This window comes from Dama dama, chromosome 25, assembly GCF_033118175.1.
Source record: "Dama dama isolate Ldn47 chromosome 25, ASM3311817v1, whole genome shotgun sequence".
Classification (NCBI taxonomy): Eukaryota; Metazoa; Chordata; class Mammalia; order Artiodactyla; family Cervidae; genus Dama; species Dama dama.
Window position 1 is genome coordinate 29937780 of NC_083705.1, and position 144179 is coordinate 30081958.

General features: G+C 38.6%; 2 protein-coding genes across 5 annotated transcripts; one reads left to right on the forward strand and one right to left on the reverse strand.

Annotated features, from left to right (window-relative positions):
* Positions 1-25734: 25734 nt before the first annotated feature.
* On the reverse strand, positions 25735-93684 carry GPBP1 (GC-rich promoter binding protein 1). 4 transcript variants are annotated; one of them, XM_061129765.1, is made up of 14 exons: positions 93507-93684; positions 92848-92880; positions 91347-92306; positions 60137-60256; positions 44420-44543; positions 44063-44286; positions 43120-43186; positions 42022-42081; positions 34951-35135; positions 34204-34344; positions 32250-32417; positions 31611-31798; positions 28413-28515; positions 25735-26712 (listed from the first exon to the last, which is right to left on the reverse strand). In XM_061129765.1, exons 4-14 carry the CDS (start codon positions 60197-60199, stop codon positions 26554-26556), a joined length of 1482 nt encoding a protein of 493 aa, XP_060985748.1. In that variant the 5' UTR covers positions 60200-60256; positions 91347-92306; positions 92848-92880; positions 93507-93684; the 3' UTR covers positions 25735-26553. The 4 variants fall into 4 exon arrangements, with proteins under 4 accessions (XP_060985748.1, XP_060985746.1, XP_060985747.1 ...); XM_061129763.1 differs by lacking the exon at positions 92848-92880; XM_061129764.1 differs by lacking the exon at positions 92848-92880 and having other exon boundaries at positions 91333-92306.
* Positions 93685-125710: 32026 nt separating this feature from the next.
* Positions 125711-126103, forward strand: LOC133046577 (small ribosomal subunit protein uS8-like). Its single transcript, XM_061129453.1, has one exon. It carries the CDS (start codon positions 125711-125713, stop codon positions 126101-126103), a length of 393 nt encoding a protein of 130 aa, XP_060985436.1.
* The last annotated feature ends 18076 nt before the right edge of the window (positions 126104-144179 follow it).

Consider the following 144179-nt stretch of genomic DNA (forward strand, 5'->3'; position numbering starts at 1 on the left):
TGTAATCAATGTTTTTTAAGGAAAGCAGTTTAAATCTAACAGTGTTTACTCTGACCTTAGTTGAATTTTTATAACAAAGGTGAAACTTTTCTCCATACCTCATTTTCCTTTTTGCAAAAGTATGAATCATTTAGAAGCTTGACGCTATATTCCTTTTCACTGACTCTTCAGTTTAGACGGGGAATATGGAGAAGTCAGCCAAGGGCGCATTACCCAGGTTTGGGTAACCAGCATATGCCATGCCTCAGGCCAAGGTGACTTGGATCAGCAGGTCAACAATACAGGCCTATGAGAGTCAGACCCAAAGTTTGTACTGAAACTGTTTGTTAAACAGAATTTCTATTTTCCACTGGATTTTACCTGAAAGCATGTAAGCTTAGAACTTCCCAGGGCTCCCATGAGGGGGAAGCCTGCCTAAGAACAGAACAGCACAGAGATGGACGATGGACAGAACCAAGAGACGGACACAACAGCTCCCTCCCCAGGGCTGCTTACACACTCGATCAATCTGAGTATGAAGACAATTTCAGTCTGCTTTTCATTGTTTGTAGCCTAAAACCATTCTGCCTAGTTCACCAAATTCTCAGTCATATGCTTTGTCATTATGGTTCTTTCTGAAGAGAATTTTAAGCTATTTTTTAAGGCAACTGGCATACTAGAAAATGATATGAAACCATAGAACTATCTACAAGCACAAGATTAATAATTACGTGATAAAGCATTAGCCAAGATGCCAGGGTAGTAAGTTCCTTTCCTTAAGTACAATAAGGAGCATCACATTTCAGTTAAAAGCAGAATGAATCTAAGTTTGACACAGAAAAAAAAAAAAAAAGAAGAACTTACGGACTTCATGGTTGTAAGATATGAACATGTTCTAAAATTACAATGTTTTCCAGAAATCTTTGAGTCTGCAAGCCCCTTAGGGACAAACACTAGGGGGAGCAATAAGTACCTGTGGCTCTTTTCTCTGACCCTTGGAAGGAAAGTTCATGTTCTAAACCAGCCTATTGGTTACAGATATAAACTTGATAGAGCAGGGGTAGCCACTTAGTTTTGTAAATAGTTTTATTGGAAAATATCCACACCCACTTGTTTTCATATTGTCTATGGCTGCTTTCCCACTACAAAAGTAGGGTTGAGTTGCTGCCCACAAAGCCAAAAATATTTACTATCTGGACCTTCAGAGAACATCTGCCAACCTTTGAACTAGAGAGTTACCTTATTCTGGGTCAGGCTGGGAAATAATGGCTTCATCAGAAGTATGGTTAAAGGTAGGGAAGCAAACTAACTGTCCTGATCAAGAGATGAATGAATGAAGAAGCTATGATATGTATATACAATGGAACATTATAAAAAAGAATGAAATTTTGCCATTTGCCACAACATGAATGAACCTGGAGGGTATTATGCTTAGTAAAGTAAGTCAGACAAAGAAAAACATACATATATTATCACTTATATGTTGAACCTAAAAAAATGAAACAAATTAATCAATATAACCAAATAGAAATGAAGAAGAATTAGACCAGTCTACCAGAAGGGTTAGACCTGGCATCAAACCAAACACTCGCCGATGCTGGGGTGCCTATTATGCACAGGTGCTGTGCTAGGGGCTGGGAGTGTAAGGATGAAGAGCATCCAGGCCCTGACGTCTAGGAGCTGAGGAGTCTTCTGTCTCCAGGAAAACACAGATACATAAACAAACGTAGCACAGCATGATATGGGATTTGAGAGATGCATTTAAACAAAGCGATATGCAGAGAATGCTTGGCCAGTGTCTAATACATAATAAGCAATTAATAGATGGTAGCTCTTTTTGTTGTTCAGTTGCTAAGTCGTGTCTGACTCTTTGTGAACCCATGGACTACAGCATGGCAGGCTATCCTGTCCTTCACTATCTCCTGGAGTTTGCTCAGACTCATGTCCACTGAGTCAGTGATGCCAATGAAATTTGCAGGCTCTGTGGTAAGGGCTAGTGGCAACCTCCTCCAGGAGGACTTGTGCCAACATGCCACACCTCCCAGGACTGCTGCTGCCAGGGCCCCTGTCCCCAGAGCAGGCCACTGCTGACCCACGCCTCTGCAGGAGACCCTCAAACACTCACAGACAGAAGATGAGCACACATCCTTCTACTCTGCCATCAGCAGAAAACTGAATTAAAGATTTACCTAGCACAGCCCTGCCCACAAAAGCAAGACCCAGCTTTCCCCACAGCCAGTTGCTCCCATAACCAGTAGCTCTTAACTTTTAACAATTTTTACTGTAACTCCCCAAATGCTCTGAGAGCTACCTAACCCTAACAAAGGTCAGAGGGATTTCTCGAGTTTAGTCTCTGAAGCAACAGAGCAAGAAGGAACAGCATGACTCCAGGCATGGAGAATTAGCCTGTGAGTGTGAAAAATGCCTATTTTGTCAGACTGCAGTGAATAATCTGAAAGTCTTAGGCTTAGCAATTGCAGAAGGGAAGGTTCTCTTAAAGCATCTGAGACTCAACCATGAAGGATTCCTTGTGTTGCTCACATACAAAGATCAAAAGGATGAAGAAAGAGAGAGGCTCAAGAAAGAGTTTGTTTTAGGATAAAGAAACACTAAAAGGCCTGTAGGCACAGAGAAGGGAAAAGAAGGGAAGGAAAAGGAGACAAAAACACAGGCCTTGAGAAGTAGGTGTCTTCCCGTGCTGTACTAAATTGCTTCAGTCATTTCTGGCTCTTGGCAATCCCATGGACTGTCGCCCACCAGGCTCCTCTGTCCATGGGGTTCTCCAGGCAAGAGTACTGGAGTGGGTTGCCATTCCCTTCTCCAGGGGATCTTCCTGACCCAGGGGTTGAACCCACATCCCGTATGTCTCCTGCATTGGCAGGCAGGTTCTTTACCACTAGTGCCACCTGGGAACCCCAGGTGTCTTCCTAGGAGAAAGCAAAGAAGGTGTTGCTTCAAAATCTGACCCCATACACTGCAGGTAAGGAGAGACCAAAGGAAAAGACTGGTCACTCACTCCAGATGGGCAGGTGGCAGGTTTAATAATGAGCATGGAACTTATGTACAAGGCTGGTCCTGGCAGCTGTAAGATAAGCAGACCTCCACACTGGTCGGCAGGATCTTAAAATGTATATAAAGGCTTTAATGGGGTTCAGTCCTGTATAAGGACTGTTCAGATGGTCTAAGCCATGCATTGCCATCTCAAGACCCTGTCCTTGGGGCAGCTCTTAGTGCAGGAAAGGCAAGCAGACACTTGTGCCAAGGACAGGGGAAGGGGAAGGGGCCTCCGGCTGCCCGGGTGCAGCACGAAGGTCAACCAGCAGTCACGTCCTCTCTGTGACCTCCTCCAACACTCCACCTCTGAGACAGGCTCTTATAACCTTACACAGATCCTTCAGCATTAGCATAGAGGCCCCTCCTCTAGTGGATTTCTGACTATACTGGAGGTAGACCCTACAGCAATAGAGGCACATGCAAGAGAAAACACAGATCAAGATAATGATTTTCAAATAGTAATTTTTTTTCACCAAGACCTCCATGATCTGAACCACTGATCACTTAGTCCACTGGGCTGGGGGTCAGATCAACTAGGATGTTCACTTCTGTCTGCATGTGATTTTATAAAAATGATGTATTAGCAGACTCATCAGATATGAACACATAGCACTTCATCTGGATGATGGCACAGGTATTTCCTAGTGAGGCAGTCATAGTGTCCAAGGCCATCCTATTTATTTTTTTAAATAGTTATTTTTTATTCAGCTGCACCAAGTCTCAGTTGCAGCATGCAGAATCTTCAGTTCTTGTTGCAGCACGTTGGATCTTTTTAATTGCAGCATGCATGATCTAATTCCCTAGCCAAGGATCGAACCCAAGCCCCAGGCATTGGGAGCATGGAGTCTTAGCCACGGGACCACTAGGGAAGTCCCAAGGCCATCCTATTTTAAAGGACAGCTTTTCTCGTTAGAGGCATTTCAGTGTTCCATAAGAACAGATTTTGATAGCTATCATTAAAGACTTGGTGAATTTAGTAAGAGCTTCTATGTGCACTATCATGTCCTCCAGGCCAGTGGAGCAGCATAATGATGGAACCAATGGAGAAGAGACCACCTGGCCTTGAGGAGAAGGAGGCAGGCTGGTGGCATTGGGAATTTGATCTGATTGTGCGGATCATACATGTTGGCCAGGGAAGCAGCACTGTCTGACATGAGATGAACAGGGTGGTGGGTGGGGGGCAGAGTTAGGGTTCAAACCAAAGCTTTCCCAACTCTAGTGTTAATGACCTTACCATTTCCCATAATGTTCTTCAAGTGGTTAGCAATCATCTCAGGCTTCTGACACTTAACTCGAAACACAGCCTTCTCTCTTCAGCCACTTGCCAGCGTTTGACACCATCCTCCACCTTCCTCCCCGGCTCCAGCACACTTCTCTAGTCTTCTTGCGGCCACTGCCCTGCTGGCTGGCTTCACATCCCCTGCACCTGATCTTCTTTTGCTTGGCCACACCTCTGCACATGCTCCTCTTCCGGCCCAGTCCTGTCAACACAAATCCTTGTGAATTTCTTGCTGAGGTCAAATGAAATACTAACCTAAAGAAAATAGATAATTACAACATGTCACCATGACAAGAAAAGAGACAACAACCTGGTTTATAAGTGTCACCATTTTAAAGATGATTTAAGATTAGCCACTGAATAAGAAAAGTTGCAATACCTAAAACCTAACAGTTCTCTCATTTTTGAAGCACATTGGATAGAAGTTTTTTCAATTTAGCAATTCTAAAAATTTACAAGTCGTAAAACTAAAGGAAACTTTTCTAAAATATCAATAGTCAAAGATAAATTTCAGTTAATGACATTAGAGGGAAGAGGGGATTACCTTTCTATTCCACTAAAAAAATAAGAAAATGGTGTCAAATGAAAAAGGGATCAGAGAAAAAGCAGCCAAAAACTGTACTGGGAGAAGTGTTATATAGAGGTATGTCTGGGAACTATTAATAATTTTAAAATATTATCTTTCTGGATATTTTCAGTCTGTAGCATTTATCATCTTTTTAAAATTTATGATCTGTTGTGATTTGTTCTCATTCTAAATAGTCTCTTTTGTAATTTTGAATTTTTCTTAAAGTCCCCCAAATTGCATAAGTTTTAGACCACAGAACCTGAATCACCCCAACTAAGCTGAGATGGTATATTTGTTTTGTACAGGTAAATTACCACACACTTAGAGTAAATGACACTTAGGCTTAAATGACACAGATTTACCTTACAATTGTGTAGATCAGAACTCTCACATGGGTCTCACTGGGCTGAAATCAGTAGCAGGGCTGTATTCTTTCTGGAGGCTCCAGGGGCCAATATGCTTCCTTGCTATTTCTGTCTTCTGAGGGCTCTGAGTCCTTCCTCCATATTCAAAGCCAGTAATGACAGTCAATTCCTCTCACATCGCATCACTCCGATCTTCAGTAGTCACAGCACCCTGTTACCCTCCCACCTCACTCTTCCACATTTAAGGAAATTTGTGACTCCATTGGGCCAACCTAGATAATCCAGGATGTCTCCCTATTTTAAGGCCAGTTGGTTAACAACTGTAATTCCATCTGCCGTCTTAATTCCCTGTTGCTATTACATAAGTAACATATTTACAGGTTCCTGGACTCAGGACATAGACGTCTTTGGGACTTATTCTTCTGCCTTCCACAGAGGGTTGTTAGTCTGGACTACTGTGCACCAGACTTCCCCCCACCATCCCCAAAGGCCAAAGCTATCAACAGAAAAGAAAAGAAGAACAAACCCCAGGAGGCAGGCAAGGTGTGTAATGAAGAGAGGGAGAAGGAGAGAGGGAGAGAAAGAGGAAGCATTCACAAGCCCTGGTCACACTGAGTCCTTGACTCCACCCACTGTTCTTCCTTGTCCTTCCGCTTGAGCAAGTTTGAGTTCAGTTTCTGTCACTTGCCACCAGCAGAACCCTGATTAATAGTACAGTCATTTACTGAGTCTACTATATGGAAAGCACTGTGAAACACTTCCCATGCACTTGCATTTTTTTAAATCCTCATAACCATTCTGCAAAAAATACTAGTTTTTGCATTTTAAAAATGAATAAGCTAAGGCTTTATGAGGGGAAGTACCTTGCCCCAGGTCACCCACCAAGGCTCAAACCTAAGTCTATCAAAAGATTTAAACAGACTTTATAGATGGGATTTGGAGTCCCTCTTTTGTGGGTCTTTTCCTTCTGGAATTTCCCCCCTAACTTTCTGTCCTGTGGTTCTTCAGCCAGAAAGAATACAGCGTTTCTGTTGGAGTCCTTGCTGTTCATAACTAGGGCCTGACTCAGGCTAGATGCCATGAAAACAGAAAACTCAGACAGTGCTGTTCATTTTTTCAGAGCCAACCTCCACCCAGGTTTTTCTGGATGGTCTCTTGCCAGTGCATCTCTGTGTATCAGTCACTCAGTCGTGTCCAATTCTTTGTGATCCTATGGACCATAACCCATCATGTTCCTCTGTCCATGGGATTCTCCAGGCAAGAATGCTGGAGTGGGCCACCATTCCCTTCTCCAGGGGATCTTCCCAACCCAGGGATCATACCCAGGTCTCCTGAATTGCAGACATTCTTTACCACCCAAGCCACCAGGGAAGCCCTAGTTTTCTGCCCTCCAAATCTGTATGACTAACTGCCTTCGAGACATTGCCATTTGAATGTCTCAAATCCGGTCATTCTTATTCCCAGAATACACTGTACCTTGTGAATTTCTTATTTTAGTGGATGACACAACCATCTAAGCCAAACACAGGGCAGGCATCCTGGATTTCTTCACTCCCTTACCTACCAAATCCTATTGATTCTCTCTCCTTAACATTTCAATTTCATTCCTATTGAATTCTCTGCGTTCACTTCTTTTCCATTTTTTGCCAAAATGCAACATTTTAAACACTCCTTACTCCTCAGTTTACCCCCTTCTCATCTTCTTTTTACACTGTGGCCAAAGTGAATTTTCTGAAATATGTATACCTGCTCATATGACTCCCCAGTTTAAAACTTTTTGGCAGTTTGTTGCCTCCAAGAAAACCTACCAGATATTTATTTGAATAGTCAAAATCTCTGCCTGCCTTTTTAGCTATCCCTCCACACAGTCCTTCAATACCATCCGCACACTAGCCCCATTGTTGAAATATCCTTTCCTCCACCATCCAACTAACACCTAATTATTTTGCAAAGAAGGATCAGAATTTTACCTCTGCAGAGAATTTTCTGACATGCCTTTACGCTTGTCACAGCACTTATGAGCTGCCTTGTTTTTAACTTTGCTGTTTCCTTGCTAGGAGAAGAGCTTCATGAAAGATGAGACTCCCTTTTCAATATCCGTGTTCCCTGAGCTCAGGATAATGGCTGATACATATTAGATTCTCCATAAATATTTGAACAAATAAATGAAATAAAATGTTTTAAAAATGGAAAGGTGGTCATATTGTAAATATACTCTGTGGATATGTCTATCCTAGACTTTTCCCTATCTAGATAAAAATTTTAGTTCTTCCAAACTTTTAACACTTTGGTGAACCTCCACCAAAAAACAAAAAACATCTCTCCAGCTTCCTCACATGGAATTCAACCTTAAAGCAAGTATAAAATTCTTGGTTCTTTCCACTACACTGACCATCAGTGTGACTGAGTGACCCAAAAGTCTTTTTAATATTTTGGGTATTATAAGGAACTCAATACACTTAAGACATATTATCAGAACTGCCAAATTTGTTAATAATAACTGGGAAGAGCACCCACATTTTCCATTTATGTAAGAGTTCCCTGAAAACAAATGTGGTCACCTTTGCTCTTTTGGTTACAAGTATGTGCACCTACAAAACCACAGAGTAAAAAAACTCATTTATTTTGGAACAGGTATAACAAGATTAAAAAATTAAACTCAATTAAGGGAAAATGTTAAATATGCTGGACATTTCATAATATGAAATAATGTCTGCTCTCAAAAGAAATATAGACCCATAACAGGGTGAAATAATAAAGATTTGAATCAAAGGCAAGAGGTAATTTCAGAATATCAAGTACAAAACTCACTTCTTACATCAGAGAAAACTAACTGCAACAATCAACTTTTCTTGGCAACAGGAGAGTAAGAAGCCGTGGAGTAGAGCAAACTGGTCAGCATCTTAAGGCTAGTAAGAAACTATTCAGTAAAGAATATTATCATTTCAACCTGTATCAACATGAAATGGGACATAAAAGTGGAATACAAGAATTTGTTTGACACTTGTAAGATAATTTGGAGTGGAAGAAAACTTTATCAATACAGAGAAGTAGCAACCTAAACCTAAATTAGGCTCAAAAGTAAAAAATAATGCATGCAGTACTTTCCATAAGCTGCTTTGCAGTACTATGCCTCTTGAGGGCACCAAAGACTTTTAAATACTTTCACCATGTTTTCTGATGAAATAAAAAATTCTCAAATTTTTTCAATGAACATTTATTGAACACTATTAATAATATGTTTTATGGAGAAGGAGCCATAAAAAAGATGGAAAGATTAAAAAAAACATGATCACTTCTTTGGTGAGTGAGCTCAAAGTCTGGTGGGAGTGGCCTTAGCACTACTAAGATAGTGGAGAATGTAATTTGTTGAACTAACTACTAACATTAGGTATAAGCATATCTAATCTATCCTTGACAAGGGTTCTCTAAGTAGGGACCAGACTCTGGTCATAGCCTCAAAGAGGCTATGAGTCCCTTTTCAGGTTGGGAAAAGTCAGAACTACTTTCACTATAATACTAACATGTTTTTGCTTCTGTAACTTTCATTTTCCCATGCACAGGCAGTGGCGTTTTCCAGAGGCTAAGTGACACATGATAGTGTTATTGTTCTGCTGACTGATGGAGTGTGTATTTGTATATTGTAATTTTTTTTTTTAGAAATTTCTAAGGCGTAACTGGTTTAGGGTATGAATTCCTGCTTTTTCAAAGATTAATTTTGTCCTCTGTTCTCCTACAGGGCTCTTGCTAGCTATCTTCAGTTATATGTTTTCTGCTAAATCAATAAATCATGATTCTAAAGCCCACAAGATTTTCTTGTAACTCTGTGGAAACAACACTACTGAGTATAATTTGATATTTTTATATTCTTTAATATTGAATATAAAATTCAATATTTTAAAATTCTTGAAACTGTTTTAGTTTTTTACATAAAATATTAGGGTAGCTTAATACTTTATATGAAAATTAACTATATACCTTTCTTATGTTTTAGAATAGATGCCTTAAAATAGGGAGATTGAAAGACTGTTTTTTTCAATGCACACTTGTGCCATCTACATTTAAAGATGTTGAAAGAGATGAAATAGACACCCATGGAAGGGTCCTATCTCATGGAAGGGAGACATCTACTCCAAAGAAACTGGGCAAAACTATAAGTAAACAAAAGTATGATTAAAACTATCTTCCCCTTGGCTTTAGAGATGTTTATAAATTGCCTTATTGTGCCTTATACAGAAGAATATTTTCATATAGTTTTTCAAATAGTTTTATAGTGCTACTTAAGTTGCAACATCATTTTGAGACCAGAGTTTTAAAAAAGTATATAAAGAGTTCAAAGAAAAAGGGATTGAGTACCCACTGAGTTGTGTACCACCCCCCATGTCTACCTTGAAACTGAGAATGTCATTTTATGGAGACAGAGTCTTTCAGATGTAATCAACTAAAATGAATCGTAATAGCTTAAGCCCTAATCTAATCACTGATGTCCTAAAAGAAGACAGACGTACTAGATACACAGAGGGAAAAGAACCACGTGAAGATGGAAATAGATTTCGTGTTACCCTGCCACAAAGCAAGGAATGCCAAGCATTGTCAGAAAATACCTGAAGCTAGTTAGAAACAAGGAGGAATGCTCCCCTAGAAACATCAGGAAGGGGATGGCCCTGCCAATACCTTAATTTCAGGCTTCTAGTCTCCAGAACCAGAGAAGGCAATGGCACCCCACTCCAGTACTCTTGCCTGGAAAATCCCATGGACTGAGGAGCCTGGTAGGCTGCAGTCCATGGGGTCGCGCAGAGTCAGACAGGACTGAGAGACTTCACTTTCATTTTTCACTTTTATGCACTGGAGAAGGAAATGGCAACCCACTCCAGTGTTCTAGCCTGGAGAATCCCAGGGATGGGGTCGCACAGAATCGGACACAACTGAGGTGACTTAGCAGTAGCAGCAGCAGTCTCCGGAACTGAGAGACAATAAATTCCTGTTGTTAAAAGCCACCTAATTTGTGGCACTTTGTTATAGCCGCCCTGTTATTTTTAACAGACATGATGAACTCTTTAAAAGCCAAAATGGTTTTAGCATTTCCAAACTAGAAATGAAAAGGTCATTGAAGCATCTTACAGGTTTTTGTATTCTACTAACTACAGAAACCCACACATTAGCTGAGAGGCATTTAATTCAAAGCCCTGACAAGAACTGACACTATGGAATGCCTGAAAATTCAGTAAAGAAATCACAAGAGTGCCATTTTCCAATGATACAGTAATTTGTTGAATTAAAATTTTAGCTGAAAACATGGAGACTGAATTAATAGCTTATCTTTAAAATTGTACTTGACACATAAATGACTGAATTTGGGATTTGTTGTTTTGCTTATATTCACCTGGTATCAATATCAATTAATTACCAAAGAATAGCTTCTTCTTTTATGTAAATGCTTGCCAACAAACAAGTCATTCAGTGCTTAAACAGTCAAAGCACTGAATAATTTTTTTAAAATACATAGTTCATACTGGAACAATTGTATTGAATGTGTACACTGGTGGTACTTTAGCATGAATTGAGGTGGAGGCACCAAATATTATTAGTAATCATTGTATCTTTTCACTCCCAGATACTAACAGTAAAAGGAAAACAAAACACCAGCTTCATTTTAAAATGTTCTGCATAAAACAATAAGTTATTTTGACTGGATTTCAACTCTTGAATACATGTCTTTTTCATATTCTGTGTGATGCAAAGGGACACACACCTAAGGCTAAATATTCCAGGTCACATTAGTCATATAGTGCTATGAGAAAGCATGAGGCAAATGAATTACACAGAACATCCAAGGGAGAAGCAGCTGAAGTTATGACCTTGTAATGAGTCACAGTGAAAAATGACAATTTGAAAAGCATGAGTTAACAAATTCCCCCTACATGAGACCAAACAAAGTCAAAAGGGCCATTTCAGTTATCTAGGCCAAGATTTTCCCAAATACAAAAAGCCCTTAATAATATCTATCAAAATTGGTCACCCAGCTCCTGCTTGACTACTGTCATTGCGCATACCCTCTCAAGGAAACTACTTTGTAAGAACTCTAGTAGGAAGATTTTTCGTTCAATGAGCTGAAACCATCCTGCATCCAACATTCTCAGACTGGCCCTTAAGGTAGCTTGACATGGTAGAAAGCACACCGAATTAGGAGTGTGCTTAGAAGGCCCCGTTCATAACTTCCAGTGCACCCATGCGCTAGGAGTGTGACTTTAGGCAAATTACTAATCTCCTTGGATTTCAGTTTGTAAAAATAAGAATACCTAGTCTTTTCAACTACACTCCAGCAACTGGTGTAAGGACCAGTGAAGAATATGTTTAAAACTACTTGTTAAACATAAAAATAATGTTTATTCATATGACACATTTATTTAGAAAAATATTTGCTAGATTTCTCTTCAATAAGCTACATAGAAGAAAAACAATAGCAAAAGCTAATATTGCTGGTTCGACTACCTGCCAAGCTCTTAAAAGGGCTTTACATGTTTGAGAGGTTTTGTTAGTCTTCCCCCAAATTTTATGAGACAGCTCCAAATAGTATCCAATTTTATACCTAAGGAAACTGAGGTACACACAAGTTAGGTAACTGAACCAACATCACACAAAAGCTATCTAATTAATCCCTCTTTTTCTAAGAGTCCTGCAAACTCTTAAAGCCAGCCTTCTTACTTGCTCTCTACTTGCCTCATCTTTGGGGGACCCTTGCACACACATTTATCTTTTGCTCAAAATAGCCTGAAGTCTAAGCAATTGATAGATGGAACTTCTGAGACCCAAGAATGCCTGTGCTAATTAGATTCAACAAGATGAATGAATGCCCATGAAGAGTCACCCAACCTACATTGAGAGATATGCTAGGAAAATCTAACCTCTCTTCATAATTATCTCCAAGTCAAAAAGGACAGCTTGGAAATTTGCCAAAGTTAGCAACTGCAATTTCAGCAAAACTCCTGTCTACCAAATCAGTAGCTAAAATTCAAGGCAAACGACAAGTAATACTCTAGGAATTTTTCATTAACATTACACCTTATAAAACATGTGATTTTTATTTTTTTAACAAGCACACTGGAACTGGACCATCCAAATGACTATTGTTTCAGAGTAATCACATTGGTAGGCTGTACAATTCCAAAGACTCAGGAGAGGAGCTGGGCACACCAAAGTTGCTTAGATGTGCAGATAATTTTGGTGATATTGCCATTACTTAGATCATTTTTGGAATTCTTTTGGTTCTGTCCTCCAAAGTCAAGACATGTATTTATTTTAAATAATCTTTGATAGGAGCACTTCTTGACCTTAGAGGATACTGCTTAACACATTGTGAAGTTCTTCCTTCCTCTCAATTGTGAAATAAACCACAGAAAATTACATACAACATATGAAGAATTTGAACAAGCTTTAAGTGTAAATTCAATTTATTTTTGGAAATAACAAAAATACCTATTCAAAGAGATTTCTTTAGAACAAACTTTCAGATACTAAGAATGTATCTAGGTAAGCTGTACGAAGATTCAGACTTATCTTCCCTAGTCGTAAAAATACAGATATTTAGGTAAAAAGAGCATGTCTCTTGAGGAAGGACCATGTCTTTATAAGTTGAGTCTCCTCACTCACTAATACTACATTTTGTTTATGGTAATTGTGAAATAATTTTCAATTATTTGCTTTTTAGTATGAGTTACTCTGGACTACTGGGAGCTAACTGTGGCTCAGATCATGAACTCCTTAATGCCAAATACAGACTTAAACTGAAGAAAGTAGGGAAAACCACTAGACCATTCAGGTATGTCCTAAATCAAATCCCTAACAATTATACAGCAAAAGTGAGAAATAGATTTAAGGGACTAGATTTGAAGGACAGCGTGCCTGATGAACTATGGACAGAGGTTTGTGACATTGTACAGGAGACAGGGAGCAAGATCAAGAAATGCAAGAAAAAGAAATGTAAAAAAGGAAAATGGCTGTCTGAGGAGGCCTTACAAATAGCTGTGAAAAGGAGAGAAGCAAAGGAGGAAAGGAAAGATATACCCGTTAGAATGCAGAGTTCCAAAGAATAACAAGGAGAGATAAGAAAGCCTTCCTCAGTGATCAATGCAAACAAATAGAGGAAAATAGAATAGGAAAGACTAGAGATCTCTTCAAGAAAATTAAAGATACCAAGAGAACATTTCATGCAAAGATGGGCTCAATAAAGGACAGAAGTGGTATGGACCTAACAGAAGCAGAAGATATTAAGAAGAGGTGGCAAGAATACACAGAAGAACTGTATGAAAGAGATCTTCATGACCCAGATAATCATGATGCTGTGATCACTCATCTAGAGCCAGACATCCTAGAATGTGAAGTCAAGTGGGCCTTAGGAAGCATCACTACAAAGATAGTGGAGGTGATGGAATTCTAGTCGAACTACTTCAAATCCTGAAAGATGATGCTGTGAAAGTGCTGCACTCAATATGCCAGTAAATTTGGAAAACTCCGCAGTGGCCACAGGACTGGAAAAGGTCAGTTTTCATTCCAATCCCAAAGAAAGGCAATGCCAAAGAATGTTCAAATTACTGCACAATTGCTCTCATCTCAGATGCTAGTAAAGTAATGCTCAAAATTCTCCAAGCCAGGCTTCAACAATACGTGAACCATGAACTTCCAGATGTTCAAGCTGGTTTTAGAAAAGGCAGAGGAACCAGAGATCAAATTGCCAACATCGGTTGGATCATCAAAAAAGCAAGAGAGTTCCAGAAAAACATCTATTTCTGCTTTATTAACTATGTCAAAGCCTTTGACTGTGTGCATCACAATAAACTGTGGAAAATTCTTCAAAGATGGGAATACCAGACCACCTGACCTGCCTCTTGAGAAACCTGTATGCAGGTCAGGAAGCAACAGTTAGAACTGGACATGGAACAACAGACCGGTTCCAAATAGGAAAAGGAGTACGTCAAGGCTGTATATTGTCACCCTGCTTATTTAACTTATATGCAGAGTATATCATGAGAAACACTGGGCTGGATGAAGCACAAGCTGGAATCAAGATTGCCAGGAGAAATATTAATAACCTCATATATGCAGATGACACCACCCTTATGGCAGAAAGTGAAGAAGAACCAAAGAGCCTCTTGATGAAAGTGAAAGAGGAGAGTGAAAAAGTTGGCTTAAAGCTCAACATTCAGAAAACAAAGATCATGGCATCTGGTCCCATCACTTCATGGCAAAAAATGGAGGAAACAGTGGAAACAGTGGCAGACTTTTGCGGGGGGGATCCAAAATCACTGCAGATGGTGACTGCAGCCATGAAATTAAAAGGTGCTTACTCCTTGGAAGGAAATTTATGACCAATCTAGACAGCATATCAAAAAGCAGAGACACTACTTTGCCAACAAAGGTCTGTCTAGTCAAGGCTATGGTTTTTCCAGTAGTCATGTATGGATGTGAGAGTTGGACTATAGCGAAAGCTGAGTGCCGAAGAATTGATGCTTTTGAACTGTGGTGTTGGAGAAGACTCTTGAGAGTCCCTTGGACTGCAAGGAGATCCAACCAGTCCATCCTCAAGGAAATCAGTCCTGGGTGTTCATTGGAAGGACTGATGTTGAAGCTGAAGCTCCAATACTTTGGCCACCTGATGAGAACTGACCCCTTTGAAAAGACCCCGATGCTGGGAAAGATTGAAGGAGGGAGAAGGGGACAACAGAGGATGAGATGGTTGGATGGCATCACTGACTCAAAGGACATGAGTTTGAGTAAACTCCAGGAGTAGGTGATGGACAGGGAAGCCTGGTGTGCTGCAGTCCATGGGGTCACAAAGAGTTGGACACAACTCAGAGACTGAACTGAACTGACTTTGTCCAAGGGAGACAGAAGTTTACTTATTGAAAGAGAAAAATCACTCATTAGAACCTCATTTTTGTGGGGTCATTACCTAACAAGGTATTGTTGATGGGCTGCCTTGGGGAACTTCTCTTGTGCAGGTGAAACCCTTGTTCAACCTTTCCCCCAATGTGCCAGTCTTAGTTTGCCCCTTCTATTGTTAACATGTACCCCTCAACCTAGAAGACTAAATTTATGTACTCAAACCTGCATGAGACATTGGCAAGTTTTCCCTCCTATCTGTCACTGAGGTTTAAGAAATCATACATATGGACCTTGAAAGCTCAAGCTTACACTGCACCCCGTAAGGTTTCCTGAACTCAGTATGGGCCAATTCCCATAATTCGCCTAAAATTCCCTTTTGTCCTCTGTGTGCCTTATAAATTATTATTCGTTAAAACTAAGCTAAGACATCTTCTGGAAAGCCTCCCCTGAGACCTCTTACCCTACCCCTAACTCTACACATTGCACATATTTTGAAAACTCACTTACATTAATTTATCCTACAAAGCCCATGATCAATTTTAGCACAGGGGTTATCTTTATTCTTTGTACTTTCAGCACAGAGCCTGGCCTAGCAGGCCCTCCTTTTACTGACTTCTCTGTATGTTTTAACTTGCGAAGTTCCAGATATAAGAAGTATTTACGGCTGAATAAGTCACTGATCAAATTTAAATGTAAGCTAACAAGAGTTTATATCTCCACATTTTTTCATTCTCCATTTTAGATCAAATCCCTTCTTATCTAGGTTGGATGACAGAGTGTTTAAACCTGGATCCAGTTAAAGACCGTTTAGTCCTGTCTCTTCTGAGTTATGTTTGGGTTCAGTCATTGCTGCAGGGACTTACTCATTCCTTTCTATGGATTTAGACCCCATGCGGTATCTGTGCAGCGGCTTAACTGCGTTGTTTTGCAGCTTTACTAGCTGAGGAAGCTGTTTCCTATCATGAGTTTCTGTGTTCAGATTCAATACACTGGTTTTACCTTTTTCCCTGTTAGAGACCTGAGATCTTTCCCTCACTCCAACTTGAGGAGTTATTTTGTCCTCTTCTCTGTGCCAAATTGCTGATCTGAACATGCACTACTGAGAGATCATCCGAGTTATTATCTGGGCAGTCATCTAAGCAGCCACCAAACTTCAAGCGAAGGGACCAAAAATCTGATGGGAACCTGATGTGTTGTAATAGTAACTTCCAGTACCAAACAGAGCTGCTTCTCTCATGTTTAACAGATAAACTATCCACCATAAACTGTGTCACTTCAGAGAAAAATTCTAATTTCTACCAAAGGCTTTGCCTAAAGGCTTTTCCTTTAAAATACATGGTTCATTTTACTGTTGACAAAAAATGAAAAAAAAAAATTCTTTTTATGTTTATAAACACATTAAGTCCAGAATGCTGGCAGAGTAACAGAAGTCAGGAAATAAATTACTGCACTTTTAGGGGAGAAAAAAGTTTGTACTTCTAAAACTCTCCATGTGTTACTAAGGTTTTTCCATTTTCTCAGTAGTGTCTACTTGTATGGTATTGATAAGTCTGCATTTCTTTTAATGTGATTCAGGATGCAATGTATTTTACCCTGTGTAGATACATTACTATAATCATCTTTACAAAAACAGGAAAATATTTTAAAGGTTTTTTTAACAAGACAAAAAATCATCCAGGTAATAGCGCAAAGATCAAATACCACAATCCAATTTTTACTCATTTCCAAAGGTCTGGTTCTTAAGACTGAGAAGTTGTTGTGCAGTCACTAATATCCGACTCTTTGCGACCCCAAGGACTGCAGCACACCAGATGGATTCCTTGTCCTTCACTATTTCCTGGAGTTTGCTCAAACTTGTATCCATTAAGTCAGTGATGCCATCCAACCATCCCATGCTCTGTCAACCCCTTCTCCTCCTGCCCTCAATCTAGCAAACTACTGCCCCTAGATAGCTAGTTTTATTGGAACACAGGACACATCCATTCATCCAGCTATTTTCTGACTGCTTTCATGCTATAATGGCAAATTTGAGTAGTTGCAACAGACTATATGGGGATTCCCTGGTGGCTCAGATGGTAAAGAATCCACTTACAATGTAGGAGACACAGAATGAATCCCTGGGTCAAGAGGAACCCCTGGAGAAGGGAATGGCTACCCACTCCAGTATTCTTCCCTGGAGAATTCCATGGACAGAGGAGGCTGGCAGGCTACAGTCCATGGGATCACACAAAGTCGGACATGACTGAGCGACTTGATACTTTTTCAACAGATTATATGGCCTAAAATATTTACCATCTGCTGTTTTGTAGAAAGTCTGCCAACACCCAACTTAAAAAAAAAATCCCCCAGAAGGAAATTATAGACATCTTAATGGGTTCTATTTGGGCATAAAGATGGGCCCTATACGCCTTACTTCTCAGCACCCAGGTTTTATCTATTCTGCCATTGTCAGGACATTTAAGCTCAATTTTAAGGAGAAAATACTTACTCCAAATAAAATACTTTTTCACCTCACCAAATCAACTTCTTATAAAGTAACTACTATTTCAGTACCTAGACTAACTGACAGAGGCGTTTAAAGTGTGTTTAGCCGCTCACTTGTGTTGAATTCTTTGCAACCCTGTGGACTATATAGCCCACCAGACTCCACTGTCCATGGGATTCTCCATGAAAGAATACTGGAGTGGGTTGCTATTTCCTTCTCCAGGGTATCTTCCCAACCCAGGAATCAAACCTGGGTCTTCTGCACTGCAGGTGGACTGACTCTTCACCATCTGAACCACCAGGAAAAACACTAAGTTAATTGCCAGTCTGCAAATTTCTCCTATCTTTAAAGACAACCACATTAAAGCTGCATTGAAGTTGTAACAACAAAAGTAAATTCCTTACTGAAAAAAGATTCTAATATCTAAAATGTCATTACAAGGGAACCTTACTACACTGTTGGTGGGAATGTCAATCAGTACAGCCACTATGGAGAACAGTATGGAGGTCCCTTAAGAAACTAAACACAAGAGCTACCATATGATCCAGCAATTCCACTTGCGGGCAGCTATTTGTAGAAATCCATAACTCAAAAAGATACATGTACCCCAAGGTTCACTGCTGCACTATTTACAATAGCCAGGAAGCAAACTAAATGTCCACTGGCAAAAGAATGGATTAAAAAAGATATGGTATGTACATAATACATAGGTCTTCCCTGTAGCTCAGACAATAAAGAATCTGCCTGCAGGAGACCCAGATTCAGGAAGATACTCTGACAGACTGGAACCAGAGTGTGCATGCGTGTGCATGTCCAACTCTTTGCAACCCCATGGACTGTAGCACACCAGTCTTCCCTATCCTTCATGAATTCCCACAGTTTGCTCTGATTCATGTTCATTGTGTCAATGATGCCATCTAATTATCTCATCCTGTCAGCCCGTTCTCTTCCTGCCCTCAATCTAGATAGGTATCTATATATTTCCATACAGATTTAGATCTAAATATATAGGTATCTATCTAGATATATACATACATATACAATGGAAAATCAGTCATTAAAAAAAGAATGAAATAATGGCATTTGCAGTGACATGGATGGACCTACAGATTGTCATACCGAGTGCAGAGAAAAGAAATATATCGCTTATATGTGGAATCTAAGAAAATGGTACAAATAAACCTATTTACAAAACAGAAAGTCAAAGATGTAGGGAAAAAAATTTATGGTTACCAAGGGGGGAGGCAGGAGAGTTGGGAATGATAAATTGTAAGGTTGGGATTGATATATACACAACGCTATAATAAAATAATTAGAACCTATTGTGTAGCACAGGATATTCTACTCAATGCTCTGTAATGACTTATATGGGAACAGAATCTTAAAAAAAAGTGTATATATGTGTAACTGATTCACTTTGCTGTTCAGCAGAAACACATTGTAAATCAACTACACTCCAATAAAAAAATTTTTAAATATTACAAAATCATAAACCTTTTAAAACAAAAGTTGATACCTATAATCTAATTTTCTTGTGACCCAGACCTAGTAAGCTCGTCCCAGGATCTAGTGTCCATTTAAGGATAAACAGCTTTTAAAAAGTCATATCCCTCTCATCAAAATTCTCCACCTCATTATCTCTGATCTTTAGCATCCTAGAAAAAGGATTAAACCTTAAGAGAAATAAACTCCAGCTTAGAATTATTTCTACAAAAAATGTCACTATTAAACGCAATTCTATTTTAAAAAATTTGAAAGCACTGAAGCCCACCTTTGTAATTAGTTGACAAGAATATGATTTACTAAATGATTACATTTCAGAAAACTGGTAAACTCCTTAGAGTGAAAAAAAAAATCAAGTTTAGTTCATAACTGAGCATAATGTCAAATAAATGAAGTGGAAAAGAAACAAAGTTTAGTGAGAACTCAACCAGTTGTTTTACACCACATATAGCCATTTAGAATAGTTTCTGTTTAATCTAACATGTAACTTTTAAAAATATGTACTACATGCTTCAAAATCACTGCAGATGGTGACTGCAGCCATGAAATTAAAAGATGCTTGCTTCTTGGAAGCAAAACTATGACCAATCTAGACAGCACATTAAAAAGCAGAGACATTACTTTGTCAACAAAGGTCTGTCCAGTCAAAGCTATGGTTTTTCCAGTGGTCATGTATGGATGTGAGAGTTGGACTATAAAGAAAGCTGAGCGCCGAAGAATTGATGCTTTTGAAGTGTGGTGTTCGAGAAGACTCTTGAGAGTCCCTTGGACTGCAAGGGGATCCAACCAGTCCATCCTAAAGATCAGTCCTGAATATTCATTGAAGAACTGATGCTGAATCTGAAACTCGAATACTTTGGCTACCTGATGTGAAGAATTTACTCATTTGAAAAGACCCTGATGCTGGGAAAGATTGAAGGCAGGAGGAGAAGGGGATGACAGAGGATGAGATGGTTGGATGGCATCACAGACTCGATGGACAAGGGTTTGAGCAAGTTCTGGGGATTTGGTGATGGACATGGAAGCCCTGCATGCTGCAGCCCATGGGGTTGCAGACTTGGACATGACTGAGTGACTGAACTACATGTTACTGGGAGTTCCTGTTGAATTACATGGTTTTAACAGTGGAGATTAACAGCTAAAATTCATGAAAACCTACTGTGTGCCCAGGATTTACACCAGGTATTAATGATTCTCTTCATCCTTACAGTAATTCTACAGAAGAGATATTAACATTTCAAGAAGTCAACTATCTGGATTAAGATCAAAGCTCACATAAAGCGTAAAGCCAGGTTTCAAATCCAAGTGTTAGCTACTCTACCATACTGCATGTCAATACGTTAGAAACTGGAGCCCATTATACAGAGTGAAGTAAGCCAGAAAGATAAAGAACGTTACAGCATACTAACACATATATATGGAATTTAGAAAGATGGTAATGATAACCCTACATGCAAAACAGAAATAGAATCTTTTTTTTAAGTTCTCTAGTAACACTAATGTGTAGACAAGTTTGGGAACTACTACTACATGGGGTCTTATGTATACAAAGGGTTGGGACACTGCTGCCATTAAACATGCTATAGTAATGTTCTTCTAACATGATTTAACATGATAAATTTCAATTAGTTTCAGATTAGGTTTCTACAAAACAAAGATTATAAATGGATAGGTAGAGTGAAATCTACAGGATAAATTAAATGTCAGCAAGTGATGAACTGCACAAGTAGTGATTAACTGCATGTTATATCTCATAAGGAGAGAATTTCAATTAGAAAATCTTTTAAAGTAGATAACTGAATTACACATATTCTCAACCCCTTAAGTAATAACACTTCAGGTCCATGTGTCAGCAAACAAATTATCTACAAAAATAATCAGTTCTCTTGGGAGACCCATCATTTTTCTAAATTCTAGCATTCAGCCCTAATTTACATTAAGTAGCAAAATAGAACAATGGAAACTTCTCTACAGCCCTCGGAGATTTTTATGGATTTTGCTATTGCTTGAAATGTCCTGCTCACTCCCTCCTGAAGAGCAAAGTAATGATTATAACCTCCAGAAATGCAACTGTTTTCAAAACTCATAATATCCACTTCTCACAATTAGTGATATTCTTATTTAAAAGCCTATCAATACATTCCTAGGCCTTCCCAGGTGGTGAGGCGGTAGAGAACCCGCCTGCCAATGCAGGAGACATAAGAGACGTGGGTTCAATCAGGTCAGGAAGATCCCTTGGAGGAGGGCATGGCAACCAGTATTCTTGCCTGGAGAATCCCATGGACAGGTGGCGCAAGTGGTCATAACCTGCCTGCCAATGCAGGAGACATAGAGAGACACGGGTTCAATCCAATTGGGAAGATCCCCTGGAGGAGGGCATGGCAACCCACTCCAGTATTCTTGCCTGGAGAATCTATGGACAAAGAAGTCTGGCAGGCTACAGTCCATAGGGCTGCAAAGAGTTGGACAGGACTGAGGCAACTTAGCAGCAGAAGCAATATATTCCTAAATTTACATGGCAATATAAAAACCTCACTTTAAAGAAAAATTTCACAAGTATCTTTTCTAATCCAGGTAGCTGAATTCTAATAGACCACATTTGATAAAACATCTTTTACAAAGTTTTAGAGTAAGGGATTATGAATCATTCAGGTAGAATCTGAAGTCAGGTCAAGGTTAGTTATGTTTTGGGAGTCAGTAATATATACTTCCACTGTATAATCATAAGGGATAAATCAAACTCCTTATGATTATACAGTGGAAGTAAGAAATAGATTTAAGGGACTAGATCTGATAGACAGCGAGCCTGATGAACTATGGACGGAGGTTCGTGACATTGTACAGGAAACAGGGAGCAAGACCATCCCCAGGAAAAACAAATGCAAAAAAGCAAAATGGCTGTCTGAGGAGGCCTTACAAATAGCTGTGAAAAGAAGAGAAGCAAAAAGCAAAGGAGAAAAGGAAAGATACACCCATTTGAATGCAGTTTCCAAAGAATAGCAAGGAGAGATAAGAAAGCCTTCCTCAGTGATGATGCAAAGAAATAGAGGAAAACAATAGAATAGGAAAGACTAGAGATCTCTTCAAGACAATCATACTCACCAGGGGAACATTTCATGCAAAGATGGGCTCAATAAAGGACAGAAGTGGTATGGACCTAACAGAAGCAGAAGACACTAAGAGGTGGCAAGAATACACAGAACTGTACAAAAAAGATCTTCACAACCCAGATAATCATGATGCTGTGATCACTCATCTAGAGCCAGACATCTGGGAATGTGATGTCCAGTGGGCCTTGGAAAGTATCACTATGAACAAAGCTAGTGGAGATGATGGAATTCCAGTTGAGCTATTTCAAATCCTGAAAGATGATGCTGTGAAAGTGCTGCACTTAATATGTCAGCAAATTTGGAAAACTCTGCAGTGGCCACAGGACTGGAAAAGGTCAGTTTTCATTCCAATCCTAAAGAAAGGCAATCCAAAAGAATGCTCAAACTACTGCACAATTGCACTCATCTCACATGCTAGTAAAGTAATGCTCAAAATTCTCCAAGCCAGGCTTCAACAATACGTGAACCATGAACTTCCAGATGTTCAAGCTGGTTTTAGAAAAGGCAGAACCAGAGATCAAATTGCCAACATGTGCTGCATCATCAAAAAAGCAAGAGAGTTCCAGAAAAACATCTATTTCTGCTTTATTAACTATGTCAAAGCCTTTGACTGTGTCGATCACAATAAACTGTGGAAAATTCTGAAAGAGATGGGAATACCAGACACCTGACCTGCCTCTTGAGAAACCTGTATGCAGGTCAGGAAGCAACAGTTAGAACTGGACATGGAACAATACACTGGTTCCAAATAGGAAAAGGAGTATGTCAAGGCTGTATAGTGTCACCGTGCTTATTTAACTTATATGCAGGGTACATCATGAGAAATGCTGGGCTGGAGGAAGCACAAGCTGGAATCAAAATAGCCAGGAGAAATATCAATAACCTCAGATATGCAGATGACACCACCCTTATGGCAGAAAGTGAAGAACTAAAGAGTCTCTTGATGAAAGTGAAAGAGGAGAGTGAAAAAGTTGGCTTAAAGCTCAACATTCAGAAAACTAAGATCATGACATCCGGTCCCATAACTTCATGGCAAATAGATGGGGAAAGAGTGCAAACAGTGGCTGACTTTATTATTTTGGGGGCTCCAAAATCACTGCAGATGGTGATTACAGCCATGAGATTAAGACGCTTACTCCTTGGAATAAAAGTTATGACCAACCTAGACAGCATATTAAAAAGCAGAGACATTACTTTGCTAACAAAGGTCCATCTAGTCAAGGCTATGGTTTTTCCAGGGGTCATGTATGGATGTGAGAGTTGGACTATAAAGAAAGCTGAGTGCCAAAGAATTGATGCTTTTGAACTGTGGTGTTGGAGAAGACTCTTGAGAGTCCCTTGGACAGCAAGGAGATCCAACCAGTCCATCCTAAAGGAGATCAGTCCTTGGGTGTTCATTGGAAGGACTGATGTTGAAGCTGAAACTCCAACACTTTGGCCACCTGATGCAAAGAGCTGACTCATTTGGAAAGACCCTGATGTTGGGAAAGATTGAAGGCAGGAGGGGAAGGGGACTACAGAGGATGAGATGGTTGGATGGCATCACTGACTCAACAGACATGAGTTTGAGAACTCCAGGAGTTGGTGATGGACAGGGAGGCCTGGCGTGCTGTGGTTCATAGGGTCGCAAAGAGTCAGACACGACTGAGTGACTGAACGGAGTTATTCAGGACATTATTAGTATTTAAACTTATCCCTAAGTAAGTTTAAAATGCTTACGTAATAATATTCTAACAACAGTACAAACACTAGCAAAGAAATTTAAAATGTTTATAGATACCAAGCCCTTCAACACATTGAATTTTAATAAGGTCAACCTGAATCTGATCTGATATCAAATCTGATTTTTTTAGATTAACATTTCTATGTTTATTTCAACTTTAATAAAAATATATTTATGGAAATAAAAGTTACCATAATCCTGAATATAAGACAAGATATAATTTTGGAAATGCTCTTTTAAACCCATTACCGTAAGAATTCTGCTCATTAAAAAAAAGGCTGGGGACAGGGGGTATTAGTAGTAGTAAAAGGGGAAGATTACAAAGCAGGAAACATAAAACTTCTCAGCGTAACATATATATTCACTACCCTGACTCCAGCAATGGTTTCACAAGGCAAAGATAATCAAACTATAAGCTTTAAATATGTAGTTTATGCCAATTTATACCACAATAAAGTGGTTGTAAAAAAGAACTTGCTGCAGAGAAACAGTTTGAAGCAATTAAAAGCAGTAACTTCCCCCCAGGCCTCCACATCCTGGGTTTGACAATTTCACACTAGATGTACAATTTAACTAGTTTCCATAATACTCATGGGCTCCCTTTCAAACAATACAGTCCAAAGTCTACCAGCTGCCCATATTTCAAGAGCAAGTTAAAATCATGCTACGCTTTAAACATTCTATCAAAATACATCCATATGGCTCCATCAACTCAGTAGCCAAACTAGTTAATGCTATCATTAAATGCATAGAATAACCATACCATTGTATCTTACCACAATGGAAACACTCAATATCACAATGTGTGAACACACAACAAACAGTAGCTGCTGAAAAATGAGACTTAAGGCAAAATTATCTCAATAGAAAACAGAAAACGACAAAAAATAGAAAATTATAGAATCTTTTCTAAAAGCTATTTAGAAAACACAATAAATTAATTTCAAACGTAAACCACATTTTTCAGATCCCTTTGACCTTGTGTTATCAAGTACAATTTGCATCTGATAGATTTCATTAAGCCATAAACCAGTCAGTGCAATCTAAGAGTTCCAAAAACATTCAATATGATACTGACAGAGCTTTGTTTCCGTTTACTTGTGGCTAATGCTACCTTTCACTTTATGTAATTAGACTGATTTATGGCATATTATATAATAAAAGCCTATTATAAAAGACAAATTTTAAGATCTATTTAATACTATATCCACCCATCCTCATTAAGTTTTGTGGGGGTGAAATCTGTGTTTTGTTTAAATTTCCCCATCACCAGCAGTCTCAGTATGAACCAAAAAATCTGGCTTCTGGTGAAAGCTGGGGAACCTGCATAGGATTACTGAAATGGAAACAGCAAAAGCACTGCAGCTTTCTGAGAAAACATCTTGAGGATGTTAACTTTAAACATTTTTGCTTTAAGATTATGCTCTTTACAATCAGAATATATTTAAACATGGAAGTGGGATGGAAGAAGCTAAAAGCAAATGTGGGTAAACAAAATCAGAACAATCAAAAATACTAAAAAAAGAGAGAGAGCAAATTTACCCTTACAGTGAGCAGTAAAGAGAAATAACTCTATTATTAACGTGCAAATGAAAAATAAAGTGGTTTTTACCATTCAATAAACTTAAGCAGTTGATAATAAAAGGGCTATTTTAACTATTTTTTTTTCTAAACTCAAAAGTAATCACCATAAAGAAATAACTAAAGTATAACTTTGTTTTAAAAAGTGAATAAACCACAATGTGTTTAGAGACCAATATCTTGAACACTACAAAGAACGACAATATTCTGAAAATCCAGTTTATTTTCCATGTGGACAGATCCAGTCAGTGTGATCAGTTTTCTGCATGTGTAATAATTTATCAAAATAAGTTTTCCCACAAGACTCTTTCCCATCAACTCTGAAAATCCTGGTCTTACAACATACCCAAATAAAGCTCTTGAAAATCACCTCCTTAAATTTGGAAGAAAGTGTGGCAAGTCTTTCCTGTTATATTTACTGAACTACAAATGGCTAAAGAGCAATTTATGTTTTAAAATGTGACTAGCACAACAGTTGAGTTCAGGAAATTAAAGTTTTAGTTTTAGTGCACTTTGCTCCAGTTTTAGCCAACATGCTACATTGTCCTTTTTTGGAGGAGGGGGAAGGCTGGGGACAGTGCCACACAAAGTGGACTTGAGGATTTCCATTGTACGAAAAGATATGACTCTGCAAGCAGAACAGTGTAAGCTGCCTTTTTTCTTAAGACCTGGACATTTTAAGACAGAAGCTTTGCAAAACATTACACAATTTTTTTATTATTAAATGAGAAACTCTCATTTGTTACATCGTCACATTGCTAGTCAGAGAAATGCTGCAGTGATGAAGAAAGTCAATGTTGGATCAACCAAAGTCCTCATTTCTACAACATTCATTTACAAAGAAATAATGTTCAACACAGCCCAACACAACATTCTTGGTTTTCTTCATATTGAAGTCCCCCAAAAAAATCATCTTCTAATGGGGTATTTTACTACATAAATTATAGTTCTTCATTTTTACAATTCACCCCAAACTGTATGAGAGATGTATCACACTATAATTCTAAAGCTGTTAGGAAATCCTTCACACATCGTCGTCATCCGATGTGTCACTGCTACTCGTCTCTGTGTCCTCATTCTCAATAGTGGGTTTGAAAGTGCTGTTTTTCCAGGGTCCAAACTTGAAGTCACAGATCAGGCCATTTTTCAAAATACCATTTTTCCTCAGACCATTCTTCTGTAACTAAAATATCAACAGAAATAAAGTGAATAAATAAATCATCTTCCAAGAGTTACTACAAACTAAGAATGCTCTAATAATTAAATGTGACCAAGAATACAATAAAGGTAAATAAAACTCCACAGATTATGGTATCATTTCTGAAAAACTAGTTATATAGGTAATTATAGATCAAACCAATATAACAAAATATTTCCTAGGAATAAATCACTACTCTTGGAAGAGCTGCATTTACAGCATACCAAACCATTTATATATATACATATATATATTCTAATATTTTGGGGGGTGTGTGTGTGTGTGTATATATATATATGCACACAGAGAGAGACAGAGAAAGAGACACTACTTACTGATCTATAGCCATGTAGATAGATAGATATAGATACCTATACACCCATATTCACACAGCATTATTTACAACAGCCAAAAGGTGGAAGCAACCCAAGTGTCCATCAATGGACAAATGGATAAACAAAATGTGATACATACACATATAATGGATTATTGTGTCTCTGATAAAAGATATTCTGATTGACCCGTGCTACAACATGGATGCAACTCGAAGACATTCTGCTAAGTGAAATAAGCCAGTCACAAAAGGACAAATACTGCATGATTTCACTTACATAAGGGGCTAAGGCAGTCAAATTCATAGAGACAGAAAGCAGAACGGTGGTTTCCAAGGGTTGGGAGGAACAAGGAATAGAGTCATGGTTTAATAGGTACAGAGGTTCAGTTTTAACAATGAAAAGAGCTCTGGAGGTGAGTGGTGGTAACATCTGAATAACAATATGAATGTACCTAAATGCCATAGAACTGTATGCTTAAAAATGATTTAAATGGTAAATTTTATGCTATTTGCATTTTGGCACAAATTTTTAATTAGGATGATGAATCTGTTAAGTAAATATAACTAATTTCCTCAAAAATTTCATTCAAAGCATGTGAAAAGTGTTTTGAAGATTATTAACATTGATAATACTTCTATATAGAAAATCGCTTTTGTATGACCAGAACTATTTTCAAGAAGTACAATGGATTTGAAAAAAATTTTGAAAAACTCCCTGAGATTTCCCTCAACTCTACCATACATCTTCTAAGGAATACTCCCTGGTTGCTCAGTGGCATTCATCTGCCAACACAGGAGATCAGGTTTGATCCCTGGGTCAGGAAGATGACCTGGAGAAGGAAATGGCAACCCACTCCTATATTCTTGCCTGGGAAATCCCATGGACAGAGGAGCCAGAAGGGCTACAGTTCACAGGGTCAAAAGAGTCAGACATGACTTAGTGACTAAACAATAACTCTTTCAAAAAAGCAACTATGCAGAATTTAAAAAAAAAAAAAGACATTTAGGATATCAAAATTCCTGTGCCAAGAAAAGGATAAAAGATGAAATTATATCTGAGAAAGCTACTGTTGTTTTCTACTTCTTATCACCAAGTCATTTTTTAAATGCCTGGTAAATGATAAATCAGATACATTCTTTACACTAATTTCTAAGCACTGCAGATTCATGGATTTAAAGAAGTCAGCCTTGCAGACCTATTTAAAACAAAGGCCAATCTGACCTATAATGGGATGCTCAACAAATCCCTAAATAAAACGTCTAACCTCACCCCTTAAAAATGCTTAGTTACATGTTGTTCTGATTAAGGAAGGGCTATTTTTAAAGTGAGCTTACATGATTCAGTTCTTACCTGTTCACTAATAACTTGGAATTCTCTCATTTCATCCTCAGTTAAGGGTGCACATGTTTCATCATTTTCACTGTCTTCTTGCCAACCCATCTCCTTTAACAATCTGGAAAGGAATGGAAATGAATAAATTTAATTTAGAATTTCACCCAAATTAAGTCCTTTTATATTATGTGAAAGAAAACATGATCCATTATACAAAATCCGCACAAAAGATGTTAGGGTTTATCTTTCTAAAATATCTTTCTGAAAGTGAATAGGTAAGATTATGCCCAATAAACTGTTTTAAATAAGATGATCAGAATGAAATGCCTAATTACTTTATCTTTGGTGTAAGAGGTTCTCTAAGGCTGGAAACCTGCAAAAGGTTCTTTTAGGCTAAAAACTGAAGAAAATTTGCTAAATTCTTATACTAAAAATAGAAGCAACACACCTCCCCATTTCTTTAGGGCCACTACAGTTCATCATGTTCTTAGTTATTCATTAGGTTTTCTACTTCTGTTTTTGTTTTTTAAATAATTACATCCCTTAAGCACTTGTTACTCCTTTTTATTCCTAACTCATTTTTCAAACTGAACCTGTCACAAATTGACTACTCTGTAGATTTTTATATACTGTCAAACAATCTCATCAAAAAATCAGTGCTCAGAGACTTGAAATATACCCATAATTTCACCTAAAGCCTTTGACTGTGTGGAGCATCACAAACTGTAAAAAACTCAGAGATGGGAACACCAAACCATCTTACCTGTTTCTTGAGAAACCTGTATGCAGGTCAAGAAGCAACAGTTAGAACCTTTTATGGAACTGACTGGTTCAGGATTAAGAAAGGAGTACAACAAGGCTGTTTATCGTCATCCTGTTTATTTAACTTATACACAGAGAACATCATGCGAAATGGCAGGCTGGACGAGTTACAAGCTGGAATCAAGATTGCCAGGAGAAATAGCAACAACCTCAGGTATGCGAATGATACCAGTCTAATGGCAGAAAGCAAAGAACTAAAGAACCTCTTGATGAGGGTAAAGGAGGTGAAAAAGCCAGCTTAAAACTCGGTATTACAAGAATTAACATCATGGCATTTGGTCCCATCACTTCATGGCAAATAGAAGGGGAAAAGGTGGAAGCAATAACAGATTTCCTCTTCTTGGGCTGTAAAATCACTGTGGATGGTGACTGCAGCCATGAAATTAAAAGCTGACTGCTTCTTGGCAGGAAAGCTATGACAAACCTAGATAGTACAGTAAAAAACAAAGACATCCCTTTGCTGATAAAGGTCAATATAGTCAAGATTATGGTCTTTCCAGTAGTCATGCATGGATGTGAGAGCTGGACCATAAAGAAGACAGAGTGGTGAAGAACTGATGCCTTCAAATTGTGATGCTAGATAATGCTCTTGAGAGTCCCTTGGACAGCAAGGAGATCAAGCCAGTCAATCTTAAAGGAAATCAACCCTGAATACTCATTGGAAGGACTACTGCTAAAGCTCCAATACTTTGGCTACCTGATGCGAACAGCCAACTCGTTAGAAAAGACCCTGCCTGATGCTGGGAAAGATTGAGGGCAGGAGGAGAAGGGGGCGCCAGACGATGAGATGGTTGGATGGCATCATTGACTCAATGGACATGAGTTTGAGCAAACTCCAGCAGACAGTGAAGGACAAGGAAGCCTAGCGTGCTGCAGTCCATGGGGTTGTGAACTCGGACGTGACTTGGCAACTGAACAACAACACAGTATACCCGCAGTTTACAGATGAACAACCATGATCATATAAGTAAAAAATTTTGCCTACTTGATAGCAAAGAAGCAGAATTCTGGTTTTCTGCCTCCCAAGTTAATATACACTGCAACAAACTCTGTGGTCTCTGGACTAAACCCCACAATTAGGAATAGATCATAACAGTGATCTGCACTTTGCCTTTCCATTAGCATTTCTTCTCATTCTCTTTCAAACTATTATCAAATCACTCTAATACCACTTTCACAATTATCACCCTCTGCCAAATTCAACAGCTTCCCAATTCCTAAAAGAACAAACTCAATAACACACAACGACCACAAATTCAAATTCCTTACATTAGAAAAAGCATAGTACTAGAAGTGGAAGACCTGGGTCACAAATCCTACTCTATCAAAAACCATGTATAAGACAAGAGCTCCTTCTTCATCTGAAGCACTCAAAGAGTTTGACTAGATCTCTAAAGCCTTGCCTTTGCAATGTATCTCTAACTCCATTTAGGACTCCACACTCTTGTCAAGATATGCTATACATCACCCCTAAAACAAACCATGCATATATTCTACTCTAAACATCCTTTCATACCCCCATTTTAGAATGACTACCCAGTACCCTTGCCTGTATTGTCTCACCCTTTAAGATTTAATTTAGGTTCCAACTAAAATCTTCAAACTGGTACTCAAGCCAGAATGCTATCTAACCCCAAATTCCTTTGAACTTCTCTGGCACTCATTTCTATTAATTTGGTGCTTAAACAAGGCAATAATTACCTCTCTGATGTTGAAACTATCCTCAATACTGTGATGGTATACTGAAACTTGATAATAACTAGTAATATATGTGTGAAATTATTTCATTTTAAATTTTAATTTACACATTTGAACAAAAAAAGTAATCCTGAGAACTGTATCACTGATACCTTTTTAAATCAAGCAACATGAGTACTTAAATATGTATGTAACTTAAGAAAGTTTACAGGGAGGTCCCTAGTGGTCTAGTGGTTAGGATTAAGGCTTTCACTATTGTGAGCTGGGTTCCATCCCTGGTTGGGAAACTGAGATCCCACAAGCCTCCCCCTCCTCTCTGTCCCCCGCCCCCACCCAAAAGAGATTTACAGAAAATCTAAAGCCATGGAAAATAAATAGCACTCAATTTTCAGAGAAACACATGCTACAATATGGATGAACCTTTAAAGTATTACTGAAAGTAGACTGGTGGTTACGCAGGAAAGACAGTAACAATGAGGAGTAACTGTAAATGAGCATGGGGTTTCTTTATGGAGTAAAGAAATGTTCTGAAATTAGACTGTGGTGACAGCTATACAACTTCAAATATACCCCAAATTAACAAACTGAGTAAAGAAATTAAGAGTATATAAATTATATCTCAATGAAGTTGTTAAAAAAATCAATTTTCCATATAAAATCAAAATTTTGGGTAGAGAAAAAAGTAAAAACACCGACCTGTGTTCTGCTTCAAGTGAACTAGAAAGAACATCAGTCTGTGGGAAGGTTGAAGACCGAATGATCTGTTGGGAAATTACCGAGGCATTGCCATTCTCTTGTGGAATTTCATTTTCATCGAAGTTTCGATTTATATCCCTTTCTTGGTGAGTACTATTGCTGTTATGCAAATTAAATGAGTCGTCATCCTGATTTTTGAAGAGTTAAAAAAAATTAGAGATAGTTATTAAAAAAGGCAACTATAATAGATCCTGGTTAGATTTTCATGGATAAAACATAACTGTAATGCTTATATAATCATGAAGAAAACAGTTTCAGAAGATGCAAAACTAAGTTGTGAAGGCAATTTTCTAACTTCAAGTATTCACATCTATTCGACAAAAAATTAAAAGGATAAAGGTAGGCAAGATGGGGAAAACTAAAAGTGCAAATATGAACAGGAATGTTTTTAAATTTCATTTTTGCACAGCAACTAGAGTAAGAAAAATCTATTCAGAAAGGAATTCATTATTTATGCAAATAGCTAACTAGCCTTGCTTTCAGAAATATGAAAATATTCAAAGATCCTAAATAACATCTGCCCAACTACTCCAATGACATGCTAACGTCATGCCAAGAATTACATACACCTTCAATTACCTTTTCTGAGCCCACATGGCTTTCATCTTCATGCTCCTCTTCCACTCTGTCCCTTTTCAATGCTTTCAAAAACTCACTCTTCTTATCTGTGCGCATTCGTGTCAGTTTGGTTAGACGAGGCTGCTGATTAAGTTTGTCAACAGGTGAAGAAGAATTTGAGCGATTACACTAAGAAAAAAATTTAGAATGTTGATAAATACATAGAGAAGTAATTCAACATAAAGTTCACAACTATAATGGCTATTTCATTTTCTTCACAATATACAAAATTGATTTTAAATTCTATTTTCCACTATCCTTGTTATTTTTATCTATCTCACTGAATGACTAAATATAAAATCTTTCTTATCCGAGAAACAAAGTCTGATAATACTAAAACCTGTCATTCTAAATTAGGAGATTTAAATACTATTTTATAAAATGGATCCTGAAATTGTTTAAATATTTTTATATATATTTTTTAAAAAGCAGTTTTAAAAATTATGTTCCACAGAGTTTGAAGGTTCTAATAATAGCTTCTAAAACGAACTAGTATAATTATTTATGCACAGGTACACTAAGAGTTTATCACATAGGATTTCACAAGGGAAGTTTTGTGGAAGAGCAGAGGAGGGTGGGAAAGGGACATGTACTGGAGTCCTTTTACTTTTCATATACTGAGAGTGGAACACAGAAGGAAAGAGAATGCTGGAATTCTATGTCACAGGAATTTTAAGCCTTGGGAATAAATCAAAATGCTTAACTTAGCAATAACATCTGCAGACTATAATGAATTGAAGCCACAATTAACCAGCTGGGAATGTTGGTCCTTCTAGCACAGCTCTAAAATTCTATGACTGAGAACTAGTCAATGAGGGGTTATAATGCTCCAATATAGTACCCAGAACAATCTCACTGAGTACAATACAGTCACAAGTGTCTCTTGTCCCTGAACTGGTCAGGAAGTCCCTGATCTAGAAGTTTCAGAAAGCTGGCCAAATGAGAAAGAAATGTGTAAGCTACTAAGTATTCAAAGTCAGTAAATATGCATCTTTCTCTCTTCTTCCTCTTCTCTGCCCCAGGTGTTAATACTAATAAAATGTCCATCATCCCCAAAAGAAGAGTATATAAATCCTCATTTTTAAGTCAAGGTTTAATCCTACATCATAACATAACTTTATGACAAAAGTAAAAACATCTGTTTTCATAATTCTTTTCTTAAAAATTACTCTTTCTGGGGCTTCCCTGGTAAAGAACCCGCCTGCCAAGCAGGAGACGTGGGTTCGATCTCTGGGTCAGGTAGATACCCTGGAAAAGGAAATGGCAACCCACTCCGGTATCCTTGCCTGGGAAATCCCATGGAGAGAGGAGTCTGGTGGGCTACATCTATGTGGTCACAAAGAGTTGGACTCGACTTAGCAGGAGACACGGGTTCCACTCCTGATTCAGAAGATTCCACATGCCGAGGAGCAACTAAACTTGTGCACCACAACTACCGAGCCTGTGTTCAAGAGCCCAGGAGATCCAACTACTGAGCCCACATGCGGCAACCACTGATGCCTAAGCACCCTGGAGCCCGTGCTCCACAAGGGAAACCCAGGCACTGCAACTAGAGAGTAGCCCCCGCTTGCGAAAACTCAAGAAAAGCCTGCACGTCAATGAAGGCCCAGTAGAACCAAAAATAAATACTTTTTTTTAAAGCGACTCTTTCTGGTTCATGGGTTACACATGTTTATTTTGCCACAGAATTTTCTACACTTTAGGTTATTTGGACATTTTGTTAGAAATTTTAAAATTATCCCTCCTTAAATTGCAAAACTAGTTAGCAAACAGAAAGAAGTATCTGAATTCTGGAAGAACTAAAGTCTCTTTAATGAATTTGTTCAATGAATCTATGCCTTTTGTTCACTGTTAATTAAATTATCATGACTGAGATAATTTGGCTCTTCAGGAGTACTTTTATTAAATGCCATACCTCTTTCACTGAAGTTGTTGATGGACTAAAATTCTTGGCAGTTGATTTAAAAGCATTAAAGTTGCCAACACCATATGTAGACTCATGAGGGAAAGAAGTCCCAACTTTATTTTCTTTAGTTTGGCTTTTCCATTGTGTAGGCTAAAGAAAAAACACACAAACATTAATTAATGTGTATCTAAACAGATTACATAGAGGAGAAAGAGAACAAAGTGAATACTATAAAATAAAGATGACTAAATATGACTTTAAAAAAATTATTTTTTTACTGTATCTTAATCATTTCTACATGGGTCTCCTCCTTTTTTTTTAACAAATAAAATCAAAATCTGATATTCAGATGAAACATTTAACTACCTTGCTTTTTTTCCCAAGTTTTATAAACCTTAAGTTAGGTTTCTCTTGCCTATTACCAAGAAAACACAAGTGAGAGTTCCAAAAGCCTAAAACTGAAGATGAAGGACAGCATTTTAAACCATTATTAAGCAAATATATCACAGATGCATCTGGCAAACAAGTATTTACAGATTTCATTTACTACTGACTACTAAAACAAGAAAACATACAAACACACAAACTACTTAAAAGGTAATTAAGGATACACAATGGCCCAACACTTTCCACTTAGAAAGCAGCAGCCCACCAATACCCTCCCCACCTTGATGTGAATTTTTCAACATTTTTTTGGCCAAAGTAACTCAGTTGATATCAACTTTTAACTTGCATATTTAACAATTTAGAACTTACTTTTGTAGGTGGAGCAGCAGGTTTAGGAACTAAGCCTTTATAAACACTTGGACCAGTCCCATTCTTAACTGGCTGTGACTGAAGATTTCCTACTACTGGGAATCCAGATAGTTGTAAGTCTTTTGTATTACCTTTCTTAATGACCAGCATCCTTTGAGTTCTAGATTTAGGATTCGGGGGATATTCTGTATAAATAAAGCACGAGCAACAGTTATACAGTTTAAATTTCAGCATAAAATTAAATCACCAAAGAATAGTATATTCCAAACTTTACTGTATTTAGAAATAACAGCTGCTTCTTGGATAAAATAACTAAGCTATGTAAGTATGAATTATATTCTTGCTTGAGAAATAAAGTTTCAACAATCACCAGACCACAGCAAGGAACTCAGCAATGTCAACTAACATTCAGAGATGAATTCAGTTAGACAGTGACCTAGAATGGTAACTATGACCAAGACAAATTTAATTACATTTGAGTATATTCTTCAATTATAAATTTCATCCTAACAGCTCTTAAGACGTGAAATACAAGATACATTTTCCTCTCTTCCATTCTGAAAAGTTTTCCTAATTCTTTTTATTTCGTTCATAGTTATTACCAATAAGAAAGGATCTACAGTCCCTCTATTTCTTAATTCCTGCTCAATTTATGACTAATGAAAAGGGGAACTATGTTTTCACATACCAGTTTATTCAAATATAATTTGAATGAACTGGCCATCCAAACTACACTGAAGGCATTGTGCAAGCTGCAGGGGATCCAACTCAATCCATGCTTCTGAAGACAGTACTAGAAAGCTTTTCTCAAGACAACTAAATTTGCTAAAATATGAAATATAACTTCTAGAGTTTAATCAGTTAATGTGTAACCAAACAGGTAATGTGTAATTAAACAGGTGTTACAATGAGCACGTTCCCAATAATGGCAGTGACATGTCTTTCTTCCTATAGAAAAACTCTGAAAGCCATCAGTTTCACCACTGAAGAGTTTCGAAGAAAAGAATTAACTGGAAACAAAACTGCAGAAAATGTAAATTAAAATTAGTTTAAGATATTATCCTTTGAGAGAGTGAGTAGTACATATGTATATAATGATGGCCTGCATCAAACAAACCAAATTTTCTACTGGTTTATCTCAAAAACTAAACAAGGACTACTAGTGATACAGAGAGAGGCATTCTCAAAGTCCCTCTGAAACTTAACTCTTCAAACTATAGAGCTGATAAAGTAGTTCATTTATTGTAATGCTAAAAAAATAAAAGAACAAGAACCTGAGAATTCCATGGTGGTCCAGTGGTTAGGACTCAGTGCTTTCACTGTGCAAGCCCTGTGGTGTAGCAAAAACAAGCAAACAAACCAAAGAACACACCACCCAAGAACCTAAAGCAAACTGAGAAAAGACTCATCTTTCTGAAAGTTAAACATTCAAAGTTTATCTACTAGGGCAAACATTCCAACTTCTCAGCTACCTACAAAGGCGCAAGATATGAAACCTAAGAAAAATATTTTCAGGCACACAAGGACACTAATTACATTACCAATATATAGTTTTTCTGAAGAACTAACACATTGAAGTCAAAACGAAAATGAAGAATAATGATCTTACACAGAGGCCAATGAAGAACATTAGAAATACTGCTAAACAATTTTAAGTTTTACAATTACTTCTGGTAAACAGAAGGTGACAGCATAAATAAAATAGTAAAAAGACTCCTGAAATTACCAATTATTTAAATTAGAATATAAGAGAAAATCTTAACAGTCTGGTACTCAAAATCTAAGTTAATGAACCTCAGGAATCTGAGGGATGACTGACTGATGCTGGGAAATGCAAAAAGTCTTAGAGTCTCTAAGGTCTAATCTCAGAAAAATCCAAGTGCTGAAGTAGGAGGCGGTTTTATCTGTGCATCACAATAAGTTCATACATGACTGGCAAAGACTTCTATTCCAATATCGTCAATTAAGCATACAAGTTTATCTTCCTTCCCTTTTAGATCCTTATGTTAAAATTACCATAATGAGTGTTAGTTGCTCAGCCCCATCTGACTCTCTGCAACCCCAAGGACTGTAGCCTGCCAGGCTAGTCTGTCCATGGGATTCTCAGGCAAGAATACTGCAGTGAGTTGCCATTCCCTTCTCCAGGGGATGTTCCCGACCCAGAGATTTAACCCAAGTCTCCTGCATTGCATGCAGGCAGATTCTTTACCATCTGAGCTACCAGGAAGCCCCCCTATAATGAGGGAGGTAAACAAATACAGCAATAAAGAACAGGAGGAGGTTCCTCAGCAATGAATAATATCAACCTGTATTTCAAGAGAATAAATAAAGTAAAGGAAGAAACTTCAGCTTAGAGTGTGTGCACAAAGAAACCCAACAGCTGAGGAGGGGATTAATTTCCACTGTATAATCTTGGATTGCAGAGTGGGACTTGGAAACGCCATATAAAGCAGAATACAGAAATGAAATCTTTTCAGACAAAAATCAATCACCAAGAAAAGTAACATAAATCTACTAAAGTAAAATCTTTACTAAAATAAATCCTAAACAATGTACTTTAGGCAGAAGTAAATGATTTCACACTGAAGGCTGAGGGTACAAGATGAAAAAGAAATAATATTTTTGTACTTAAGTCATCACTCATCAAAACTAGAAGACAGAAGAGGAGAACAGATAAGCATGCAGGTATGATTAAGCCTCAATATAATTTCTGACTACAAAGTCCACCTTTCCTAAAACTGGATTTCTAGATACCTAAGAAATACTCTCACAGTCTCCTCAAAGAGGTCTTTGGTTCCAAGAATGAAAGAAAATGCTACAAAGAAAGATGAAGCCTAAGAAATCAGTCACATACAAGAGGTAGTAAAGTAAAAGATAATAAAGGTACCTAAAAGATGATGAAAGGGACTGGGAGGAAAAAGAAAGTAGGACACAGTGCTGATTTACTTACTAAGCATTCATATTCAAATAGTACAGAAATTAAGACCATGTGCTTTTGTACCAGATTTACAGAATTTTGATACTTGCTCCAACATCACTACTCTCATCTATAAAATGAAAAACAACAGTTCTTGGCTCAGAGTTAGAATGAAATGTTCTCTTTAAAGAAAAATGTCCAGAAAAGTCATATACAATCTCCACTGTAATAGGCAACTGTATTTCAAATTAAAGGTGTCTTTTTGAAAAATTTTAAACCTAAAACTTAAACTGAACAACCACAAGAGTATAGATGAGAAAAATTACAACAGAAATAAACAAAATAAAGACTAACCTATATCATATACATCTATGCTGAACACACTACATAAACCTGCCTGTTTAACAAGAAATGTGTTCTTAGTCTAAGGCCAGGATGGCACGGCGGCTGACAGCAGAGGTGTTCACCTGGTGAAGTGTTCCCAACTGTGTGTGCCACCAGTGTCTGTGTCCTCAGGGTGAGCTGCAGGCAATTCCCGCCACCGTTCCCTGATGCTCTGGAAGACTCTCCAAAGAGCAGCAGATGCTGGTTGTTGAACTGCTGGTATCAAGAGACTGGCTGACCAAAATTGAGAACTTGGACTTCAGAGCCCCTACTGTTTGATAGAGACATTCTAGCTAAGCACTCAAATTAATGTGTTAAATATCAATACAAGAACACAGAAGCCAAAAAGATAAGTGGGGGAGAAGTCTGAGGAAGGGGGAGAGGGGAGGGAGAAGGGAAAGAGGAAAGGTGGAAAAACTGGTTCTTGATGGTAATAATCACATCTAAGCAATGGAAAAGGTGATGGCAGCACTAGTAACTTAAATCTGCATCATTTCTATTACTTATAAACTGGTTTATCTATTCACAGATTATCTGTGCAAATTCTCCTGACATGAACCTTCTGAGCTAGGTGCTGAATCTGTTAGATTCAAACAGTATCCAATGACCCCTTCTGTACTTTCTCCATTTTATCAACTGGTAAACTTCATGAAAAAGATTCAAATTGCTCATCTTTTTAAAGAGAAAATGTATGCATTGATGAAAGATGCTAACACTTATAAAGAAGAATTAATGACTTCGGTGACTTCCTTCTATAAATCATATATGCTTATTATCAAGCTCATATAAGCAGATATTCAAACTGCCTTCAAAACACCTAAAGGCAAATATGAGTTGTGGATTTTCATATCATTATTTCCTTCTATCCTCACAAACAACTGTAATCTGATGATACCTGGCTATAAATATTGTTTTATCATCTTGTTATTTCATGCTCTCCCAATATCTTTGAATGTTGTAGTAAGTTTTGTTCCTTAAATACAAAGGCAATAGTGGAGGGGAGAGGCTCAATCTTTTGAAGAAAAATTAGAATTAAAACACTGCCACGTATAATACAAAGTAAGTTGGCCACATGCATAAGTTCGAGCTGACATCTCAATTCCTTATTCTCTTTTCTGTTCTCATGCTCTCCATATAGTTGCCTTATATTCTGATTCAATCAGTTTTCACTTTTATTTTTAAATCTATCACTTTTTGTCTTTTTGTAAATCTATCAGAATCTTCCTGACTTACTGGATTTGAACATAATTAGCTAACTCATATTAAACAGCTGTAACATGATCAAGGATACCAATTTAACAGATAATTTAATATTAACAATGCTTTTCTCATTAGTATTAGCATAGTGCTGCTCCATCCTCATCTCACAGACAAGAAAATTCACTGAGATTAAGTAACCTTCCCAAAGTCTAAGTAACTAATAGGTAAAAGACCTAATGTTAGCACCCAGAACTATCTGATAATGCACTTAACCACTACATTATATTACTGGAGAAAATGGATTAGAGTATTGGCTAGGTCAGACAGTTCAAAACGTATACCATTTTCAACTAAAATACTACTAGTAAGCCTATACTGAATGGTCAAAATAAGAGTCTTGTAAGTGTACACTACCAAGTCAGGGTCCACCCTTCCCCTCATCATCACAGTGATGACAGTTACTAGTTTAGTTTCCTCATCATGATATAAGAGGCAACTTTACTGTGTGAATAATAGTCAAGTGAAGGATAAATAGTATTTTAATTGCTTTCACACTAATCTGAAGAGGAAACTCAATCACATAAGACATAATAACATATGAGTATCAGAAGCAAAGAATTGGTACCATAGCAATAAAGCCATCTGAACACTAATTTTAAAGGACAAAAATATTTTAAAGATTATTTTTCTATAGATTGGTATTATTTGAATATTGCTATTTTTGATATTTTATATAATGTACAAATCTTGTTTCACAGTAGTATGAGACTTTTAGTCACATGAGTTTCACTGACATAATGTCAAAGAAGAGGCATGATATTCTTTCCTTTAACAAGGTACCCACATTACTCATGAAAAAGAGCAGCCTTTCTAAAACAAAAACAACTTAACTGATGAACACTATCTCTAACTCTCTTACTTATGTCATCTAATCAAACTCTTAATTTTCCCTTCTCAACTGTGAACATGTGTTATATTACCTTTTTCTTATTGTTAACAACTGTTTTCACCTGAGACACTGAAGAACGTGTAGAATCATACCAATATATGAATACTTTTATATAAAGCAATCTGATAAAGATTATTCCCTTCTCTTAATCCCTTTACAAAGTCACCTTAAACACTTTCACTTGTTTTCATGACCTAAACCTCATTTAGTGTTATCATGTCACTCAACCTGTATGCTAGTGGCTAGTATCATTAGAATTCTCTAGAAAACAATCCATCTTTAAGAACTGGTCACCAATTTGCTTTAATTTAGAAGGCTAAACAAATAAAATTCATAGTACTGTATCAAATATGAGCAGAAATTAGGAAGTTCATCAAATTATCAAAGGATAAACACAAATGTAAATGCTGAGTTGAAACAAAACTAATTAATAGTGACTAAAGGTTTTCATTATTTAGTATCTTAAGCACAAAATGTTAGGCTCTGTTAATACTATGTTGCTGACATATTATGTCAACACAGAATAGCCAGTAGGACTTCTAAAAACACAAGTCAATTTGATAGTTACTAATGTCTCAAACTGCATACAAACACATATCATTTTCTCTCTTTCTCACTACTCAAATCAATCACCCAGCTAAATTATTTTAAAATTCTCACAGGAACACTGAAGTGCCTTGATTTTTTGTTTTATATTTAAATTGCTAGATATAGGAGATAAATTTAGTATGAATCAAGCTCAACAGTAATCCTGGTTAAGATAAAAACACTACAAAAGTCAGTTACAAACTACAAGGAGTTTCCAATAAAACTAAGTTCTAGGTAGAGTTAAACATATTTAACAACAGGTTTAAACAGCTTAGCTATTAATACTTCATTCAAACTATTTTTTTAAATTGGGATATTATGTTTAGACTCTTGCAATTTTTGATTTACAAAAGGACAGTTTCAGGGACAAACCAGTGGTATTTTTTAATATATATTACATTTCCATTATTAAATTTTGACTTACCTGGAAGGAAGTAGCACTAGATAAGTTCTACTGAAAATTCTCTGTCTTCCTCAGGAACATAGCTATTTTAAATGTTGCAATGGGGAAAACAATATTTGGGAACCCAGGGCATAAATTAAGAAAGGAATAGTGAAGTGTAATACAATGAAAGTTTCATTGTATTCCTATGGGAAGTACTGGGAATTTAACAATTAATCAAGTCACAGTTTTTTTTTTCTAATGCAGACACACTTTTTAGTTTACCTAAGACACAGTAAAGAGTACATCTTCCTTTTAAACATCTTTTCAACTAGTGCTCAAAATCCTTAGACCAACCCTGAAACAGTAGAACCAAAATCTTTATATTAATACATTTTATTCTCAATATTTTCAAAAATGTATTTCTAAATCATTTCTAAAATTATTAACCAAGGATCAGTACCAGTAGTATCTATAGGTAGTTTTATATGACAAACGCTCACTAACATTCCTGATTTTATTTACTTCCATTTTAATCAAATCCAAATTATTCCTAATTTCTTAAGAGATTTTATTTAACACCTTGCAGGTGGTTCTATATTCTTATGCAATCAGCTGTTCCCAGAAAAACTGAATAATAAGGAAACATACCTAAGAGAGGAGCTTGGGAGATTTTTTTGGTTGGGTATGTGTGTGTCTGGGCGTGTAGGCCTGGGGAGAGTGGTAGAAATACTAATTTGCAATACAGAAAAAACAATGCCATTCACATGGTTCTAACAAAAGTGTCTGACCACCCCCACCCCCACCCTCAAGAATCCCTTAAATAAATTGGGAGATCAAAAGAAACAAAATAATTCCCCCAGCGTATCACCCCCAAATACAATAAAGAACAGCACAGGAAGTGGCAAAGTTTAAAATAATGCCTTTATCGTTAGGACTATTATGCTGTCATAAGCCACGATCCTTTGTTTTGGTAAATTGCTTATTTTCAATAGAAAAACACAAGAACGTGTGTACAAGTTCCAAAGCAGATGCATCGCCTCTGAATTTGGTATCAAATAATTAAATTTATTTTTCAGATATCAAATCTTCATATTTTAAATTATTCCATTATTTTAAACTTCACTTAAATCTCTAAAAAGCTAATTAAGTTACTCTAAGTGCAGTTTAATCTTCTGTAGATGCTATCAAATTAAACTTTCAGCAGTTTTAAAAAGGGAGTCATTACCAGAAAAACTGTCAAGATTTGACAACCAAAAAGGCAAATAATTTCAAACATAGACTAGTTCTAGGCAAAATTTATACAATTACTTTTAATACTGTCTGTGTAGAACCATTTTCATTAAGTAAAAAATGATTTTTATAGCACACTATGATTAAAATCTTTCCAGTTAAGTTTTCAACTTTGAAAAACTAAGTTGAGTTAAACTAAATTTTTTGTTTCAACAGATTATCGAGCTGCTCTCCAAATGATATCAATTCATTACATTTAACTTACTTTTTAAAAAACTCATATCTGAATATACTTAATGGTACTAATATGTGTAAATAATTATCCAAATCAAGCTTTTCTTCTGTCCCCAATATCTTGTTTTATTAAAGTGCTACCTTTTTTTTATAGCTTAGCACATCAAAAACAGGTTATTTAAAAGATAAAGTTTAATTCTAGCCTACTATTTTAAAAAACACAAATGTGAAACCTAAAAATAACATTTTATACCCGTCAACGATAGATCAAAAATTACTTACCCCATACACCCGCAGCTAAAGATTTATTCTGATTTGGTTCTCTCTCATATTCAGGATTTAGAGATGGCTGGAAATAAAAGGTGGAATAAAAAGAACAAATGTTTAAACTGCTCATATTTAAGAAAAAAAAATTCCTTTTAAAAGTAATCTCAAGAATATACTGACAAATTTGACATAATGAACTCTTAACAACACTAATTATTCATAAATCTTACTTTCTGCTTATTGTAACAATTAAAATGGTTAATATCTATACTCACGATAAGTTGAAGAAAACAAGTGTCTTTAAATACTCTCCTCATCCTCAACTACATGAAGAAAAAGTGTTAAAAAAAAAGAAGAAAGCAAATGCAGGAGAATGCAGTCTTGGCATCAAAATGAGAAATCATCCTCTCTTAGCATAAGGTTAAGAGCAGACAAGAGGAAATCAGACCAATCCTTAATTCTTCTTAGGTTTGCATCCCTGAATGCTTTAGTTAACAAGCTCACACTCAAAGCAAAGTACAAGTTTATTACTTCACATAGTGATGCTCAGGTTATTAAAAAGAAAACTGAGTTGAGCACTGAATGTGTACTCTAAAGCTTAGCTTAGTAGATGTTTGCTCTTTAGAAAAGGGAAATTTTTTAACTTCTATGAAGAATAAAATGACATAAATTTATCCAAAGTTTTAAAAAACCACATGGTGAGACACAGGAATAAGTAAACAAACGTAAGGAACGAAGAAGATTGGGGAAGGAAAGACTTACGTACAGAAAGCCTAACGAAATGTAAAGACTAAAGATAACTGAACCAAAATAAATAAATAAAAATTAAAAAACAATTGAACCTGTCAAGTGTGATCTCTGGAGAAAATGATGTGTACTGATAAAATCTCCTGAGAGATCTGATGCTTAAATAGCACTTGTAGAAACCTCATTCGTATTAAAATTACAAGCAACTTACAAAATCCTCAGCCTCAAACTGCTTGCGTTCTCTCTTGTCTTCTTTCCTCCCTGCTTCACTGTCAGGTATGTTGTTTTCATGTAGTCCTTGGCTTTTTCCAGAATGGAAAATACTGCTACGAGAACGGGAACTTCCACCATGGTATCCCCCTCGATGATTTATGTTTTCAGTACCATTTCTTCCATGTGTACGCCATCCATTTTTTTCTTTCCTTCCAAAGTTACCTTTTTAAAATAATGGCAAAGTATTACAAACTCAAAGATGGTTATGCTTAAAGACTCAATCACAATCAAAACAATTCCTGCAAGAATGTGAAGATAATTCTTCTTAAACTCTACTATTCCTCAGCAACTTTACCTCCATTAGGACGTCCAATACCAGAATCAAAGCCATCTGAAGAGTTGTGTCGTCGGCGGTTCACATCGTAACGATTTTCTGTCCATGAAAAGTTTTCAGAATGCTTTTCAAAATTCAGTGACGACTGAAACAAATTATAAGATAAACATACATATAAAATCTGACTAACTTTAGAAACTAGTAATACACTGGCTTTATTTATTCCCGAGAATTTTAAATGGTTAAGTAGAATATTTTATAATTATTTCAATTGTTTGGTAACCAAAAACTTGTAAGAGGGATTCCACTGTTAATGTATTTTTTCTACCTAAGATAAACCAGAGCACCATTCTGAAAGTTTAACAACTATATTCACCCAAAAACTTTAAAGGTAAAGACACTGTAAAGGCATCAAGGCAAATATAGTACACTTCTTTTAAAATAAAACATACTATCGTGTATTTCACATTCTTTGATTTAAATAGCTCAAGGTTTTCTTCAAGATCAGAAAATTATGGCGAATCAAGCTACAGTTCTATTTTAAGTTCTCTATAGATTTACTTCCAAACTCCTCTTCCCCAAAAGAAGTGTTTTAAAAATCTGTCAAAGAAAGAATGTTGTAAAAACAATTATTACAATTCTCTCCAGGACAAACAGAAAAGCTCCTCAGTTTTAATACAAACACACTGCACACACTCTTTATTTAAGTAGGCTCCTCCTCATGGCCATGGTGGGACTTACTGGTGCAAGTTCCCCTATTGCTCCTGCCTTCATCCTCATGCTGCTTCTATGCATGAAAGACAAAGCCCTTCATCTGTCTTCCACCAGCATCCATGAAACAACAGTGACAGCCTGGCTTGCTAAGCTTTTAAGTAGGGTAAAAACCCAAACACTTCACAACCCTACCAGTTATGGTGATGAAGATACCACGCTCTCAAAGCTAAAACTTTCTAGAAAGGCCAGACAGGGGCACAGGATAAGATTCTTCAGGACCTGGCAACAATTGTTCTCATCCAAATGATGGGTGAAAGTAAAGGTTCCTCACTGTTTAGCGACCAAGTAAGTGGCAAGGGGAAGGACTGAAACAAGATGTCCAACAGTGCTTTAATGCTGAAACTCTCCTCTGAGTAGAAGGAATTGATGTATTATCATAAGAGATGGGGTCCCATCTGAAAGGCAATATGGCTGTAGCTGCTGAAGCCAAGAGGTCACCAAAGCTGAACAGCAATGAGAATAGAGAGTTTGGGAAAGACTGAAAACATTAAAAGTAAATTTGTTAAGGCCAAACTGCTACTGACACTGGAAACAAAGAAAACTGCAAAGCCTAGCTTCCTGGAGTGGATTTATTCTGTGCTCTTTGTACTTTCTGATTCTTCTTCCCCACATCAAACTCAGCTGCTTTAACAACAAAGTGTACACCAGAACTTAAGGCAAGAAACAAACAAACTCTTATAGTTCTGTTGCACACAGGTACCCAAGTCATCATCCTTCCCAGCCCCATGGAGGGGAGACAGTATTAAGCACAAGAGTGACTCAACCTTTTCCATATAAGGCAAAGCCATGGCACTGTGGTACATGAATGCATGAAATGTCCCAGGCTGGGGTGTTTCCTGGGGCCAGGAGGTACATAAAAGAGAAATTAACACCAATCCTGGCTTGAGAAGCCAGAAGAGAAAAAGCCTCCAGGCACCCATGCAACCCCCAAAGGAACAGTCTTCCCCTCCTCGCTGAACTTTCCCACATTCCATGCTAAAGAAATCATGAGAGGTCCTGAAAGCTTAGACTGTAACTCTGATATGCACATACATACTAAACTCCTTAGTCTAGGCAAGAATATACAACAGAGAAAAGACAATCTCTAACAAGTGGTGCTGGGAAAACTGATCAACCACTTGTATAAGAATGAAACTAGAACACTTTCTAACACCATATACAAAAATAAGCTCAAAATGGATTAAAGATCTAAATGTAAGACCAGAAACTATAAAACTCCTAGAGGAAAACATAGGCAAAACACTCTCTGACATAAATCACAGCAAGATCCTCTATGACCCACCTCCCAGAGTAATGGAAATAAAAGCAAAAATAAACAAATGGGACCTAATTAAACTTAAAAGCTTTTGCACAATGAAGGAAACCATAAGCAAGGTGAAAAGACAGCCTTCAGAATGCGAGAAAATAATAGCAAACGAAGCAACTGACAAATAACTAATCTCAAAAATATACAAGCAGCTCCTGCAGCTCAATTCCAGAAAAATAAAAGACCCAATCAAAAAATGGGCCAAAGAACTAAACAGACACTTCTCCAAAGAAGACCTACGGATCGCTAACAAACACATGAAAAGATGCTCAACATCACTCATTATCAGAGAAATGCAAATCAAAACCTCAATGAGGTACCATCTCACGCCGGTCAGAACGGCCGCTATCCAAAAGTCTACAAGCAATAAATGCTGGAGAGGGTGTGGAGAAAAAGGAACCCTCTTACACTGTTGGTGGGAATGCAAACTAGTACAGCCACTATGGAGAAGAGTGTGAAGATTCCTTAAAAAACCGGAAATAGAACTGCCATACGACCCAGCAAACCTACTGCTGGGCATACACACTGAGGAAACCAGAATTGAAAGAAACACGTGTACCCCAATGTTCATCGCAGCACTGTTTACAATAGCCAGGACATGGAAGCAACCTAGATGTCCACTGGCAGATGAATGGATAAGAAAGCTGTGGTACATATACACAATGGAATATTACTCAGCCATTAAAAAGAATGCATTTGAATCAGTTCTAATGAGGTGGGTGAAACTGGAGCCTATTATACAGAATGAAGTCAGTCAGAAAGAAAAACACCAATACAGTATATTAACGCATATATGCAATTTAGAAAGATGGCAACGATGACCCTATATGCGAGACAGCCAAAGAGACACAGATGTAAAGAACAGACTTTTCGACTCTGTGGGAGAAGGCGAGGGTGGGATGATTTGAGAGAATAGCATTGAAACATGTATATTACCATATGTGAAATAGATCGCCGGTCCAGGTTTGATGCATGAGACATTGTGCTCAGGGCCGGAGCACTGGGATGACGCTGAGCGATGGGATGGGGAGGGAGGTGGGTTCAGTTTGGGGAATGCATGTACACCCATGGCTGATTCATGTCAATGTATGGCCAAAACCACTGCAGTACTGTAAAGTAATTAGCCTCCAATTAAATAAATTTTAAAAAATAAATAAAATAAACAAACTCCTCAGTCTGTGTGCCCATGGTGGGAATGGACCCTAGTATCCGAACATGGCTGATAAGAATTTGGAAAAATCTCAGCAGTAAGAGTAGGAAATTAAAGCAATCCTGCAGGTGGGGCCACTAGGCCAATTCAATGTACCACTGTGTTTCATAGTTGATGTTAACGTTACATGCTTGTACTAAAAATGCTCTAGATTCTCCCATTCAAGAAATGTCACAGGTTGACAGATGATTCCCATCCCCTTCAAAATGGTCTAATAAAAAGTACACCTTCCAGAAGGGAAAAAAAGAAAATCGTATGTGGCCAAAGACTTGGCTCTGCAGTGTTCAGAAAGACTATTTTCCGGTACTGCAATGCCATCTGCCTGATACACACACCAAGTACACACTCCTTTTAAAAACTGAGTTCCCCTGGTAGCCTAGTGGTTAGGATTCCAGGCGTTCACTGCCATGGCCAAGGTTCAGTGTTCAATCCCTAGTCAGCCAAAAAAAGAATGTGGCTCCTGCAATAATGCTGAGCTCTTACTGAAAGCAAACTTAAACTAAGGACTAACCAATGTAAGAACCCAAGAGGGCTCTTGATCAAATGGAAATTATGTGTTCAACACCACAGCCGGCCTCACCCTTGAAGCGCCAAACATAAATTTGCAGTATACTTTATTCTCCCTCCTGCCACCATGACAAGCCAGTGTTTCAATAAGGTTCTCAAATCAGAAAAGTTCCTCTAAATGATTGAGCCTGGTTCATTGATAGTTCAGCCAAGTTAAAAGATGATGGTACACACAATAGCCACCCAGCCCCAACAAACTCTGGAAAACCAAATGGGTAAGTGCCAATCACCTCACTGGAATAAAAGCTATGATCCCTGCCTTAGATATTCTTAAGGACAAGACATTTTATATTTTTCTAACTCTTGTATTGTTGCCAGTAGCCTCGTCATCTCATCTATCACGGAAAAACTATAGACTGGCCAATTAAAAACATCTCTTGGAGTCACACATGATGGGAAACTGCAGCTGCTGCTGAGCTGAGACAATCTGAGTCACTCATGTTGATTCAGTAAAGCTTGCTATCTGATGAGAGTGAATGGCTTTGAGAGTGACTGAAATTAGAATGCTGATCAAATCTTCAGCATACCACCTAGACCCATCATCACACCAGACATGGAACACACCCACTATCACAGACTGGTTACAAAAGAAAGGACTTTATCTTTCTGATGCAGAAACCTCTACTGCATGCCAGCTTGTGACTCCTGCCAAAAGTTGGTCCATTTGTCTCACTGTAAAGAACACATCACACAGAACTACATCAAAGATTTGACTTCTTCATGGAGTCCTCAACGGAGTTGTACCACTATTGAAACTTTTTCAGGTTACATTATTATTGCTGCAGTCTGATGGGCTAACTCTGGTCACACTATTATGTCTCCTGAAATTAATTCATGAAATGTGTTGGGTATATTCCAGACCAGGAACAGTTCATTAACAGTACATCTTTTGTCAAAAAGTCATCTTGCAATGAATCAATACTCAAAGTACTCAATGGACGTTTCATACTATTATTCACAAGTATAGACAAGCATTTTAACAGTCTCCTCAAAATTCAACTCAGAACCACTTATACTACACTTCTATACCCCTCATCTCTTCCCACATCTTAGTAAGATGAATGAATGCAGCATAACCAAAAGGGAATCATCTCCTCTTGGCCACTTCTTGTGTAGTAATCAGAATGACACAGTGGAGAGTTATGACAGTAAACAGACTTACACTAAAAATTCTGCTCTGATTATCCCCAGATATAATGTTTCTTTCTTTTCCCTAAGAACAACTACAGGCCAGGCAACCCCTCAGGGTGATGGCTAACCAAAAAGGAGTTCAAACAAATCTAGTTTGGCCACCTGGATTCTCCTGTTGAACTGGCATGGTCCTAGACATGTAGACAACAGCCATTTGCTTGTGTACACTTCTCACGGAGTCCCCACCAAAGTAGACCAAGGTGAGGGTAAGGTATCTTTAAAATGGGGTCTCTGAAAATTATTTAAAAATGCCCCTGTCCCACTCACATCCAGTTCCTCTAGATTAAAATATCTAGGTAGAAGAGTTTTTAAGTGAAGTTAGAGCTATGGGAATGGGACACATTGCATACAGATTTCATGGCTGTATACAGAGGGAGAGCAAAAACCCTAGCAATCGGGAGAAGAAACATCTTTAACACCAGAAAGCACAGGTACAAAGGAGAACAATTAATGATCTCCCTATCCCCTGGAACAAGGGTCCCCAACACCCCAGGCGATTGACCAGTACAGGTCCGTGGCCTGTTAGGAACCAAGCCGCAAGCAGGTGAGCAGTGGGTGAGTGAGAGAAGCTTCAAGTGTATTTACAGCTGCTCCCCATCATTCACGTTACTGCCTGAGCTCCACCTCCTGTCAGATCAGCGAAAGCATTGAATTCTCATAGGATTGCAAACCCTACCATGAACCATGCACAGAATGGACCTAAGTTTCAACTCCTTATGAGAATCTAATGCCTGATGATCTGAGGTGGAGCTGAGATGGTGATGCTAGTAGCACTGGGGAGCAGCTGCAAATACAGATTACCATTAGCAGAGGTCTGACTGCAGTGAAAGTCAAAGTCGCTCAGTCCTGTCCAACTCTTTTGTGACCCCATGGACTATACAGTCCATGGAATTCTCCAGGCCAGAATATTGGAGTGAGTAGCCTTTCCCTTCTCCAGGGGATCTTCCCAATCCAGGGATTGAACCCAGGTCTCCCGCATTGCAGGCAGATTCTTTGCCAGCTGAGCCACAAGGTATGGACTCCTGACTGCACAGAGACCATAATAAACCAACTGCTTACAGATTATCATCAAAACCCTATCAGTGAATGTCAAGTCACAACTGGGCCACATCTGGTGGCAGGCTTTATAGCGGCAAATGAGTTGATGTCCTTCAACTGTACAGCTGCATCTGGTGAAAACCTTTAAGTTAGAATCCAACACTTATTTTAGTCTGTGTGTGGCCTGCCCATTATTTTATTTACCACTTCCATCCATCCCTCCTTCCCACCCTGCACATTTGTCTGGGTCACAGTTTTTTTGGGAGGCCCACAAAAGCTGTGCTGTGTTTAGTTGCTCAATCGTGTCCGACTCTTTGTGACCCTATGGACTACAGACAGCCAGACTTCTCTGTCCTTGGAGATTCTCCACACAAGAATACTGCACTGGGTGGCCATGCCCTCCTCCAGGGGATCTTCCCAACCCAGGGATCGAACCAGGGTCTCCTGCATTGCAGGCAGATTCTTTACCAGCTGAGCTACCAAGGAAGCCCCACAAAAGATAATCCTAGCCAAAATGAGTAAGAAAACAAACACTGCTGGAGCACTTCTTTGAAAAGTGGGGAAAGACCCAGGTGAAACAGCAGAAGACTCTTAAGACTGCCAACAAAAAAGAAAGCTGCACTTAAGAATCCTACTTAAATTACAAGTACACTGCAACAGGTGATTCACATTCTCCAAGTCTACCTTGTATAATATGTGCTGACTGGCTACCCAAAGCAGCCATGAAACCTTCAAAACTGCTTCACCACATGGAGCCCAAGTACCCTGCATTAAAAGACAAGCGTTTGGAGTTTTTCAAAAGAAAAAGACATAATGAGGAACAGAAGCAATTATTGAAGGCCTCCACTTCATCAAACGTGTCTGCACTGAGAGCATCATTCTTAGTAGCTAACTAAAAATTGCTGAAGTTAAGGTCTGTATTATTAATGAAGAGTTGATTCTGCCTGCTGCTAAGGACAACTGTCTTGGACTTTCAGGAAAGGCTGCAGCCCAAAAGGCGGCATGTGTTCCTCTTCCAGCTAGCACCATAACTAGATGAACTGATGGAACACCAGAAGATACCGAGACACAGTTGTTAAAGAGGATTAGAGAGTCACCACAGTATGCAATCCAGGTTGACGAGAGTCTACCGACATGAAAAAGGCAACAATGCTTGGTTTTGTGAGATCTGTTTTTCACGAGGATGTGCATGAGGATATGTTATGTACACTGAAGTTGCCAACCAACACCACAGGTGCAGAACTATTCAAATCTCTGAATAGTTACATACAGGAAAATTGAATCAATCATTTTGTAGGTGGGTTGGGGGGGGCGGGAATAAGCCACACAATGTTTTCTATTGAGGATCAGGGTTGCTTTCTGACCCACTGTATTGCCTCTATAATTGTAGGTAATAATAATACCAAATCTCAAGTCAGTTTCCCTTGAGTGTTTTTTTTTTTTTTTTTTTTTTGCGGGGGGGGGGGGGGGGGTGCAGTCCTAAGAGATCTTAGTTCCCTGACCAGGGATCAAACCCATGCCCCCTGTGGTGGAAGTGTGCAGTTTTAACCTCTGGACCACCAGGGAAGTCCCTCCCTTAAGTGGATTTTAAAGGATAACAGAGTGGCTTTAGACCATATATTGGTTGGCTGAAAAAAAATCATTCACTAGTACCCCATAAGTTATTCACAACTGGCTAAATCCTGGTCTCACTCACTGTTGCTTGGGACATTTGTAGTAGTAGCCTTAATTGCCGTGGAAGACAATTAAATGGATTTGGTTCTAGTCTCTGTCAAATTAATCAGAGTAGCTGAGAGTGCTACAATCATGCAAAATTCAAGTTTGGCTGCAACATGTATGGACTGTTGGGACAGGAAATCATCATGGACCCTGAGTATCCCCCAGTTCAGTTTAGTTGCTCAGTCCAACTCTGCAACCCCATGGACTGCAGCACACCAAGTTTCCTTGTCCATCACCAACTCCTGGAGCTTGCTCCAACTCACTCCATTGAGTTGGTGATGCCATCCAACCATCTCATCCTCTGTCATCCCCTTCTCCTCCTGCTCTCAATCTTTCCCAGCATCAGGGTCTTTTCCAGTGAGTCAGTTTTTCACATCCAGTGGCCAAAATATTGGAGTTTCAGCTTCAGCATCAGGCCTTCCAATGACTATTCAGGATTGATTTCCTTTAGGATTGACTGGTTTGATCTTCTTGCAGTCCAAGGGACTCTCAAGAGTCTTCTCCAACACCACACTTCCTTTGTCAGCAAAGTAATGTCTCTGCTTTTTAATATGCTATCTAAGTTGGTCATAGCTTTTCTTCAAGGAGCAAGCATCTTTTAATTTCATGGCTGCAGCCACCATCTGATTTTGGAGCTACAAAGGAAAGTTTGTCACTGTTTCCATTGTTTCCCCATCTATCTGCCATGAAGTGATGGCACCAGATGCCATGATCTATCTTCATTTTTTGAATGTTGAGTTTTAAGCCCATTTTTTCACTCTCCTCTTTCACTTTCATCAAAAGGCTCTTTAGTTCTTCACTTTCTGCCATAAAGGTGTTGTCATATGCATATCTAAGGTTATTGATGTTTCTCCTAGCAATCTTGATTCCAGCTTGTGCTTCATCTAGCCTGGCATTTCACATGATGTACTCTGCATATAAGTTAAATAAGCAAGGTGACAATATACAGCTTTGACGTACTCCTTTCCCAATTTGGAACCTGTCTGTTGTTCCCTGTCCAGTTCTAACTGTTGCTTCTTGACCTGCAAACAGATTTCTTAGGAGGCAGGTAAGGTGGTCTAATATTCCCATCTCTTGAAGAATTTCCACAGTTTGTTGTGATCCACACAGTCAAAGGCTTTGGTATAGTCAATAAAGCAGAAGTAGATGTTTCTCTGGAACTCTCTTGCTTTTTCTATGATCCAATGGATGTTGGCAGCTTGATTTCTGGTTCCTCTGCCTTTTCTAAAACCAGCTTGAACATCTGGAAGTTCTCAATTCATGTACTGTTGTAGCCTTGCTTGGAGAATTTTGAGCATTACTTTGCTAGTGTGTGAGATGAGTGCAATTGTGCAGTAGTTTGAACCTTCTTTGGCATTGCCTTTCTTTAGGACTGGAATGAAAACTGGCCTTTTTCCAGTCCTATGGCCACTGCTGAGTTTTCCACATTTGCTGGCATATTGAGTGCAGCACTTTAACAGCATCATCTTTTAGGATTTGAAACACAGCCCCACTCATCAACAGAAAATTGGATTAAAGGTTTACTGAGTGTGGCCCCACCCATCAGAACAAGCCCCAGTTTCCCCCACAGTCAGTCAGCAAGTTTCTTATCCTTATCAGAAGGCAGAGAGAATAAAAACCACAATCACAGAAAACTAATCAAACCAATCACAGGGACCACAGCCTTGACTAACTCAATGAAACTATGGGCCACGCTGTGTAGGGCCACCCAAAACGGATAGGTCATGATGGAGAGTTCTGACAAAACATGGTCTACTGGAAAAGGGAATGGCCAACCACTTCAGTATTCTTCCCTTGAGAGCCCCATGAACAGTATGAAAAGGCAAAAAGATGTGACACTGAGCATCCCTCCATGTTCTTATTTGTATGCCAAGAACACAAGGCCTTGACAGCTCTTTCTATCGCCCTTTTCTCAGGGTTATCTTCGCAGAGAATATCGAGGGTCAGATAATGTCCTACTCTGGGACAAAGAGCAGTATTCTTATAAATGTGGCAGATATACAAGGGAGGCATATACCTGGGCTGCTCCATGTCAACTCCCAGAGGTTTTAAGGGACAGGAAGAACCAGTGCCAAAATCATGCTTATGCCGCCTGCTGTGCTAATAATGCACTTTGTCTCATGAGACCCGGAAGTCTCATCTTCTGCCAGCATCCAAGAAACAGTAACAAACTAGCGTGTTACAGTTATCTTGAAAGTAGGATAAAATTTCAGACCTTTCAGACTCTGACACATAGCTAGTATAGTAAAATATGAATAAGAAACACAAGTAACAGGATTGAAAATATAGAAAGAAAACTGATATTTGTGAATGAATGATTTTCCACATTAAAAATCCCAAAAGACATTAAAGTAAAAATTAATCAATGTTGCTAGAAACAACACTAATACAAGATACAATATATATCCTAGAAAGACTTAATAAGAAAGTTTTTTTTTAAATATTTATTTATTCGGCTGAGCCAGGTCTTAGTTGGTGCACGTAGGATCTTTAGTTGTGGCATGTGGGACCTAGTTCCCTGACCAGGGATCGAACCCTGGCCCCGTGCATTGGGAATGTGGAGTCTTAGCCACTGGACCACCAGCCAAGTCCCAAGAAAGCTTTTTAAAATAGCATTTAAGGTAGCAACGAATAGGAACCTCCCTGGTGGTCCACTGGCTAAGACTCCATGCTCCCAAAGCAGAGCACCCAGGTTTCATTCTTGGTCAGGGACCTAGATCACACATGCCACAACTAAGACCAAAAATCCTGCATTCCACAACTTAGAGCCAGCACAGCTAAAAAAATAAGACTTTTACAGAAAGAAAAAAAAAAGACAGGAACTACTATAAAGCAGTTGAATATGTGTGGGTGTGGGTGGGTGTGTGTATGTGTAGACAGAGAGAGAAATACTTGGGTGGCTGAAAAAGAACTATGCAACTTTACGTAAAACAGTTAAAGATCACATACAGACATATACACACACACACTTTTTTCTCTCCCCCGCCAAACCAGTACTCCCCCCAGAAAGGCACCCCAGAAGAAATAATAAACAAAGAATGTGAATAGGCAATTCACAGAAATATAACCCAATGTCCAAGAAACAGAAAAAATACATTTCATAACAAAGATGGGCAAAAATGTTAACTGATAATCTGACAAAGTCTTGGCAAGACGGCAAGAGTACAAAGTAAAAAGTATAGTTATGTACAACATACAGAAGTATAAATCAGTATACCAGATGGAAAAGAAATTGGCAGTATGGAACTGAATTCCAGCAATTTTTCTTTTAACTATAGGTCAGAGCCTTGCCATGCAAAATGTGGTCCAGAGACAAGCAGAATCAACAGTACTTTGAAGACTGTCAGGACTAGGACCCCATTAGAGATTTACTGAAATTGGAATCTGCATTTTAACAAAATTCCCAGGTTATTTTCATAGCCATTAAAGTCTGAGAAGCAGGAGTCTAAAGAATTCTTATCCATGTATGCAAGGAGACAGTAAGAAAACAGTCAATACAGTATTCATATTATAGAGTTCAGTTCAGTTCAGTCGTGTCCAACTCTTTGCGACCCCATGAACCACAGCACGCCAGGCCTCCCTGTCCATCACCAACTCCTGGAGTCCACCCAAACCCATGTCCATTGAGTCGGTGATGCCATCCAACCATCTTATCCTCTGTCCCCCTTCTCCTCCTGCCCTCAATCTTTCCCAGCGATATAAACAATCTCAACTTAATGAGACAAACACAGTGTGATACAGAGGCAAAAAATAGAATACAGAGTTTTGGGGGTCCCCTGGTGGTTCAGACTGAAGAATCCACCTGAAATGCAGGAGACTCAGGAACAGAGTTTTTAAGGTAATTACAGCAAACCTGCAGGTATCAACATGGGGGGAATTCTAAAAGCTATAAATAACAAATATAAAAACAAGGTTCAGAATATAAATGTTAATCATTTAATGTTCTACATATACAGAAAACTCCTTTTGATATTCACATAGCTAGTAACAATATAAGAACATGCACTGAGAATATCTCTGGGGAAAAAATGAAGACAGAAAAAGGACTGTAAAGAAGTCAACAGCAGACTTCAATTGTTTATTTCCAGAAGAGACACAAAGATAAAATTGCAAAATGTTATGATGTGACTTATTCTCCATGGTTCTCTGTATGTTTAAATATTTCTTTAGAACTAGCCACATGGTTCTTTTAGAATTATTAAGACAAATATACTGTAGGAAAATATATGCAGAATATGCAACAAACTCCTCGATATGAAAAGAGCTATTACAAATAAATCACTAAGAAATAAGTTACATGAATAACATTTCCTAAGACAAAAATATGCTGAGTCATAATTAAATAATGCAAATCAAAACAATGAAGTGTCATTTTTCATTGAATTTCACAAATATGAAAAAATGGGACAACAGCCAGCATTGCCAATAGTGAAAAAACTGCCCCCCCCATGAAATTTTTATAGGATTATAAACTGGTACAACATTTCTAGACAGCAATTAGGCACTATCTATCAAAAGGTATAATTCACAGATTCTGCTGCTAGGAACTTCCCCTACAAATACATTCAAGAGATGCCCAAGCATTCCTGCAACTTAGTCCATTAATAGGTCCAATTAATCTATGCAGATTCACTCAATTAAAGATTAAGGTTGACAGTTGAAAAATGCAGGGAGTTAGAGGTGCCAACTCTATGCATGGTCAAAATCAGTATCCACAGATCACACAGTTCTACAGTACATATTTATTGGGGAGAAAAAATCCACATAAGTGGACATAAATAACCCAAACCCATATTGCTCAAGGGTCAACTGTACACAGCCACTGCAGAGTGAAGACACCCATGTACTAACTACAGAAATAGATTATTGGAGATGCTATCCTTAAAGGAAAAAAAAAGCAATTTCATTTGCTTACCCAAACCAAGATAAAATTATATTCTGATATATACATTAAAACATCCCAGTATTTCACTTCTGAAAATTAGTCTACTTCTTAATAATCAAAAAAAGAAAGCTATTAAACATAATTATTTAAAGTCAAGCACACATATGTTCCTATGCTAACTCAAGCACTTCGGGTCAAGTTACTTGTCTCTCTCAACCTCAGTTCCCCATCTGTTTACATGGGTTGGGGGGGTGATGGAAGAGGGGAACAGTATTTTACCTTTTATGCTTTTGTTTGCCTTCTTATAAAGCGCTTTACACAGTGACTGGTATGTAGTAATGACTCGAGGAAATATTAGTTATCACATTTTAAATCTTTTTCTGAATTTTTAAAAATAATAGCATAATTTTCTGATTCCCAGAATATGTGAATCAACAGTTAACAAATCTACTTAGTAAACAAAAAAAGTTTCAATGAATTCAGCTACCAGTCTGACTGAATTTTCTCATCCTCTCTTAGCCTAAAGTTTAAAAAGCAAACAATTTCAATGCAAACTGATACTACTTACATTATTGAAGGAAAGTAATTACAATTCTATTTTTCAAACTGCAGGTGAGGTCTCATTATAAAAGACACATAATTAGTAGCAATTTGTATTTTTTTAGCATTTTTTTTTGACTGGAATAAAAAGACCCCAAGAGAAAGAAGAACACAGATAAATGACTTTTTAGTTACAGCTATGTGCATATGAAAACACAATGTAAAATTTCTCATTGGGTCCTAGGGAACAGTTCAAATGCCAGTATGTCTGTTTCACAGATAGAAACCACCACATGCAGTTTAAAATTTCACCACATGATGGGGCTAAAATTCTACATACCTTAGAAAACTGCTCAGATGCAGTGTTGAAAACATTGTTAACCCTTAATTCAAGTACTCCTATCATCTCTTCAAATAATAAAGAAAAAACGTAACACAAAGTTGAAAAAGAGAACCCAACATTTATTTATGACTATCCCATTTATTCAGGATAAGATTAAAAGGGCTCTGTCAGAAAACAAGAATGATAACTGAAAACCCAGGAATAGTGATTTTGAGTGATATAGACAGTATAAGTCATTATACCAAAAGATGTGTGTATTTATTTGTGTTTGTTAAAAACACTTTGCGAAAGGTCTAAGAAGATAATTTCAAATATTGCTAGTTAAGAGTTCAAACTGACATTATTTTCTGTAGGTAATCTAAAATAAATAAGAATTAATTGAAAATTTAGAATTGGCAAAATCAAGGCTTCATTTCATGAGGGCCTATATCCAGATCAAATGTCTGGTTCTAGAAAGCATTAAGAATGCCACCACACATAACAAAGTCAATCTTAATCAACCTTAATCAACACTTCAATGAAGAAATTATTCTCAATAATGTTTGTAACTAACTTTCCAGGTGCTGGTAATTTTTACTGATATGTTTAAAAATGAAAACAAATCTTAACTCATTTCAAAGAGAAAAAGGAAATGAAGAAGCAAGAAATTCATGTGCTTCCAGGCTCTGAAGTAGGTCTGGAAAAAACTGAATCCAGGAAAAGCATAGCTGACAGCAACTAGTGGGGTGGGATACACATAAACAACAAGAGCAAAGCAAATTTCAGAGACCTAAATAGAAGAGGAAAGGCGGGCGAACAGTCTGTAACTAAGAAATGGTTTTCCCATTTCCTAACAACTGTGATCCCATTTTATAATCTATGAAATAAAATGTTTGATCATTTTACAAAATTCACAAATGAAAATACTACAAAATAGAAAATGCATCCTAGATTCTAGTCTGCTGCTGCTGCTGCTAAGTCGCTTCAGTCGTGTCCAACTCTGTGCAACCCCATAGACGGCAGCCCACCAGGCTCCCCCATCCCTGGGATTCTCCAGGCAAGAACACTGGAGTGGGTTGCCATTTCCTTCTCCAATGCATGAAAGTGAAAAGTGAAAGTGAAGTCGCTCAGTCGTGTCAGACTCTTAGTGACCCCATGGACTGTAGCCTACCAGGCTCCTCCATCCATGGGATTCTCCAGGTCAGAGTACCGGAGTGGGTCTAGGCTCACACTATATGAAAACAGACAAGTCAATGAGCCTTCCAGAGAATCCATCTGCATAAAATAAAGTCAGTTCACATGCTGTGTCTCCCCCAATGCAACTTTTCCAATATATTATGATCTGACAAGTCCTTACTGGGGAACAACTCTGCAAATTATAAAACTGTTCCCCTAAAAGCTATTTCAGCAAACTGTTCTATAAGAACTGCTTGGACCCCCAAAAGGTCCTAGATGAATGCCTTAGCATGGTAGAGACTAATAGGTAAGCAGATGATTAAGACCTCCCTCTTGATTCCTTTGCACTATGGAAAACACAAAGTGGAAGACAGTATGGAGCCAGATAGATTGATTCTAATCAATTTCAACATCCCTCTCAGGAAGGCTTATAAGCGGATGACAATTTCAATGTCAAGCATGTCTTATACACTAAGTTCTGTTTTGGTTATATAAAATGAACATTTTAAAATCAGTGAGTCATCTGATATGTAGCAACACTGCAAAGTTCTCATAACTCCTAAAATTGAGTAATATGCCACATAGTCTCATTTATTTGAAAAAGAAGTCTTCCAATTGTAAGGAAAAACTTTAAAAACTTCTGATTTTTTTAACGTTATCTATAGGAAAGTAAGCAAAGTTAGTTATCAGAAGAATAGTACAGAGAGAGGTAAGCCACAAAAGTAATGTGCAATGTATTTAACTGGTTTGAATTTTAAAATGCAGAACTTTAGCACAAAAGACAACTTTTGAAGTAAATGGTTTAGAATGTTGATGGTATACTGAAAATTGACATATATAGATAAACCAACACATTAAATATGAAATAAAAAAGTTTAGGTGTTTCTCTGCAAAACATTAAGTTTAACTACATTAAGTTAAACATTTAGTTTAACTACATCTGTGTAGAACATGAACTAAATAAAAGCAGACAGAAAGACAAAAAGAAAAGAGAGATGAAGAAAGAATACCTTTGTTGATGATGGTGGGGTAGGAAAATTAAGCCAGGCTGGAGCAAAGTCATGCTGCGCCATTTAGGTCCAGTCTCTCCAACTCAGCGAAACAAGGTTTCAACACCTCATGGCAAGTCCCTGTCATACAAAAGTGGAAAGCATTAGATCTATATAGTTCCTGGCCAAAGTTATCTTATACCTCCTTTAAATTACAGTGTTGTGACTACTATAAGATTTCAATTATAATTCTAGAAAAGGCAAAAATACAGTGACAAACCAGATCAGCACAGTGGAGGGTAAAGAGCCTGGAGAGAAGGGAAATGACTACAAAGGGAAGAAAGAAGTTTTCAAGGGTAACTGGGTATTTATCTTAATTGTGATGAAGGTTATTATACAAATGTAGACACTTGTTAAAACTCACCAAATTATGCACTTAAAACTGGGTAATTTTATTATAAACTACCTCAATGAAGCTTAGTTTTGAAATTACAATAGTCTTATCACAGACTAGTTATAGTGTCTCCTGCTGTAACACAATATGATGCACACAGCATTACCTATGTACACAGCACATATTCTTCCTCTCTGCCCCATACAGAATTTGAATTCTGATCTAATTACCAATTTACAGGAAATTCAACACAGATAATAAATTAAAGGACAACTGAGGGAAGTAATCCCATCAAATGGAGATCACAAAATAGTCTACAGGTCAAATGATCTGGCTTCTTCAACAAATACATGGATTTCACAGACAGATCAATCAAATACATGTGGACCTTAAATAGATCCTTATTCCAACTAAATTCAAAAAGTGAAAATTATGAAACAGTCCAAAATTTGAACATGAGCTGAATATTAAATGACTTTAAGAAATTATTAGTCACTGTAGATGTAACTGTTAGTGCAATGATGGTATGGTGGACCCTTCAATAGTAAGGTCTCAAACCGTGATGGTCTGAGATACTTATACACAGATTTTTTTTTCACTAAATATGTAAAACAGCACCACATGACCTGAGGCTGGTTGGATCCAAAGATGTGGAGCAACAAGTGGGGAGAGCCAACTGTAAAGATTTTTTGACTTCTCAAGTGAGACTTTTGAACTGCGTGGATGGACAGCACCCCAACCTCTATGCTATTCAAGGGTCAACTGTATATAAAAGGACATATACTGAAGTCTTTGCGATTAAATCCATGTATCTGGAACTTGCTGTAGGGGGAAAAAACAAGGAATATGGGTGTCACTGAAACAAGGTTGTCCGTGTGTTTATAAATGTTAGTACAGGGAGGTGCCTAAGTAGTCTCTCTACTTACATGTATATTTGAAAATTTCACAATTAAAAGGATTTTTTAAATTACAATCATCACAATGGGCATCCACCATTCTTCTACATTCTAAATTTAACTTTTTGGAAGCCTCTCTCAATTGCATCAAAAATTTCAAGTCACCAGCCCAATCTAAACACAGTAAATTCACAGGTTTTTTTTTAAATGGGGAAGAAGCCAACTGGGCAACTGTACTCATTTCAATATAGAGCTTAGAAATTAGTCAATGAAGAAATCAAATTTTCTGAACATTAACGTCTAAATTTACTAATATCTTATATTTACAACTGCAGAATAACCTCAAAAGGGAAATTTTAAAAAGCAAAATTATCAATACTGCTGCTAATCATCCTTTTTCAAAATTCTTTCAAATATAAGTGCTAGGGCAGAATTTAAGTCATACCAAAGTATTTCCTAAAATAAAAATTTTCAAGATACTACAAAAAAACTCCTATTCTACTATCCAATGTACTGGAAAGGGGAAGGGGCGGAAGGAAGGTCAAGAAACGAAACGTCAGATACAAGAAACAGAAACTGGTTAACTCACTAAGGTAATGAAAATGTTTACATACTCAATTAAATGATCAGGGCTTCGCTGGTGGTCCAGTAGTTAAGAACTCGCCTGTCAATGCAGGGGACACTGATTTGATCCCTGGTCCTCAAAGATCCCATATGCCACGAGGCAACCAAGCCTGTATGCTGCACTACTGAGCCTGCACACCTTACAGCCTGCGTTATGCAACAGAGAAGCCACCACAACACCAAGCCTGCGCACAGCAACTAGAGAGTAGCCCCAAGAATCATAGAAAACCAAAGGCTAAATGCTAAGTTACACACTACAACTTATTCCTAAGAGACAAACCACTACTATTGTATGTGTCTGTATGAATTCTAATTTAAATCAATTCATAGAGAATAAAGCATAGATAGCTAATGGCATAAATTTTCCTGTTCTGAAAAAAGGTAAAGAGCAATACTAGTTAATATCACAACATTTACAGAAGTGTGTGACGAGATCAGGATGTGCCATCCCCAAAACAAGCCACTTTGATATAAGAAAAACTGAGCTGAAGGCATGTGAGTTCCTAAAATTCCTTATCAACCTAAATGCAGAGCCTGCCAAAAGAATTTGTTAATCCCCTCTCTGGGAGCAACTCATCTTCTCTTTTTGGGAGAACAAAAAAGAAAAAAAAAATTCAGCACCACACTCAAACACTGTCACAAACGCCTAAGGACCGAGTTATCTGTTTTGTCTCAAAAATCATTTGCTTTTTTCTACAAATATTCTTTTCCCCTGTGAAGTTAGGTATACAGATCCCAGATTCTACTCATCCTCTTTTGAGTTATTGATGGTGAGAGGTACCGCCAGGTGACCGCGTGCTAATAAACTTGTTTGTTTTCTCTTGTTAATGTCTTTCCTCAATTTAATTTACAGAGCCCCAGCCAGAGAACACAGGAATGGAGAAAAGAAATTTTTCCCTGGTGGCTGAAAGGTAAAAGAATCCACCTGCAGTGCAGAAGATGCAAGAGACATGGGTTTGATCCCTGGGTCAGGGAAGATCCCTTGGTGGCAGGCTCAGCAACCCACTCCAATACTCTTTCCCAGAAAATCCCATGGAGAGAGGAGTCTGGCAGGCTACACAGTCTGTAGGGTCGCAAAGAGTCAGACACGACTTAGCGACTGAACAACAGAGGAACTAAGATGCCACAGGCTGCAGGGCAACTAAGCCTACAGTTACAACTACTGAGTCCGCATACCACAAGTAAGAGCCCAGGCACCACAAAGATGCCGCCTGCCACACTAAGACCCAATGCAGCCAAAAATAAATATTTAAAGGAAAGACAGAATGCCCTAACAGAGATCCAATAAAATAAAGACTGGGAGAGTTCTTATTTCTTTTCTTTCGTTTTTATTCCCTTTAGGCTCCAGACACATATCTGCAACAAAACACAAGCTGGACAAGGTAACGATGGCTCTTGTTTGAAGAGCTCTGAGAATAGCCATATCCATGGACAGCTGAAACAAACTATTATATTGCCTTGAAACTAACTTTCTATAACCACTAAACCTTTAGTAAAGTCTTATTAAAGGCTTCAACCTGTCTCAGCTGTGCTACAAGCACTAAGTTGATTTCTTGTTTGCCCATGTGTGAAAAATTTGCAACCTTTAAACAATATACTGAGCCTGATAACTTCTTATTCACCATGGATTTTTTGCATTAAACTTTATTAAAATATTATTTCTCTCAAACAACAACAAAACACTAGGTGATTACAATCTGAGGGACAAAGACTTCAGAAACTACCCAAAACAAAGAATACAGACTTTCAGAAATAGTTTAGAAAAGTCACTAAATGTACACACAACCACAACCCAAGAGTAAGCAACTCCAACGATGGGAAGAAAAAAATATTTGACTCCTAGAGTCTCCAACTTATTGGTTCAGTATTCAAAATGCTTGATTTTCTAACAAACATTACAAAACATGCAAAGAAACAATACAGTACAGCCTGTGGTGGGGGGTGGGGGGAGGGTGTGACATTAGCAGAAACTGCCACTGATGAGAAACAGACATCAATTGTCTTAAATACAAAGGGCTAAAGGAAACCAGAACAATGTCTCAACAAACATAGTATCTATAAAGAGATAAGAATTACAGGAAAGAACCAAACAAATTCTGGAGCTAGAAAGTATGTTAACTGAAATGAAAATTTCACTAGACAGTTTAATAGCAGATTTGAGCCAGCAGAAAGAAGAATCAGAGAACCTGACGAGTGAAGAGGTCAATTAAAATTACCAGATTAAGGAGCTAGAAGAAAACAAAACAAAACAAAACTGAATAAAGACCTGTGGGACATCATCGAGCATACCAACATACACATAACAAAAGTTTCAGAAGGAGAGAAAAGGGGGGCAGAAAAAGAAAACAATAATGGCTAAACACTTAGCAAATTAGCTAAAGATACAAAATATACATATCCAAGAAGTTAACTGAACTCCAAGAAAGATAAACACAAAAAGATTCACACCAAGACACATAACCACCTAGTCAAAGCTATGGTTTTTCCAGTAGTCATGTATGGATGTGAGAGTTGGACTATAAAGAAAGCTGAGCGCGGAAGAATTGATGCTTTTGAACTGTGGTGTTGGAGAAGACTCTTGAGAGTCTGCAGGGAGATCCAACCAGTCCATCCTAAAGGAAATCAACCCTGATTTCTGTATCTGTGGGGAAAACTATTAGAGTTAATAAACTCAGCAATACTGCAGGATACAAGATCAACACAGAAAATTCAGTAGCTTTTCTATACATTAGCAATAACAGTCCAAAAGGAAATGAACAAACAAGTCTATTCAAAAAGTATCCAGAAATACACTTAACCAAGAAGTTTTAAGATTTGTTCACTAAAAACTACAAACCACTGCTACAGGAAAATTAAGATCTAAATTAATATAAAGACATGCTTTGTTCAAGGATTGGGAAACTTAAGTATTGTTAAGATAGCAATAACAGAGTCAACATAACCTCTATTAAAATTCCAACAACCCTTTTGGAAGGAACAGAAAAGCCATTCTCGATTCATTTGGAACTGCAAGGAGCCCCAAATAGCCAAAACTCTACTGGAAAAGGAGAACACAGTTACAGGACTCACATATCCCTATTTTGAAACTTACTACAAAGCTGTAATGATCAAAACAATGTTTTACTGGTATAGAGTAAGGGATAGATAAATAAACCAATGGAACAGAACTGGGAATCCAGAAAAAGTCATACATGTATGGCCAACTGACTTTTTTTTTAAACCAAACTGCTAAGACCACAACAAATGGACTTCCACACGTGGATACCCAATAAACTCCTATTGATATCTATCTAACTCAAAATGGATCAAAGACCTACAAAAGCTAAAATTATAAACTAGCAGAAGAAAACAGAGGTAAAGTTTCACTAATTTCGATCTGGCAATGGAATTTTAGATACAGCACCTTTGAATTTCACTAAAATTTAAAACTTCTATACAAAGGATATCATCTAGAAAGTGTAAAGACAACAGAATGGAAGAAAATATTTGCTAATTTTATCTAACAGGTGTCCAGTGTTCAGAATATATAGAGTTCTTGAAGACAATTTAAAAATGGGCAAAGGACTTAAACAGACATTTCTCAGCCTCCCTCCAAGAAAGGGGAAAGAAAAAGAAATAGTAAGAGAGTAAGTGTTAGACAACCCTGGTGGTCCGGTGGTTAAGAATCCTCTTGCCAATGCAGGAGACATGGGTTTGATCCCTGGTCCAGGATTCACATGCCACAGGACAACAAAGCTACGTGCCACAAATACTGAAGCCTGCATGCCTAGAGCCTGTGCCCCACAACACAAGAGAAGTCACTGCAATGAGAAGCCTGCCCACTGCAACAAGAGTAGCCCCACCTCGCAGCAACTACAGAAAGCCCAAGAGCAGAAAAGACCCAGCACAGCCAAAAATTAATTAGTTTTTAAAAAATAACAAGTGTCTGTACACCCATGGCTGATTCATGTCAATGTATGGCAAAAACCACTACAATATTGTAATTAGCCTCCAATTAAAATAAACTTAAATATATATATATAAATAATATAAAAATGAAAATTAAAAGTATATAAAAAATAACAAGTGTTGTCAAAATATATGAAGAAACTGGTACCCTGGTGCATTGCTAATGGGAAGGTAAACTGATGCAAGTGCTGGGGAAAACAGTTTGATAATTCCTCAGAAAGATAAAAACACATAGCATATGACTCAGCAATACCACTGCATTCAGAATTGAAAATGGATACTAAAATACTTGAATGCTGATGTCCACAGAAGATCTATTCACAACAGCCAAGAGGTGGAAACATCTCAATGTCCACTTATAGATAAATGAATAAAAAATCGTGTATGTATTCAATAGAAGACATATTCTATTATGATTAACCATGAAAATATGCTAAGCTGCCAAACACATCCAGAAGCCAGATCACATGCTGTACAATCCCAATTTCTATGAAATATCCAGAACAGACAAATCCACAGAGATGAAAAGCAGAGACCTAACCAGGGACTGCTGGGAAGGAGCAATGGGACTGGCTGCTAAATCGATTCAGATTTTTCTTAGAGGGTAATGAAAATGTTTTGGAACTTGGTTTCACATCGTTGTGACTGTACTAAATGACACTGAATTATACATTTTAAAATGGTTAATTTCATGTAATGTGTATTTCACCTCATAAAAATAAATAAATGTGCTATATTATATTATAACCCCTTGAATGAAACACTATGAATCCAGATAAATACATATACAACTGAAAAATTTTAGAAGGAAGAAGTTATTTATACAATTTCTAAGGACCTCAAAAAAAAAAGTTACTACAGTTTGCAATGAAATGGCCTGGCACATAGCCTGAGAAATCCTTAATCAACAGATCAAAGTGAGTATCATCAGTAAAGAACAAACTGAAATTGTGTGCCAATGAGCAAGACAGGGCACCATTTCACTTCTATAATATCCTAACCAAAGCACAGCCTGTCTTCAACAGGAGAGACACTAACTTGAGAGACATTCAGTTCAGTTCAGTTGCTCAGTCATGTCCGACTCTTTGAGACCCCACGGACTGCAGCCTACCACGCTTCCCTGTCCATCACCAACTCCTGGAGATGGTGACATTATATGAGACACATTATATGTACTCTAACAACTAGCTCAAAATCTTCAAGAATTAGGTTATTTTTTTAAAAAAATCATTTTTTAAAAATGATGAGGCTGTGACGTTTATTCTATATTTTTAAGTCATGTTTTTAACATTTGTTAAAGTTTTTTTTTGATGTGAACCATTCTTAAAATCTTTATTGAATCTGTCACAATATTGTTTCTGTTTTATGTTTTGGCTTTTTTGGCCCTAAGGCATGTGGGGTCTTAGCTCCCCAACCAGGAATGGAACCTGAACACCCCCTTCTTTGGAAGGTGAAGTCTTAACCACTGGACCACCAGGGAAGTTTCATATTTATAACTTTTGAAAAGTATACTCTGACATCTTATTCCACTGTTGTGTCTGCTTCACTACTGCAATAACACTAATGAAGTCTGATTAATATTGAGTAAGCGCTAGGGGATTTCCAAATTTCCCTAGTAAAAAGTAAAAGGTCCTTCCCCTACAGATTCTGATTCAACGGGTCTTAAGGCTGAATACTATTCTTAAATGAGTACTTAAAGTAATGATAATCAGGAAAAGATGGTAAATACTGTAATATTTAGTAACAAAAAAACTCTTGCCTAAGGAACATGACCTCTAAACATAGGAAAATAATCTACTGCTCTACTGTTTTTTGCAGTTTCAGTTATGAAACAGTGTCTAATATCTTTTCTTAGTTATCAAACTCTCAATTACAGATTAGACTCTCAAATATAAAACATAAGCAAATTTCACAAGAAATCTAGAGTATTAGAAATTTCCATTCTTTAAAAAGTTCCATATAATTGGCTTGTTTAACCTTTTTTTGTTAAGTCCCCTATCCCCCTCAGCTTCTAAGTTGTTCAAAACCTTTCTGTTTTACTTACATATAAAAATAAAAAATAAATTAAAACAGAAGAGGAATTTTATAAGAATTGTTATTTGTTAAATTGCTACATGTGAAAATTGCTACTTTCACCCCTACAAAAAGAATTCTATTTAAGGAAAAAAAAAATTACTGGCAACAGCATGCTTTCAATTCTCGACATTTTGGACTACTAAAGGCTTAATACACAAAACATAACTGAAGTACTCCAAAACTTATAATGAGCTAACAATTTTCATACAAAATGTACCACTACAAAAAAACCCTTACTCTATAAACAAAATTTTACTCACTGAGCTTCTCTTTCAAGCTCACAATACTGAACAGTTTAAGTGATCCCTGAATGAGATCTTTTTTTAAGGGCTGATAAAGATAAATTTTAATTTAGAACTATACTGCAAACAATATGGTCTACATAGAATAAAATTTAATTCAAATCAGCTCATTTACTAAACAGCCAATGTAAGTAAAAACAAGCACTAAACACTGCTGAAGGCACTAGATTCAAAAGGGCAGTCTTCCCTCTTTAACAGCTAACAAGCTAACAAATGGAAACAAAGTTGCTGCCTCATATCCTTCAAAAGTTAAGGTATAAGCAAATTATCCATCTGAAGTATTTAACCAGAGAAAAGTGCAAACTGTGTGTGTGTGTGCGCCGCGCGCACTCCATCACTCAGCCCCATCCAACTCTTTGCAACCCCATGGACTGTACCCCGCCAGGATCCTCTGTCCATGGAATTTTCCAGGCAAGAGTACTGGAATGGGTTACCGTTTTCTACTCCAGGGGAATCTTCCCAATCCAGGTCACCCCTGGACTGTGGACTAGACTTAACAGCTTGCTTCTAATGAAAAGAATGTGGCAGAAGTGACTTCTGAGACTAGGTCATAAAAGGCACTGCACACTTCTACCTACCTTTCTTCTCAGATCACTTCCTCTGGAAATGCAGCTGCCATGCAAACAGCTGGGGATCTACATATGCAAAGGAAATTGAGTCCTCTAGACAACAGCCAGCAGCAACCTGCTAGCTCAAAGAGGAACACCTTCTTAGAAGGAGACCCTCTAGGCACCAGTCAAGCCTACAAATGACAGCAACCTTTGAGATTTTTATGAAAGACATAGAAGCAGCCAGAACCACTCAGCTAAACTGCTACCAAATTTCTGGCCCACAGAAAATCCATGTGCAAAAGTATTTTAACTCCCTTGTTAAAAGAAAATGCAGTTTAAGGGAAAAAAATGATGTTCTGCCATTAAAAAAAAAATGCCCGTATTATCAGAGTTCAAATAAAGTAAACAGATAAACTTTAAAAAAATATATGTGGCATCAGCTTATATATGTTCTCTGAAAGGGGGGAGGGGGCAAAATAGGAAGAGATAAATAATTTACCCCAAGACTAGGTCCTTCCCAGGTGGTTCAGTGGTAAAGAATCCATTTGCCAATGCAGGAGAAAGCAGGTTTGATCCCTGGGGGTCAGGAAGAACCACTGGAGAAAGAAATGGCAACCCACTCCAGTATTCTTGCCTGGGAAATCCCACGGACAGAGGAATCTGGCAGGCTACAGTCCATGGGGTCACAGAGTCAGACACAATTTAGCAACTGAACAACAACAACAAAACTACAGAGCCTGTTACATTACGATATGAACTCAAATCTTCCTGCCTCAAAACCATGCTCATTGTTCGTTATCAGTATATTTCTCAAACTTTTCCCCACAGAAATTACTTACAAAGTTAACAAACCTGCCCCCTCCAAAATGTATTTTCAGAAAGTAACCAAAACAACTCGTCCTCAAGTCCTATTGTACAAACTCATGAAATTTCTGCACTGTACTTTATCTGTATATGTTTCAATATAAAAAAATTTAAGTTATTCAAGTAAAATAACCTTGGATCAGAGGTGATTGGTTTACCCTTAAGGTTTCTTAAACCATGTGTTTGAGAAAACACTGCTATAACATCATAAAATCCCAGAAATGACTTAGTTCAACTGGAATATCAACATGAGAAAAAAAACAGGATGATGTATGACTATGGTTAAATATATATATATATAATTTCTTAGATACAACTGACAATGTTTCATATAATGTAGAATGTTTAAAAAAAAAAAAAAACAACGGTATTATAAATTAGAATTACCAAGAAGCTTCTAAATTACCATCCCTTAAGATTTAAAGATCTTGTTATTTAAAATGTTCAATATTTAGCCTAAGACACAAAACCATAACGTTTAATGTCTTGTTTCAATTAAGCAGAAAACAAAATTACACTCTCTGGCGCGGACACAGAAAGGAAATGGAATTTATCATTTTCTCCTTGTCTGTCCCCACACCTTGGCCAGTAACATAATCCTAAAAAATAAAAAACCTGAAGGAATCATTTTGTGTGAATAATTTAGAGTAAGCACAGAATATTTATGAACAGGTCTCTTAAAACACTGGGGGACTTCCCTGGTGGCCCAGTGGATAGGAATCTGCCTGCCAATGCAGGGGACATGGGTTCGATCCCCGGTCCAGGAAGATTCCATGTGATGCAGGCAACTAACCGTGTGGACCACAACCACTGAGACTGAGGGCTGAAACTACTGAAGCCCACATGACAGAGCCTGTCTTCTCAAGAGAATCTACCACGAGACGCCTGAGCAGTACGAGAGAGCTGCCCCTGCTAGCCACAACTAGCAAAAGCTCATGAGCAGCAACGAAGACCCAGCACAACCAAAAATAAGTAATTTAAAAAACAACTACTACTACTGGGGGTTTCCTTTCTCAGTGGTACTAAGTCATTCTGTTACAAACTTATTTGAACTAATGAATCTAGTCAACAGACTCTCAACACATCAACCCAGTAATGAACATGTCAACCAACACCATTCAACACGCCAGTATATCTAAAACTAAGTAGAGAAAATACTCTGGGGACACTAAGTACTACCTTGAGCAGCTCATAGGAATGAGAAATCGGAACTAAATTCAGCAGGCAAGGGAAGCACTCAGAAGTTTTAAAGTTACAACTGTATGTCTGGAAACATGCTTAGAAAAAATAAATCTGGTATAGTTTGTTGTAAAATAAAGGGGGCAGGGAGGATTCAGAAAATCACCCTGCGAGTAAAGGTATTGGTTCCCATTACCAACTCACTCATAACAGAAGTTTTCAATAGTTGTGTTACTTAAAAAACTTTAAAGAACTGTCCATGAATTCAATTTCAGTGGAAAAGAGCTAGCTTCCTTCAATTTTCTAGAAACTGTAATATAAAAGCCAAACTCAAAGCTCTCTTATAAAGAATGGAAGTAAAGAGAGCAAGAATAAGGAGACAGTACATGCAAATAAATGAAGTCAGAACACTATCATACCACACACAAAAACAAACTCAAAATAGCTTATAGACAAATATAATACATGACACCATAAAACTCCTAGAAAAGATCATAAACAAAACATTCTGACATAAATTGTACCAGTGTTTTCCTAGATCAGTCTCCCAAGACAATAGAAATAAAAACAAAAATAAACAAAAGGGACCTGATAAAACTTATAAGCTTCTACACAGCAAAGAAAACCATAAAGACAACCTACAGACTGGAAGAAAATAACTGCAAACAATGTGAGCAACAAGAGCTTAATTTCCAAAATACACAAACATCTTATACAACTCAATAACATAAAACAAACAAACCCAAACAAAAAATGGGCGAAGACCTAAATAGATATTTGTCTTCCATATTTGGAGATATTCGTATCCAAAGAAGATATACAAATGGCCAAAAAGCACATCAACAGATGCCCGATATCAATAATTCTTAGGGAACTGCAAATCAAAACAACAAGTTATCAACCTCACTTGGTCAGAATGGCCATCATCGGAGAGTCTAGAAATAACAAATGCTGGAGAGGTTGTGGAGAAAACTAAACCTTTCTACACTCTTGCTGGGAATACAAATTGGTGCAGCCACTGTGGAAAACAGTATGGACGCTCCTTTAAAAACTAAAAGAGAATTACTGTATGACCAGCAAATCCCTCTCCTGGGCATGCATCTGGAAAACAAAAAAACTGTAATTCGAAAAGAGTGCATGTATGTACTCTAATGTTCATAGAAGGATTATTTACAATAGCCAAGACATGGAAGCAACCATAGACATTTATCCATACAGATGAAAGGATAAAGAACATGTACACACACACACACACACACACACACACAGGAATATTACTCAACCATAAGAATGAAATACCATTTGCAGCAATATGGATGGACCCAGAGATTATCTAACCAAGTGACATAAGTCAGAGAAAGACAAATATTATATATCATTTATATGCAGAATCTAAAAAGCAGTAGTACAAATGAATTTACTACGAAATAGACTCATAGAAAAACCTTACAGTGATCAAAGGTGAATGGGAGGCATAAACTGGGATTATGGTATTAAAAGATGCACACCACCATATATAAAATAAACAATAAGGATGTAAACTAACTATACTTCAATTAAAGAAAAAAACAAAACAAAACAAAAGAATAAGGGGGTAGTAACAATGGAAATGATGTGGAGGGAGGGAGACAGAGGGAGACTGCAGAAACACAATCTACAGGAGGGTGATTGCAAAGGACTGGATGTGAAGAGGTAAGGAGACTGAGAAACGGAAGATGAAAAACATTTCAAAGTTAGAAAATGAGAAGAACACAAACATTTGGGGGTTCCTAGTAAATGGTGCTAATATGGGGTGTTCACACTGCATACTTAAAATCTGTGTGCAGTGTCCATTAGTGCATGTGTATTACAAATGAAAACTTTTTACTGACAGAAAACCAGAAACAAAATTTTCAAGAACTACTGGGCAACTTGCAACAAATCACTAAGGGCCAGTGATTTAATCACTCACTCCTAGGTACTAGAACCTCTGTAAAAACCCAAGAACGGGTCTGCAGAGCTTCCAGGTTGCTGAATGTGCCTACTTGCTGAGGCAGTGGTATACCCCAAACTCCAAAGGGACTATTCCAGAAAGCACCCTATGTACTGCTTCATTTGGCTGTTCAGTTGTGTCTTCTAGAATATCGTTTACAATAAACCAGTAACAGTAGTGTGTTCTTGCATTCTGTAAACCGTTACAGAAAAATATGGAACCTGGGGGGTGGCAGGGGGATCTGGTGGTGGTGGGAGGGGTGTCCACGGGCATCTCTAATTTAAAGCCAAATCACACAGAAGTGTGGGTAACCTGAAAATCTACTACTTGATATTCATATCTGAAGTGGGACCAGAAGGGCAATCCTATGGGACTGAGCCCTTAACCTGTACAGTCTAAACTAACTCCAGGTAATAAGTGTCAGAACATCCAAACTGAATTCAATTGTAGAAAACCCAGTTGAGTATCCACAAAAAAATTGGAGAACTGTTTGCTGCTTGCTATATGAATGTACACAGAGTATCTAGCAGTACTTGAAAAGGACGGAGTTGCGGCAGATTCTCCAAATAAAGAGCTAAAATGAGCACTAACACCACAAAGATATTTGACTTTTCAGAGTCCTTCAACATTAACAGACATTCAAAAAGCACCGCTCACACACATAAAGTCCCAAAGAGCTTTTTAATCATTTTTAAATGCGAAGTAATAACCAAACATTTTAAGGAAAGTGGCAACAGTGAAGAGACCACTAAAAACCATGAACACAAAGGAAATACCTAATTCAAGAAATAACTAGCAAAATGGAACTTTCAGAACCCCAAAAATATAGAACAACTTCTTGAGAGATAAAAACAAAACATCTCCACATGAAAGAGAAAAAAATCAGACTGCATCAAACTTCTTAAACATCTCATGCTATAAGACAACAAAATAGCAGTCAAGGTGCTGAGGGAAAAAGTATTTTGAATCATGAAAGCTATACTCAAAGTATCAAAAGTGAAGAAGATAAATACATTCTTAGACAAGCAATTCCTAACAACCAGGAGGAAAGAGAAAGAAGAGAGGGACTTCCCTGGCTATCCAGTGGTTAAGACTCCAGGGTTCCAACTGCAGGGGGGTGCAGGTTTGATCCCTGATAGAGGAACTGAGATGCCACATGCAGTGTGGTGCAGTCAAAAGAAAAAATGACCAGTGACCAACATTTTCTAGTCACTTTATGGGCAGTTCATAAAAAAAATTAACCATTAGGGGCTTCTCTGGTGGTACAGTGGTTAAGAAATTTGTCTGGCAATGCAGCGGATGCAGGTTCAATCCCTGGTCAGGAAACTAAGATCCCACATGCTGTGGAGCAACTAAGCTCCCAGGCACCACAACTACTCAGCCAGTCCACTATGGAGCCCGTGTGCCATAACCAGAGTGGCCAAGTGCCACAACTTCTGAAGACTGAGCATCCTGGAAGCCATGAGCCACATACAACTAGAAAATCGAGGCACCACCACCACAAAAAAAAAAAAAAATCACATACAATGCAACAAAGATCCTGCATGTTGCAACTAAAAACCTGAGGCAAATTAAAAAAGAAAAAAACTATTAGGAAAAGATGTTCAGCTATTTTCATAACAAATTAAAATACTGGAACTCAAAAAATAAATAAATAAATACTGGAACTCAGCTACCAAACTTACAAAACTCTTTGTTAGGGTGGGTCCAAAAAAGCTTGTAGTCTAGAGTTAATTTTGCCCCCCTAACTGGAGCTAATCCTTTTGAAGATTTTGCCTACATTCTACTTACAGCCTATGCTCCAACTCTTAGGTGGGTTTTTCCACTGAAGCTGATGTAAACATAAACTTTTCCTGACCCTATGTAAATCTCTGGAATTGTTTCACCTACTCCTTTCTGGTGGTTCTATTCCCTGGCTTCAGTCACTTCCAAACATGCACATGCAAGTCCAGTTGTAAGTCACAAGCCTTGAGTAGATTCTTCTGAGTCCTCTCTGCACTCAATAGTTTCCCTATTACTTTGCCCCACAAATTCTATCGACTTTGAGCTTTCCAAATTTTCAGCTGTCTCCTCAACTTTTAGTAAGACCACCAGACTGTTTGAATTCACCCCATCACTCCCTGCCCCGTGCTGTAACCTATTACTTTTCTTCAAGCAATGAGGGCTTTCATAAGACCGACCACCTCCTGTTATCCAATGTCTAAAAGCCTGTATTATACATTTTGTCTGGCTTTTTAGATTTCTAAGATGAGTGCGTAAATCTGGTTATCTGGTTGCCTGTTATTCTGTCATAGCCAGAATTTAAAAACTGCATGCCAATTCAATTTTACTATTACAGGATTTTCATGAAACTCAATGTTTTACTTGTATAAATTTCCTCATAGAACTTTTCTTGAAAGGACCCAACTAATTCCAGCTTGTTTCCCAAAGCAAAGTCCAATGACAAAACCTAACACTTAACAATATGAAATTCATAATCTTTAGCTTTCAGTCAAAAATTTTCACTCACGCAAGACTTCCCTGGTGGTCCAGTAGTAGTAAAGAATCTGCCTGCCAAAGCACGGGACACAGGTTTGCTCCCTGGTCTGAGAAGATTTCATATGCCATGGGGCAACTGAACCTGTGTGCCACAACTACTGCAACTGCACTCTGGAGCCCACATGCTGCAGCTACCGAAACCTGCACACCTACAGCCTGTGTTCTGCAACAAGAGAAGCCACCGTGATGAAAAGCCAATGCACCGCAACTAGACTAGCCTCAGCTCTCCACAACTAGAAGAATTACCTTGCAGCAACGAAGACCCAGAGAAGCCAAATAAACAAAACAAAAATAATTAAAATTATCTGTCATGCAAAAGGGGGGTGGGGCTCCCCCACAGGAAAATACTACAAATAAGAGGACGAATCTACTTAAAGAGATAGCCAGATATAATGGATATGACAGCATTAGCAGACAAGAACATTAAACCTACTATTATAAATATGTTTAAGGACAGGGAAAATAGGAACGTAAAGAAAAATAGAGAACATTAAAAAATACTTCTAGAAATAAAAAATGTAATACCTGAAGTGAAAAACACTGGACAGGATTAACAGTCGATTAGACAATGCACAAGATAATGATCAGTAAGTGTACTAACAGGGTAGCATTCAAACTAGAGAGCATTAAAGTAGAAAAAGACAGACTTTATAACTGAAATGTACAATAACAAGGTAATTCTAATATTTATGATCCCAATAACACTGATACACTTTCATAAAGCATAAAATACAGGTGATACAAGAAAAATACAGAAGATTTGAACACATCTTGCTCACTCCAATACAAACCTAGTGGATAAAAAGTTAGTAAGCGTATAGAAGATTTAAAGCATACTCATTTAAATTTTAACAGATTTTATGTATCAAATGCTAAACCTCTAAACACAGAAAGTATATCTTCTTTTCAAGCACCCATCTCAGGCCACCAGGAAATCTTTAATAAATTTCAAACATACCTACAAATGACATTGTGTGTTAGTTGCTCAGTCATGTCTGGCTCTTTGTGACCCCATGGACTGTAGCCCACCAGGCTCCTTTGTCCGTGGGATTCACATTACCTGACCACAATTCAATTAAACTAGAAATAACAAAACCAAGTCTCTACCACATGCAATTTTAAAACAAAATAAATGAAAAGAAGAAAAGTCACAAAACCAATAATTAATAAATTGGAAAAGCTGAAGAACTATAAATCCAAAACTGCTGTGAGGTGGGGGTAGGGACAGATCAATAGAAAAGCTACTAGCACAAATATATAAAATCAAAAATGACAACATTTAAAATCATAAACCATCTGAACAACTCTATGTAATTAAAGCTGAAAATATAGAAATGGACAATTTTTAGAAAAAGACAATTTACTAAAAATATCCCCAGTAAAGAGGAAATCTAAACAAATTATCATGAAAGCATCCCATCACCAAAAAAAAAGAAAAATACAGACTGAAGTGTCCTTGAGAACCAAGATTCTAAACATTGAAAAAAGGAAATACACATGTAAGACAGAAGGCAATAAACAAAAACCCAGTGGTCCTAAACTTGAACTGGAAGTATCAATATGAACTCTACAGTACTGCAAAGTAAATAAATATACATTAAGACTGGTTTATAATTTAAATTGTGCTTTAAATATCAAGCATTCAAAATTTAACTCAACATGATAAACAACTATTACCTTTCTAAGAAACTCTTCCATCCACGGATGAATGGATAAAGCAGCTGTGGTACAAAAAAAAGGAAATCCTACCATTTGTGACAACAAAAATGGGTAGACCTTGAGAGTATTATGCTAAGTGAAATAGGTCAAGGAAAGACATATACTATATGATCTTACTTTTATGTGGAATCTGTTAAAATAAAAAAAACTAGAAAGAGATCAGATTTGTGGTTACAGAGTTGGAGTGAGGAACCCAATGGAGAAGCATAATCAAAAGGTACAAACTTACAGTTACAAGATAAGTACTAAGGATGTTATGTACAGCATGAGAAAATGGATGCTAACTAAACTTACTGTGGTAATCGTTTCACGATATATGTTAAGTGAAAACATGCTGTTGTACACTGTGAACTTACACAAATCATATATGTCAATTTATATCTCAAACTTAAAAAAGATTAAAGGCATAAAAATCTTTCATAAGAAAAACCTTAACCATTTCACCACAAGTTATTTATCAAAAGATTCAACATAAATGTATGCTGTTCTATTAAACAATTAAGCTTCCCATAAAGAAATATCTGACATATTTGTTTTCTGTGTAACAAAAATGAAATATAGGGAGCCAAAACTCCAAACCAACACTTTAAAGAACATCCTTCAAAAGAACACATACTAGTATGGAATGAATGAACTGAATGGAGAACAGGAGAGAGGGGGGGAAGAATTCATGTCCTATTTACAGAATAATGGGCCTGATAATCTGCATTTCAAAGGCAAATCAATTATCTAGAATTAGGAAATAATAAATTAAACATTAAATATGTGGTTCCTTAATTCCAGATTAAATGACTTCTTAACTCCCTTTTTTATTTAACATAACTCAACTTTAAAAGTCACAGTGACTTTAAGGCACCATTAACATCAGTATGTGAACAGAAAGAAACCTCAGTGAAAGAACGAAAAGTTCACGTAGACAATACATACAGAAATTCAGTATAAAAGTCTGGACAACTCTCCTACTTCAAAGTTTACTCAAAATAATCAAACAGATTAATAATTTAAAGGAGAAAAAAGTCAAAGTCATTACAGAAAAAGAGAAATTTTAATTATCTCAGAAAAGGGAAGAAAGGCCTTTCTACATATGACACAAGAAAAGAGAATAAAAACATATTTACATACAAACTCAAAAAACATTCTATTTGATGAAAATCATAATCAATGTCAAATAAATCATCATTATACTGGGGGAGGGCAGGGAATACTTGTTACACAAAGCATATATAAAAGTAGTTTGCCTTCATACACAACTGTTCCTATAAATCAACAGAAAAAGAACTCACAGAAAAGGGGTAAAATGAGAAAAGGATATAAAGAGTTCACAGAAAAAGATCTTATATATAAAATTTTCATTCTCAGGCATTTCCTGGTGGTCTACTGGTATTAATATGGAATAATCTTCCAAGATAATTCCTTAAGTAAAGAAGGTTAGATAGCAAGATGGAGGGACTTTCCCTAGTGATCCAATGGTTAAGAATCCATCTTGCAATGCAGGGGACACAGGTTCAATCCCTAGTCTAGGAACTAGGATCCCACATGCTGCAGCACAACTAAACGTGCACACCACAATGAAACCCAACTTAGACCAAAAAAAAAAAAAAAAGAGCAAAGTGGACATCATGCTTCCACTTGTACTAGAAAGAAAAATATCACGTGCTTATATATCCATAAGATCTCTAGAAAAATTCATAGAAAACAGTTTATTCAGACAAGAACTATAGCTGGACAAAAGGAGAAGGTGACTTTTCTATTAAAAAAAAAAAAAAAAAAAACCCATGTACTATTTGTAATTTGCACTAGGTGCATGTATTCAAAATAATTTTAAATCCTCTTAAGTCTGACTCAACTTTACCAGTTCTTGAATCCTCAAACATTTTAATATAATCCATCTTTTTCTAAAGTCAAATTACACTGAAGCGTAAGATCCTAAGAACATCAACCAAGTTTCAACAAATGAATAAGTAAACCTAACCCTATGAATAAGTCAGTTCACAAAGTGCTACCAGATTCAGGATCCCTGATATGAAATTTAAAGATTTGGGGAATTCCCTGGCAGTCTAGTGGTTAGGATTCTGTGTTTCCACTACAGGGGGCAATCTCAGGGAACCAAGATCCCTCAAGCCACACAACATGGCTAAAAGTAAAAAAATTAAAATAATTTTTTAGAAAATAATTCAGGGAACTTTTTAAAGGACCTGATTATGAAGACAAAATATAAAATGAATATATATATTCACACACACACACACGCTATTTGTTAGGCAATCTGCTTAGGATTTTACAGTATTATCTCATTTAGTTCTCACTATCCCCAGGAGGTTGATATTATCTTTTCTTCAAAAAAGAACAACAGGTTTTTAGATGTGAAGTACATTTTAAAGTTCCCAGGGTCACAGTACTAATCAGTGGTAGCTCAAATTCTTAACCTCTATATACACCCTACACATACTGTAAATAACCCAGGGTACATTAGGTAGAGACCATGTGTTATATAAAATATTAGCTTTAAGTTTAACAAGTATGTAAGTCAGTCTCTATGTTCTGAGTTTCAAGTTTCTGCCTTACCTGTCAGGCACCATCTTGGGTTTATAGCTTTGTATCAAACCATAGAAAATACAGACCTCAATCTCAATCTAGACAAAAAGTCTTTTAGGTGGCAAAAAGAAGACAAGTAGTCTGAACTTCCACAACAGTCACAACATGCCTTCCACTAACCTAGCCATCTTTATCTCCAAACAAGACTTGTTCTCTCATCAAATTCAATCCTTGGAAGGCCCTAATTTAAAGTACTAAGGTGAAAACATTTTTACTCACTTTTTCCCATTTCCACAAAGTGCCTATAAAAGGAACTCATTTTAAATGGAGATCAAAGAGTACAATGTGAAAGATCTAAACTATGAGCTAAAAAATAAATAAATAAATAAACCTAAGGCAACTAGGCTTGCATAGGAAAAGTCCTTAAGACATCTTGATAATCAAGTAGTTTTCAACCTAGCTAGTGTTCATGAAGCAATGATTTCATCACTCACCTAATGATACTTGCTACAGTAGCCTTAAGTTTACCATCCTACCAGAGTTTTATTAAATAAGCCCCCTTGGAAGGGATCTAAAAGATTGAACGCCAAAAGCAAACTGAGAAAATCTGCAATACCAAAAATAATTAAAGCTCTATGGACATAAATCTGCATTTGCCAAAGATATCAGTTAATATAAATGAATTGTCATGGCCTTCCTGATTTCTGAAAACGAGCCTAAAATTGGCCACCCACATATTTCAAGGTCACTCCTTGAAATGTAAAGTGTTTTATCTTTTTAAGCCTGAGACTAGTTCCACTAAATTTCAATCCCTCTGACTGAACATTTCAAAACTATGGAAATTTTTTTAAAAGGCCAGGGTTGTAATAAAAAGAAGTCTTTATCAAGCAGTCCCTTCAGAAAGGTTACAGCAAACCCAACGTTAGCCTTGAATCTAGCAAACAGACTAGAAGTTCATGTAACAATTATTTAAGTCTAGGCAGATAAAGAACTTTCCTGGTGGCTTAGACCATAAAGAATCTGCCTACAACGCAGGAGACCTGGGTTTGATTCATGGGTCCAGAAGATCCCCTGGAAAAGGAAATGGCAACCCACTCCAGTATTCTTACCTGGAGAATTCCAGGGACAGAGTAGCCTGGCAGGCTATATACAGTCCATAGGGTTGCAGAGTCAGACACCACTAAGCAACTAACACTCTCAGGCAGATAAAACCGCTTCTAAATGATCAGACAACAAAGAAATTCAGCTATAAATAATCCCCTAACAAATTTTACCTAGCCCCCAGGCAGTTAAATAGAAGTTCTACAATAAAATACTGAGGGTGGTGGTGTAGGTGGGGGATGGATTACATTATCTAAGATGTCTTTGCTCTACCTAAACGCACGGAGCATATAACAATAAACAAAAATGAGACAAGGTACCTGTCCTCAGAAGTTTATGCAATAAAGATAGGTGAGAGGAGATAATTAAGAGACTGATCTGAATGTAATACAGTAACAAGAGAAATCAAATGTTACACAAAGGGGGTTGCCTACTTCACACAGAATGATTACAGAAAGTCATTCAGAATGTAACGTATGAGCCTAAACTGAGCTAAAGAAGAAAAGAGACAGAGCATAAAGGCCCAAAGACAGGAAGGAAAATGCCTGGTGTATTTAAGGAAGAAAAGGCCAAATCAATGGTCTAGGATGACAGTAACCAAGGTTGCAGAGAAAAAGAAGGGACAATGAAGTTGCTTGTAGGCTACAGAGTCTGCATGTTATTCTTAGGTCCAATGGAAAGACCATGCTCTGGGAATAATGAATTATAATAATGCAAGAATGGCACAATTACAAAGTTACAAGGCTACAAGCAGTTCAAGTAAGAGAAGATCAAGGCTTGTAAAAGCACAGTGATGGTGGAGCAGAAATGGATATATTTGGGAAAGCAAAGAGATTTACTAAGATGAGACCTGATTATTTAGCCTGAATAGGCGGATGCTGTATCCGTTTATTGAGCTACGGAAGCACGGACAAAGCGGCTGGGAAAGACTCAAAGACAAGTTCAGTTTTGGATGTGTTAAATTTGTAAATGAAATAAAGAAGTCAAGGTCGATTAAATTACAAGCCTAGAATATGGGGAGGAGGTCTGGACTGGAGATTTAAATTTGAGATCTTTTGCATAAAGATGCCGTCTAAAATTTGGAACCAAACTGCAAGTTAAGCAATTACCTCAGAAGAGTGTAACGACTATGGTTCAACAATTTTAAAACAGGTCATAAATGCAATCTAAATACACCTAGTTTTTGCTCAGTTCCCTACCTTCCCTTATCTACAATCTCCCTCCTGCTGATCACATGCTCCTCAAACACTACTATCTATACGGCCCAGCCGTAACAATACTACTACTACTACTACTGCTACTACTACTACTGTTGCCATCATTTTACAATTTCAAAGCATTTAACATTCATTATTTCTGTAATGATAACTTTGTGAAGAAAAAAACTAGTTTTACCAGAGCAGAAAATAAAGTCTTAAAAAGGCTGGCCTGGCCAACATTAAATAGCTTTTATTTACTAGATGATATGAAATCAGCATTCAAATTTAAGGACTGTGTTTACTCTATGTTCACCGAACTTCAGAGAAGACAAACTACATGAGTTTAGGAATCTTGTATTATTACCTTGTTTGCTACTAAATGCCCAGCACCAATCAAAGTACAGGCACATAACAAACATCTACCAGGCAATAAACATCTCTAGCACAGACTAATACTCAAGAAATAAAAATCCCAGATCCACTGTTGAGTCAATATTTTACCATAAATAAGATGATATGCTTGTATCTTACTTTCTCATTTGCGACATAAAAATGTTGTCATTTATTTTCCAAGTATGCTTACATATAAATTAGATAATATCTAACATCGAAAGCCATTCAAAAGACAATTGCTCCATGAATTCAAGATGGCATTATTTTGCAACAGGTCGTATTTCATATCCCCATAAAAACAATTTCCCCCTTTAACCCAAATTTCCTATAAAAGATGTCAATCAGGTTTTAAAATAAAGCAGAAAGAAAAAGTCAAAAGCTACCATTTGTATTTATTAACTGCTGCTTTGTGGAACTGACATATATCAAAGAAGACACAAACAGTTCCACATATATAAGGTCAATTGACATTCAACAGAGGTATTTCAACATCATTCAATGGGAAACAAAGTCTTTTCAACAAACAGGAGAGTAAGACATCTATATTTAAAAAAGAAAAAAATGAACCTCAATCCTTTCACATGCAAAAAAAAAAAAGAATTCACTCCAAATGGATCACAGATCTAAAAATATAAACTACAAAACTTCCAGAAGAAAGCTAAAAAGCAGGAGAAAATCTTATGAATTCGGGTTAAGTAAAAATTTCTTATGACACAAAAAAAGCACAAATCATGAAAGAAAAATAACCAATTTTACTACAAGTTTTAAAATGTCTGATCTCCAAAACACAGTTAGAAAATGAAGATAAACCACAGATAGGAAAAATTTGCAAAATACGTTATCTAATACACTTATAGTTAAAATAAAGAATTCTTACAATTCAATAAAATAAGCTAATCTTTTAATGGATCAAAGACTTGAAAAGACACTTCACCAAAGCACATTAAAAGATGCTTATCATGTCACTACACTGTATGATAGCTTTAATGTGGCTAACTGCCCACTCAACTACCCTAGCAGTAAATAATATTAAAGGAAAAATTAATCAACTTGAGGTACTTTTCTTCCTTAAAGGACAAGAGTATTTATTAGATCACCTGCTTCTTTTTAAGAAGGGCAAATAACCTGTAGAGTATGGTCTGGAAATTAGGGGGCAGAGAGGAGGGTATCTGATCATACTTTGCTATTATATATTGAAATACATTATCATAAATGTCTATTTTCTCATTACGGCTGTATAACATTGTGATCTTACTATATGCATAGGCTATTTTATTTCAGGATAGTATAGAGCACTTTAAAAAGTATTTGTCACAAAAGGTTAGGAATATGACAGAATTCTGTACCACCGCTCTAGAGCTGTGCTGTCCAATATGGCAGCTAGTGGTCACAGGCTGTAATTTAAATTGAAACAAAAATTAAACAAATCTTAAAATTCAAATCCACATCTGCACTAGCTGCATTTCAAATATCCATAACGACATATGAAGTCTTAAAGTGTTAGTCGCTCAGTCGTGCCTGACTCTTTGCGATCCCATGGACTGCAGCCCACCAGGCTCCTTTCCAGACAAGGATTACTGGAGTGGGTTGCCATTTCCTTCTCCAATGACATATAGCTAGTGATTAGTATACTGAAAGAATAGACACATAATCTTACACCTTTTCACAAAGTTCTGTTGGATAGCACTGCTCTTAGAATAAGACCTACTATTTAGAACCTTGGAATGCTAAGGAAGCTAATTGTAACAGAAGAATGCAAATAATCCAAATTAGGGTTCCCTCACTTACTGAGAAGCTTGCATAAACTATTTAATTTCAGACTGACTTTCTTAAACCACTGAACAGAAATAGATTTTACATGATAATTTGGGGAAACACTTTATAAATTAAATTGCTATATAAACATTAGTCATGAGGTGATTCTAAAGGAAAATATTCCTGAAAAAGAACTTACGTGAGCATTTTAATAACAAGTCACAACTGTATCACATTAAGGAAAATAAAATTTAGTTGCTGGCTAAGAATAAAGTTTCTAAATTCCTGAAACAGAATAGAATTTGACTTTCTTCCTACTTAACTATCATCCTAAAACTAACTATGAGCCATAATGGTTGGAGGTTCGAGGTTCTGGATACAGAATGTGTGGACTCAGAAATCCCACTTATTGGCTGTGTAACCTTAATAAGCAATTTAAAACCTCTGACTTCATTTTCTTACCTATAAAATGAGAATAGAACCTTCCCACAAGCTGCACCTATGAGGATCAAATTAGTTAATACAGTTAAAAAGGTTTGAATACTGCTTGAAACATTGTAAGCATTAATATGGATTAACCCATTCATTCCGATAGATGTTGATATCAAGAATAAAGAACTCCTATAACTCAACAACAAAAACAGTCTGGTTTAAAAATGGGCTAAAGGTGTTTCTCCAAAGCATACAGATGACCAAAAAGCACACCAGACATCACTTATCACATTACTAATCACTAGGGAAATCCAAACCAAAACCATAACAATACCACTTCACAACCATTAGAACACAATATACAGAAAACAACAAATGCTGAGAAAAATTTGAAGAAATTGGGACCCCTGTACATCGCTGGTAGAAATAAGAAACAGTGCAGCCTCTATGGAAAACAATATGGTGGTTCCTCAATTAAAAATAGAATTACCACATGATCAGCAACTCCATTTCCGGGTATCTATCCAAAAGAATCGAAAGCAAAGATGCAAACAAATATTTGTACTCCCATGTTCACAGCACCATTATTTACAACAGTCAAAAGGTGGAAGCCCGAGTGTCCATTAATGCATGAATGGACAAATAAAATGTGGTACATGCACATATAATGGATTAGAGTCTTAAAAAAAAGGGTATTCTGATTGACCCATGGTACAACATGGATGAACCTCAAAGACGCTCAAAGGAAGTAAGCCAGTCACTAAAGGACAAATTTGCATGATTCCACTACTAAGAGGTACCTAAAGTAGTTAAGTTCATAGAGACATAAGGAGAGTGGTGATTTCCAAGGGTTGGGAGGAGCAAGGAATAGTTATGGTTTAACGGGTAGAGGTTCAGTTTTACAAAATGAAAAGAGCTCTGGAGATGAGTGCTGGTAATGGCTGTGTAACAACATGAATGTACCTAAATGCCACAGAACTATACACTTAAAATTCAGCATTTCAGTTATTTTTATGTTATGGGTATTTTGCCACAAACTATTAATTAGAACCAAAAAGTCTACTTTATTATAAACATATCCAATTTCCTTGAAGATATCTTTCAAAATATTTAAGAAGTGTTTCAAAGAGTACAATATCAATAGGTAAGAGGTACCCAGAGTAGTTAAATTCATAGAAGATACAACAGTGACTGCCAGGGACTTGGGAGAATGGAAAATGGAGAGTTAATGGTTGGCATTCAATTTGAGAAGATAAAAGAACGTTCTGAAGATGGACAGTGGTGATAATTGCACGATGTGAAGGTACTCGAGGTCACTGAAGTGTACACTCAAAAAAGACTAAAATGGTAAATTTTACATTTATTTTACAATAGAAAAGTTCCTCATTACACAGATTGGGAGATTAGTGCAAATAGGGCCGAAGATTTTACTTCTCTATCTCATACAGTGGCTCAAAAGGCAGAAAAGACTTATATCTGCTAAACTGATACAAATTTAGAAACTATTTTCTTCTCTAAACTTAAAACAACCTATTTGTGGGGATGAAGACTTTACCTAATTATATTGACAACGTGTGGGTGTCCTCGGTCACTCAGTAGTGTCCAACTCTTTGCAACCCCATGGGCTGCAGACTTCTCGGTTCATGGAATTTTCCAGGCAAGAATGCTAAAGTGGAATGCCGTTTCCTACTCCAGGGGAATCTTCCCAACCCAGAGATCAACCAACCCGCCCCCGCCTCTTGCATTGGCAGGCAGATTCTTTACCACTGAGCCTCCTGTGAAGCCCCCATACTGACAACAGGTTGTAAAAGAATTACCCCCTAGTTTTTTTTAACTATGTCCACAAAATCTTTTGACAAAAGGTGGAACCATACTTCTTACTCCTTGACTGTGGGCTAGACTTAACAGCTTGCTTCTAATGAAAAGAATGTGGCAGAAGTGACTTCTGAGACTAGGTCATAAAAGGCACTGCACACTTCTACCTACCTTTCTTCTCAGATCACTTCCTCTGGAAATGCAGCTGCCATGCAAACAGCTGGAGATCTACATATGCAAAGGAAATTGAGTCCTCTAGACAACAGCCAGCAGCAACCTGCTAGCTCAAAGAGGAACACCTTCTTAGAAGGAGACCCTCTAGGCACCAGTCAAGCCTTCAAATGACAGCAACCCTTGAGATTTTTGTAAAAGACATAGAAGAAGCCAGAACCACTCAGCTAAACTGCTACCAAATTTCTGACCCACAGAAAATCCATGTGCAATAGTATTCTTTTAACTCCCCTGTTTAAAGAATATACAGTTTTAAGTAAAAAAAAAAAAATGTTTTGCCATTAGAAAGGAAAAAACAAGAACATACAATTGACCCTTAAACAACATAGTCATTAGAACTGTGCAGGCCCACTTACATGTGGATTTTTATCAATGTTAAATACTAAACTACTACACTACCCAAAACAGGTTGAATTTGTGGATGCAAAACTGCAGATACCAAGAATCCTCAGATAGAGACGTCTGGCCTTCTATATGCAAATTATCCAATTCAAAGGTGAGTGCCCATAATCCCCATGTCATTCAAGAGTCAACTGTGTTATTTATGTTCACTGAAAGCTAACTTGTTTTTACTAGTATACACACATAAGTAAAGACAAAAAAATGACAATTTTTCAGCTAAATAATTTTTTAAAGGTATCTGCGAGGTGCAACCAAAACAATCCATTCAACTAGAATTTTTAAGATCCTTGCTTCAAAAAAAACAAAAACACAACTACGGAACAACTTCTAAATACAGTTTTAAAAATACATAACCTGGAAACTGAATTAACGGGTAGGAAATGAAGATGAAAACAACGCACTCCCCAAATTGTGAACACAAAGATGACTAAAGAAAACTGGGCCTTCCCTGGTGGTCCAGTGGTTTGGAGTCCACTTGCCAATGCATGGGACATGGGTTTGATCCCTGGCCTGGGAGGATCCCACATGCCTCACAGCAGGAGCGCAGCTACTGAACCAGTGTTCTGGAGTCCAAGCAACACAACTAGAAAAAATCCACACAGCAACTAAGTCCAGCACAGCCAAAAGTAAATAAATAAAAAATTTTTTAAAGAAACTGAATATGATCTTTTATATAAAAAGATGCAGAAAACAGCAACTACTTGAAGAGATACAGCACAAAAGCTTGTAAGCATTCTGCTGGGTGGGACAGCTAACAAAAAGGGGAAAAGCAGGCAGGTAAAACTGAAAAGGAAATCCAATCATAAAAGTCTTATCAGTAATTACATTTTGTGTCTCGTGATCCTGCTGTTGAACCTGCTCTCCAAAAAAATACATAGAAGCACCTTCAAATACATCTATTTCAGAGACTTCTCAAATCAGTCTCTCATTCACATAGCCAAAAAGAACTCATGTTAGGAGCCCCTCACACATGAAACATTAAAAGAGGGGAGGACATAGGATACATCTCTTTGCAACTTGCTCTTTCCGAAATATTCCAGACATGACCCAAAAGGCTGCTAAAGTAACAAAACCAAGAACTGTAATTTAGGCAGATTTTTCTGGCCACAGTAAAAGACTTTGTAGAGACGTAAACTCAACTAAGGACCTCCTTGTTGGCTCAGACGGTAAAGAATGTGCCTGCAATGGGGGAGACCCGGATTCAACCCCTCGGTTGGGAAGTTTCTCTGGAGGAGGGCATGGCAACCCACTCCAGTATTCTTGCTTGGATAATCCCCATGGACAAAGGAGCCTTGCGGGCTACAGTCCATGAGGTTGAAAATAGATGGACACAACTGATCGACTAAGCACACACACACAAACTCAACTAAAGTAGGGTATTTCCTTAGCCAAAGATCAAGCTAGGCCGATAGATTAAACTGGAAATGAGAAGGAAAGCGTGACTAGGATGCAGGTAATGCCGTTAACAGAAACAAGAGACAGAAATAATTTCAGAGACCATAATATTAGTTTAACATGTAAAACATATTAAACAGAATTTTAAAATGTTACACATACAATAAAACTTTACCTACATACTACACCTCACAATTAACAAAAAAGCCTTCACATATTTTATTTCCATCATTTTTATGAAAAAAGTAAAGCCAAGAGATTAAGTAAATACGTCCATGCATGCTAAGTCGCTTCAGTCGCGTCTGACTCTTTGCAACCCAAAGGACTATGGCCCGCCAGGCTCCTCTGTCCATGGGATTCTCCAGGCAAGAACACTGGAGTGGATGGATCGTCATCCCCTCCTCTAGGGAATCTTTCCCGCCGAGGGATCGAACCCCCATCTCTTAGGTCTCCTGCACTGACAGGCAGGTTCTCTACCACCAGCACCACCTGGGAAGCCCTTAAGTAAATATACAAGGTCACAAAGACCCTTTTCTAATATTCCAAATACTAGTCCTAACTCCCCCAAAACTACCCTTTTCCTACATCACTACCCCTAACTGGATCTAAATTGTTATCTAAACGCTATATTAAAAAGTGGCTGAGTCAAAGACAATTAGATAATCTGGCCTATTTAGGTTCTAGCCTCACTTGTAATTTTACTTTCAGATTAGAGGTTCCCATCCTTAGTCCCTTCCCTTGTTGAATTTTACTTTCTTCTCTCATCTGTTCATTTCATAATCTGAAACCATACTTTAATTTTTAGCTAACCAAAAGTTAGCACTCAAATAGCTACTAACAAATTGTAAAACAGTGGTTTTTCTTCTTTTAGCTGGTCTCCAAGCTCCACTAGTAATCATTATTAACCAAAGAAAAGCAGTAAATGAGAAGAAAAACAAAAATATCAGTGATAATATTCAAACAATTAATAAAAGTAAAATCCACATGAAGACAGTATTAAACATGGCTAGTTTGGGTCTCTCTAGTCCGACTTGGAGACTTGGTCAAGACTCCTACACCAGTCTCAGTCTCCCTAAAATTTTTAATTTCTCACCTATACAACTAGTAGTAGTTTTCTCTACGATATACTACTATGTACTACACAATCATCACCTACAAATGTTAATCATTGTAATTGTTATTTTAGACCTATATATTGTTCAGGCACAGAAGTGGGGGGAGGGGGATGGGAGAAAGGGAGATAGAGGTATTTATGGGGGGGAAGAACCCAACCATTACTTCAATTACTCTGGTACTGTGTATCTCAATGCCAAGAAAATAATGAAATATTTATCAAAACACTCAAGTTGAATAAAGCTGCCCTTGAACAACTACTGTAAGCAAATTCAAGGATTAAAGTTAATTGTTAAAAACCCTGGTCACTAGAGTCATCTTTATCCTGATATTACTGCTTGGAGCAACAGGAGAAATTTAAAGAAAAATAATCACAAACAGTAAATCTTATGTGGTTCTTTTCTATAAAAGAACCATTCACTTCCAGTTCAAATTCCTAATCACATTCAAAATGCATGTTCTTAGATAAGAAACTTGAAAACCCACTAAGGTTGAGCAATACGTAAAATACAGGCTTCCGAAGCAAAGAAAAGGGCAGAAGGGGGGTTGTTCTCATCACAGGTTTATATAAATAAAGGTGGAAACTAAGTTACAAGTACTACACAAAGCTCTGACAGAGAAAACAAATCTCCTTTTCTGACAGATTTATTTAACTCTAATCTCAATTTTACATCAGAAAATAAAATACCACGTATGTCTAAATACCTACAATCTTTTGGACTCTCCTACCTCTCCTGCTCTAAGGAAGCTAACAGGATTCAACAGCATAACAACAAAACAATAAATGAGTCAAATGACCAGTTATTAGGCTATCCTGGCAAAGTGTGCAACTATTACGGTATTTTTTAATCTCAGAGAGATAATTAAGTGAAAAAAATAACCCTCTTAACTTTAGCTACATTCGTCTGTTAATATAAACCGCTTCAAAAATAAATTTTAGTCAATTTTTTAAAAACACTTCTACTGAATGCCTAGGACTCACTAAAATAAACTAAATGCAATAACAAATCATAATACAAGTCAATCCTCAAATAAACAATTAAAAGATGATACTCTTTTGTCAAAGGATTTTTATTACAGCAATTAATATTCACAACTTTTTTTTTTTTAACCAAGATTTGTTTATAAACTTAAGGCAACACTACCTTCTGGAGGCAGAAAATATATACTCTTTTTTTCTTAAGTTAAAGGTTCTTAGTGTACCTTCTCTTCCTCTCAGTTTCTGTTCCTAGTAATGACTTTTTGAAACTTTTTGGAACTTAATGAACAGTCTGAAATACAAAGCCACTTCAAAATTTGTTTCAAAAAATTTCTGTAATGGATTAAAAAGTTAGGAATTGTTACCCCTTAAAACAATTTACTTCATGAAAGACCAGATTAAAAGTCAAGCCCTGTAATTTGTTTAAACAACTACCTAATTCTACACTGGAACACTAAACTGCGTTCAGAATGTAATCTAAACTCATATTTAGGAAGTATATTGGCTATTTGTTGAGTTTTTTCCTACCTTTCTATTAATCCATAAAGCCATACTGACCATATGGATTTGTCTCTTCAGAAGCACAAAAACTTCAGAAGCACAAAAACTTCAAATGTGAACAGTTTCATCTGAAATATTCTTAACAATTCTTTCTGCATTTCAATTTACTTAACAGTTCTTTACAGACTGCCCAGGAAACTGAAGCCAAGGAATCTGACTGCAAGAAACTGAAAGGCTTCCAAAGAATAACATAGGATAAAGTTGACTCATTACAGTTTACAAATGAACATTTGATTTGCTCACCATATAGTACTTACAAATTCCAACAGGACTGCACAGGAAGGTGTTGGGTTTGTCTCTGTAATCTTTATGTTTTCCAGTTTGTTTTTTTATTTTGTATCCTCTGAAATAATATCCAAGTTCTTTGAAGACACTTAACCTATGGCTATTTGACATAGAGTTACTTCAGTCAGCTACCCATACTTCTGTTTTAAAGTTTTCATATGGCTATCGCCAGAATTAGCCAAGTTCCTTGGATTTTAAGATTTTAAAGTCTTCTTTATTATTCCATGTACTTGTCACTGTTGTACTTATCCACTCCAGATGAAATAATCCAATTTATGAGTCAAAAAGCAAAAACAAAAAGAAAATTTCACATCTGAAGAGCATTCCTAAACATCAGCATAAACAGAGACTATCTCAATACTACCATGCTGCTGGGAAACTGCCACATCTTAAATTTCCACGTAAATAAAAGATAAAAGCAAAAAGACTCTGTATTCATTCAATGTCTTCATTTAGAAAAGCTGTCCCATTGTGACACGAAAAGGGCTGAGGTCAAAAATTCCTAAAACTTTTAATAAAGGTAAAAATAAACTGCCATGAAAAACTTCAGCAATATTTAAACAGTAATTTGAAAACTGCCGAAACTACTCAGTACACAAATCAAACATATCTTACAGTTTTGGCTGAAGAACACCAACAAGAGGGGAGGGGTTGGGGGGAAGGCAAAAACACCACCAGCTGAAACACTTTAAACCAGTTATATAATCCGTTTGAACCAAAATACTGAAGAAATGCCTGGGTCTCTTTTTAAGTAGCTTGTAGAATTGTTCACTACTATCAATTCACTTCAGAGATGATTCTTGCCAATTTTAATAAACTTCTGGGGTAAAATTATCCAAAAACATTGTAATTCCAAAATGGCCACTTGAAATATCCGGGGCCTTTTACACAAAACCTAGAAGATGATCTTCATATCTGAGTAATTCAATCACCTGTAAAAGTTATAAAAAAATTTTTTTAATTACACACTTAATTTTAATTTTGAACTAAAAATTAATCCCCATCCTCAACAGTCAACCTCTGGAGAGAAAGGCACTTCCGCACCCAAAAAAGGTCTACTGTATGAAAAGGACTTCAAAATATGTAGAGGGGGAGAAAAAAAGGTGGGAGATGGTATTATGGTAGACAAGTGCTGATTCCAACTGGGAAGGGTGTGCAGATATAAGGTAGAGGAATTATATAAGCAAACCTTCTTATACTTTGAGTAAATGTTACAAACGAGCAAACAATCTTCTAAGAGATCTTCCGTATTTTCTATTCAAATCTACCAAAAGAAAACGCAAAGACAGGTGTGCTGCCACGCAGCATTACTAAATGCAACTTAGCGAATGAGGGATATAAAGAGAAAGACGCTCCCTCCAAATCAGAATGTCCAAAGGAAAGGGGCACATTTTCCCCATTCAGAGTAGGAAGGTAAGTGGCCGGGAAGTGGGACAACAACATTCCTTAAATCCGCCCGAGGGTAAGACTTACCCGGCAGCCACGAGATGTGAGGGTTCCCATTTCCTTGAATTAAGAAAACAGGTTTCTCTCAACACTGAGGGGGTGGAAGGTACTGAGCCCTTCTCGTATACCACGTTAAGAGTGCTTTTCTCCCCAACCAGACCGAGTTCCCTCAGACCCTACAGGACTCAGAGGATCAAGGCTGCGCTCGCCTCGGTCCACAGTCACGGACCTGGAGAGGCGGGCTGAGCGGGTGCGCTGAGAAACAACCAAAGGCCACAACTCGGCCTGGACTCTCTCAACCCTCAGACAGCGGCAGCGGTGCAAAAGGAGGCGGGCGCCTGCGAGAGGCCGAAGAGAGGAAGACCGAGCACGAAAGGCGTCGGACCCATTCCCAGCCTCCGCCAAACAACAACCCCCCCCCCCGCCCAAGCCGCCCGGGCTAAGCCACCCACCCCCTCCCACAACCGCCACCTCCGCTCCACCCGGACCAAGTCAATACCTAGAGGGGCCTCGCCGCGCCGTCCTTCCCTCTCTGTCCTCGCTCTCCCGCCACCCACCCCCCAGTCCTCGGGCAGCCTCACACCTCGCGCCGCCAACGCCGCTCCCGACCCCTCAAACCTCAACGCCGACACGGGTACCCCCTCCCATCCCTAGACCCTGGCGCCGAGCGCAGAGGACGCTATTACCTTCTGCCACACCAGAGGTGCCCCTGGCCTAGGGGTGCCACTGCGCTCGATCCCGGGAGGAGGTTTTCGGTACTTTGAATAATCCCCTTTTGCCGCTTTTCCCTCCCCCACAACCAGTCTCAGTCCCAAAATGGCGCCGACCCGATCCGCAATGTTCTGGGCCAAGTCTCGCGAGATCGTGGAAGGTGGCGAGGCGGGGAAGAAACTAAAGGGGCTGAGGAGAAGGGAGGGGAAAGGCGGGGCGAGGAGAAGGAGGAGGGAGATAGGGTGTGGAAGAAGCGGTGCGAACGAACCTACTGGGCGGGGCAGCAGGAGGAGCGTCTCCACCAGAGAACCTTCTGGCCTAAGCAACCGCTCACGCCCCGGCCAAAGAAGCGCCGCCCTCTACGTCGAGCGGCTGGGGGAGGGGAAGAGGGCGTGGTTATGCCTAGGGGAGGGGCTTCGAGGAGGTCCCGGAGGCAGGAGCGCGCGGGGGGCGGTGGCTCCGCGCGGTGACGTCAGGAGCAGCTGGAGTCGGGGATTACCCCCTGCTGCTGACGTGAGGATGGTGAACAATCGGGAATGTTCGGTGGAAGGGGGAATTCCCCGTTGCTCCCTGAGGAGCCCCTCCTCCGGCCCTTCCCCCCGTCCGCGCCCGCCCCGGAGCCTGGGATGGTGGGGCTAGGGGAGGGCGAGAGGAGAACGCCGATTCGGCAGGCGGCCACGCCGGCTCGAGTGGCTCGCGCCGCGGCGTCTACCCTGGCTGGATGCGCTGAGGAGCGGCGGCGCGCGCGATGCGCCGGATACCTCGCTCAGGCCTGGGAGGCTGAGAGATCACATGCTCGCCGGTACACAGACCTGCGCGAGCGGAGCGCAGACGGAGTTGGTGCAGGACTAATCCGGCGCCTTGAAGCAGTGGATCCACTGTCGTATGCAAATACGAGAGTGTCGAACATAAATAATATACGCGAGGCCGGTGACTGAGGAGACGAGACTCGCTGATTGGGAACGAAGCCCAGATTGTCAGGGATACAAGTAGCTACTGGATATAACCGTGCTAATTATCGTTTTTCTCTTTATTAAATCTACAGCAGGGAAGGATTATTTCAACAGTATCTCGGTTCCTCACAGCTCGTAAGGTTCGGTATAATAAATTTTGTGGGCGTCACCGTTTTCTAATTGCGATGCCTTTTTTGCTTTGAAACTGAAGACTCACGTTGAAACCTGTGAAATCAGCCTTTCAAGGGGTATCGCAAAGTAAGAAAAGTAACCGTATTTCTTTAGCAAGTATGTAGGGGAAGGGTGTCTTAACGAGGGAAAAACCGGAGAAGAAAAATTTCTTGGCTCTTCGCCCTCCTCCAAGCCATGAGGATTTCATACACGGAAACTTTATGGTTCTTTATGTGCATTATGGGGTTTGTAGTTTAATGAACTGCTTCTAAAAGCTACCTGAAAAAAATAAATATAAAAAAAATAAAAGCTACCAGAAAGAATGTTTGAATATAAACTCTCACCAAAAATTACACCTCCCAATCTTTTCGTTTTCGTAGGGAAGATGGACACTTGGCAATTAATAATGCCTCGCTGAGTGCAAAGAAATGAGAATTAACACTTGCTGGATTCCTTGTCTGTGGCAAGTACTTAATTCTTACACTAGTCTCTGAAGTGGTGTTGTTTTCCTCCTTTTGCAGATGAGGAAACTGGTTCAGATTACACAACATAGGATGTGGGTGCCACCACTTGGCTGTACCGTACTTTAACTCAAGTGTGTTTGGGTCTTAATTCACGTTGTTTACACCACACCACATTGCTTCCATAGAAATAACGTACGTATTGGGACAAGACCTGCTGCTGCTTCTATTTCTAAGCATGGTGTCAATTCAACAAACAAAGGAAAATATTGATGCTTTGAAAACACGAATTGTACCTTTCATATGGCAAAAGATATAAAGCTGAAAACCCAATAGTGAATGGAGAAACAGTTGTAACATGGATGACAAAAATGTTAATATTTAATTAAATACAGTTGGTTACTATCCGTAATATCTAATAATGTTCAATTTACATAATAAATACATTAAGAGCTCTTACAAATTATTAAGGAACAGGCAACCATACTAACTCTTTTAAAAGGTCAAAGGACATGAAGAAGCCAGTCATGTATGTGTCAGTAATTATATGAAAAGATGTTCTACCTCACTAAAAATCAGAAAAAATGAAAATAAAACTAATAGTGACATACTGTACTACATTTCACCTAGCAGACTGACAAAGATTTAAAAAGAATAAAAACTAGATGAAGGTATAAGATAATAAGGAATAGGCATTTGTGTATCAACAGCTATTCTACATCTGAGAATTTCTATTAGTAAAATAATAAGAAAGGTGTCCAACAATTTTATAAAGATATCCATTGATAAGTTGCTTATAATTACAAAAGCCATTTAAAATGATGATATACTTCTTTGTAAAAAATGATAACATGAAAAGATGTTCACAGCAGACATTACTGAAAAATGTCAGTTACAGGACTGTCCATTTTCTGTCATCTAGAAAAACTTTATATCAAAAGATTAAGTCTGACTAAATAGATATCAAAATGTTACCAATGTTTATTTCCAGGTAGAGAATCTTTATACTTGTTAAGGGCCTGTGTTATTTTCCTAATCATTAAAAAACAAGCTAACTAAAAAAAATACAAGAATCTGTCTTCAACCAGTAATATGGTTTCCATTATTTTGTTCATTTAGTGAAATGTAAACAAAGGATTTATCACATAATAGTTTATTTTATTAGTTAGCATAACATTATAATAGTTTGAAAAACGCTTTTTTAACCAAGCCCTGTATAAGAAATAAGGGCTTCCCAGGTAACTCAATGGTAAAGAATCTGCCTGCCTATGCAGGAGAGGAAAGTGATGCAGGTTCGATCCTTGGGTAGGGAAGGTTACCCTAGAGTAGGAAATGTTAACCCATTCTAATACTCTTCCCTGAAAAATTCCATGGACAAAGGAGCCTGCTAGGATATAGTCCATGGCATCGCAAAGAGTTGGACACAACTGAGCATGCACACACTCTTCACTTTATATAAGAAATATTGACAAATTTGACAACTCTTTCAGTGATTTTATAAATATTAGTCATAAAGAGATTAAGTAACTTGCTTCAAAATAATGTTAGCTCCAGTATACATGATGTATAAATGAAGGTATTCATTTCCAACTTATGTGTAATAGTGAAAACCAGAAAACCTAAATGCCAACCAAGTGTGTGTGTGAGTGCATGCTGAGTGGTGTCCAACTCTTTGGGACCCCAGGGACTGTAGCCTACCAGGCTCCTTTGTTCATGGGATTTTCTAGGCAAGAATATTGGAGCAGGTTGCCATTTCCTACTTCAGGGTATCTTCCCAACTCAGGGATGAACCTGCCTCTCTTGCATCTCCTGCACTGGCAGAAGGATTCTTTACTACTGTGCCACCTGGGAAGCCCCTACCAGTCAAGTACTGGTTAAAAAATTAATGTGTATCCATATAGTAGAATACTATACAGCTGTTAAGAATAAGGTAGGCCAATATATGCAAAGATATTCAATATGTTAAGAGGTGAAATTATGTGACAAAACAATATATATATATATATAGCATCAGAATCTGTTTTTTAAAGTATGTATATTTATATAGCAATAATGAAAGAATAACTTTAATATTCATCAGATCAAGATTTTTTTGTTTTATTCACTTCTGTGCTATTTGAATATACTATTTTATAATAATTTGATGTTTAAAACTTAATTGCCAAAAATCTAAAGCAGTTGGGAAGCAAAATATTTCTGTAGGAAACCTTGAATCTTTCCAAACTATATCCAGTGTTCCTTTTCTGTGTTCCCATTATGCAATCCTGTGTTCATATCTATGATTACCCATTTTTACCTCTACCTTGATCCTGGAAAGTGTCTAGGAACTTCCTTATCATCCCTCTACATGTAATTACAGTTGCTGATTTCCTTACTTATCTCTACCATGGAACTCAAAGGTCCCTGAAAGCAGCAATTATGTTTTTCATATTTATTCATAGCAACTAGTATAGTTTTGGCCACAGCATAAATATTTGTTAAATGCATGGCTTCCCCACCTTAATCTTTGTTTTTGCCACATACTATTATACTTGTGGGCTTCCCTTGTAACTAAGTTGGTAAAGAATCTGCCTGCAATGCAGGAGACCCGGATTCAGTCCCTGCATTGGGAATATCCTCTGGAGAAGGAAATGATAACCTACTCCAGTATTCTTTCCTGGAGAATCCCATGGACAGAGGAGCCTTGTAGGCTACAGTCCATGGGGTCATAGAGTCGGACATGACATAGCATCTAAACCACCACCAATAACAATTTTTAAGTACAAAAGTTGTACATGCAGAACATTTGACAGATACAGAAGAGTATAAAATAAAAATTACCTATAGTCCACCACCCAGAAATAATGGTTCTTAAGTTTTATTAATGTATTCCTTTCAAGGATTTGTTCTTAGTATGTCTTTGTATCATCATATATGTTAAGCTAACCTTTATATCCCTTTTTTATTCCATATGTTCAAAACTTCCCACATTTAAAAAATTCTTCCTTTTGTCTATGGTTCATTTTAAGGATTAGCATAACATTTGATATCTAGTCTTTATGACCTGTTTATTTTAACAATAAGGATGGTCATTATTTTTGAGCCACTTTTCTAATGTACCTTTCCCTAGAAAAGGTTCCTGATCCTGTTAAGTTTCACTCAATTGCCCATGGGATTTTCCAGGCACGAGTACTGGAGTGGGTTGCCATTTCCTTCTCTAGGGGATCTTCCCAACCCAAGGATCGAACCCGGGGCTCCCGCACTGCAGGCAGACGCTTTACCATCTGAGCCACCAGGGAAGCCCCAATTCATGATTATAAATTTAAATTTACCAAGTATTTTTTCTCCTTTTGATGCGTTTTTTAGTTGTGACAGTGTTAGTCACTCAGTCATGTCCAACCTTTTGCTATCGCATGGACTGGAGCCTTCCAGGCTCCTCTGTCCATGGAACTCTCCAGGCAAGAATACTGGAGTGGGTAAACATTTCCTTCTCCAGGGGATCTTCCTGACCCAGGGATCAAACCCAAGTCTCCTGCATTGCAGGCAGATTCTTTACTGTCTGAGCATAGAACTAATTGCTGGATAATTGACCACTTACTCCTTACTCAAAGCATATATGTGAATTGACAAATATTCTCTGGGCTCCAGTTACAGGTGGCCCAGTTTTGCTAATTGGCACTTACACGTCTGTATTCCTCTCTTTGTTCTAGGAGATATGGAGGAACACTATTAGCATGAGCACAATTGTCAACAAAATTTTTAAATGGTCTCTCCAATATGTGACTTTCAAAACACAGACTCTTCTTGCATGGTATCTATAATTTTAAAGCTATAGCATGTAAATGCATGTAAATCACTGAAGATAAAGTGAAAACACTTTGTAGAGTTTTTAAAAGTCTTGGAATCTATTTCAACATGTTTCCTCTGTGATCTCTGAAAATGAACTATGAGGAGCCCTGGAGGCACAATAGCCACCATCCCCTGCACCTTGTTACTGAGTGACTTGAGAGAAACTGAGTCAAGAGCTGGGCCCTGACTCTAGGTACAATAAACATGTGGGAAACTGCTTAGGAATATTCTCCATGATGGAATTTCCTTTGTGTTTTTCCTCTTAGGTTTCCAAGTTCATCTTGGGGTAGCTCCATCCTCTTTTGGCTCTGAATATTCATTCAGTGAAAAGAAATCCATCAAGTACTTTAGAAGGTTTATTGAATCAATAGCTTCCCAGTAAAAATGAGTGGCAACACCACCCCCCAACCCCACCCCACCCCGGCAAATAATTCTACTTAAATGCATTAATGCCACTTGTAACACTAAGTCTAATTGCCTAAGCATATACGGATACAGACTGGAGGCTAAATGGCCTGGTCAAAAGTCAGTCAAACAGATCTGGAAGTAAAACGGAAGACTTCTCATTTTGATACCTAGTATGAAGCCTGTAAGTTTCAGAATTAAGTAATACTAGATCACTTCAACTTTACTAAGACTAGAAGCTGTGCTCAAGCTAACCAGCTTTTAAAACAAAATCATAGGAATTAATATGGTAATAGTTTATGTTATCAGAGCATCTTTTATATTTTCACCCTTATCTTCCTTTTTAATTATGAAAATGATACAAGTTTATTCTAAAATCAAGCAATACAAAAGTATTTAATTGAACAACCATGTCCTACTATATAACACAGAAAACTATGTTCACTATCTTGTGCTTAGTCACTCAGTCGTGTCCGACTCTTTGTTGTAGCCCCTCAGCAACTCTGTCTGTGGGATTCTCCAGGCAACAATATGGAGCCAGTGGCCGTTTCCTCCCCCAGGGGATCTTCTCCACCCAGGGATCAAAGCTGAGTCTCCTGCATAATAAACTATAATGGAAAAACATCTGAAAATACATATACATACCAACTGAATCACTTTGCTATGTACCAAAGACTTAAAAAAAAAAATCTGAAAATCAACCATACTGCAATAAAACATTTAAAATTTTTAAAAACCTACTGGAGATAAAGGACATTCATGGAGGACTTCCTAAGCATCTGTCTTCTGCATAGATGGTTCAATGTATCTTAGGTCAAAGATCATTTGAGGATCTAATGATAATAATGTACACCATCCCCGGGGGTAAAAAGCAGATTTCTACATACATGCAAATATGCTCTGTCAGAGGGTGCACAGTCAGTCCCCCGTAGCCCAGCTGACAAAGCTCTAGGAGAGTCAGGGGTGTCTCTAAGAATCTCAGTCCTACTTACAGGCATAGAAAACAAACTTGTAGTTACCAAACGGGAAAGGACAGGGGAGGGAAAAGTTAGGAGTTTGGAATTAACATGTACACCCTACTATATATAAAACATATAAGCAATAGGACCTACTGCATGGTACAAGGAACTATATTCAATATCTTATAATAACCTATAATGGAAAATAATCTGAAAAAGAACAGGTATACACGTATGTATAACTGAATCATTTTGCTATATACCTGAAACTAACACAACCTTATAAATCAGCTATCCTTTAGTAAAAAGTTGTTTTGAAAAAGTATATAAAAATTAGAAGATCCTACTATACCTCCAGAATGAAGCTCTCATGAACAGTTTGTTGTGATCCTTGTCGAGTTTTTCTTATTCATGTATGTATCATGTCTATACATATTTTAATAAAATTGGTCTATACACATTATTCTGCAACTTGTTTTTCCAACTTAAGAATAAATGGTCATCTTTCTTTGTCAGTTGCACTTAGTGCTAACTTAAGAATTGTATAATAATCCTTTGGAAGAATTTACCTTATTTAACCAGTATCTTATAGAAGGACATTTAGATTGTATCTAATTTTTTCTTCTATTAAACTGTATAGTGATAAATGTTTCTGAATTTAGAGAGTGTGTCTGGAGAGGAAGGAGAGAGAAGTGTTGGAAAATTAAGGTAATATGCCAGAGGGTGACTCATTGAGCCAAAGATGGTAGTTTAAGAGGAAGATTTGGCAAAATAACATTATTTATTGAGCATTTAAAATGAACCAGGTCCTAGTTACTTATGATCCATGCTGCCATTTTTCTTTAATAGTGTTACTGTTTTTACTTTAATAGACTCAGATTTATCTGGATTCCACATAGTAGTGGAAAGATCATGGACTTTGAAATTAGGCAGACCTGGGCTTGAATGTTAGCTCAATTCAATTCAGATTTAATTATATTTGGCACTGTTGTACATCTGTTGAGGATACAGAAATGATTAAGACACAATCAGTGCTCCAGATTCTCGCAACCTGTGGGGTAAAGCTGACCTAATATCTATTTTGTTCACTACTGTATCCTCCAATGCCTAAAACAGTGCTAGCAATAGTAACCACTCAATATTTGTCAAATGAATGGATTTCAAGACTTTGTGCCAAGTGTTATGTTAGAGGCATGCAGAGTGCTGTGAGGTGGCTTTCCAAGAAGAAACCTTTAAAAAACTGAGTCTGATGAGTTGAATATAATTCCAAGAGGGAAGGGCCTTCCAGTTAGAATCTGTTGCACAGTCAGAGATACATGGATGAAAATAAGCCAGAGCAATGGGGTTACAAAGAGTCAGATAGACTGAGCAACTAAATCACACACACACACGCGCAAGTTATTTCCAAAGATGCAAATGAAGTGACTGCCACCACATAGACTGCTAGGAACCATGAGGGAGGACTGGAGAAAAACAGGAGAACAAATCCCAAGGGCCTTGATTCTGGGCTAGGGAGATTAGGTGTTTATCCCCAAGGCTTTGGAGAGTCTTTAAGTAAGAAAGAAACAGGTTGAATTCATGCTTTACAAAGAGCCTCCTTGTGATCCTCTGAAGAAGAGATTAAGAAAATAAAAGTCCACGAAGAGAAAAGCTAAAATGCTATGGCAGTAATCCAGGTGAAAGACGATGATGTCTTGAGATTGCAGCCATTTTTCAGTTTCTCCTACACCCCGTAATTCTCCTCCACAATCCTTCTAACACATCACAACTGTGTAAATGGTCATCACACAAACTTCCTTTTGCCTGGAACACAGGTGATCTCCCACTTTCTGCCAGTTCTTACAAGCTTGCAAGTTTCAACTTAAATGTCACTTCCTTCGGTAGTCATCCCTGAGCTTCTTGTTCCCCTTGTACTCACCCTTATAGCACTGATGGTAACTATAAATTAAAGTTATTTTTATGGTTATTCGTTTGATATATACCTGGCCCAGTGGACTCAAGATTTCTTGAGGAATTGAGTGAGTGGAGTAGGTGAATGGACAGGGAAAGATTTGAAGAGATTCAAGAGTGGATACAGAAAATGTTATGCTTAAATGTTTGTGAAGATAAGACAAGAAAACACTAGTTTCTAATCTGGTCATCCGTGTTGATGCTGGTGGCATTTTCTGAGTTATGAAATCAAGGCAGAGAAACAAATTAGGTGGAAGATGGGAATCCCAATTCAGATTGGGACTTACTGTGAGTTTGAATCTCAGATCACAAATTCAAATGGACAGGAACGAGAACTCAGCTAGCTTTCCATAAAAAGTCTTATATCCCAGTTAATTTCAGGATCTCCCATGCTGACTCCAATGATAACTAAGGCTACCGATTGTCTCAGTAATAACTATGCTGCTGCACTCTTGGAGTTATTTTGCATCTGTTTTATTTGTGTCTTTTTTTTTTTTTCTAATTTTCTCTCTTTCCAAGCCGTAAAGTCACTAAAACAAAGTTGTCATAGCTGTTTGACATCTCTATCACGATTCCAACAAAAAAGTAAATTAGAGCATGAGTAATCTTGATTGGAACGAGATGATTTCTGATAAAAAAATTTACTAAATATTGGAATTAATAACAGGCTACTTTAAGAAATTGCCATCTTTTATTAAGTGCAAACTTGCAAGAAGTTTAAAGTGGAGACCCATAAAAAAAAATATTGATGGAAGAGTGGGGGCTGGCCAGTACTTCTTTCCTTTGAAAACTTCTAGAATGCCTATTTCGAAAGGGACCCATTCTGTGTAGTATGATTTGGGACCGACCCCACCCCGTTAGCCATTTGCCTCCCCACCCCTCAGTTACAGGGATGAAGCTGAGTCCTATCCCTGCCTAATTGGAATACTATCTCCATGGCCACAGTGCTGATTTGAGGCACCTGTATCAAGCTAGACTCATCGGAACCTTCTCTGAGACTTTTCTACAGGAACTATCAAGAAAATGTTCTCTATTAGGGTTACTAAAAACTCAGGAAGAGCAAATCTGGAATTTCCAGTGCAGAAACTCTGGAATTCTCATCCTGCCTACTATGTGGCTCTTAGAGGTAAGCATAATCAGAACCCTAACATCCTCTCAGTCCTTAGACCTAGTCCTACCTGAAATAATGACCATCCCTGGACTTTAGAGTAATGCAAACAATTTGTCTTTATTGCTTTACTAGTTTGTGTTACATTTCTGTCACTTTCAGTTTAGGAGTGTCTATGAATTTAGGGTCTTTGTCCTGTAGGCTGGCTGATACTATGCAATGTTTTCTTTCAGCTGTGATATCCAAAGTCAGTTGTGAAAGACCTTCAGTTTCTGGTAAAGGAACTGGCCATCTGAAACAACCAATGGGGTAAGTGTAACAATTCTGGTGTTTTTCTCCCTTTTGTGCTAACCTAAAGAAGAATCAAATTCACTTATCCTATCTTAAATAAGTTTCCCTTTAAAGCAGGATTTCTTTTGTGGAAAATAAATTGAAAAGGAAGCAATTTATCCTATCCAATTTTCCTCTATTACCCAGGGCAGACACTCTTTTCACTTCCACAGAATGAAAAGGGCATCTGAGAAAGACTCTGGGAAGTCTACCTACAGTTAGCATTCTTTTCTACTGTAAAGAATGAATTCAGCCAGACTTCTGGAGTGTAAAATGAATAGGTGAAGGAAGGCAATCACTTTAAGGGGAAAAAGTTGGTGACTCAAAGAGTGAGAGAAAAGCATAATTGGAATAAGAAAATAAACTGGATGAGAGAGAAAGAAAACTGAAACAGAAAAATAACCTTACTTAGAATTTTCTTTGTTGTTCTTTGCCTTAACTTACATGCAAAAAATTTATCAATTCCATAACCATTCATCCATTAAAAAAACAACAAAGTCCTATAAAGCCTATTCTGACCTAGGCAGAGTCTAAATGCTGAGGATGCAACAAGGAATAAGGTACTCATCACCCCATCTATATTTATAAAAATCAAAGTTTGATCGTAGGCAGGATTGAGGAGAGGGGAAAATAGGTGAGGGAGATTAAGAGGTGCAAACTTCCACTTACAAAATAAGTCTCAGGTATGAAAAATACAGTGTGGGAAATACAGTTGATAATTATGTAATATCTGTGTATAGTAACAGATGTTAACTAAGTTTAATGTGGTGATCATTTTTAGCATATTATATGTAATATATAACATATTACATACAACATACATTGTATAATAATATAACCTAGTATTATAATGCATAATTATGTGATCTATTATATGTAATAGATTACTTGTGTATGCATCTTTATATATAAATTTGTACAGAAAAAAGCAGTATTACACATTCTTTTCAAGCATATACTGAACATCACTAAAAATCATCAAGTGGTCTTCCCGGGTGTCTTAGTGGTAAAGAATTTACCTGCCAATACAGGAGACGCAAGAGAAGTAAGTTTGATCACTGGATCCCCTGGAGAAGGGAACAACAACCCACTCCAGTATTCTTGCCCAGAGAATCCCACAGACAGAGGAGCCTGGTGGGCTACAGCTGAGCAACTGAATACACTCATCCTCAGCATTTAGCATTAGATCACAAGGCAAGTTTCAACAATTACAAAAAAATTGAAATCCTGGTAGTTTATTTGGGTCATCATAACAAAATACCATAAACTGAAAGTAGTGGGAGTGAAAGTCGCTCAGTCGTGTCCAACTCTTTGCAACCCCATGGACTATACAGTCCATGGAATCCTCCAGGCCAGAATACTGGAATGGGTAGCCTGTCCCTTCTCCAGGGGATCTTCCCAATCCAGGGATCAAACCCAGGTCTGCTGCATTGTAGGCGGATTCTTTACCAGCTGAATGAACCACGAGGGAAGCCCAACTGGGTGGCCTTCCCAGAAGGCCACAGAAATTTATTACTCAAGTTCTAGAGGCTAAGTCCAAGATCAAGATTCTAGAAGTTTCCCTGTCTGGTGAGAGTCTGTTTTCTGGTTTGCTATGTCCTCATATGGTAGAAAGGTCATGGTGAATCATACTGACATGTATAGAAATACAGAATCACTATGTTGTATACCAGGAACTAAATAACATTGTATGTCAATTATATTTCAAAACAAATAAACAAATAGACTCACAGAAGAAGAAATCAGATTTGTGGCTATCAGAAAGAGGAGGTGGCGGGGAGGGGGACCTGGATGAAGATGCTTAAAAGGAACAAACTCCCAGTTGTAAGGTAAATAAGTCCTAGCAATGTAATGTGCAACCTGATAAACATAATGAACGCTGCTGCATTGTCATCCATACCAGCCTCTGAGAGCTAAAGTATGCTTGTGTTAATTTATCCCCGTGTTTGTTTCTAAAGCACCTGGCATTTGACAGAAATGTTTTCCATCTGTGCTTTAAGAGAAATGCTGTGGTCAACTGCTCTGAACCAGCTGGCTCTGACTTGACCACAGACACGTACCTGAGCAGATGAGACCTGGAGGTATCCGAAAGTTACCTTTGCTTCATTACCATGCTAAGATCTTTGCCCAAGGAGGGATTTGTTCTCTGCTAGGCACAATTTGTACCATGTGCAAAGAATTGTGGAAGACTGTGCGAGCCCCAGCTGCCCCTGGCTGCTCAAGGAAATCTATCTCCCCCACTTTCCTAGAGTCCTGATGACAAGTCCTCCTACACCTTAAAATTTCCTGGGGAAGAAGGTGTTTTTAGAGCATGAACTCTCTCTTCTCCATTCCTTGGTCAATGAATAAAGTTTCTGCTCTGCTATACTGAACTCAGTTTCCTTTGATTGGCATTTGCAACTCCAGGCAAAGGACCCAAATTAAAGGATCCTTGGTCCTTTGGGGATTGGTAACAGTATGTTATATATAAAAGCTGATAAGAGAGTAAATCTTGAGAATTCTCATCACAAGGGAAAAATATATCTGCTGCTGCTGCTGCGTCGCTTCAGTCGTGTCCGACTCTGTGGGACCCCATAGACGGCAGCCCACCAGCCTCCCCTGTCCCTGGGATTCTCCAGGCAAGAACACTGGAATGGGTTGCCATTTCCTTCTCCAATGCATGAAAGTGAAAAGTGAAAGTGAAGTCGCTGAGTCGTGTCCGACCCTGCACGACCCCATGGACTGCAGCCCACCAGGCTCCTCCGGCCATGGATTTTCCAGGCAAGAGAACTGGAGTGGGTTGCCATTGCCTTCTCCGAAAATATATCTATACATCTATAAATATCTATATTTTTCTATTTCTTTAATTTTGTATCTATATGAGATGATGGATGCCCACTGAACTTATTGTGGTAATCATTTCCTGATATTCGTTTTTCATTTCAAATCATTACGCTGCACACCTTAAACTTACAGAGCACCCTGTACCAATTATATATCAATAAAACATAGAAGAAAAAAGTTTAAATAAAGACCAGATGAATTTAAAAAAAATTGATTGTAGGAAAGAAACAGAAATGAATAGCAAGAGTCCACTGTATCATTGTGTTGATGGTCTCCTAATCCCAGGAGGGTGCTTAGGCCATTCTGAAACCAACCAAGAAGGAAGCTTGGAAGATAGGACATCTGACTCAGACCTAAGGGTCTCAATGTGTGGTGAGCTACTTTTCTGACAACAGAGTTAAACAAGAGAACTCTGTTGGGAACGGCCTGAACCTGAAGTTTGGTGGGCTAGGGGGTGCATAAGTGACCCTAAAACCAGATGTAGATGTAGGAGAGGGAGCTGGACTTGGCCCAAAATGATCACCCAAAAGGGTGCAGTGACTTCAGCAAAAAGGTGGGTCGCTTGAATCTATCAAAGAAAAACAAAGCCAGATGCTAGTTAAAGTGGTAAGGACAAATTTTAATTAGTACTACACTATTGCAATAGGGAGAAGATTCCAGCGTAAACTGAACCCAACTTTTAGTTGAATTTGTACAGAGGTGGCTGGGCAGTTTAAGGGGAGAAAAATGGAATAGGGAGAGTGGAGGGCCTTAGCAGAGTCAGGGAAGTGTAAAATTATAAAAAGCTAGAAGGGTGGGGTGGTGCCTGTGAAACCCATCTGTGTTTGTTAGTTGGCCCTTATCAAAGTTAGATGTCTCTTCTCCCACAGAGAAGGAGGCAAGGCTCTATCTTCAGGTGTCGGCTGCAACAGTCAATTCTTTTGGCAGCATGGAGTTTTCTAGGGAGGCACTTGAAGGGAGTGAGACTCATCCTAGGGATGTGGCCTTGAGCTGTTAGAAACTATGTTTGTGTTTGTTCTAATCTTTACAGGCCAAGGTTGAGGCCTACTCAAGAGAGGGCTCAGAAGTGCCTGGCTGAAATGCAGTCACAAAGAGAATCTTCGTCAAAACTAATGTGAAAGTGACAGTGAAAATACTGTGGAACATGCCCAAGATTTTGTGCTGAGACAGACAAGAGCCATTCTAGAGAGTTTAAGGGACTTCCCAGGTGGCGCTAGTAAAGAAACTGCCTGCCAGTGCAGGAGACTTAAGAGATGTGGATTCAATCCCTGGGTCAGGAAGATCCTTTGGGGGAGGGTATGGCAACCCACTCTGATATTCTTGCCTGGGGAATTCTCATGGACAGAGGAGCCTGAAGGGCGATAGTCCATAGGGTCGCAAAGACTCAGACACGGCTGAAGCAACCTAGCACGCAGAATGAGGAGAGTTTAAACATAAGGCTACAAAGGAATAAGGGTTGTTTTCTGAACACCTTCTCTGGTGGCTCAGATAGTAAAGCGTCTGCCTGCAATGAGGGAGACCTGGGTTCGATCTCTGGGTCCGGAAGATCCCCTGGGGAAGGAAATGACAACCCACTCCAGTACTCTTGCCTGGAAAATTTCATGGACAGAGGAACCTGATAGGCTACAGTCCATAGGGTTGCAAAGAGTCCAACAGGACCCAGCAACTTCACTCTGTTTACAATGGTCCAATTTTAATAGTTTAGTAAACTATTCACACACATTCATCCAGTACCTCCTCTTCCAAATGTCCCTTAAGAATGAATCTATTTGCATATACAAAGGGTAGGGTGCTTATGCAAGTGCTTATGCTTATATGTAAATGTATAAGAAGTTTCCTGGTTTTCTTGATGCTCTTAAAGGTCTATTGATCCCAAAGTAAAAAAAAATCTTACACTAGGCTAACGAGTCTAAGCTCTACATACCTACACCCTCCTCCCTTTTTAAATAATAAGTAATATTTAAATAATAAATAATAAGTGTTTTGTGTCACCCCCTTTACTTTAAAAAACTGGAAGTAATTTGTAATAAAACACACAATTGGATGTGTAAATGCTTAGTCACAGTTTTACTGGAATGCATAATGGAATAGTCATATGTCTGTAGTGTTAAAAAATAAGACAACAGGCCCAAAATGGAATCAGTTATGCCAAGGCCCATGTTGCCAAACCAGGACCTAATTACAGTTTCTGTTCTCCCAGAAATGGAATCTTAAACTAGTTAATCAAGAATCATCTGATCAGCACCAGTTGGGTAAACTGCTTGACAGACTCCTGCCATCAACTGAAGGAAAGTAACCTTGCAATAACAAAATGCTTTTTTTTTTTTTTGCGTCCTCTAACTTCCTTGTTCCTCCACCCTTCTACGGATAAATCTTTCATGTTGTACAGCTTCTCGGAGCTCCTTTCTATCTGCTAGATTGGATGCTGCCCAATTCTAAGCATTTTTTACCCAAACTTAAAATTTTTTATATAGCTCAGTAATTTCCTAACAGTTCCTGTATGTGGAATTTTTGACTGCAAAAGCTACAAATGCAGACTAAAACAAGCGTATTATATTGATTTAAATAACATTAGCTGACATGTTACTACTAGTATTATTTTAAAAGTTCTGAATGTTTCTTGATAAAGTTCTCCATAAAAGGAGGTACAATTTTCCTTTAGTATATTCGGTAGATGCAATCCCAGAAAATTCAATGTACACTAAAGTCAAGCAAGAAATACTTGGTGTTTATCTTTTAAAAGAAGTGTCATTGATTACATTTAGCTTTACTAAATGCTATCTTTCTAACACTCAAAAAACACTCTCACAAATTTCCAGCTCACCCTCAGGGGACTATCCTGCCTTTGGGTACTCTGGGAAGGTCCTTGAAGGTCATCTAGTCCCACTTCTCCCTCCGGCCTTTTCAGTTCCTGCCTAGCCCTCCCTCCTACCTTTCCAGTTTAAGGGGAATTTCTGGATTAAAGATAAACCACTTTGTAGTATTTTTCTTTTAGAAAAATTGAGAGGATCCTACCTCTGATTATCCTATAAAGCCAAATCTTGATTATGTTTTAGATGCCCTGTGTGTGCTTAGTCACTCAGTCCTATCTGATCCATGAACTGTAGCCCACCAGGCTCCTCTGTTCATGGGATTTCCAGGCAAGAATACTGGAGTGGGTAGCCATTCCCTTCTCCAAGGGATTGTCACAACCCAGGAGCCTGGGTCTCCTGCATTGCAGGCAGATACTTTACCATCTGAGCCACAAGGGAAGCATAAAACCCCCCAAGTCACCCAGGTTCTCAACCCTCCTTTTTTAGTGATTTTGCTTTTAGAAGATTCTCTGTCTGTATTTGGGGACTCTCCTGCAGAAAATCCCAGAACCATGCTGCCTGACCTTATCACAGATTTACCTGTCTCCGTTTCAGGTCCCTTGGAGCAGCGTATTTTCTCCTGTCAGCTTCTCTCATTTCCCTCAGCCCTGATGCCCAACCCTCTAACCAACTCATCACTCCAGCTGAACAGCTTCTTAGTCAAGTTCTTACCTCAGTTCCTCAAACCTTAGTTCCTACCTCAGTGAGATAAAGTTGTATAATCCTTCCATTTCCTTGCTTTCCTCACCTGCCAAAGCAACAACTTTCTATAGTAGCACGCATCCTGGCAGCCTGTTAATGGAGGACCAGGTGGAGTGCTGAATGAAGGTTTCTACTGCCAAGCAGGAGGATTCCAACCCAGCTGAGTCTGGTCTCAAGCAGATGAAATTGGAGAGAGAGAATATGGAGTCCTATTTTAAAGCCAAAAGCCACAGTCTAGATCCTGTTTTAGGACAGTGTTGCTGAGCACAAGGACTGGGTGGGGCTGGAGCGCATTTGCCTCAGGAGCTTAACTTTCAGCAGCTTCTGCTTCTAGCTAGTTGGTCAAACACGATTTGAAACCTCCTTCCCTGGTTAAAGCGTCTGCCTGCAATGCCGGAGACCCGGGTTCGAACCCTGGGTCGGGAAGATCCCCTGGAGAAGGAAATGGCAACCCACTCCAGTATTCTTGCCTGGAGAATCCCATGGACGGAGGAGCCTGGTAGGCTACAGTCCATGGGGTTGCAAAGAGTCGGACACAGCTGAGCGACTTCACTTTTCACTTTTTTCCCTGGTAGCTCAGAGGGTAAAGCATCTGCCTGTTCAAAACCTCCTTCCCTGGTAGGTCAGAGGGTAAAGCGTCTGCCCGCAATGCGGGAGGTGCGGGTTCGATCCCTGAGTCGGGAAGATCCAATGGAGAAGGAAATGGCAACCCACTCTGGTACTCTTGCCTGGAAAGTCCCTTGGATGGAGAAGGCTGGTAGACTACAGTCTGTGGAGTTGCAAAGAGTCAAATGCAACTTCACTTTCACTTTCCTTCTTCTTGGGCTTCCCTTGTGGCTCAGCTGGTAAAGAATCCACCTGCAATGCAGGAGACCTGGGTTCAATCCCTGGGTTGGGAAGATCCCCTGGAGAAGGGAAAGGCTACCCACTCCAGTATTCTGTCCTGGAGAATTCCATGGACTGTATAGTCCATGGGATCGCAAAGAGTCAGACATGACTGAGCGACTTTCACTCACTCATTCCTCTTTGTGACACCTCCAAGCCTCCATCTAGAAAGAACCAGGAACCCAAAGAGAAAGTAAAGTGGCAGAAATTCCTTAGAGATAACTTTATCATTCATAAATTGGGTGAATAAATAAATTTGCAAAAATCATTTTTCTACTTACAGACCCAAAGGAAAAGCAAAATTGTTTTGAGTGTTTATGTATATACATACACACATTTATATATATTTTAATTTTTAGCGAGTCACTTTTTTTTTTAATTGAAGTACAGTTGATTTACAATGTGATTTACAATGTAGTTTCAGGTATACACAACATATATATGTATATATTCTTTTTCAGATTCTTTTCCCTTATAGGTTATTACAAAATATTGAGAGTGTAGTTCTTTGTGCTATAAGTAGGTCCTTGTAGCTTATTAGAGATGGATATTTTTTTGAGGTAAATGGTTCTACTAACTAGAATGGCAGAGTTCTGAAACACGGTCATATGAAATTAAAAGTGTCATATAGATTACAACTATTGTGTTGTAATGTTCTGCTCATCTGAGATTTTACCCTTCTGCATCTGTGTCAAGTACACTTATGGTCCCTGACTTTCTTTGAAGTATCTGATATCACTTGTTTTCAAGTGTAGTATTGATATTTTGCTTTCAGATGGCACCACTTTAACCTTCATAAAATGCTTAGATGGTTGGTCCATTTTCCCTTCAACTAAGAAAAGGGTACTGACATTTAAGAGTAACCTCCAGGTGGTTAAATTATGAGTAATTATTGTACTATTTTGTATCTTCCAGATTTCAAATAATAAACAGGTATTGTGTGTTTTCACTTTTGACTTTGAGATGGTAAAAGTACAGAAAAGTGCAGACGAAAACATAATACTCATGTTTCCGTAGTCTTAAGTTCATCTATAATATTTATATTAATAATTTACCAAGTAATATAAAATGAGTAGCAGTTACAGAATGGAAGCATGAGATGATATGCTTACCTGATAGGCTCAAATCCACCAGGTGGGCTTTCAGCATGACCTCCACTCTTTGTGCTGCTGATTTTTTTTTTTCTGGTTATAAATAAAATAAAACTTTATGTTGTAGAACATAAAAAGCCAGAATGACAGCAGAATCTGAAGAGAGAGGTCATTACTAAATGAGTAAAAGGTAAAGTTGTATTTTCTCAAGCCCAGCTACTCTAGAGAGTAAAATCACAAGTAAAGAATACTTTTAAAAAGTTATGAAGATGCTTTCGCTCTGAAAATAATGATATTGATGCACCAGATGCCATTCTAAGTGCTCATTTGACCTTGACACCAATGTGGTAGCGTTATCATCATAATTGTTCTATTTTGGATGGATGAGGAAACTGAGTGTAGAAACTACAGTCACACAACTGTAACTGGTGTAACTGGAAATAGTAACCAAGGAAATCTAACTCCAGGGTCTATATGATTAACCTCTACACTCAGCTGACTTCTCATTGGTGGAAATGTTAGAGCCTCAGTGCTAAATCAAGTCAAGCTTTTCTCCTGGTAGAACCCAAGGAATATACCATTCTTTCCATTGCCTCATAAAAAGCCATGCCAAAACTCAGTGGTTTTAAGCAGCAACAATCCTTTATTTAGCTCACAAGTCTGTAGTTTGAGTGGGATTTCACAAAGAAGGCTTGTCTTTACTCCATGCAGTGTCAACTGGAGCAGGTCATCTGGAAGCTAGAAGATTTACTTCCAAGATGACTCAGCCTCATGGCTGGTTAGCCGGTGCTGACGATGCTGAGAATCATCCAGGGGTATCAACTGGGGACCTGATTCCTCCCGATGTAAGCCTCTCCACAAGCTGCTTCAACTTCCTCACAGCATAATCAGTGAGTTCCAAGACCAGCATCCCAAAGAGACAGGATGTGGTGTCTGCCTGGAACTGGAAGCTATCAGAGCATGAATCCTGCCATATTCTATGAAATGCAGGGGAGGGAACATGGACCCTACCTTTTAATGAGAGGAACACCAAAGCATTTGGGATAATGTTTTAAAACCGCCACAGTGCCTATTAGATTTCATCTCCAAATTTGTGAAGCTAAGGTTCATCAGCTTTTATTGACCCTATGGTTCCCAATGAAATGAGCTGACTTCAGGCTCTTGTTGTAGCCTCCATATCAAAGTCACTCCTTCTCTCATCCACATGATGGAAGGCCTAGTAGGTAGCACCCAATTCTGGGAAGGAAAAAGATTCACCAATCCCCATGCTCCACAGTGTTGACAGTGGTATTAGACCTCAAGCCTCTTGCCACTTACCACAGTCTTCTTCTTGTAGGGCTATTCTGAAGAGTTCTGTTAGTTTCTCACAATCAGCCTGGGTCAGAAGACCTTGGAAAAAACAGCACACAATACTACTCTCAAAATCAAACTGCTCTCTGACTCTCCTACTTGGGGTTGAATTTCTTCTGCAGCCCAGGTACTGAGTCTATGAGATTAAGAAGGGCTCCTAGGTGCCTGCTCCACACCATTTCCTATTCTTCTCATTATTCTCAGTTCAACTGAGTAGATCAGTCCAACTGTTTGTGACCCCATGGACTGCAGCACACCAGGCTTCCCTGTCCTTCACCAACTCCCAGAGCTTGCTCAAACTCATGTCCATCAAGTCAGTGATGCCATCCAACCATCTCATCCTCTGTCATCCCCATCTCTTTCTGCTTTCAATCTTTCCCAGTATCAGGGTCTTTTCTAATGAGTCAGCTCTTCACATCAGATGGCCAAATTATTGGAGTTTCAGCTTCAGCATCAGTCCTTCCAAGGAAAATTCAGGGTTGATTTCCTTTAGGATTGACTGGTTTGATCTCTTTGCAGTCCAAGGGACTCTCAAGAATCTTATCTAGTACCATAGTTCAAAAGCATCAATTCTTCGGTGCTCAGCCTTCTTTATGTTCCACATCTCACAACCATACATGACTAATGGAAAAACCATAGCTTTGACTATGTGGACCTTTGTTGGCAAAGTAATGTCTCTGCTTTTTAATATGCTCTCTAGGTTTGTTATTATTCTCACCTTTACCCAAAACACAAGATTGTCTGAGGGTTTCAGCTCCAGGCAACACAGGCTGCCTAATTTGTGAGGCCCAGTGCAAAATGAAAAAGTGGGACTTCTTAATCAAAAAGAAAAAAAAAAAAAATGCTCTTAAAGGCACCAAAATAAAAATATTCTTTTTTTTTCAGTCTCTCCTGACTTGTCATGTTTTGTTGTTCTAAGTAAAGAAAAACAGTGAGACAGTAAAACACTGAACAATGCCAATCCAACTGTTTTTATTTTGCTTCTTTTTTAATACTATAATTAAAACCCAGATCCTTTTATTTATATCCAAAGAGAAATTAGACTGTAAATGTGAATCAGATTTCCATATGACTACTTCTCTGAATACAGAGGTTCTTTTCGAATGATAGAAATGTCTTACAACTAGATTGGCTGCACAGTTATTTAACTTCTTTATTTTTTGTTATTATTTTTTTTTAGTCTTTTGGCTATGCCCCTCAGCATGTGGGATCTTAGTTTCTGAACCAAGGATTGAACCTGTACCCCTTGCATTGGCAGCATGATGTTTTAACCACTGGACCACCAGCGAAGTCCCTTATTTCACTTCTTGATATGCATACAGTCTATCAACACATTCTACCTTCAGCTTTCTGATAAATAAGGAATGACTAAGAAGGAAAGAAAAAGAAAACATGAATTGCCTTATATCTCCTTTTCCTTTTATGCCACAATTTTCACTTGGGCTATACAAGAAATTGAGCTTCTCGGGTGGCTCAGTGGTAAAGAAGCCACCTACAATGCAGGAGACATGGGTTCGATCCCTGAGTTGGGAAGATCCCCTGGAGAGGGAAATGACGACCCACTCCAGTATTCTTGCCTGGGAAATCCCACGGACAGGAGAGCCTGGCGGGATACCGTCCCTGGGGCTGCAAAGAATCAGACATGACTTAGTGACTAAACCACCACCACAATACAAGGATTATTATTTCTTAGAACACCACTGCCTTTTATTTATTTATTTTTTTTCCTATTTTGGAAACTAGTTCCAGTTCAAGCAGATAACCTGGCCTCTGGGGGCTGTCAGGGCTTCATTCCTTACTCAGTCATAGATGCAGTATGTTATCTTGCCCTTGGTTTGAGTCTTATGGAACTCCCACACACTGTGAACCCACGGAAATTTTGTGACCATGGGCCTCACAAATTGTATGTGCAAATAGAACAGCAACAAGTAGCAGACACATCTATTGTACCTATCTCTTCTGTTGACGCACAGGCTTCATTGTCTCAACAAATTTCTCTTGCAAAACACAAATTCAAAGATAAAATTTTTTAGAATTTCAAGGCTGTGACAGCAGAGCATGAAACTCTTTCTGAGCTCATTGTCCTACGCTACTGCATAGGTTGTATGTCCAGGAAGCCCCCTCTCATTCCAGAGCCCAGATTCAGCCCTCTCAGGATGTTGACCGGGTCTGAGCAAAAGGAAGAACCCGGGAAATTACTGCCATATTTGGGGACATCATTTGGAATCAAAATAAATTTTTAAAATCACTTTACTTCAACACGGGATGGAATATTTAATAAAATTCTGCATTGAAAATTTAGATATTGCTAACTGGCAACTCTCTCCCTTAACTCATGTCACTGTTTGATTTTCTAATTTCTGTTTCTTTATATATTCTATTTCTCTATTTTAAATTGAAATATAATTGACATTTAGTACAATACACAGATCTTAAGTATACAGTTCACTGACTTTTTACCTATATATCCAACTATATATATATAGGTACAATATGGAATGTTTCTATCACCCAAGCAAATTCTCTTGTACCCATTAACAGTCAGTAACCACCAATCACTCACCAAAGTTTGTGTTCTTTGCCTATTTGTCTTTTCTAGAACTTCACAAAAACAAAAGAAGAAGTAATTAAAAACAACAACAGCAACAAAATGATTTTTAAAAAGAGAAAACAGAGTCTAATAGTGTATATTCTTTTGTGTCGGCTCTGCATAATGTTTTTTGAGATTCATCCATGCTGTTGCAGGTAGAAATTGTTCATCCATTCCAGTGTTAATGGATGTTTGGGTTGTTTCTAGGTTAGAGCTACTGTAAATTAAGCTGCTATGAACATCTGTGTAAAAATCTTTGTGTGGATATTTGTTTTCATTTCTCTTGGGTAAATACGTAAGAGGGAAAACACTGTGTCATAGAGTGGAATATATTGTACTTGAGTAGAAATTGCCACAGAGTTTGCCTAAGTAGTTATATAATTTTATACTCTTGGACTTCCCTGTTTGTCCAGTGGTAAACAGCATGCCAGCATAGGGGATATAGATTTGATCCTGGTACAGGAAGATTCCACATGCCACAGAGCAACTAAGCCCTTGGACCACAACCACTGAGTCCAAGTTATAGAACCCATGCATTACAACTACTGAAGTTCATGTGTCTAGAGCCCATGATCCACCACAAAAGAAGCCCCTGAAATGAGAAGCCCAAGCACCACAACTAGAGAGTAGCCCCCACTTGCTGCATCCAGAGCAAGCCCTCTCAAAGCAATGAAGACCCAGCACACCCAAAAATAAGTAAATAACTAAAATTTTAAAATGTTTTAATACTCTAGCAATGTATGAAAATCCTGTCTTTTCATTTTTCCTTTTGTTTTGCCTCCTTGCTTCCCCAGCTTCATAATAATTTCCATATAATTGAGAGGAAAGGTCTTAATTTAAGAACAAACTATGTACATGGCCAAGAAGAGAAGGATTTGAAAATCTGAGGGTCCTAAGCAATGTAATTCTTTTTTTTAATTTATTTACTTTAATTGGAGGCTAATTACTTTACAATAATGCGGTGGTTTTTGCCATACATTGACATGGATCAGCCAGGGGTGCACATGTATACCCCCGTCCCGAACCCCCCTCCCACCTCCCTCCCCATCCGATCTCTCTGGGTTGTTTCAGTGCACCGGCTTTGAGTACCCTGTTTCATGCATCGAACTTGCACTGGTCATCTATTTCACACATGATAATATACATGTTTCAAAGCTATTCTCTCAAATCATCCCACCCTCGCCTTCTCCCACAGAGTTAAAAAGTCCGTTCTTTACATCTGTGTCTCTTTTGCTGTCTTGCATATAAGGTCATCGTTACCATCTTTCTAAATTCCATATATATGCATTAATATACTGTATTGGTGTTTTTCTTTCTGCTTATTTCACTGTGTATAATAGGCTTCAGTTTCATCCATCTCATTAGAACTGACTCAAATACATTCTTTTTTATAGCTGAGTAATAATCCATTGTGTATACGTAGAAAATGTGCACTTGTGTGTGTGAGTGTGTTTGTGTGTATGGAGGGAGCATGTGTTTTTCATGTGTTCTTAGATAATTCATAGCACCAACTAACTTTAGGAACAAATACTTCTAAAGTTCCCACTCAACTGAGAACTTTAAAAACATCGAGCATATCCCCCTACTCTTCATATATCAATTTAATCTGAAAATATTAGCCATTCCAGAATAATGCAAGAAATTATTTTATTTAAAACTTTCAGATATTTATCAGTGGTGATGATGTGCAACCTACAAGTGACATTTTGAGAAGAGATAACAGATAGTACCAGATAATGTTATGTTTTTATTGAATTCACTTAATGTTTATTGAGATTCCCAGGTGGCTCAGTGGTAAAGAATCTGCCTGCCAATGCAGGAGACTCAGGAGACACAGGTTTGATCCCTGGGTTGGGAAGATTCCCCGGAGGAGGAAATGGCTACCCTCTCCAGTATTCTTGCTGAGAAAATCTCATGGACAGAGGCGCCTAGTGGGTTACAGTCTACGGGGTTTCAAAGAGCCGGACATGACTGAGCACGTACACACACACATACACACACACATACACAATGGTTTATTATTTTAGAGGGCTCAGCATTTATTTTTTTCTTCCATAAAATCTTCTTTGTTGGTAAAATAGCTACAACATTTAAGAGGTGAATATATAGATAAGATAGCATTGTTAGATCTTATGGCAGCAGAAGAGTCCAAATACACGGTTGTGATTACCCCACCTGTCCCAGGTCAGAGGGGAGTTGGAGAAAGGGGCTTTCTGGCCCACAGCAGCGGCTGAGGGACCTGATCCCAGAAGAGGGCAGCCAAGAGCTGAGGAGACTCGGCTGAGACCGAGGGTGACTATGAAAGAGACTCTCGTCCATTATGGAAGTTCCCAGAGTCTAGGGCCTGATGAGCTCCAACTTGACTCGACCAGGAAAAACAGTCAGTAGTGAAAGCTAGGGTACCAGCTCGGGTACCCCAGAGTGAGATTAAGAGAAAGCAGAAGGTTATTGGCCTGAATCAAAGTCAAGTGAGAGATGATACAAGATCAAGATCCACAAAAAGAATAGATCAACTCACAAACTTTTTCTTTTTTTGGCTTTTTCTATTTTTTAATAAAGTATTTTTCCTTTAAAAATATTCACAGTCATTATGATACACTGGAAATTACAACAAAGGTTTGTTCTAATGATGAGTTTGGGGATGCTTTTAGGGCCTGAAGCCAGAAGATAGTTGTGATCTATCACAGTACCAGGCCTTCAAGCTCCTTTGGAGTATGTTTGGGAGTAAGTAAGGGCTAATGCTTAGTTAAAAGCCACCCAGATGTTAATTGAGGCCTCCTATATTTAATAGACAGGACTGGCCTGCTTACTATGGGAAGTTCAATTCCTCTCTGAGATTGCTGGCAATCTCCGGGAGAGAAGAGGCAACTGCTGGGTATTACATTATCATGGTTACCCTCATCTGTGAAAAGCAAAGCATTTGAACAAATCTTGGCACACTTTACAAATGACCGTTATTTCCCTCCTTCATCCTCCTTTCTCCTTCTCTTTTGCTTCTTCCTCCTTCCCCTTGTTACTGTGATGACCTCTGGTTCTGAGTTCCTGCTTCCACTGGACACTGGTCAGTTAATAGATTATTTCACTATTTCTTACTCAAGTTGTTGTGTTCTGCACCAGGCAAATCCATCTGTGAATCTTATTCCCTTTCATAGTTGATACATGCTAATAACACCACCACTTCCCTCTCCCCCTCAATACACACAGATGTGTATATATCTGTTAACATGAGATATTTTTGTTTTTATCAGAATTCAGTGCAAATTGAGGGTGACAAACAGGGTATGAGTATTTACAGCTCAAAAATGAACTCCTACTGTCCACCTGAAATTATTACAACATCGTTAATCAGCTATAAGTAAGTGTTAGTCGCTCAATCGTGCCCGACTCTTTGCGACCCCAAGGACTGCAGCCCACCAGGCTCCTCTGTCCATGAGATATTCCAGGCAAGGATACTGAAGTGGGTTGCCATTTCCTTCTCCAGGGGATCTTCCCAACCCAGGGATCGAACCCCGGTCTCCTGCCCTACAGGCAGATTCTTTACTGACTGAGCTACAAGGGAAGCCCTTATTCCAATATAAAATAAAATTTTTTTAAAAAATGAACTCCTACTACTTGAAAACTGATTCTTCTTAAGAGTTCTTTTCCCAGGAATTGTTCTATTGGCTTTTCATCCATATAGGGGCTCAGCAACACACTAGCTAGCTTGTTTATTTTCCTTTCTCCCAGGTGCTATCTCCTCAGAATCCTCTCCTTCCTGGATTGCAGCCTCCAATGCAAATTCTTCATTCTTTATGCAGAGCACACAGTTCTGGCTGGTGTCTACTTCCAAGCTAAGGTCCGGACCCACTTTTGCATATCCAAACCTACAGAAATATTCAACAAGCGAAAAGGTTCGTGTTTAACACGCTCCATTCTCCTTCCTGGGATTCCCCAGTGACTCAGTGGTAAAGAATCCGCCTGCCAATGCCGGAGATGTGGGTTCCATCCCTGGGTTGCGAAGACCCCCTGGAGAAGGACATGGCGTCCCACTCCAGTACTCTTGCCTGGAAAATCCCATGGACAGAGGAGCCTGGCAGGCTGCAGTCCATGGGGTCGCAAAAGAGTCGGACACGACTTAGCAACTAAACAACAACAACAACATTCTCCTTCTTACATCGTGGTTGTAAATTTCATTTTCTACTTCTTCTTTGCTCCAGGCAAGTAGAGTGAGAAAGATTTAGTAGGAAGCAACAGGGAGGAAGACACACTGGGAGAGAAGTGGAGCATCGTAGCAAAGAGATTAACATTTGGACAAGGGTATCTGCAGTAACACAGCAGTTTCAGTCTGGAAGCCCCAAACTTAGAGGAATTCAGTTTGTAGGGAATAACACATACTAAGGGCTTCCCTGGTGGCTCAGACGGTAAAGCGTCTGCCTGTAATGTGGGAGACCTGGGTTCGATCCCTCGGTTGGGAAGATCCCCTGGAGAAGGAAATGGCAACCCACTCCAGTACTCTTGCCTGGAAAATCCCATGGATGGAGAAGCCTGGCAGGCTACAGTCCGTGGGGTCGCAAAGAGTCGGACACGACTGAGCAACTTCACTAACACATACTAAGACTTTTATCCAAAGCTGATCAAAGGAAGAATAGGGACAAGACCCCCCAAAATGAGGCTAATAGGTAAGATAATCAACCAATTCCATGCAATTATAGTCTTCACTTGATAGCCACGGGGTATTGGTTCCAGGAGCCCCTGCGGTATTAAAACTTGGTGGTGCTCAAGTCCCTTATATAAAATGGTGTAGTGCAATTGGCCTCAGTATCCACAGATACAGAGGGCTGACTGTATTAGGGGACCTGATAAAGCTCATTCATATTCCTGGTACCTGTGTTGTGGGGCCAGAAGAAAGGGTGTGGAAGAAACCCCAAACTTGAAAAATCCATGGGAAAAGGATGTAAATAAACAACCTAGCTGCTTGATATGGATTTGAAGACTCTCTGACACTCATGATGTAATCAATATTTTTTCCATTTTGTGAGAAAACAAGTGTCATTAAATAAAAAACTTATTGCTATCTACTCTTAAAGAAGTCACACTAATCACTCTGCAATTCCCTTCACCATAAGATAATGTGTTCCTAATACAAGGTTAAGAAAATGTAATGGTAGTATGACTTCACTGAAAATCTGTGGTAATGATAGTATAGCGTTCGTGTAGGAAGACAGCAAAGCAGAGGAACACATTGGAGAGCTTAAAAATATAAACTTGGTATTTGATAAAGGTAGCACCACAGAACAATCTGGAATGGATAGATAGAGTGCTTCTTAGGTAGTATGAGAAAACTGGATCACTGTACAAAGAAAAACTGAGCTTGATCCTGCATTTTTACTATATGCTAAGGGGATTCAAAATGGATTTTACAACCTATTAAAGTAATAGAATATGAAAGGACTGTCTTTACGAACCAGGGGGAAACCTTTTTAAGCAAGACCCCAAAATATAAACATGAGATAAAGAAACAATTATTATCACTGCATAAAATTTAAAGATTTCTGTTCAATGAAGTATAAACTTAGACAAATGACTAAGAGGAGATACCAGCAATGACTAAACTCTACAGGGCATTAAAACTAAAATATACAACAAGGACCTACTGTATACACAGTGAACTATACTCAATATTTTGTAATAACCTATAAGGGAAAAGAATCTGTAAAAGTATGTGTGTGTGTGTGTTTTAAATCACTTCAGTCCTGTCCGACTCTTTGCAACTCCCACGGACTGCAGCCCACCAGGCTCCTCTGTCCGTGGGACTCTCTAGGCAAGAATGCTAGAGTGGGTTGCCATTTCCTCCTCCAGGGGATCTTCCTGATCCAGGGATTAAACCCACGTCTCATGTCTGCCGCACTGGCAGGCAGATTCTTTACCACTAGCACCACCTAGGAAGCCGTCCTAAAAGTATATATGTATATATATATATATATATATACACACACACACATTCATATACAACTGAATCACTTTGCTATACACATTAAACTAACATAAATATTTCAATTAAAAACAAAAAACTAGAGGGATTTCCCCAGTGGTCCAATGGTTAAGACTCTATGCTTCTAAAGCAAGGGGCATGGGTTCAATCCCTGGTTGGGAACTACGATTTCACATGCTGTGCAGTGCAGCCAAAAAAGAAAAGCTAGAATACACGAAAAGTTTCTGTAAATCATCAGGAATAGAATTGGAAACTGAATATAAAAATAGATAAAAGATATGAATAGGCAATTTGAAGCAGAGGAAGCCCAAAGGGCTAACAAATAATAAAAAGATCCTCAACATCACTAGTAAGCTGATATATCAAAATTGAAGCAAAAATGATACACCATTTTATACCCATCAAATTGGCAAAAATTGGAAAGGATGATATCAGTTTGGCAAGGATACGGAGAAGTAATGTAAATTGGTACAGGTACTCTGGAAGGCATTCTGGTAGAATTCAGTAAAAATGTCAGTGCATGCCTCAGACTCACTTATCTCAGGGAATATACATACCAAAGAAATTCTTGCATAGATCTGAAGGAGAGTTATACAGGGACATTTGTTGCAGTGTTTATGGTGGAAGTATGCTAAGGGATGGGTACATAAAATGTAGTGAATGTGAAATGCTATGCAGGTAGAAGCAAGATATATACAGCAATATGGGTACATCATAGAAAATTAATGCTGAGGAAAAAAAGTTTAAAACTATGTATTTCACAAGAACATATGCATATTTTATAATCTGTATTAGACACATTAGAGTGAGGAGAGGAACATGGGATTTGGATTGAGGTTAAAGAAACTAATAGACCAGTAATAAGCATTACATAAATGATCTTGATATTAAGCAATGAATTGAGAGGTATGATTAAATTTTATATAACTGAGGTCTAACATGAAAGTAGAAGATAAATGATGAAAACATATGCTTACTGAGCAATTACCACCTTGAAAATATTATAGTAAAAGTGATAGATAATTACAACAAACATGGTAAAGATATATTTAGGAAAAACTGCATTACTGGATATTTAAAGATGACATGCACCAAAGGATTTTAGAAGGGGGGAAAAAGAAAGCAAACAAATACCATAAATATGTTATTCTTTCTAAGTCAATTTATAGCTTAACATCATTCCAATCAAAACACCAATAGGATTTTTCTTAGAAGAAGATAAAGCTGATGAAAAGTTCACTAAAGGGTACTAAGTAGGTTAAGGTCTCAAAAAATAGCTTCAAAAAGAAGAGCAAAGAGAAGACAGTAGTTTTCAAGATGGCAAATGATAGTATGATACAACAAAAATTTACATAATGGCACAAAACAGATCCACGTAAGTGAATAGAAATTTCAGAAATAGAACATTATTACATACCATAATTAAACATAGAATTAAAAATATCCTGAAAAATAAAGGCAAAGGAAAGAAAGATTTCATAAGACAACTAGATTATAATCTAGAGAAAATTAAGTGAGAGCCATACCTTATATAAGTACCAAAATAGATTTGAAGAATATTTTCTTTTTAAAATCAACTCTTGTAAGTAATTTACATGTAGTGTTCCATTCTCTCGTAACAATAACTCTGGTGATGGTGATTTAGTCACTAAGTTGTGTCCGACTCTTGCGATCCCATGGACTGTAGCCTGCCAGGCTCCTCTGTCTGTGGGATTCTCCAGGCGAGGATACTGGAGTGGGTTGCCATTTCCTTCTCCAGAGGATCTTCCCGGCCCAAGAATTGAACCCTGGTCTCCTGCATTGCAGGCAGATTCTTTACCAACTGAGCTATGAGGGAACCCCCAATAACTCTGTAAATAGGCATAATTATTATAATAATTTTATAGATGAAAAACTGAGGCAAAGAAAATTTTAAAACATTTTTTGACTGTATTTTTGGTGTGCTGTCTGCAACTATCATTAGTCAGCCTAACACAAATGTCCCCAAAGTGTCTTTATTCCTTTGTTGGTTGGAATGAAAGTCATTCTTTCCCAGAGGTTTTCTTCCTTCTGTGCCCAACCTGTAAAGAAAGCAATTTCTGCTGTCAATCCAGGCACTAATAATGACAATATAAATTGGCTGTACCTTGAGGGAAAGTTTACTGGAGATCTAAGTAAGATCTTTGGAAACTCCAAGACTTTCATTTAAATCCAGTCTTGAATATAAGTATTGTAATGGTATCCAGAGTGTTTCTTAGGGCTGTTTCCAAAGGAAAAAAAATAGGTCTACTGAAGGTTCTAATAATGGAATTTTGTTCTGAAGACTGATTTTGGCAACTGAAGAAGTTTGTATGCCTTTGTTATGACGATCGGGATGGGGAATACGTGTAAATCCATGGTTGATTCACGTCAATGTATGACAAAAACCACTACAATATCGTAAAGTAATTAGCCTCCAACTAATAAAAATAAATGGAAAAATAAATAAATAAAAGAACCAATGCTATCATCTCTCATGAGATCCAAAATTAATGTTCTTTAAATTTTGTTACTTTGCTTGATTATTCTACTAAATTGTTTTTGTCCCCCTCAAATTGTGCTTTAAATCTGTATCTTTTGGGCCAGGAGCTATGTGAGTTGCATTTGTCTGTTCTTTCTATAGGACAGACACCACAGATCATTTTTTCAAAGAAGAAACGACAGCATGAAAGTACATCAGAGTCCTGTTAGTTCGTGGCCTCAGCTTCCCATTGTGTGTGTACCTTTGCTTCCAGAAGAATCAGCGGCTTATAATTTAAGAACGCTGCTGCTGCTGCTAAGTCCCTTCAGTCATGTCTGACGCTGTGAGACCCCATAGATGGCAGCCCACCAGGCTCCTCCGTCCACAGGATTCCCCGGGCAAGAATACTGGAGTGGGTTGCCATTTCCTTCTCCAATAATTTAAGAATATATAAAAATAAATTTAACTGAGCAGGTATCAGGTATCATTGAAATTGCAGTATGAAAATTATCTCTCTCTCCTTTGGGGAGAAAAATTAAAATGAAAGTACTGTGGTTAAAAACTAGAACAAAATTAAAAAAACTGGTAGAGTAAGATCAATGAAGCTAAAATATCATATGCATGGGGATTATAGCAAGGTACTTTCCAAATTAAAGTTAATGAGAAATGAAATTAGGTAGATTCAAGAATGTAATGGATGAGTTCAACCACTTGTACAAATGATAGAACAAAGAAATTGTCTTTAATATTAACTGAAGAATTTAGAAAATATCCAAATCCAGTCAAAGAGTCTTGTGTTTCAGGAAGACATGTTAAATGTTGTGACCCAGAAAATATCAGCTAGGGGTCAAAAATTCAAAGACCCAAAGAGAATATAAAGACTCAGACAGTTAATATAAATATAAATCAAGATGAAATAAAAAAAATTAGCAACCTACTGGGGACTTCCTTGGTGGTCCAGTGGCTAAGACTTCTTGCTCCCAATACAGGGAGCCCAGATTTCATCCCTTGTCAGGAAACTAGATCCCACACAGGGCAGCTAAGAGCTTGCATGCCTCAGCTAAAGATTCCACATGCTGCAACGAAGTGCCTCATATTCTTAAAAGCCATTAAAGAATAGAAACCTACAGATTGAGATATTTGCAAATCATAGATTCTATAAGAGGCTAATATCTAGAATATATTAAAAAAAAAATCTGAGAATTCCCTGACAGACCAGTGGTCAAGACTCTGTGGCCCGTTTCTTTTCGCTATCTTTCTGTGCCGCCAGAATGGCGTGCATGAATGTCCTGGTGGATGTTCTCAAGAGTATCAACAATGCCAAAAAGAGAGGCAAATGCCAGGTCCTTATCAGGTTGTGCTCCAAAGTCATCATCAGGTTTCTAACAGTGATGATGAAGCATGGTTACATTGGCGAATTTGAAATCATTGATGATCACAGGGCTGGGAAGATTGTTGTGAACCTCAAAGGCAGGCTAAATAAGTGTGGAGTGATCAGCCCCAGATTTGATGTGCACCTCAAAGATCTAGTAAAATGGCAGAATAACCTGCTCCCATCCCGTCAGTTTGATTTCACTGTACTAACAACCTCAGCTGGCATCACGGACCATGAAGAAGCAAGACGAAAACATACAGGAGGGAAAATCCTTGGGTTCTTTCTCTAGGGATGTAATAAGTACAAATAAAATGCCTCAGAGGACTCTGGTGTTTCCTCAAGTCATTTGAACTTTGTACAGCAGAGTAGCAAGAGTGTCTTCAGGAGTATACAGCCTTTGTGTTAATTAGTGAATGCTGTTTCCTTGAAGTACAAGAAAGTTTTGACTTGGCATAACTTTCACCATCACCCTTGTGGTTCACCAGAGGAAGGTGTGTCTGGTCCTGGATGGTTGACTCTGGTTTGGGGTTCAGATGGTGAAGCTGCCTCTTCTGGAGTCTTAAATTAACCCTTGAATGAGTGGTGCCTTTCCTGTTTGTAGCTTGATAGAATACATGTTTCATGCCCTAAAAATATGATAACAGTTATAGTTGACTATGTAAGCACTCATAAGGAAGCAGATAATTAGAGCCCTACAGCTCACTAAGACTCAAAGTAAATTTGGATGGCATATCAGGGACACGCCAGCAGTATGTGCTTATAAAATATCATTCTTTTTAAAAAACCAGTACTGTAAACCTACCACCAAGTGTATTCTGGAATTGGGCAGAAATAGCAAGAGCAGTGCTATCCAGTATACATGTAACAAGAGCCATATGTGTATTCAAAACTTATGGAAGCCACATTTAAAAAAGTAAAGAGAAACTTTTTTTTCTTAAAATAGCATTTTGTGTTCAAAAGTTAAAATTTCACCATATAGATAATGTGGGAGGAAAAAAAAAAAGACTCTGTGGCCTCACTGCTGAGGGCCCAGTTTCAATCCCTGGCTGGGAAACTAAGATCCCATAAGCCATGAGTCATGGTCAAACAAACAAACAAAAAATGTGCAACTCAATGGTAATTTAAAAACACAAATAATCCAGTTAAAAAATGGTTAAAGAACTTGGGCTTCCCTTGTGACTCAGCTCGTAAAGAATCTGCCTGCAATGCGGGAGACCTGGGTTCGATCCTGGGTTGGGAAGATACCCTGGAGAAGGGAAAGGCTAACCACTCCAGTATACTAGCCTGGAGAATTCCATGGATTGTATAGTCCATGGGGTTGCAAAAAGTCGAACACGACTGAGCAATTTTCACACTCACTTAAAGAACTTGACTAGATATTTCTAAGAATGCCTAGAAAAACCCAATAAGTACATGAGAAAACACTCAATATTACTGATTGTTACAAAACTGTAAATCGAAACCACACTGAGATAGCTTTTCACACCCATTAGAATGGCTACTATTTAAGAAGCAGAAAATAAGGAATGCTGGCAAGGATATGGAGAAATTGGAATTCTTGTGAACTGCTGGCAGGAATGTAAAGTGCAGTCATTGTGGAAAACAATATAATAGCTCATCAAAAAATTCAAAATAGAATTACCATATGATTTCAGCAATTCCACTTCTGAGTAAGTATATACCCAAAAGAATTCAAAGCAGGTACTCAAAAGATGGGGCACCCCGATGACTGAGAGGATAAAGAATCCCCCTGGAATGCAGGAAACACATGAGACATGGGTTCAATCTCTGGGTCAGGAAGATCCCCTAGAGGAGGAAATGCCAATCCACTCCAGTACCCTTGCCTGGAAAATCCTATGGATAGATGAGCCTGGTGGGCTAAGTCCATGGATTCTCAAAGAGTCGGACACGACTTAGCAACTGAACACACGTGCACACACACACTCATTCAAAAGATATTTGTACACCCATGTTCATAGCAGCATTATTTACAAGAGCCAAAAGATGAAGGCAACCAAGGTGTCAATCAACAGGTGACTGGATAAACAAAATGTGGTATACACATACAATGGAACATTATTCAGCCTTAAAAGGAGGAAATTCTGACACATACTGCCACAGTGACGAATCTTATGGAAACTATGCGAAGAGAAATAAGCCAGTCACCAAAAAGTAAATATTGGATAATGGCATTTATTTGAGGTACCTTGAGCGGTCAAACTCATAGAGATAGAAAGTAGAATGTGGTTGCCAAGGACTTGAGGAGAGTAATAACAGGGACTTGTTTTTTAATGGGTGCAGGGTTTCAGAACTGCAAGATGAAAAGAGTTCTGGAGGTTAGCTGCCCAACAATGTGAATGTATTCAACACTACTAAACTGTCTACTTAAAAATAGCTAAGATGACAAAATTCATGTTCTGTGTATTTTACCACAAATAAAACCAGCAGCAACAACAACAACATTGTATCTGTCAGTAGACTTCAGTAAAGGAGAGACAATTAGAAGTGAGAAATAAGATAATCACACATATGTATTAGCTGATGATAAGCTAATGTCAGAGGTTTCTTGGGTTTAGATAATTTTTGCTGCATGGGAATGTGGGTCCAGTGTTGCCTAATGCTCTAGTTTTTTTAAATCTGAAATTTCATTAAAATATCCTGACAATTATCATTAACCAATTTAAATATTTTAAAAATTCTGTGCAAAGATGAGCAAACTGTTGACAACCATAGAAGCTAGGTGATGGGCCAACAGTGACTCACTATGTCTCCCTTCTCCTTTTCTGTATGTTTGAAATTCTTATAGTAAAATGTTAAAAAAGAAGAAAGCCTATCTCGGCCAAATAAAATATGTCAGCTAGCAATGGGCTATAAATTATAATTATAGTGCTAGGCACTAGAACACAAGTTCCGTGAGGGCAGAGATCTCACCTCAGTGACTTGAACATAGTGGAAAGTGCTGGGAACATAGTAGAAAGTCAGTGCATGCTTGTAGAATTAATAAATGAATGAAGGAAACATACCTTTTAATAGTGTCTGTGCAGGTGTTGTGTTGGACACTTAACACTACTGCGGCATAATTGTGCTTTATTTTTTTCTAAAGAAATATTTAGCATATACAGAATGGTCTGCATAGCCTGTATAAAAGATCAGTTAAGAAAAAAAAACAGTTCAGAGAGACTGGTTTTTTCCTATTGCTTCATAAACTTAGTGGCTTAAAACAACTCATATATATTATCTTAAAATTTTGGAGGTCAGAAATCCCAATTGGTCTAGAATGGGCTAGAATCAAGATGCTTACCAGGGCTGTGTTCCCTTTGGAGGCCCCATGGGAGAATCTATTTCCCTGCCTTTTCCAATTTCTACAAGCTACTTGCAGTCCCTGACTTGTGACTGCTTCCTTTATCTTCAAATCCAGCAATGGCTGATTCAGTCTTTCCCACCTTGTGTCACTCTGACACTGAGACTTTCACCTGCCTCTTTCGTGTTTAAAGACACTGTGAGTACATTGGCCCTCCAAGATAATCTGAAATAATCTCTCTCTTTTTAAGGTCTGCTGATGAAGCAGTCTGACTAGTGTTGCACTCAATATGCCAGCAAATGTGGAAAACTCAGCAGTGGCCACAGGACTGGAAAAGTTTCAGTTTTCATTCCAGTCCCAAAGAAGGGCAATGCCAAAGAATGTTCAAACTACACAATTGCACTCATCTCACACTCTAGTAAAGAAATGCTCAAGATTCTCCAAGCCAAGCTTCAACAGTATGTGAACCGTGAACTTCCAGATGTTCAAGCTGGATTTAGAAAAGGCAGAGGAACCAGAGATCAAATTGCCAACATCCGCTGGATTATAGAAAAAGCAAGAGAGTTCCAAAAAAACATCTACTTCTGCTTTATTGACTACGCCAAAGCCTTTGACTGTGTGGTCACAGCCAACTGTGGAAAATTCTGAAAGAGATGGGAATACCAGACCACCTGACCTGCCTTTTGAGAACTCTGTATGCAGGACAGGAAGCAACAGTTAGAACTGGACATGGAACAACAGATTGGTTCCAAACAGGAAAAGGAGTACGTCAAGGCTGTATATTGTCACCCTGATTATTTAACTTATATGCAGAGTACATCATGAGAAACGCTGGGCTTGAGGAAGCACAAGCTGGAATCAAGACTGCCGGGAGAAATATCAAGAACATCAGATATGCAGATGACACCACCCTTATGGTAGAAAGTGAAGAAGAACTAAAGAGCCTCTTGATGAAAGTGAAAGAGGAGAGTGAAAAAGTTGGTTTAAAACTCAACATTCAGAAAACTAAGATCATGGCATCTGGTCTCATCACTTCATGGCAGATAGATGGGGAAACAGGGGAAATAGTGACAGACTTTATTTTTTGGGGCTCCAAAATCACTGCAGATGGTGACTGCAGCCATGAAATTAAAAGACGCTTGCTCCTTGGAAGAAAAGTTTTAATCAACCTAGACAGCATATTAAAAAGCAGAGACATTACTTTGCCAACAAAGGTCCATACAAACAAAGCTATGGTTTTTCCAGTAGTGATGCATGGATGTAATAGTTGCACTACAAAGAAAGCTGAATGCCGAAGAATTAATGTTTTTGAACTGTGGTGTTGGAGAAGACTCTTGAGAGTCCCTTGGACAGCAAGGAGATCCAAGCAGTCCATCCTAAAGGCGTTAAGTGTCCAACACAACACCTGCACAGACACTATTAAAAGGTATGTTTCCTTCATTCATTTATTAATTCTACAAGCATGCACTGACTTTCTACTATGTTCCCAGCACTTTCTACTATGTTCAAGTCACTGAGGTGAGATCTCTGCCCTCACGGAACTTGTGTTCTAGTGCCTAGCACTAGTCCTGAGTATTCATTGGAAGGACTGATGCTGAAGCTGAAACTCCAATACTTGGGCCATCTGATGTGAACAGCTAACTCATTTGAAAAGACCCCAATGTTGGGAAAGATTGAAGGCAGGAGGAGAAGGGGACGACAGAGGATGAGATGGTTGAATGGCATCACCAACTCAAGGAACATGAGTTTGAGTAAACTCCAGGAGTTGGTAATGGACAGGGAGGCCTGGCGTGCTGCAGTCCATGCGGTCACAAAGACTCAGACATGACTGAGCGACTGAACTGAACTGAACTGATTAGCAATCTTAATTTCATCTATTATCTTTAATTCCCCTTTTACATAGAACACAGCAGGACTTAAAGGTTCCAGGGATTAAGATATAGACATCTTTGGAGAGGGAATTATTCTGCCTTCTTGGGGCTAAAGTGGGTATCATGCCTCCATATCTGGGCAGCCAAAAGGGCATACTAGCCACTGAGAGGATCCCCCTATAATGCAGACTGGTGTACCTGTCTTCCATACATAGATGTGTCTGTCTTTAATACATATGTGTGTCTTTCCTTCATAGATCTGTTTTTTTTACAGCTTGATCACAGTACATATTAAAACCATATAATTTCCCTTTTACTAATACCATGTTCAAACAGTTATATATATATGTACTTATGCATGTATATTTTCAAGATACAGAGTATTCTGTCCAGGCAATATTAACACATTCTCCATTTGGCAGTTGCACATTTAGGATGCTGGTTCTAGCTTTTGTACATTTCCTGGACAATGAGAAGTTCATTCTCTTGGTATATACAAAAACATGGAGTTTTTAAACTTGAGGACTCAATTCTAGATTGTGGTGAACACAGCAAAGTTCTGCCGTTATATGTGGCTATTCCCCAGTCACCATCTGTCTCTCTCACTGGGCATTTCTTATAAACAAAGCAAAGACATCATAAATGGAAAGTCATCTTAAATGGAAGTTGAAATGAGTTATGACTTTTATACAAAGATGACCTCATAGACAAAGGATAACACAGCCTATCATGATACCAAAACAAAAGCAAGGAATTTTAAGGCCAAGAAGGCAAGTGGAAAGACAGCCACAGCCTGCAGAAGGCCCACTAGTTACTTGTCTTCTTGAAGTATAACACACTGTGACTCTAAAGGAAGTGCAAGGGTCAAGGAATATACTAGGAATAATACACAAAGAAGATGGACAACAGCATGCTGATTCTTCCTATTGCCGCCAAGGTCCACAAGCCTTAGATCAAGCATTCTCTGAAAAATCCTCACAACATTGACATGGCTGAAATTGACATCCTGATCAGGCTTGACGGAACATACATTCACCTGGCCCTTGATTCCGGTGACTTAGTGCTGCCAAAAGGGACTTCACTGGTGGTCCAGTGGCTGAGACTCCACACTCCCGATGCAGGGAGCCCAGGTGTGATCCCTGGTCAGGGAACCAGATGCCACATGCTGCAACTAAGACCCAGAGAAGCCAAAGTTTTTGGCTGTACTGGGTCTTCATTGCTGTGTGTGGGCTTTCTCTTGTTGCTGCAGCGAGGGCTACTCTCTGTTGCGGTGAGTAGGCTTTTCATTGTGGAGGCTTCTCTTGTTGCAGGGCTTTCCTGGTGGCTTAGAGGGTAAAGTGTCCGCCTGCAATGCAGGAGAACTGGGTTCAATCCCTGAGTTGGGAAGACCCCCTGGAGAAGGAAATGGCACCCCACTCCAGTATTCTTGCCTGGAAAATCCCATGGACAGAGGAGCCTGGGAGGCTGCAGTCCATGGGGTCGCAAAGAGTCGGACACGACTGAGAGACTTCACTTTCCTTTCATTTTCCTCGTGTTGCCGAGCACAGGCCTTCAGAGCATGGACCCAGCAGTTGGGGTACAAGGGCCTAGTTGCTCTGTGGCATGTATAATCTTCCTGGACCAGGGATTGAACCCATGTCCCTTGCATTGGCAGGTAGCTTCTTATCACTGTACTACCAGGGACATTCCCAAACTCTCTAATATGGGCAGCTCATATTTTGAGATATTAGTTTCAAATTTCTCCCCGTATTTTCCACTTGTTCTTTCCTCATTCAAGCAGAATAGCAGGTTCTTTGTTTCTGCAACAGGTCAGAAAACACAAGCCCATCAGATATCCTGTATATCTCCAAAATCTCAATCAATCCCATGAGGAACTGAGAGTTTTCCAGAAGTAGAAAGGAAAGAGTGTGTGGGGCAAAGTGTTTGGGTAAAGCTGTTGAGAGAGGAGATGGTTCTTCATCCAGGGTGCAGAGAGATGTCACAGACTGCAGGGCAGAGAGGGTACGTCTCTGGAGCTTGTCTGAGTAGCAGAGAGCCCCATGGTGGTCCCAGGCAGCATCCTCCAGAGGAGGCAGTAAGATTTCCAAGAGAAATGATTACAGGGGACATGTAGGGCAGGGACTACAAACTCAAATACCTGTAGGGCCAGGAAAGTTCCACTAATCAGCACAAAGGCTCTCAAGCATGAAGCCACTACTCAGTTCCAGCCTGGTATTGTCATGTGAGAATGTGGAATTCAAATTACCATATCTCTCAATTAAAACAATTAATAAATCTGGATGTTACAAAACAAATCTCCTGATTGTTAATGTTGCAGTTAATTCACATGTCTCAATGCCACTATGTGGGCCAAGATAAAATCATCCACTGAGTCCCATATGCCAAGTGTGACAGGACTGCACAAAGCCACGGGACTGGAACAAGCTACTTGGACAGGAACAAGGGCCAGCTCCACTGTGGTCTGTGCACAGAGACAGGGTCAGTGACCAGAGGCCCCTACTCCATCTCTGCAGCTTCGACTTTGCTGGCGCTTTCTTTGTTGAATATACCTAGGTGAAACTAAGAGTGACTGAGGTTCATTTCTTGTCAGCCCAGCATGAGAGATCTTGAAGAAATAATTAAATTCATTCATGAAAATCAATGGATTGTGACATATCTTTCAGGTGTGAGTTCATGGGCTGAGATTCATTCCTGTTACACAATTAAAGGTATCTAACCCCGTGATCAGTCCTATGTCCTACTTCCAACCTCGTCTCCACTTCAGGCTATCCTCTGGTTAACTGAACTCACTCACATCATATTCTTCAATGACAAAGCCAGAACGGTCATTCCTTTTATGTACCCTCACATTCTGCCCTGGGCTGTGCTTACTCTGTTCCTTCTCCTGGAATGCCCTTCCCCACCCTCATTTCTGCCTACAAAAACCTATCATCTTTTTAATTTAACTGGAGGATAATTGCTTTACAATGTTGTGTTGGTTTCTGCTATACAGGAATCAGTCATAACTATATATATATAAATGTAGTTATGATATATAGTTATGTATATAACTATATATATTCCCTCCCTCTTGAGCCTACCTCCCCTCTTCCATCCCACCCCTCTAGGTTGTCACAGGGCACTAGGCTGGGCTCCCTATGCTGTATAGCAGCTTCCCACTAGCTATCTACTTTATACATGGTGGTGTATATACGTCAAAGCTACTCTCTCAATTTGTCCCACCCTCTCCTTCCCCCACTGTGTCCACAAGTCCTTTCTCTACATCTGCATCTCTATTTCTGCCCTGCAAATATAATTCTGGGCTTCTTCGAAAGGTGACAGGATATATATATGAAACCTATCATCTTTTGAAGAAACCCAGAATTCTACTCAGAATCCATCTTTTCCCTGTCTGTTCTCAGGAGCAAGTAGCCTTGTCTATACTGTGGCTCTTTAGGGAGTGGCCTTGCCTGACACTGAGTCATAAATGTTACCCTTTGCTTTATGGATGAGCCTCGCCTTAAGATTTTTGCTTCTGCCATGGTCTCAGAACAGGCCTGAAAAATGATGGCTGGCTGGACTTGAATGACAAACTGTGTTGTGGCTTAGGAGATTCAGTGGTGTGACTTTCCTTGGAGTTTGGAAATCAAACAATGACTTCCATTGTTTCTGCAATGGACACTGCCATGCACCAGGTAAGAGTCCTTTCAGAAAGGAAGGACCTATTCCCCCAGATGCCAGGGGTGTTGGGAGGAGTCAGCCTTGGGCTGTCAGCCTTCTTTGATGATTGCTGGGACTTCAAGAAAACTCTCTCTTCAGATCACCTGTCCTTTCAGGGCTGCCTTGCAGCCAATGACTAATAAATGTGGAGCATACAGACTCTCTCTCCCCAGCTTTGGATGACTCTGAAGGGCCATCAAGCTACAGGATAACTTTGCGGGGCCCACTGATGCCCTTGTTGGACCTGCGTATCTGCTGGATTTCCCAATCTTGCTTTCCACTTTCCTTTCCTCAGGTGTTGATCCTGAGAGCACTCCCTAATGGAAATCAATGCTAACTTCTGCCACAGAGTATATTTCTGAGAAACCCAGCTGAAAAAAGGTTCCATGTCAATTAGCTACTATTATCTTGTAAATTTACTGCTGTTCATTCAGACAACAGACATGTCAAATCCACATTAATTATACTTATTTTGTAATAGAAAGTCAGCAAAAGAGTAAAAGGGAGGAAAGATGAAGACGTAGGGTGGGAAAATAGGTAGTGATTACTGAATTGTAAAAGAACATAAATTAATGTCATAAATTTAAAATTGAGTTTATTACTACTTTGGTTCCATGAAATAACTTGGTGTGTCAGTGATCATTTCAATAAAATTAACATTGTGTCCAGCAAAATTTACAGAGCATTCTAATAGTTGTGCCATTTGCTTTATGTTTATCTCCTCAATTTTCTCCAATTGATAGCTCTTTGCCATGAAATTTGGGGTTTTGGTTTGTTCCCAGGAGCATCCAGGCCAAACATCTTTGGGGGAAAAAAATTAAGTGAATTCCCTTTCAGTAGCTTCATCTCTAAATGTGCTTGACAAAGCTAAGGAAGAAGACTCATCTATGTCAAGCAAGTGGGCAACAAAGATGCTGGCAAGATCCTTCTACTCTGTTTTGCTCTTGACTGTGAGCAGTAAGTAAGAGCAGAGATAACGTGAAGGTGGCCCCTTGGGTGATGGTAAGCTGGGATGTGCTGAAGGCCAGCAAGGAGATGCCGGGGAGCTACAGGAGATAGCACAGGAGAGGTCAGGTTGCCAACAGGAAAACCGAAAGCTCTTTATTATTAACATTTAAGGGTACAGGTTCTAGATCAGTCTGCTTGGATACAGAATCCTGGTTCTCTCTCTAGCTGTGTGACCTTGAACAAGGTCACTCAACTCTTTTGAACTAGTTTCCTGAAACTTAAAATAAGGATAAGGACAAGTCTTACTCTGTATATTAGTCAGGATGAATAAATGAGTTGTTACCACTAAAGCACCTGGAGCGATGACTGGCTATGAAATTGCTTAATGAATGTTAGTGAAAGTGTTAATCACTCAGTCATGTCTGACTCTCTGCGACCCCATGGACCGCAGCCTGCCTCGCTTCTCTGTGCATGGAATTCTCCAGGCAAGAATATTAGAGTGGGTAGCCACTCCTTTTTCCAGGGGATCTTCCTCATCCAGGAATTGAACCTGGGCCTCTCATATTTCACGCAGATTCTTTCCATCTGAGCCACCAGAGAAGCCCCAGATGAATGTTAGGCCTGGCCCTTCTAGATTGGGAGTTGGAGGCTGACCTCCCCAGGCCCCCAGGAATGAGCAAAGTGCATAGGAAACAGCATCAGCAATAGCAGAAGATGGCCTATCTTTTATTATATTATTTAATTCAACCGGCATTAATTAGCACCTAATAAATGGGGTGACCTGTGGGGACACAAAGAAAATTCAGACTGAGACCCTCTGTCCCAAAAGTCTAATGTCAGGTAAGGAGCATACGGTCACTTGGCTTCTGGGGAGCGGAGACCCATCCTTTGAGATTCATAGGGGAGTGAGGGTCAGGGTGTCATTCTGTGCAGAAAGCCCTCCTTGCAGAGGCCACTGGTATAGGGCAAAGGGCATGACTGTTGGAGTTAGACTGGTCTGACTTTGAATTCCGTCTGCTTTGGGCAAGTTTGAGCATTGCTGAACCTCGAGTATTAGTAGCTTCATCTGTAAAATGGAAATGGCATTTCCCTTATAGGATTTTTGAGATAATGCAGATTAAATGCCTGCACAGATACCCAGTGAGCATTAATTCACTGAACAAACATTTGTTGAGTACCTATTCTTTTAGGTGCTGTGCTAAATGATGGCGGTGGTGGTTGTTTAGTAGTTAAGTTACGTCTGACTCTTTGCGACCCAATGGACTGAAGCAATAGTCTCCTCTGTCCTCCACTACCTCCCAGAGTTTGCTCAAATTCATGTCCACTGAGTCAGTGATGCTATCTAACCATCTAATCCTCTGTCACCCATTTCTCCTTTTGCTTTCAATATTTCCTAGCATCAGGGTCTTTTCCAATGAGTTAGTTCTTTCCATCAGGTGGCCAAAGTACTGGAGCTTCAGCATGGTGGTCATATCAATCAAAGCAAAACATAACAAAACAAAAAGAAAAAAGATCTGTTTCCTAGGGTATTTTGGAAGAAACAAAAATTCAGAGAGAGAGTATGTCCAGAAAAGTTTGCTGATAATATATTGGAGTGCTTATTGTTGCCAAGAACTATGACAAGCTGAATGCTTTATATAGGTTAACTGGCTTAATTCTTGCATGATATGATTGTGTGTGTGTGTGTGTTAGCCATTCAGTCGTGTCTGACTCTTTGAGATCCCATGGACTGTAGCCTGCCAGGCTTGGAGGATTAGCAGTCATGAATTGGTCACTGCTATCGCTTGTTATTGGCTTCCCAGGTGACTCAGTGGTAAAGAATCTGCCTGCCAATACTGGAGATGCAGGAGACTCAGGTTCAATGCCTGGATCAGGAAGATTCCCCCAGAGGAAGAAACGGCAACCCACTCCAGTATTCTTGCCTGAAGAACCTCATGGACAGAGGAACCTGGCGGGCTACAGTCCACGAGGTCACAAAGAGTCGGGCATGACTGAGCGACTAACATACATGCACACATCCCTTGTCATCCCCATTTGACAGGCAAGAAGAGGCAAGACAAATAGATGGTATTCAGATTGAAACCAAGCAGGGCCCTGTGGGGCTCCCAGGCATGGAGACCTTTCTGCCCCCCATTTCTTGTAGGCAAGACTTCAGCTTCCATGACCTTCCTTGAGTTCCAAAGGGCAGGTTTGAACAGCTGTCAATCAGGGAAGGACAGCCAAGAAACCACCTGAGGCAAGATTGGAGGGACCAGAGGAGCACATCAAGATTTGAAGACCGACCACCTGAGATGATGGGTCATCTTTGGGCTTCCCTTGTGGCTCAGCTGGTAAAGAGTCTGCCTGCAATGTGGGAGACCTGGGTTTGATCCCTGGGTTGGGAAGATCCCCTGGGGAAGGGAAAGGCTATCCACTCCAGTATTCTGACCTAGAAGAACTCCATGGACTGTATGGTCCATGAGGTCACAAAGAGTCAGACAGGACTGAATGACTTTCACTTTCACCTGAGATGAAATTAAAGGAGTCCAAGCCCCGATCTTGTCAGAGACCCCACTTTTGACCCATTGTTATAAAAACCCTCATCAAGTTCTTTGGAGATGAGACACAGTTTTACAAAGCAGAAGCCCCCCTGTCTCCCTTTGCCTGGCAAAGCAATAAAACTGTCCTTTTCTACTTCACCTAAAATTCTGTCTCTAGGGTTTAGTTCCACACCAGTATACAGAGAGGCTGAGCTTTCAGTAACAAGATTGTAGTGAACCTCATAACACAGGTCATGCTAAAGGCTTGAAGCCTGTGCTGGATACTGTGCTTGCACCTCTCAATGCTCTCTCCACCCTGCACAGTGCCCAGGAGGCAGACCTGTGAGGCCTGAACTATGGGCTCTGTGCCTATTTTTCACTGGGCTTCAGCCACTGGTTACCCCAAAGAGGACAAAAGGATGAGCTGGGGTCAGGGCACTGATCCCCTTGATTCCCTCCAGGTGAGCTGACTGTGCTCCTCACTAAAGGTCATTGCTTTTCTAAGGGAGGCCAACTTCACACGACTCTCCCCTCTGGCTCCCACTTAATGCTCCCTCCCCTCAAATCTCCATACATAAGGGACCCACCTCCAGGCTACCACCAGTATTATACTATCCCTTGTGGGTTTTCCCACATCCACAACTTTGTAAATAGTACTGTTGATGAAAAAGCTAATCAGTCCAAGAAATGGAAATTTTTATTTGAGCTAAAGTTAAGATGGAGAAACAGTGGAAACAGTGGCAGACTTTATTTTGGGGGGCTCCAAAATCACTGCAGATGCTGACTGCAGCCATGAAATTAAAAGACGCTTACTCCTTGGAAGAAAAGTTATAACCAACCTAGACAGCATGTTAAAAAGCAGAGACATTAATTTGCCAACAAAGGTCCGTCTAGTCAAGGCTACGGTTTTTCCAGTAGTCATGTATGGATGTGAGAGCTGGACTAAAAAGAAAGCTGAGTGCTGAAGAATTGATGCTTTTGAACTGTGGTGCTGGAGAAGACTCTTGAGAGTCCCTTGGACTGCAAGAAGATCCAACCAGTCCATCCTAAAGAAAATCAGCGCTGAATGTTCATTGGAAGGACTGATGCTAAAGCTGAAACTCCAATACTTTGGCCACCTGATGTGAAGAACTGACTCACTGGAAAAGACCCTGATGCTTGGAAAGATTGAAGGCAGGAGGAGAAGGGGACGACAGAGGATGAGATGGTTGGATGGCATCATCTATCTGATTGACATGAGTTTGAGCAAGCTCCAGGAGTTGGTGATGGACAGGGAAGCCTGGCGTGCTGCAGTCCACGAGGTTGCAGAGTCAGACATGACTGAGCGACTGAACTGAACTAAGATTATATCTGGGAACAGCCTCTCAGAAACCTCCAAGAATTGTTAAGGCCTGTTAGAGGTCAAAGCACAGTTGTATAAGTTTTTGAGACACAGGGCTGCACATTAAACGATGTATTTTTGATAGTTTATATAACCCAGGTCTATAGTACAAAGCGGGTAGTGGGTCACGGGTCATCATGGCCCTTTAGAAGATTAAAAAGGAAGGTTATCTCCTAAGGAATTGTGACCCTTGATGAGATTAAGGAGGAATGTTATCTCCTAAGGAGCTCTGGTTCATGAGGATGCAGAATACACACTGACAGAAGAGAAGAGGACAAAACAGGCAAAGAAAATTTTTATCTTTAAATTTTTCTCATCTTGCCATAAAATATGAATTCTATTTCATCAGTCCCTTGAAATAAACCTATACATTTTCCACTGCCACTCCCCCAGTCCAGGCTGTTCCTTCACTCAATGACGACAACGTTAGTGTTCTAATTTGCTTTACTGTATCTACTCTTTGAGGGAAGAGCATAAAAATGAAATGTTACCTTCACTCTGCTCTTGATACCCTGCAATCTAGTCTCCAGATAACATCCAAGTGACTTTTAAAAATATGTAAATCAGATATCACCACTACACTACTCCTGCAATGCTTCAAAACCCTGAGGTGTGTCCTGTGGCTATAAATCCAGAGATCAAAAACCATTAACATGGGGTGCAGAAAACTGCTTTTCCATTTTAGTCCATTTTCATTTCATCACGTTCACTGTATTCCACCCACACTGACCTTGTCTCCATCTCTTTCAATCATAGGCTCCTTCCTTACTCAAGGCTCCAGAGCTTGGTATTTCCTCTGACTGGGACATTCTTCCTTTTTCTCTTTGTCTAATTCACGTCTACTTCTCCTTCAGATCTCAAATCACCTTCATCCCTCAGGAAGCCATCCTTGACTACCCAGTTAGGAGTCTTCACTTTTTCAGTTCCAAGTGACAAAAGAAGAAAAAGAAACAAAGGAAGGAAGGAGATAAGGACGAAAGACAGAGAGAAAGAATAAAAGAGAAAGAGTGGTCACTCAGTGAAACTGGCTTAAGCAGGAAGAAGGCAATGAGTTGGCTCACACCACTAAACGGCTTATTGGTTTATTGGTAGTTGGTGTGATGCTAGGTCCATGTGTTTAATTAATATCTTTGGAATCTCACTTTCTTTTTTTTTTATATGGCTTTAACAGCTTTATTGAGTTATAATTCCTATACTATAAAAATTATACACATTTAAAATGTATAACTGACTAAGTTTGATATGTTTACCCTATTAAGGCATCACAGCAATCAAGATAGTGCCATGGTAAAATATAGCAGTCCATCTAAAAGGAAATCAGTACTGAATGGAATCTCACTTTCTTGGCTCTGCTCTCCTCAGTTAGCTTCATCCTCAGGTCTAGGCCTCATATCTCAGGTTGCTCGCCTCATGTGGCGGCCACAGACATCCCTGAATGCCTTGTTTTAACATCGCTGGTCGTTGAAGAAGTGTATCTCATTCTTAATGGTTCCAGGGAAAGTCCCAGTACTCTTGTTGGTTTGACCTGAGTTGCATGAAGCATTTTTAAAAAAATTATATTTATTTCTTTTTAATTGATTGATGATTGCTTTACAATATTGGGTTTGATGTGTCATACATTAACATGAATTAGCCATAGGTATATATATGTCCTTTTCCTATTTGGAACCAGTCTGTTGTTCCATGTCCAGTTCTAACTGTTGCTTCCTGACCTGAATACAGATTTCTCAAGAAGCAGGTCAGGTGGTCTGGTATTCCCATCTCTTTCAGCATTTTCCACAATTTATTGTGATCCATACAGTCAAAGGCTTTGGCATAGTCAATAAAGCAGAAATAGATGTTTTTCGGGAACTCTCTTGCTTTTTCGATGATCCAGCACATGTTGGCAATTTGATCTCTGGTTCCCCTGGCTTTTCTAAATCCAGCTTGAACATCTGGAAGTTCACAGTTCACATATTGTTGAAACCTGACTTGGAGAATTTTGAGCATTATTTTACAAGCATGTGAGATGGGTGCAACTGTGTGGTAGTTTCAGCATTTTTTTGGCATTGCCTTTCTTAGGGATTGGAATGAAAACGGACCATTTCCAGTCCTGTGGCCACTGCCAAGTTTTCCAAATTTGCTGGTATATTGAGTGCAGCACTTTCATGGCATCATCTTTAAGGATCTGAAATAGTTCAACTGGAATTCCATCATCTCCACCAGATTTGTTCCTGGTAATTCTTCCTAAGGCCCACTTGACTTCACGTTCCAGGATGTCTGGCTCTAGGTGAGTGATCACACCATCGTGATTATCTGGGTTGTGAAGATCTTTTTCATACAGTTCTTCTGTGTATTCTTGCCACCTCTTCTTAATATCTTCTGCTTCTGCCAGGTCCATACCATTTCTGTCCTTTATTGAGCCCATCTTTTCATGAAATGTTCCCTTGGTACCTCTAATTTTCTTGAAGAGATCTCTAGTCTTTCCCATTCTGTTGTTTTCCTCTATTTCTTTGCATTGATCACTGAGGAAGGCTTTCTTATCTCTCCTTGCTATTCCTTGGAACTCTGCATTCAAATGGGTATATTTTTCCTTTTCTCCTTTGCTTTTTGCTTCTCTTCTTTTCAAAGCTATTTGTAAGACCTCCTCAGACAGCCATTTTGCTTTTTTGCATTTCTTTTTCCTGGGGATGGTCTTGATCCCTGTCTCCTGTACAATGTCACAAACCTCCGTCCATGGTTCATCAGGCACTCTGTCTATCAGATCTAGTCCCTTAAATCTATTTCTCACTTCCACTGTATAATCGTAAAGGATTTGATTTAGGTCATACCTAAATGGTCTAGTGGTTTTCCCTACCCTTTTCAATTTAAGTCTGAATTTGGCAATAAGGAGTTCATGATCTGAGCCACAGTCAGCTCCCAGTCTTGTTTTTGCTGACTGTATAGAGCTTCTCCAACTTTGGCTGCAAAGAATATAATCAATATTATTTTGGTGTCCACCGTCTGATGATGTCCATGTGTAGAGTCTTCTCTTGTGTTGTTGGAAGAGGGTGTTTGCTATGACCAGTGTATTCTCTTGGCAAAATTCTGTTAGCCTTTGCCCTACTTCATTCTGTACTCCAAGGCCAAATTGGCCTGTTACTCCAGGTGTTTCTTGACTTTCTACTTTCACATTCCAGTCCCCTGTAATGAAAATGACATCTTTTTTGGGTGTTCCAAAAGGTCTTTTAGGTCTTCATAGAACCGTTCAACTTCAGCTTCTACAGCATTACTGGTCAGGGCATGGACTTGGATTACTGTGATATTGAACGGTTTGCATTGGAAATGAACAGAGACTATTTTGTCATTTTTGAGATTGCATCCAAGTACTGCATTTCAGTTTTGTTGACTATGATGGCTACTCCATTTCTTCTAAGGGATTCTTGCCCACAGTAGTAGATATAATGGTCATCTGAGTTAAATTCACCCATTCCAGTCCATTTTAGTTCACTGATTTCTAAAATGTTGATGTCTAGTCAAGACTATGGTTTTTCCAGTAGTCATGTATGGATGTGAGAGTTGGACTATAAAGAAAGCTGAGTGCTGAAGAATTGATGCTTTTGAACTGTGGTGTTGGAGAAGACTCTTGAGAGTCCCTTGGACTGCAAGGAGATCCAACCAGTCCATCCTAAAAGAGATCAGTCCTGGGTGTTGATTGGAAGGACTGATGTTGAAGCTAAAACTGTAATACTTTGGCCACCTGATGCAAAGAACTGACTCATTAGAAAAGACCCTGATGCTGGGAAAGATTGAAGGTGAGAGAAGGGGATGACAGAGGATGAGATGGTTGGATGGCATCACCAACTCAACAGACATGAGTTTGAGTAAACTCTGGGAATTGGTGATAGACAGGGAGGCCTGGAATGCTGCAGTCCATGGGGTCGCAAAGAGTTGGACACGACTGGGCGACTGAATTGAACTGAACTGATACGTATGTCCCCTCTCCTTTAGGTTGTCATAGAGCCCCAGTTTGAGTTCCCTGAATCATACAACAAATTTCCACTGGCTATCTATTTTACATATTTTAGTGTATATGCTTCCACTGTTACTCTCTCCATTCATCTCACCCTCTCCTTCCTCTCCCCCACCCTTGTCCTTAAGACTGTTCTCTTTGTCTGTGTTTCTGCAAACTGCTGCCCTGCAAATAGGTTCATCAGTACCATCTTTCTAGGTTCCATATATATGTGTTAACATACAGTACTTGTTTTTCTCTTTCTGACTTACTTCACTCTGTATAATAGGCTCTAGTTTCACCCACCTCATTAGAATTGACTCGAATGTGTTATTTTTTATAGCTGAGTAGTATTCCATTGTATACATGAACCACAGCTCACATGTAGCATTTTTGAACCAATCACTGTGGTCATGGTGCAGTACAGGCATTCCTGAAAGACATTGCAGGTCTGGTTCTAGACTTCCACAATAAAGCAAACATTGCAATAAAGCAAGTTGTGAATTTTTGGATTTCTTAGTGCATATAAAAGTTACATTTATACCATACTTTGGCCACCTGATGTGAAGAACTGACTGCTTGGGAAAGACCCTGATGCTTGGAATGATTGAAGGTAGAAGGAAAAGGGGGCGACAGAGAATGAGAGGCTGGATGGCATCACCAACTCAATGGACAT

Coding starts and splice junctions, on each gene's coding strand:
- LOC133046577 (XM_061129453.1), top strand. CDS start 125,711: ATGGCGTGCATGAATGTCCTGGTGGATGTTCTCAAGAGTATCAACAAT.
- GPBP1 (XM_061129763.1), bottom strand. CDS start 60,199: ATGGCGCAGCATGACTTTGCTCCAGCCTGGCTTAATTTTCCTACCCCA. Junction 44,544..60,136: donor CCCCACCATCATCAACAAAG/GTATTCTTTCTT, acceptor AATTTGTTTCAG/TCGTCACTGAATTTTGAAAA. Junction 31,799..32,249: donor GCCATGTGGGCTCAGAAAAG/GTAATTGAAGGT, acceptor TTCAAAAATCAG/GATGACGACTCATTTAATTT.